Here is a 117396-nt window from a genome sequence, read left to right as displayed (position 1 = left end):
ACAGTGCTGTGAAAAAGTATTTGTTCTGTTCTTGTGTATATCTCATACTAAATTGTTTCAGAAATTAAAACAATATCTAAGATAAAACAAAGGAACCTGAATAAACATAAAATAATATTATATATTGAAGCAAACAAGTTATCCAATACCAACGTGAATGCCTGTGTGAAAATGCCTTTGCCCGCATGGTTACTATTTCCCCAGATCTATGAAACTGCATTCAAAATTGGGTTCAATTTGTCTAGACTGAACCAGACCTAATTACTGCAAACCCTGTTCAATCAAATTATTACATAATTAAACATTACAAATCCACACTTAAACAGAACTTTTTCAACAGCATTAACAGTTTATTAAAATGTCTTACCCAGTAACACTTATTTAAAACTGTTGCAAGATGATTGTTTTAAAGCATGTATGCATTCAATCTCGGTAAGTTTGCAGATCATACACATATAACGTTATGTAGTTTGTTAATTAATCATTTAGAAGTAAAATATCATGGTGGGGGAAAAATATATTTACCATTAGCTAGAATTTGTCTTCCTGTCTAGCTACTCTATTGTATTCCTATTGTAGCTACTAGAATCCATTATAATCTAACCTTTCATTAGCAAACAGACTAACTTAGATAAATATAGCCAGATAGTGTTAGCAATTTAGTAAAACTTGCCTCAAATGAGTTCATGCTTTCTATGGAGGTAACACCTCATTTCATATGAGTTTTCGTTTACTCCACCTTAATACACTATATTTTACTGAGGTTGGGCTAGGGATGTTCATCTTCATGTTTGGCAGTGCAGTGGCTTATCCATCTCAAAAAGCACACAGATAGCTATAGCTTTAACTAGTCAATTCTGAATATATGTCTGATTCATTGGGTCACATTCATAACCCTCTCTTCATCTCTAAGGCATTACGATCAGTAATGGAGCGCGCTGGCGTCAGCTCAGGAGGTTCACACTCACTACACTGAGAGATTTTGGGATGGGACGCAAGCGGATGGAGGGGTGGATACAGGAAGAAAGCAGACACTTGCTGGATACCATCAATGAAACAAATTGTGAGTGGCCTAATTCATTTCATTTTTAATGAACCAAATATTGGTTAATCATTCTGGTTTAGTTGATCAAAAAGTGTGTGAAAGTGGTTTTCTAGTAGTTATAGTTTAATCTGATTAAATGATTTTATAATCTTGAAGATGTTCTGTTATTCATTTGAGTTGATTAAGAAGTGATGAAGTCTTTCAAATAAATGGTAATGGTAGAAGTCCAAGCACAAATCTAGAATATTACTACTTGGCATTCAAATAGTGTTTCATTGAGAGCTAGACAGCATTTTAACCAATGACTAATCTTTTTTTATAGCTAATGTTACTTACAGTTTTGCTTTACATATATACTTGTTATATTTGTTCATAGATGTGGTTAAAATTAACTAGGAAAAATAGTTCATTGATGAAATAATTTTATAATCTTGATGATGTTCTGTTATTCATCCCAGTTGATGAAGAATCCAGAATATTACTACTTGGCATTCAAATAGTGATTCATTGAGAACTAGGCAGCATTTTAACCGATGATCTTTTTATAGCTAATGTTACTTACAGTTTGGCTTAACATGTGTAATTGTTATATTTGTTCATAGATGTGGTTAAAAATAACTTTTTTCACAGCTTATGTATGTAGCTAATTTATGCAGCTAACCTATAGCTAGCTTTAGTTAGTCAACTAGCTGTTATTCAGAAGAGCATTTTGTTATGTATGAAATTGCAGATACTAGAAAATATAATTCAGTACATTATACATTTAGAATTTTCTACATTTCTGCATAAATATGAGCTAAAACATTATCAGATTTTCACACAAGTTCTAAAAGTAGACAATCCTGTGGATTGGTGGAGAACAAACTCTTTAGAGATGGGTTCCCTTTCAAAGGGAACTTTGATGTTGCCTTTAGCATAACAGTATGGGAGATGGGAGCGTGACCGGTATCTGAAGCTTGTGTAAAATCATGCCTCTACTTATAGGCCTGCCATGGTCAGGTGACGTGGCAATTAAAAGCACGTCGCCTGATATATATATATATATATATATATATATATATATATATATATATATATATATATATATATATATATATCGCACCTGTGAACCACACCGCCAGCCTTATTATCTTCAGTGAGACTACATGTCTGTTGTTTTGTGACAAAAAAACGCTTCATTTCTAGTCTATATTCTCAAAATCTCTAGACTTTTCTATCCCTTTTTTGACAAAAAAGAAAAGAAAAGAGAGGGAAAGAATGAGCGAGAAAGAATTCAGAAAGTGTGTTACGCCTTGCTCCCATTTCATCACGAAAGGAGACGGACACGCTTTCTGTGTGAAGTGTTTGGGCGTAGAGCATGCGACAGCAGCCCTCGAGGGGTATCTCTGTCAGCATTGTGAACATTTTACAATTTGGCAGCTCCGCTCTCAGTTCGCTCTCTTCTCGTCCGAAGGGAGTTGGGTTTCAGAGCCTCTCGGATCAAAGGTCGTGGGGTTCTCGTATGGATTTGGAAGAGGAGCCGGAGACAAGCGCTGCTCTATCTCTTGCTCTGTCTTCCAGGTCTTTGGACTTTGGAGCTCGCATCGTGACTCCTCCTTCCCCTATGGAAAGCCAAAACACCCTCGTTGACTCCGAGGAGTCGGTAGAGGGTGCCATTGCACCAAAAACCGACAGCAGCTCTCAAGCATATAAAGAGCTGCTTGAGGTGATTACTAGGGCAGTTGAAAACTTGAATATAGACTGGCCTGGGGAAGAGGAAGTGGCTCGTAGCAGGCTGGATGAGCACTTCCTCTCCAGTGAAAAAAAATAAAAAGCTCCCTCACACCGCAGAAAACTCCCCTTTTTCCAGAAGTGCATGATCAGATAGCACGCTTCTGGAAAAAAACATACACTGGCCGTGTTTATAACCCCGCAACATCTGATTACTCGGCCATCATGGGGAGTGAGCAGCACGGCTATTTAGTGAAGGTGGAGGAGGCGCTTGCGAGCCACCTCTCTCCATCAACAGCAGGTAATTTAGGGAGGCCAACTTTACCTTCTAAGCCATGTAAGGCCACCTTAGCATTGGTGGGCAAAGCATATGCGGCAGCAGGTCTTTCTTGTTGGTCACTGCATACAATGGCAGTTTTGCAGGCCTACCAAGCAGACTTGCTGAGTGAGCTCGATACTGGGGAGGGAATTGGGACAGAGGCAGTGGCAGAGCTGTGCCGCACCACAGATTTATCTGTGACCAAACAAACTTCCCGTCATATCAGCCGTTCAATGGGTAGCCTGGTTGTGGCGGAGAGGCACCTATAGTTCAACCTCTCAGGGATGGGGGACAAAGATAAGGTCTCCTTGCTGAATGCCCCTGTTAAACCTGACGGCCTGTTTGGCGGCGTGGTTAATGCCATCGCCGACAGGTTTCACGAGGCAAAACAGCAAACGGGGGCGTTCAGCCTGTTCCTTCCCCGTCATGTTGAGTTTGCCCAGGCATCCATGAGTGGAGCACTAGTGCGAGGGAGGCACAGAAGGTGAGTGTGGCGGCCCGCCTCCCCCCGCAGAGAGCCAGGGGGACCAGGTAGCCACAGCCACAGCCTGCTAAGAGGCCTGATCTAAGAATGATCATAAAAGAAAATCAGGCAAGGAAGGAACGGTCCTGATGGGCCATGGTGGGACGTATCAGGGGACATGAGGTCATTAGGGCAGATAGTCCCCAGTGCTACTGTAGGGCCTGCCCTGGCCAAGGCCATCCCACGTTTTCAGCCTTCCCTGGTCAGCGAGCTGTCACAAGGCAACGTAAATCTGATGCTTTCCCTCCAACGGAATGTGGGAAAGCTAACATCACTGAAAGACCATTTGGCAGCATGGAAACTATTGCCAAATGTGTCTCCATGGGTTCTGTCTACCATAGAAAAGGGTTACCGGGTCCAGTTCAGCGCTCGACTTCCCCGGTTCAGAGGTGTGCTCACCACAGTTGTCAGCACAGAGCAGAGCCCAATGTTAGTGCAGGATGTAAGTTCCCTTTTGGACAAAGGGGCCATAGAACATGTACCCCGTTCCCCAAGGGAGGGAGGTTTTTACAGCCATTATTTCCTGGTCTGCAAAAAAGATTGGAGTATGCGGCCAATTTTAGATCTGCGTCATCTGATCCATACTCTTCGGACATACAGGTTCAAGATGCTGATGCTCAAACTTATCGTTCCACAGATTCAGTTCGAGGCTGGTTTGTGACGATAGATCTGAAAGATATTTCCACATAGGAATATTGCCCAGTTACAGGACGTTCCTGAGGTTTGCGTTTGGAGACAACACATACCAATTACAGGTTCTTCCCTTTGGGCTAGCTTTATCCCCTCGCAGCTTCACAAAGTGCATGGATGCTGCTCTGGCTCCCTTGCAACTCCAGGGCATCCATGTACTAAACTACCTGGATGGCTTGTTAATTCTAGCACGATCCAGGGAACAGGCGGTTCAGAATCGAGATGTCATTCTCGCCCACATGAGAAGCTTGGGGCTCAGGTTGAACCTCAAGAAAAGTATGCTTTCTCCAGTGCAGAGGACAACTTTTCTAGGGATTATATGGGATTCTACTACAATGAGGGCATTTCTATCCCCAACACGCGTAGGATCGATCCTATCAACTTTGAGCAAGATAAAGCTAGGTCTGGGCATCCCCTCCAGTCTCTACGAGAGACTGTTGGGCCTTATGGCAGTAGCAGCCAACGTCATACCGTTGGGCCTATTGCACATGAGACCATTTCAGTGGTGGATGAAACAGTCAGGGGTTTCATCCGAGGATGAAACTTCTGAGAGTAATCAGTGTCATGCGGCGATGCCAGTTTCTAGACTCGGGCCACACTCTAGGGGCATCTCTTTACTGCAAGATGGTAATGACAGATGCGTCCCTCACGGGCTGGGGTGCAGTCTTAAATGGCTGTCCAGCTCACAGTCTTTGGAGCGGCCCTCATCTGGAGTGGTATATAAATCGCCTAGAGATGCGGGCCGTATTCCTAGCACTGAAATTCTTTCTTCCTCAGTTGAGAGGTCACCATGTGCTAGTTGTGTCAGACAACACAGCGGTGGTCTCATATATCAACCACCAGGGAGGCTTACGTTCACGCCCCCTGTTCAGGCAGGCACAACTAATCCTTCTCTGGGCAGAGGGAAAGTTCTTGTCAGTGAGTGCAATGTACATTCCGGGCAGCCGGAATGTAGGGGCAGACATCCTGTCGAGGCTGAGGCCCAGGGGTTGGAGGCTCCATCCACAAGTGGTGGAGTCTATATGGTGGAGGTTCGGACAAGCGGAAGTGGATGTGTTTGCCTCCAAGGAGACAACACACTGCCCACTGTGGTTCGCTCTCACTCCTCCCGCACCACTGGGGCTGGATGCCATGGTGCACACGTGGCCGAGGTCAGGTCTATATGCTTTTCCCTCGATCACTCTGCTCCCACAAGTTCTAGCGAGAGTTCGCCAAGACCGTCTACGTCTGCTGTTTACTGGCCGGCTCGAATATGGTTCTCGGAGAAAATTTCCCTGCTCGAGCTCAAGTTTCGGCTTTTTGTCTTGTGGTGTGAGGAACATCAGCTAGACCAAGTGAACAGCGCAGTAGCTACAGTCCTGGAGTTCTTACAAGAATGTTTCTCAGCAGGGTTGGCTCCTTCTACAATCAGGGTTTGTGTGGCTGCCGTTTCGGCCAGCCACGCCCCGTTGATGGAGACTCTGTGGGGCAACATCCTATAACTTCGAGGTTCATGCATGGTGTCAGACAGCTGAGGCCCATCTGCAGGCCACGCATACCTTCCTGGGACCTTTCTGTGGTCTTGGAAGGTCTGTTAGGGGCCCCATTTGAGCCCTTTGAGTCAGCCTCTGAGAGGCTTCTGACTCTAAAGGTACTTATATATATATATATATATATATATAGTATCTCACAAAAGTGAGTACACCCCTCACATTTTTGTAAATATTTGATTATATCTTTTCATGTGACAACACTGAAGAAATGACACTTTGCTACAATGTAAAGTAGTGAGTGTACAGCTTGTATAACAGTGTAAATTTGCTGTCCCCTCAAAATAACTCAACACACAGCCATTAATGTCTAAACCACTGGCACCAAAAGTGAGTACACCCCTAACTGAAAATGTCCAAATTGGGCCCAATTAGCCATTTTCCCTCCCCAGTGTCATATGACTTGTTAGTGTTACAAGGTCTCAAGTGTGAATGGGGAGAAGGTGTGTTAAATTTGGTGTCATCACTCTCACACTCCCTCATACTGGTCACTGGAAATTCAACAAGGCAAGTCATGGCAAAGAACTCTCTGAGGATCTGAAAAAAAGAATTGTTGCTCTACATAAAGATGGCCTAGGCTATAAGAAGATTGCCAAGACCCTGACACTGAGCTGCAGCACGGTGACCAGGATCATACAGCGGTTTAACAGGACAGGTTCCACTCAGAACAGGCCTCGCCATGGTCGACCAAAAAAGTTGAGTACATGTGCTCAGCGTCATGTCCAGAGGTTTTCTTTGGGAAATAGACGTATGAGTGCTGCCAGCATTGCTGCAGAGGTTGAAGGGGTGGGGGTCAGCCTGTCAGTGCTCAGACCATACTCCGCACACTGCACCAAATTGGTCTGCCTGGCTGTCGTCCCAGCAGGAAGCCTCTTCTAAAGATGATGCACAAGAAAGCCTGCAAACAATTTGCTGAAGACAAGCAGACTAAGGACACTGATTACTGGAACCATGTCCTGTCGTCTGATGAGACCAAGATAAACGTATTTGGTTCAGATGGTTTCAAGCTTGTGTGGCGGCAACCAGGTGAGGAGTACAAAGACAAGTGTGTCTTGCCTTGCTTATATATTATAATAATAATATAAGTTTAATATTATTATTTATTTGTATTTGGCTGAAGTGAAAAATACCAATTACTGTATATTGTTTATGGTCTTCATAATATTTGTTAAAAAATTTTTGCAAAGTGTAGATACTGGATATTTCTCCAGAAAACATTAAATAAACATTTACATAAACATCACGAATTACATGATGTTCTTTGTTAGATAACAGTGCATTTTTAAAATACGGTTTAGATGATTTTAATTTATTAAAGCAAGCACAATCTGTGATTTGCCTTGCAGCCAACACTATTATCAGAGCTGCTTTTAGAGAAAAATAATAAAACAAATAATAAAATAAATGTAAAAAATCAACTCCTTCTCACCAATCAGAGTCAAGAACAGTGCTCTGGTTCTATTAAATAACTAATAAATAACTACTCACAGCAACATAGTGTTACGTGTTGTACCTGAGATGTAAGCGAGCGCAGGCAGGAATGGCTCCAAACGAGAGGATAAGGCAGAAGGCGTAGTCGTAAGGCATGCAGTAGTCAGACGAGTGGGAAAACAGACAATACAAGGCTAGACAGGGAATCGTGGTCAAGAAATGAGGCACTAAATAAGGAAACCAGGTTAATCCTAAACAATAACAACGGCTTGGTTAATGACAGAGACGAGACTGTGCAGCGTTTACTTCGCGAGTAAACATGGCTCTAATCCTGACCTAAATACTGTGTGTGTGTACACATAGCAACAGTTTGATCCATTATTTGTTAAACTTTTGAAATCTATTGTTGAAAAGAATTATGGGCTTACTGATATGCAATCTTATTATAAAATTATAGTCCAAAATCAATTTTAATTGAAGCAGTCCTTTGATAACTAGTGCACAAATGCTGCCCAAAATCGCTGCCTACCTGGAAAGCTGTCATGACTGGAATGCACTTAAAATCTATTCAACTGGATGACGAGAGAGGTTTAAAATGTGCTTACAACCCCAATTCCAAATAAAGTTGGTATGCTGGGTAAAATGTAAATAAAAACCAGAATTCAATTATTTGCAAATCTCATAAACCCTTCACAATAGAACATAATAGAAAACATATCAAATGTTTAAACTGAGTAAATGTACCATTTTAAGAAAAAAAAAAGGTCCAGCTTTAAAACAAGCACTTAAAAATTCAGGAAGAGAAAATGCAGACTGAAATTTTCTATATTATTTCTATTTCTATTTTAAATTTCTATTATGCTCTGAGGGTTAATTGTGTGCACAACTTAATAAACCCATGAGACACTAGATCAAGGCCATGGAATTAAAATATGTGCATGTAAGCTGTTTTATAATGCATTCATTCTGCCATTTTGAACATTACTGAATTAATAAAATAGTGTTAATGATTTTGTTAACTCAGTGTGCTCTCCTGTAAAGCAAACATACTGAGGATAAGCTGCTCAACCTAATATCTGCTATGATTTCAGCTTATATTACAACCCCAATGCTGAAAGGTATATACAGGTTTTAGAGCAACATATGCTTCCATCCATATTCCATGCCATATTTATTTCTGAGAGACTCTGCCTCTCTAAGATATTCTTTTTTATATATACCCAATCATGTTACATATGTGTTACTAATTAATCAAATTAGTTACAAAATGTTCCTCTGGCTATTTCTTTTTAGTAACACTTAGTTTTCCAGCCTTTTGTTGCCCCATCCCACCTATTTTGAGAAGTGTTTCGGCCATCACATTTAAAATTACCTTATTTTTTTCTTAAAATGGTACATTTACTCGGTTTAAACAATTGATATGTGTTCTAGGTTCTATTGTGAATACCATATGGATTTATGAGATTTGCAAATCATTGCATTCTGTTTTTATTTATATTTTACACAGCGTCCCAACTTTTTGGGGGTTGTATTTCTTGTAGCTGCTCCAGTTGACCCCACGTTCTACCTGAGCAGAGCCGTGTCCAACATCATCTGTGCACTGGTGTTTGGTCAACGCTTCAGTTATGAAGATAGACACTTCCTACATCTGCTCCAGGTCTTCACTGGAGTACTGCAGTTTGGCAGCAGCACATGGGCACAGGTATGACACAATGGATTTTTTAGAGTAGCTGGTGAGACCATTCATGCAAACCTTCAAAACCTCAGGAAAATAAGGAACACATTGTTGCAATCATCATTCTTCAACCATCATATCTCTCATATCCAAGTTCAGTGGTGCATTAATTTTCCTTAAAATAGAATGGCACTAAAAGTGATTTTTCCTAATATAAAACTTTTCTTTAGAGCTAAATGTTCTCTGCTCAGCATAAAAAAATCAAATAAGTTCAATTTATATTAACTTTTACAGTTATACATCAAAATGGTAATATTAGTCATATCACACGACTCGTACACACACACACACACACACACACACACTGATGATGGGCTAAATTGTAATAGTATTAACAAAAATAATGAAATAATAAAATACCTAAATATTTGACACTGGCACGTCCTTTGCTGAATTTTGAAACAGAACTCTTTTTAACTACATTTGTACCGCTTATTTTACAGCTGTATAATATCTTTCCATGGCTGGTTGAGCTACCTCCTGGTAAGCATCTCAAAGTTATGAACGATGTGGATGAAGTCATGGACTTTTCTAGGGGCAAAGTACCAGAGCACAAGGACAGTTTGGACCCCGATAACCCACAAGACTTCATTGACTGCTTCCTGATCCGACTCAAACAGGTAAGCAAACCTTTTCACTACTTTCTTTATTTTATTTCCGGTGTCATCCAGTAAAAGTAGATAAGCATAGTGTGGGATGATCAAAAATTTCACCTCCAAAATTGGACTGATTACGGGCCGCATTCAGAGTGACTTACATGTGTGCAGTGAGGTTTTAAACTCCAGATGTAACTACAGACATAAGCACGATTCATGTTGTACAAGATTCTACTAAAGAAAAATCTGGTGACTGTGAAGGTGTGAACTATAGTTATAGTCTGTAGAGCATGCAGGTAAATTGCATAATCTGAATGGGGAGCGCATAAAAGTGGTGTTTAACTGAATATGAGTATCTCTATCATAACTTCTGGTCTTAAAACGCCAACTCTTAATAGGGCCCTACTTGAATAGGTTTGCTGATAGTCAATGTATTGTAGGTCAGATTTTTATGAAGTGATTACATAGCAGTAACAATTTTATATAAAATTTACCATAGGCAACTTTTTTTTCCAACAGGAAAAGGACAATCCCAGTACGGAGTTTCACTATGAAAATTTGATAGCCAGTGTCTTAAACATATTCCTGGCTGGGACTGAGTCCACAAGCACTACTATCAGATATGCTATCATGTTACTGATCAAGCACCCTGAAATACAGAGTAAGACCAACCAGAAACATTTGTACTGAAATAACTAAATATTAAAATCACTGATTTTCCAATAAATACTTTTAATTTAAAACAAACAAACAAACCAATAAATAATAAAACTTTTGATGTTTAATATGTACACACACCATCCACTTCATTAGAAACACCGGTACACATTCTTATTCATGCAATTATCCAATCAGCCAATCATTTAGCAGCATATGTCATGAGTGTTAGTTAAGGTTCACATCAAAAATGAGATCTTACTGACTGCGGCATGGTTGTTAGTGCCGGACATTCTGGTTTGAGTATTTTAGAAATTGCTGATTTCCTCAGATTTTCATCTACAGCAATCTAGAGATTTCACAGAATAGTGAAAAAAACCCATCCAGGTTCCTGTTCTTGTTTGAAAGGAGTGGATCCTGATGTGGTCTTTGGCTGTAGTTGTGCATCCTCCTCAAGGTTCAACATACTGTGCATTTTGAGATGTTTTTCTGCTCAGCACAGTTGTTAAGAATAGTTATTTGAATTACTGTAGCATTCCTGTCAGCTAGAACAAGTCTGACCATTCTCCTCTGACCTCGCTCATTAACAAGCCATTTTTGCCCACTGGATTTTTTTCTGCACCATACTTTATAAACTCAAGAGACTGTTGTGTGTGAAAATGTCAGGAGAAATGCAGTTCCTGAAGTACTCAAACTGGTCTACCTAGCACCAGCAAATCACTGAGAGTACATTTTCCCCCACTCTGATGTTTGATGTAAACATTAACTGAAGCTCTAGACCTGTATCTGCATGATTTTAAGCATTGTGCCGTTGCCACACGATTGGCTGATTGGACAATTGCATAATTGTGCAGATGTACAAGTGTTCCTAATAAAGTGGGTGATGATTGTATAAATTAAGGGTCTTGCATTTGCAAACATTCAGTATTCAGTTTAACTTCATAAATGAGAACTTTGGGTTTGTGGTTTAAATATGATAGGCCTCCGAGGGATTTACAAAGTTTTTAAAATCTCATTTGAAATACATTCCAATATTATTCATTTTTAAAATGGAAAGTTTTAAATTCCTCACAGCAGATTCTGCACAGGAAAGGTAATCTACAAGGTCTTATAACAAACTGGACATTTATAGTACATAGTTAGTATGTTTTCATATAAAAAATGTAAATGAACAAATATTTGGGAAACTATAAAATGTCTAATGCTAACAATCCTATGTTCATGCTAATTTTGTGTACAGCACATAAAATATAATCAGTAACAACAGGAAAATGTATAAAACAGCAGCAATACTCATAATTCCCTAGTAATGTTTGTTCTATTACAAGATAGTACGAGTTGCAGAGTACAACATTATATATTGTACACAATACAGATTGCCCGTTTCATTTTCTCAGCTCGCATGCAGAAAGAGATTGACACTGTGATTGGACGAGAGAGAAGCCCTTCATTGGAAGACAGGAAGTCCCTCCCATTTACTCATGCAGTAATCCATGAAGTGCAGCGTTATATCGATCTCGTTCCGCTCAATTTTCCTTATTACACCACACATCAGATTACATTCAGAGGCTACACAATTCCAAAGGTAATGATGAACAAATTATTTAAAAAGCAGGGTCAAACTTTTAAAAACATTTAGAACTTCTACACTACTGGACAAACTCTGTGATTCAGTCCACAAACTATTTCTACACTAGGCTTGATGGAATTTTGTTACTGATTTGTCAATAAATGTGCGCAAGAACTTTAAGAGGCGATTTGACTGGCATGGCAGATGACCAATCACAAACATTTTCTTGTAGGCCTTCAGCAAAAATGCAAGGCATTGTAATGCATTTAAACACTACTTACCTGCATTACACAAAAGTCTTCTTGGATTCTGTAAACGTTTTTTTCCCAGCAGTCTATTGTCTATATCGTACCAGGAAACACTAATTGTTACCACGGCGTTCAAAAGTTTGTAATTCCTCTAAAAACCTGTACATGGAAGTGTGTATACACAGAGGAATCAGATTGCTTGCTTCAAGATCCTCAAGTTTATGGCCAGAAAAAGTGTATAAATGAGACTGAGACAAGCTTGTGCTATATAGAGATTTTACTGTGTCTGCATTATTTTACACTGCCACCATATCCTTAAATTATATTATATTATATTATATTATATTATATTATATTATATTATATTATATTATATTATATCATATCATATCATATCATATCATATCATATACCCTGTCCAGGTTCCCCGTGACCCTGAAAAGGAGTAAGCGGTAGAAGATTGATGGATGGATGGATGGATTTATATTATATTATTTATATTATGTTAGACAATTTACCCCAATTCCAAAAAAGTTGGGACAGTATGGAAAATGCAAAAAAAAAAAAAGTCATTTGAAATTCAATTCATCCTGTACTATGTTTAAAAGGCATTATTAACACATTATTTAATGTTTTACTTTGTGAATTTAATTTATTTTTGAAAATATACACTCATTTCAAATCTGATGACTGCAACTCACTCCAAAAATGTTGGGACAGTCGATTGTTTACCACTGTGTAAGATCACCTTTTCTTTTAGTAACACTTATTAAGTGTTTGGACACTGAAGACACGAGTTAGTTAAGTTTAGTAAGAGGATTTTTCCCCATTCATCCATTATGTATTTCTTCAGCTGCACAACTGTACGGGGTCTTCGTTGCCTTATTTTGCGCTTCATAATGCACCACACATTCTCAATGGGAGACGGGTCAGGACTGCAGGCAGGCCATGCTAGCACGCACACTCTCTGCTTACACAACCATGCGCTTGTAATCCGGACAGAATGTGATTTGGCGTTGTCCTGCTCTGGATGGAAGCAGATGTTGCACCAAAATGTGTACATATCTTTTTGCATTAATGATGCCCTCACAGATGTGCAAGTTACTCATGCCATGGGCACTGACACACCCCCATACCATGACAGACGCTGGCTTTTGGACCCGATGCTGATAACAGCTTACATGGTCATTTTCCTCTTTGGCCCGGAGAACACAACGGCTGTTTTGTCCAAAAACTATTTGAAATGTTGACTCGTCGGACCACAAAACACGATTCCACTGTGCTACTGTCCATCTCAGATAAGCCCAAACCAGACCAAAGCCTGAACTTGTATCTGTGGACGCAGCGGCGAATGGTGTTGATTTAGAAAGGTTTACCAAAGTATTCCCGAGCCCATGGCAGGATATCCATTACAAATTCATGACGGTTTTTAAGACAGTGATGTCTGAGGTATCAGAGATCACTTGCATTCAGGAGTGGTTTTCGGCCTTGCCCTTTACACACCGAGATTTGACCAGATTCCTTAAATCTTTTAATTATATTGTGCACTGTAGAAGGTGAAATGCCCAAAATCCTACCGATATGCGTTTGGGGAAAGATGTTCTCAAAGTGTTGGATTACTTGCTGACGCATCTGTCGGCAGATTGGCGAGCCTCGACCCATCCTTGCTCTTTGAAGGCTCCTTATATATTATGATTAGATGTTTGCCACATCTGTTTCACATCACTTTCTTATTTTAACTTGTCACATCACTATTAGTCCTAAATTGCCCCGTTCCAACATTTCTGGAATGTGTTGCATGCATCAGTTTCATAATAAACTTTTATCTTCAAAAAACTATGCAGTTAATTATGTAAACCATCAAGTACCTTGTCTTAATATATATATTTTTTGTTTAAATACAAGTCAAAGTACATTTACAAATCACTCCTCTTTGTTTTATTAGCATTTTCCCTACAGTCCCAACTTTTTCGGAAATTTGGGTTGTAACATCAGAGTATATTCGTGTGTGTTATCACTCAGAAATATGCCAAAAGAGCTATCTTAAAAATGGGAGATGAGCTAATCAATCTGGAATGATTGCACAGTCCTACAAGGAGGTATCAGCTTTAACACTGCACAAATAATGTTAATGGTAATTATAATTGGCAAGTGATTAAATACTCTGGAGTCAAACACAGAAGATCAACAATGAAAACGTCAGCCACATGGACAACTGATTTATAAAAATGTCTAATCAAAATGTACTTTTTTCTTTTCTCTTTTTTTTAGTTAACTGCACATTACTGTGCAATCACGTAATAATCCACCATCCAGCTGAGTTTTTGTGATTGCAGTTCCTGACTGCACAACTGATAACATTGAAAATCATGCAATCCTGTCTCCCACAGGAGACACAAAACTCTTAATTTCCTGTCATTTTATATATATTCTAGATGATTAAACTGTTTTTGTTTTTTTTAAATGGAAAATCACGAGCAGGGGAAAATAAATCAGTATCGTACAAGCCCAGGTTGAGACTTGATTTGATGTACTAAACACAACTACAGTCACTAGATTTGGTAAACATTTCAGTAAATCTCTTGCAGGACACAGCAATCTTGCCCTTGCTTCACTCTGTTCTGAGGGATGAGGAACACTGGGAGAAATGTCTGTAAGATGTCGGCCCTTTTTTCTATCGAGAGAGCTAACAGTAGTGATTATCACGGCTGTGTATATTCCACCCGACGCCAATGTGAACACGGCGCTCTCTCTCCTGTTGAACACCATAAACGAACAGCAGCGGGCTTACCCCGACGGTGTTCACATAATTGCAGGAGACTTTAATAAGGCGAACTTGAAGACTGTACTCCCGAAATTCTATCAACATGTTAAGTGTTTTACTAGAGGGGCGAACACTCTGGATCATGTTTACTCCAACAGTAAGCATGTGTATAGAGCCATACCTCTCCCCCACCTCGGCCAATCAGACCATCTCTCCCTCCTGCTCTCCCCTGCCTACACCCCCCTCAGACGCAGTGTCAAGACCACTATAAAGACTGTTACCACCTGGCCTGATGATGCATTCTGCAAACTACAGGACTGCTTCGAACAGACAGACTGGGATTTGTTTGAACATCAAGAGCTAGAAACATTAACAGGAACGGTACTGGACTATATCAAGTTCTGTATCGGAAATGTGGCTGTGGACAAAAACATTCGGGTTTTCCAAAACCAGAAACCATGGATGACCAAACAGGTCCGCACACTACTCAAAGCCCGCGACGCTGCCTTCAGGTCTGGTAATAGAGCTCTGTACAGAGCTCTGAAAGGTGCTGAAAGGTGGTATTAAGGAAGCTAAGGCGGTCTATAAGAGAAGCATAGAGTCCCACCTGTCCAGCAAAAATAAACGGGAGGTGTGGCAGGGCATACAGAACATCACAAACTACAGAGGCCGTGATGTGACAACAGGAGACCTGAGTGCGATGCTGGCAGAAGAGCTAAATTGCTTCTTTGCTTGCTTTGAAACATCACAACAACAGCACTCATCTGCTCCAGCCTCACCTCCACCCTCATCTGGCCCCCGTACCAGTCCAGCCCTGCCTCCATCCCCTCCTGGTTCCTGCACCACTCTACTTACTGTGAGGGAACACGATGTTAGACGGATGTTTCTGGCAGTGAACCCCAGGAAAGTTGCTGGCCCAGACGGTGTACCTGGTAAGGTGCTCAGATCATGTGCCCACCAGCTTGCCCACATCTTTACCAGAATCTTCAATCTCTCCCTGGCCCAAGCAGTTATCCCGGCCTGCCTAAAATCAGCCATAATCATCCCAGTGCCAAAGAAGTCGCCCACCACTAGCCTGAATGATTATCGTCCTGTGGCCCTCACTCCAGTTATCATGAAGTGCTTTGAGAGATTGGTTCTTCAGCACATCAAGGACTACCTCCCCCCAGACTTCGATCCTTATCAGTTTGCTTATTGCGCAAACAGATCCACAGAGGATGCTATCGCCGTAGCTGTCCACTACGTGTTGAGACATCTAGAGCAGCAACAGAGCTACGTCCGGATGCTTTTTGTGGATTACAGTTCGGCTTTTAATACAATAATTCCGGACATTCTCATCACCAAATTGGTCACCCTTGGCCTCCCCCGCCTCACATGTGCCTGGATAAAGGACTTTCTCACCAACCGGTCTCAGACAGTGAGACTCGGACCCCACCTCTCCTCCACTCGCACGTTGAGCACAGGTTCTCCACAGAGCTGTGTGTTGAGCCCCCTCCTGTACTGTCTCTACACATACGACTGTAGTCCAGTCCACAACAATAATCTTATCATCAAGTTTGCTGACGACACCACAGTGGTCAGACTCATCTCAAAAGGAGATGAGGTAGCCTACAGAGAGGAAGTCCTAAACTTGGCAGCCTGGTGTTCAAGAAAACCAAGGAACTGATTGTAGACTTCAGGAAGCACAACAATGAGCTGGCCCCCCTTTTCATTAATGGTGAGTGTGTGGAGAGGGTCCACACCTTCCGGTTTCTTGGCGTCCTTATCTCTGCAGACATCTCCTGGACGGACAACATCACAGCGGTTATCAAGAAGGCTCAAACGCGGCTACACTTCCTGAGAGTTCTCAGGAAGTACAATCTGGACTCCAATCTGCTGCTGATCTTCTACCGCTCGTCCGTCGAGAGCCTGCTGACATACTGTATCACGGTGTGGTATGGTAGCTGCACCGCAGCAGAAAGGGAGAGGCTTCAGAGAGTAGTAAGAGCAGCACAGAAGATCATTGGCTGCCCTCTCCCCTCCCTGATGGATATTTACACCTCCCGTTGCCTCAGCAGAGGAAAAACCATCATTAAGGACAGTTCTCACCCTGGCTTTGATCTGTTCAATCTGTTGCCCTCAGGGAGACGTTACAGGTGCATCAAAACAAGGACTAATAGATTTAAGAATAGTTTTTTCCCAAAAGCTATTACCATTCTAAACACATACATGTACTGAGTTCACAGCATATGTATATAGTGTCTCAAAACTGTGCATTTCATAGTACCTCCCCCATCCGCCCCAATATCTTGTTTATTTATCTTGTTTATTTATCTTGTTTATTTATCTTGTTTATTTATCTGTTTATTTATCTTATTTATCTGTTTATTCTTCTTGTTTATTCTATGTACATGTTGGCACGGAACAAAAAAAAGGAGTGGCTCTTAATTTCATTGTACATGTGTATAGTGACAATAAAAAAAGCATTCAAGGCATTCAAGGCATTCAAGAAGCCCTGGTCATTTGACCCAAGACATTTTTTGGACACAAATGGCAACTTTAAAAAAGAACCCTGCGTTCATGCCTTATTCTGCAGGTGAGAACTGTCATTATTCACCAGTACACAGTTTAACAAGGACACACAGTCATTAATTTATGCAATCCAAAACAACTTTCTCAAGTTGTATCTCATCACTTGCAGTAGTTTTCTGTCTATAATATATAGGGGACACGATGGCTTAGTGGTTAGTATGTCATGCCTCCATGGTTGGGGGTTCAAAACCTGCCTTTGGCCTGTGTGCATGGAGGTACATATGCTTCGGGGGGGTTTCTGTAGGTACTGCCTCCAAACACGTGCACTGTAGACTGATTGATATTTCCAAATTGCCTTAAGTGTGTGAATGTGTGTGCGATTGTGCCCTGTGATGAGTTGGAACCCTGTCCATGGTGTCCCCCACCCGAGTTCCCTGGGATAAGCTCCAGCCTCCACCGTGACACTGTGTAGGATAAGTGGTATGGAAATTGGACGGATATGTACACACACCAAATGTTAAAACCCCCTGGCTAATATTGTGTAGGTAGTTTTAATGTAGATAATTTCAGCTATTGTCGTTGGTGATGGAGTAAGTATTCACAGCCTTTGTTTGTAAGCAGAGCTAATGAAGTAGAATTAGCAGAAAATATAAAAACAACTGGTTCATGAGCTTTGCAATAATTCATTTACAATGTACTGTAAATAACTTTAAATTGATGCATTCTTGTGGCGCTTCAGCTAGCGAACATGGCATTGTATATACTGTCACCTTCTGCACTCTAAAAATAAAATCATACAGTGAAAGATAGAAATTAATTTCTGTTTTCCTTCTTTTGACAGTAAAATGTCAGATTATATGCATATGAAGTGCTCTGGCATAAATATGTATACTACTACTACTGCTGCTAGTGTGTCTTCTGTGGTATGATCATGATTATGTGCAAACTGATAGGGCTCCTTATTACTTATTGCCTTAAAACTATGCAGAATTAGAAACTCCTCAATATAGATTTACTTTAAGGCATTCAAATTAAGATTTATTTATTATGTTATCTATTTTTGTCCTTCATAAGTGGCTTATATTATATTATTATATTATATATATATTATTATAACATAACTGTTTTTCACAATCTCTGATTACACACACACACAGAGAGAGAGAGAGAGAAATGCACATTCACCAACATAGCCTTTGCACTGTTTTGCACTGCTTTGCACTGCTTTGCACTGATGCTTTCATTGATATTCAGGCTGATTATTAACCACAAGTCAATCAATATGGTAATGAGTGTCTTCCAAAGCCAGGGTAATCTCTGTCAGTGTGATCTTGTCAGATCTTGATGAGGTCCATTTTTACACATATATAGTGGGAAATAAAGTAAATCGTCCAGGAATAAAAGTGACTATTTACTTTATTTCTCACTATACTGTATAAATGTAAAAATGGACCTTACTTGATCAATCAAGATCTTCAGGTGAGTAAAAATTGAATCTCAAACATACACGTTATAGGTTTCTGACGGTTATCAACTTGCAACCATTTCATTGACAAAGAGCTTTAACTGAAGAGCTATCAGTGTCTCCATTGTGGAAAAAGGACTGTACAAGAGAATAGAGAAGCTCTGTATTCTGCACACAGATACATACAATGTCAGAACTACAAGAGTAAGACCAGGACAAAGCTATACAATGACAGAATGTATACAACAGAATCAGGATGAACTACATAACATAGTGCAATGCAATGCTGTCTTTAATTTATTTATTCATTTTCATATGGTTCATTTACATGTGATTCATATTCAAGTGATACATTTTCATGTGATTCATTTATGTATGATTCATTTACATGTGATTAATTTTCATGAGATTCATTTTCATGTGATTCATATTCAGGTGTAATGCAATGCTGACTTGACTTGCCCTTCCTTCATGCAGGTAAGAGGTCCTGTGTGGGCAAGTTTCTGGCGCGTATGGAGCTATTTATTTTCCTGGTGTCTCTGCTGCAACATTTCACCTTTACCACACCTGGAGGACCTGAGAGCATTGACTCCACTCCTGAAATCAGTGGCTTTGCCAACCTGCCTCGCAAATACCAGCTCATCGCTACCCCCCGCTGAACTAAGATTACTGCAGGCAGACAGTTCAGTCTTAATGCAGTTACTAGTGCAAAGATTGTAGCCTAAACTCATCTCACATAGATTTTCATGGATTTGAAGAGCGCAAGATAGTATTTGTTAATATACCATACAAGCATATATAGTTATGTTTTGTTTTGAGTAATCATAATTGATGAAGGGCCATGGTAATGCATTACACCTCGGGTGTTCATTATTTTCTAATAATTCAACAGACCTAAGTCAATTATTCCACTTATAGCACAGTTACCACACCTCAAGACATTGTTCAGCTGTTTAAGTTTAAGACATTTGTCAGGTTTTTGTCCTTAAAACGCTCTTGTGTTTGGAACTAATTTATGATGCATCCCATCTTAAGCCTCCGTTGCTAATTCCAAAATGTCATTTTAGAGCTAGTGAAGGACGCTTGAGCCATTGATATGCATTAGAGAGAGAAAGAGGGAGAGAGAGAGAGAGAGAGAGAGAGAGAGAGAGAGAGAGAGAGAGAGAGAGAGAGAGAGAGTGAAGGATATAAAGTGTAATCAGTGTGTGTAATTACAAAGTTTACTAATGTTTGGATATGTTAATCAGGTATAATCCGGTATGTATACCCAACAGTTAAGAATTACTTGTGGGAAGCATTATCTAAACTCATAGTAGTTGTTGACCAAGTTATAATCTAAGTTTGTATTGAGCACAGCAGGTCTTGTCATGGGTTTTTGTATGAGAGATCCCACTGAACTAACAAAAACATTCACATTGTTTTGTTTTTTTTTAATTAATTTGACAACTAAAAATAGCTCAGTGTGTGAAAAGATCTCACACACACATTTCATGACAGTGATTTAGTGTCTCATGCCTTCAGTAAGTTGTGTGCACAATTAATTGTGTGCATGGGGCATAAAAAAAATTAAATGCAATAATAAATGTAATAGGACATGTTGGATCAAGTGATATTTTATAAGCTGCTAAATAAAAAAGGGTGGAAGCCAGAATGTTAAATTAAAAAATAATTGCAGTGATTAATGTGATAATTACTACTAGGTCTATTCATGCAGGAGTATACTGGCAATATGCTAGAGTCCTATTAGATGTTAATGTTTTCAATGCTTGCCATCTTCTCATTCATATGCCATCATATTACTCATCATATTAGTCCTTTTTATTTTTTATTTTTAAATCGTCGCTTGCTTTATGTGACATACAGTATTATATTTGACAGCAAAGAAAAATGCTGTTTACTTCTTCAATCTGCATTTTTGTTTTTAGTTATTATATTTTTATTGATTGTAGGTATATTTGTTTACATCCTTCTGTAGTATTCATACATTTTCCACAATCAAATTTGATACGAATATATTTAAGTGAACATATTGGGGTAAAAATTCAAACATAATGACAAAAGTACTCAAAATTCTTTGTCACATTATTAATTGAATGTCTTCAAAAATGTAGCATGAAAGGGTGCCTAAAATATCCTTTAAAATCATATTAGCGGTGGCATAAATACAAAAAAGGTTGATACAATTCCAATACTAAAAATAAATAAATAAATAAGCAAACAAAAAAATAAATAAGTACCTAACAAAATTAATTAATTAACTAAAATTAATTAAGAAAATCAAGATCTAACATTCACTGACAATTTTAAATTATCGTTGAGAAACTCTTGTTCTCGATTTACCAATAATATTTTTCAGGCTTAATGGAACGTGTTGGTAGTTAAAGGTGTTGGTCTAGAGTATATTGAAAACCCCTGTCTCAGATGTTTCTACTCCAGAAAAATCTGGCAATATTGGAGCCATAAATTACGGAAGGTAATCTGCATAAACCAAATGGCTCACCCAGAAAAATGACTGAAGCAGTTGTATAACTTGATAAATAATATATATATAATAAATAATAAAAAAATTATTTACAAAAAAAAACTCTGGCCTGATATTATTGGTCATATTTGCCTAATATTTGAATAGTTAAATAATTCTGTACTTAGGGGGCCTGCTGAATTTTTCTTTTATACAGTTAAATTGCTTCCTGGCTGCAAAAAGTTTGAGAAGCCCTGCTCTAAAGTTTGGGTTCTTGCGCACCTCATTGATGTCACAATTCAAGGTTGATGCGGAAGCAATCAAAGATTTTCAAACAGTTTATTAAACAATCAAACAACAAAACAAAGACACTAAGACAACTTGGCATAATACTGTGGCAAACACTAAACACAAACTAACAAGCTCAATAAACATAGTAACATGGAACACAGTGGTCTAAGAGAACCGTAAGACAGAGAAGCAGTGCAAACAATGGCTATATATAAGTGTGCTCATTAACAGAAACATGATTCAGGTGCAGGTGGTCATGTGACATGTAGTACAGTGCAGTGGCTGATGGGAACTGAAGTCCAGCGTTACCTCCTTGATATATGACAGAAACCCCATCATCAAAAATCCACTTATTTTATACTTATTTCAGATTTGTTTTTGGTTTTTTGATAAACCTGTGTTGTGTTTGTAATTGTTTGATATCCATGAGCACAGAGCATTTAAACAAAAGATCAAAAGGTTAAACAATAACGACAATTTTTCACAACCGTCTTTGCTCATATTTACCAGGGTGCCAATATTAGTGATAGGCACTCTAGCTCAATATGTTATTACAGTTAGATGAATATCTTATAACTGATTATGTACATACATTTTTCGCCAAATATTACGCCAACTCTCTAAATCTCACTTTTTTAATCAGTGAGCTACACCCATTGAGGAGTTCATGTGTACTCTAGATAAAGTAGTCACATGGTTTACACATGTTTCAGCCCCTCCCATCTACTGACAAACATATAAACTCTGCAGGTCCCTGCAGGAGAACGCTTTCAGCAGAAGTGAGTAACAGATTCACAACTCAAAAAAGTGTAAATATTGTTTCTGAAGAAGAGCTATGGATATCTCCAGCACTTTACTTTTGCTGGGTTTAGTGATAGCTCTGTTAATATTGCTCAGATGGAGGAATCAGCCACATAATCTTCCTCCAGGACCTACAGCTTTGCCTCTACTCGGAAACATTCTTACCTTGGACAACCGAGCTCCCTTTAAAACCTTTTTAAAGGTAAGCAGGATTTCCCCCCCAGGTCTTCATGAAATTTTCCACAGCAGCACCAACACTGTGCATTCATAACAAATGTGTTGTGGTCCTCCAGGACTGATTTCTGAGCCCCTGCTGTAAAAGTTTTATTTAATCTCTATCTTGTTTTACTTGTTTTACTTGTTTTACTTATCTCTATCGCTATCTCTATTTTATTCTAAAGTTAGTTTATTTACTTATTTATTTATACATTTATACATTAGTCCACAAGCACTGCAAAAACCTGTTTGGTGCTAATGCACAAAGTGCTGTCTTATATATTGTCCTGTAATCACAAAGACTACCATGACAATAAACAGGACAATATAATATTCTGAATACTTACTACAAAAGTCTAACTTGATGGTTCTTTATCTTAATTTTTGAAGATCCTGTACCCTAGACATTGTGCTCTTTAGAAGAGGAAACCTTTATTTGTCACATATACATTACAGAAAAATTCATTTCTTCACATATCCCAACTTGTTAAGAAGTTGGGGTCAGAGCACATGGTCAGCCACCTGGAGCAGAGAGGTTGAAGGCCTTGATCAAGGGGCCAATGGCGGCAGCTTGGTGGTGCTATGGCTTGAACCCCCGACTATCTGATCAGTAACCCAGAGCCTTAAACTTTGAGCCACTGCTGTCCCCTTTACAGTTTGTGAAGCAGAGTATTTGGTATTCTGTTTTTGGATATCATTGTTTTAACCTATTCAGGATAAACTTAAAGTCTATATCTATATCGTAAAGTCTATATCTTTTAACAGTGGAGTAAGACTTATGGTCCTGTGATGACGGTGTATTTGGGAACCCAGAGAGTCCTTATCCTGGTGGGCTATGACACAGTGAAAGAAGCCCTTGTTGACAACGCGGATGATTTTATTGGCAGAGCCCCTGTTCCATTCATTCAGAAAGTTCTGAAAGGCTATGGTAAGAAAGTAAAAAAAATGTTAACTATTAGACATGTTTGTCCTCAGTCCACCATCTGTCATTCTGTCATTCCAAAAACACAAAACTACAGACCTATTACATGTCTAGAGCTTCTCAAATTGTGGTTTTACCATTTTAAACAGAACATAATGTATGTCACTAGCTATTTATTTACAAGTTATAATATTTGATAACAGGGGTGGAAAGTGCTGATAAATTATACTTACATGAAGAATCAGAAAGTGTCAGAAGTGTCACAATCAGAAATATGTAGCCAAACATTTTCTTCCAGTACAGTGCTGTGAAAAAAGTATTGGTTCTGTTCTTGTGTATATCTCATAGTAAATTGTTTCAGAAATTAAAACAAAATCTAAGATAAAACAATGGAACCTGAATAAACACAAAATAATGTTATTTATTGAAGCAAAAAAGTTATCCAATACCACTGGTCCTGTGTGAAAATGCCTTTGCCACCGTAGTTACTATTTCCCCAGATCTATGAAACTGCACTCAAAATTGGGTTCAGTTTGTCTGGACAGAACCAGACCCGATTACTGCAAACATGTTCACTCAAATTATTACATAATTATACATTACAAATCAACACTTACATAGAACTTTTTCAACAGCATGAAGTTGATTAAAAGGTCACACACTATGCCAAAGTTGAAAAAAAATTCCAGAAATGATGAGAAAGAAGGTGATAGAAATACATCAGTCTGGGAAGGGTTACAAAGCTACTTCAAAGGCTCTGAAACTCCAAAGAACCACAGTGAGAGCCATTATCTCCAAATCGAGAAAACTCGGCACTATAGTGAACCTTCCCAGAAGTGGCCAACCTTCCAAAATTCCTCCAAGTTCAGCAACTACTCATCCAGCAAGTCACAAAAGAGCCAAGCACAACATTAAAGGAACTACTGGCTCCCTTGCATCAATAAAGGTCACTGTTCATGATTCCACTATCAGAAAGACACTGGGCAAAAATGGCATCCATGGAAGAGTGGTGAGGTGAAAACTACTGCTAACCCAGGAGAACATTAAGGCTTGTCTGAAATTTGCCAAAATACACTTTGATGATCCTCAAACCTTTTGGGAAAATGTTCTGTGGACTGATGAGTCGACAGTGGAACTGTTTGGAAGACAGTGGTCGCATTACATCTGGTGTAAACCAACACAGAATTCCACAAAAAGAACATCATACCTACAGTTGAGCATGGTGGTGGAAGTGTGGTGGTGTGAGGATGCTTTGCTGATTCATGGCCTGGGTAACTTGCAATAATTGAGGGACATGTATTCTGCTCTCTACCAGAAAATCCTAAAGGAGAATGTCCAGTCTTCAGTACGTAAGTTGAAACTCAAGTGGATTATGCAGCAAGACAATGATCCAAAGCATAAGAGAAAGTCCTAGTCCTAGCAGTAAGTGAAAAACTGAACTCCAGTTATCTGAAGCATTTGGTTGCAGTTGCTGCTGGTAAAGGTGGCACAACCAGAGTTTAAGTTTAAGTGGGCAATTGGCACATTGGTGATATGTGTTGGATAACATTTTTTGCTTCAATTAAAAATAATAATAAATAAAAACTGTATTGTGTCCATACTCAGGTTGCCTTTTTTATGTTGTATTTCATTTGAAGATCTAAAACTATTTAGTATGAGATATACACAAAAACAGAAGAAATCAGGCAAATACTACTTGTAGAAAGTAAATGTTTTTTAACTGATTAAAATAAGTTATGTCATGTCTTTATGTGAAAAGTAATGTTTATTACTTATTTAAAACTGTTGCAAGATGATCTTTGTTTTAAAGCATGTATGCATTCAATCTCTGTAAGTTTGCAGATCATACACATATAATGTTATGTAGTTTGTTAATTAATCCATTACAAGTAAAATATCATGGTGGGGAAAAATATATATTTACCATTAGCTAGAATCTGACTTCCTGTCTAGCTACTCTATTGTATTCCTATTGTAGCTACTGGAATCCATAATAATCTAACCTTTCATTAGCAAACAGACTAACTTGGATAAATATAGCCAGGTAGTGTTAGCCACGTAGTAAAATTTGCCTCAAATTAGATAGAGTTCATGTTTTCTAAGGAGGTGACACCTCATTACATATGAGTTTTCGTTTACTCCACCATATTGCACTGTATTTTACTGAGGTTGGGCCAGAGGTGTTGATCTTCATGTTTGGTAGTGCAGTGGCTTATCCATCCCAAAAAGCCCACAGATAGCTTTAACTAGTCAATTCTGAATATATGTCTGATTCATTGGGTCACATTCATAACCCTCTCTTCATCTCTAAGGCATTACGATCAGTAATGGAGAGCGCTGGCGTCAGCTCAGGAGGTTCACACTCACTACACTGAGAGATTTTGGCATGGGACGCAAGCGGATGGAGGGGTGGATACAGGAAGAAAGCAGACACTTGCTGGATACCATCAAGGAAACAAATTGTGAGTGGCCTAATTCATGTCATTTTTAATGAACCAAATATTGGTTAATGATTCTGGTTTAGTTGATTAAAAAGTCTGTGAGTGTGGTTTTCTAGTAGTTATAGTTTAATCTGATTAAATGATTTTATAATCTTGAAGATGTTCTGTTATTCATCTGAGTTGATTAAGAAGTGATGAAGTCTTTCAAATAAATGGTAATGGTAGAAGTCCAAGCACAAATCTAGAATATTACTACTTGGCATTCAAATAGTGTTTCATTGAGAGCTAGACAGCATTTTAACCAATGACTAATCTTTTTTTATAGCTAATGTTACTTACAGTTTTGCTTTACATATATACTTGTTATATTTGTTCATAGATGTGGTTAAAATTAACTAGGAAAAATAGTTCAAATTTCACTTCTTATGTACATAGCAAGTTTAAGCAGCTAACCTCTAGCTACAGTGAGGGAAAAAAGTATTTGATCCCCTGCTGATTTTGTACGTTTGCCCACTGACAAAGAAATGATCAGTCTATAATTTTAATGGTAGGTTTATTTGAACAGTGAGAGACAGAATAACAACAAAAAAAATCCAGAAAAACGCATGTCAAAAATTTTATAAATTAATTTGCATTTTAATGAGGGAAAAAAGTATTTGACCCCCTCTCAATCAGAAAGATTTCTGGCTCCCAGGTGTCTTTTATACAGGTAACGAGCTGAGATTAGGAGCACACTCTTAAAGGGAGTGCTCCTAATATCAGTTTGTTACCTGTATAAAAGACACCTGTCCACAGAAGCAATCAATCAATCAGATTCCAAACTCTCCACCATGGTCAAGACCAAAGAGCTCTCCAAGGATGTCAGGGACAGGATTGTAGACCTACACAAGTCTGGAATGGGCTACAAGACCATAGCCAAGCAGCTTGGTGAGAAGGGGACAACAGTTGGTGCGATTATTCGCAAATGGAAGAAGCACAAAAGAACTGTCAATCTCCCTCGGCCTGGGGCTCCATGCAAGATCTCACCTCGTGGAGTTGCATTGATCATGAGAACAGTGAGGAATCAGCCCAGAACTACACGGGAGGATCTTGTCAATGATCTCAAGGCAGCTGGGACCATAGTCACCAAGAAAACAATTGGTAACACACTACGCCGTGAAGGACTGAAATCCTGCAGCGCGCGCAAGGTCCGCTGCTCAAGAAAGCACATATACATGCCCGTCTGAAGTTTGCCAGTGAACATCTGAATGATTCAGCGGATAACTGGGTGAAAGTGTTGAGGTCAGATGAGACCAAAATGGAGCTCTTTGGCATCAACTCAACTCGCCGTGTTTGGAGGAGGAGGAATGCTGCCTATGACCCCTGGAACACCATCCCCACCGTCAAACATGGAGGTGGAAACATTATGCTTTGGGGTTTTTTTTCTGCTAAGGGGACAGGACAACTTCACCGCATCAAAGGGACGATGGACGGGGCCATGTACCGTCAAATCTTGGGTGTAAACCTCCTTCCCTCAGACAGGGCATTGAAAATGGGTCGTGGATGGGTATTCCAGCATGACAATGACCCAAAACGCACGGCCAAGTCAACAAAGGAGTGGCTCAAGAAGAAGCACATTAAGGTCCTGGAGTGACCTAGGCAGTCTCCAGACCTAAATCCCATAGAAAATCTGTGGAGAGAGCTGAAGGTTCGAGTTGCCAAACGTCAGCCTCGAAACCTTAATGATTTGGAGAAGATCTGCAAAGAGGAGTGGGACAAAATCCCTCCTGAGGTGTGTGCAAACCTGGTGGCCAACTACAAGAAACGTCTGACCTCTGTGACTGCCAACAAGGGTTTTTAAACCAAGTATTAAGTCATGTTTTGCAGAGGGGTCAAATACTTATTTCCCTCATTAAAATGCAAATCAATTTATAACATTTTTGACGTGCGTTTTTCTGGATTTTTTTGTTGTTATTCTGTCTCTCACTGTTCAAATAAATCTACCATTAAAGTTATAGACTGATCATTTCTTTGTCAGTGGGCAAACGTACAAAATCAGCAGGGGATCAAATACTTTTTTCCCCCACTGTAGCTTTAGTTAGTCAGCTAGCTGTTATTCAGGGTATAGTAGTGTGGCTATGTTAAAGTACTGCAAGTACTGCAGGCTGATTCAAATTGCAGATACTAGAAAATATCACACTTAATTGTTTGAAAGGTTTGGGTTAGATACAGTGCTGCTTGAAAGTTTGTGAACCCTTTAGAATTTTCTACATTTCCACATAAATATGACCTAAAACATAATCAGATTTTCAATCAATTCCTACAAGTTGACAATCCTGTGGACTGGTGGAGAACACACTCTTTAGAGATGGGGTTTGTAGCCTTTTCCAGCCTGATGAGCATCAACAATTCTTTTTCTGTGGTCCTCAGAAATCTCCTTTTTTCGTGCCATGATACATCTCCACAAATGTCTTGTGAAAATCAAACCATGGTAAATCCCTTTTCTTTAAACAAAACATGGCGCTCATTCACACCCGATTATCATCCCACTGATTGAAAACACCTAATTTCACCTTCAATTTAATTGCTAATCCAAGAGGTTCACATACTTTTGCCACTCACAGATATGTAATATTGGACAATTGTCCTTAATAAATAAATGACCAAGTATAATATTTTTGTCTAATTTGTTTAATTGGGTTCTCTTTGTCTACTTTTAGGACTTCTGTGAAAATCTGGTCATGTTTTATGCAGAAATCTAGAATATTCAATCACCACTTAACTTGAAAGTTATATAAGCAGTTTTTGGCCAAATCTAAATAAATATTTCATGGTAGACTTCAATCATGAATACATCACCCCAGTCCAGTTACATCACTTTAACCCAAATATTCCTGATGTATGTTATAAATGTAAACCAAAGAAGGGAATTTTACTCCACTGTATGTGGGATTGTACAAGATTCAACTGTTTCTGGGTAAAAATACTGGCGATAATAAGTCAAATTATTGGTAAAGTGATACCTCTTGACCCCAAGCTGTGTATATTGCACATTTATCCTTTGAACTTTTAAATGACCAAATATGAAGGATCGTTGTTACCTCTTTGCTTGCTGGAGGTTAAACATGTAATTGCCTGCTCTTGGAAAAAAGAAGTATGTCCTGTGGTTCCTCAGTGGATAAATGGGATGACTTCATGTCTTGCCTTGGAAAAGATTATTTAATGAAAAACAAACTTCATATATCTTGGTCCATTTGGAAAATGGTTTATGACTTTTTAGAAAATCTTGATGGTAAGTCTTTTATGGACTTATGGAAGTATATAAACAATTAAAGGTTAATACTCTTTTTGTACATGGAGATGTAAGGATTTTGTTCCCTTTTAAAAAATATATATATAAGTTTAATATTATTATTATTTATTTGCATTTGGTTGCACTGGAAAATACCAATTACTGTATATTGTTTATGGTTTTCATAATGTTTGATAACATATTTTTACAAAGTGTAGATACTGGAGATTTCTCCAGAAAACATTAAATAAACATTTACATAAACACCAACAATTACATGATGTTTTTTGTTAGATAACAGTGCGTTTAAAAAAAAAAAAAATGGTTTAGATGATTTTAACTTAGTAAAGCAAACACAATCTGTGATTTGCCTTGCAGCCAACACTATTATCAGAGCTGCTTTTAGAGAAGAAAAAAATAATAATAATAAAATTTTTTTTTTTAAATCAACACCTTCTGGCCAATCAGAATCAATAACAGTGCTCTGGTTCTATTAAATAACTAAGAAATAATTACTCACAGTTGTAGACATAGCAACAGTTTGGTCCATTATTTGTTAAAATTTTGAAATATATTGTTGAACAGAATTATGGGCTTACTGATATGCAATCCTATTATAAAAGTATAGTCCAAAACCAATTTTAATTGAAGCAGTCCTTTGATAACTAGTGCACAAATGCTGCCCAAAATCGGAGCCTACACAGAAAGCTGTCATCTGACTGGAATGCACTAAAAATCTATAAAACTGGATGACGAGAGAGGTTTAAAATTTGCTTACAACCCCAATTCCAAAAAAATTGGGATGCTGTGTAAAATGTAAATAAAAACAGAATGCAATGATTTTCAAATCTCATAAACTCATGTTATTCACATTAGAACATAATAGAAAACATATCAAATGTTTAAACTGAGTAAATGTACCATTTTAAGAAAAAAATAAGGTCCAGTTTTAACACAAGCACTTAAAAATTCAGGAAGAGAAAATGCAGACTGAAATTTTCTATATTTTATGTATATTATGCTCCGAAGGTTGATTGTGTGCACAACTTGAGACACTAAAGGCATGAGACACTAGATCAAGGTCATGGAATTATAATGTGTGCATGTAAGCTGTTTTATAATGCATTCATTCTGCTATTTTGAACATTACAGAATTAATAAAATAGTGTTAATGATTTTGTTAACTCTGTGTGCTCTCCTGTAAAGCAAACATACTGAGGATAAGCTGCTCAACCTTATATCTGCTATGATTTCAGCTTATATTACAACCCCAATGCTGAAAGGTATATACAGGTTTTAGAGCAACATATGCTTCATCCTTATTCCATGCCATATTTACTTCTGAGAGACTCTGCCTCTCTAAGATACTTTTTTTATACCCAATCATGTTACTTATCTGTTGCCAATTATCCTAATTAGTTGCAAAATGTTCTTCCAGCTGTTTCTTTTTAGTAACACATACTTTTCCAGCCTTTTGTTGCCCCCATCCCAACTTTTTTTGAGACGTGTTTTGGCCATCAAATTTAAAATTACCTTATTTTTTCTTAAAATAATACATTTACTCAGTTTAAACATTTGAAATGTATTCTATGTTCTATTTTGAATAACATATGGGTTTATGATTTGCAAATCATTGCATTATGATTTTATTTATATTTTACACAGAGTTCCAACTTTTTGGGGTTGTATTTCTTGTAGCTGCGCCAGTTGACCCCACGTTCTACCTGAGCAGAGCCGTGTCCAACATCGTCTGCGCACTGGTGTTTGGTCAACGCTTCAGTTATGAAGATAGCCACTTCCTGCGTCTGCTCCAGGTCTTCACTGGAGTACTGCAGTTTGGCAGCAGCACATGGGGACAGGTACAACACAATGGATTTCTTAGAGAAGCTGGTGAGACCATTCATGCAAACCTTCAAAACCTCAGGAAAATAAGGAACACACTGTCATTGAACAATCATCATTCTTCAATCATCATATCTCTCATATATAAGTTCAATGGTGCGTTAATTTTCCTTAGTAGAACTGCACTAAAAGTGATTTTTTTTCCCTAACATAAAACTTTTCTTTAGAGCTAAATGTTCTCTGCTCAGCATAAAAAAATCAAATAAGTTCAATTTATATTGACTTTTACAGTTATGCATCAAAATGATAATATTAGTCATATCACACGACACATACACACACGAGGGCGATAAATTGTAATAGTATTAACAAAAATAATTAAATAATAAAATATCTAAATAAATGACTCGCAGTGGAATGTCCTTTGCTGAGTTTTGAAACAGAACTCTTTTTAACTACATTTGTACCTTTTATTTTACAGCTGTATAATATCTTTCCATGGCTGGTTGAGCTACTTCCTGGTAATCATCTCAAACTTATAAACGATGTGGATGAACTCAAGGACTTTTCTAGGGGCAAAGTACAAGAGCACAAGGACAATTTGGACCCCGAAAACCCACGAGACTTCATCGACTGCTTCCTCATCCGACTCAAACAGGTAAGCAAACCTTTTCACTACTTTTCTTTATTTTATTTCCGGTGTCTAGTGTAGTGGCGGGATGATCAAGTATTTCACCTCCAAAATCGGACTGATTACGGGCCGCATTCAGAGTTGAGTTACTTGTGTGCAGTGAGGTGTTTAAACTCCAGATGTGACTACAGACGTAAGATTGCTGATAGTCAATGTATTGTAGGTCAGATTTTTATGAAGTGATTACATAGCAGTAATTTTATTTAAAATTTACCATAGGCAACTTTTATTTTTCCAACAGGAAAAGGACAATCCCAATACAGAGTTTCACTATGAAAATTTGATAGCCACTGTCTTAAACTTATTCCTGGCTGGGACTGAGACCACAAGCACTACTATCAGATATGCTCTCATGTTACTGATCAAGCACCCTGAAATACAGAGTAAGACCAACCAGAAACATATTTGTACTGAAATAACAATATTAAATCATTCTGCTTTTCCAATAAAAACTTTATTTAAAACAAACAAACCAATATATAATAAATTTTTTGGTGTTTAATATGTACACTCACCATCCACTTCATTAGAAACACCTGTACACATTCTTATTCATGCAATTATCCAATCAGCCAATCATTTTGCAGCATATAAATTAGATCTTACTGACTTTGACTGCGGCATGGTTGTTAGTGCCGGACATTCTGGTTTGAGTATTTTAGAAATTGCTGATTTCCTCAGATTTTCATCTACAGCAGTCTAGAGATTTCACAGAATAGTGCAAAAAAAAAAAAAAACCCATCCAGGTTCCTGTTCTTGTCTGAAAGGAGTGGATCCTGATGTGGTCTTTGGCTGTAGTTGTGCATCCTCCTCAAGGTTCAACATACTGTGCATTTTGAGATGCTTTTCTGCTCACCTTGGTTGTAAAGAATAATTATTTTGAATTACTGTAGCTTTCCTGTCAGCTAGAACAAGTCTGACCATTCTCCTCTGACCTCGCTCATTAACAAGCCATTTCTGCCCACTGGATTTTTTTTCTACACCATACTTTATAAACTCAAGAGACTGTGTGAAAACGTCAGGAGAAATGCAGTTCCTGAAATGCTCAAACTGGTCTACCTAGCACCAACAAATCACTTAGATCACATTTTCCCCCACTCATTAACTGAAGCTCTACCTGTATCTGCATAATTTTAAGCATTGTGCTTCTGCCACACGATTGGCTGATTGGACAATTGCATGATTGTACAGGTGTTCCTAATAATGTTGGTGATGATTGTATAAATTATAAATTCAGTATTCAGTTTAACTTCATAAATGAGAACTTTGGGTTTGTGGTTTAAATATGATAGCCATCCGAGGAATTTACACAGTTTCCCTGTTATCCAGAATATTCTAAAATCCCATTTGAAATGCAATCCAATATTATTCATTTTTTAAATGGAAATTAAAATTTAAAATTTAAATTCCTCACAGCACATTCTGCACAGGAAAGGTAATCTCCAATGTCTTATAACAAACTGGATATTTATAGTACATCGTTATTATGTACTCATATAAATGAACAAATATTTGGGAAACTATAAAATGTCTAATGCTAACAATCCTATGTTCATGCTAATTTTGTGTACAGCACATGAAACATAATCAGTAACAGGAAAATGTATAAAAGCAGCAATACTCATAATTCCCTAGTAATGTTTGTTCTTATACAAAATAGTACGAGTTGCAGAGTACAACATTATATATTGTACACAATACTGATTGCTCGTTCCATTTTCTCAGCTCGCATGCAGAAAGAGATTGACACTGTGATTGGACAAGAGAGAAGCCCTTCATTGGAAGACAGGAAGTCCCTCCCATTTACTGATGCAGTAATCCATGAAGTGCAGCGTTATATCGATCTCGTGCCGCTCAATGTTCCTCATTACACCACACATCAGATTACATTCAGAGGCTACACAATTCCAAAGGTAATGATGAACAAATTACTGAAACACACAAAAGCAGGGTCAAACTTTTAAAAACATTTAGAACTGCTACACTACTGGACCAAGAACAGGTCAAAATCTGTGATCCAGTCGACAAATTATTTCTACACTAGGCTTGATGGAATTTTGTTACAGATTTGTCAATAAATGTGACCAAGAACTTTAAGAGGTAAAATGCAAGGCTATCATTTTAAACACTACTTACCTGCATTACACAAAAGTCTTCTTGGATTCTGTAAACTTTTTGTTCCAGCAGACTATTGTCTATATCGTGCCCGGAAACACTAATTGTTACCATGGCGTTCAAAAGTTTGTAATTCCTCAAAAAACCGGTGCATGGAAGTGTGTATACACAGAAGAATCAGATTGCTTCCTTCAAGATCCTCAAGTTTATGGCCAGAAAAAGTGTGCAAATAAGGCTGAGACAAGCTTGTGCTATATAGAGATTTTACCGTGTCTGTTCACCCCGTAGTATATTGACAAGTGTCATGTAATGGCATGTAATGTAATGTAATGTATCTCCGCCGACGCCGGTCCCAAGCCCGGGTGAAAAAGGAGGAGGGTTGGGCATCAGGCTAGCACCCTGATCCCGTAAAATCTATCTTGCTACGGAAACAACAAGCAAAAACCAGCGGTCTAAACAATACCGGCGCGATGACCCTGTTTCTCCCTTGATGACGGTGCTGGAGCAAAGCCGAAAGGTCGTCCATCGCCCGATGCAAAATGGGATACTCGACGCCAATACGATCACACGAATTGGAACCTGGAACGTGCGAACGTTGTACCAGTGTGGGAGACTGGAGCAGCTTCTGCACGAATTCGACAATTACCGGCTTGACATTCTTGGTGTCAGCGAAATGAGGTGGACGGGTAATGGAAAAATGATAAGCGACGGGAAGATCGTCCTGTATTCGGGAGCCAAAGAACATCACGTGCACGGTGTCGGGATGGTCCTGAGCAAAACCGCGGCACAGGCACTCGTTGGATGGAAACCGATCAGTGATCGCATAATTACCACCCGATTTCAGTCTCGCCATGCTAAAATTACTGTTATTCAAGTCTACGCACCGACAAATGAGGCAGATGATGAAGAGAAGGACGCCTTCTACGACCAACTGCAAGACACAATCACAGTTATCCCCAACCATGACATAAAGATCCTCCTTGGCGACATGAATGCGCAACTCAGTAGCGACCGGCAGGGCTGGGAAAACGTGATCGGACCTCATGGATCGGCAGCAGTAACGAGCGATAATGGAGAGCGTCTCCTATCCCTATGCAATCTTAACAACCTTTGCATCGGGAATACATATTTCATTCACAAACGGATTCACAAAAAGACGTGGCGGTCACCAGATGGGGCCACTCACAATGAAATCGACTATGTATGCATCCATCGACGGTGGCGCTCGGCTTTACGTGACGTACGGGTTTTTCGCGGCGCCGACGTCGGATCTGATCACCACTTGCTTGTGACTTCAATCCGACTAAAATTGAAAAGAGTGGCCGGACGCAACACCGTTCGGTCATTTGCCTCCGAGAAATTGAAGGACCGCGTGAACGCCGAGCACTTCCACATTGAACTCGCTAATCGATTCCAGATTCTTGACAACTCGGCCAGCATCGAAGAACAATGGGCGCAGATCAAGGATGCTGCCATAGAGACGGCAGAGAGAACGATTGGTCGACGGCGTGGAACGCAGCGAGAACGGTGGATTCAGGACCGGACATGGTCGTTGCTTGATGAAAGACGGGTCAAGAAACGTCAGCGCGATCAAGCAAAGACCGAAGAGGAGCGAAATGAAGCATCGCAGGCGTACCGAGAACTCGACCGCAGGGTCAAGAGGAGTTGCCGAGCAGACAAGAAGGACTGGCTGGACCGGAAGGGCACTGAAGCACAACTGGCTGCGGACCAGGGTGACAGCAGGACTCTTTTTCGTGTGGTCAGAGATCTCACTCGGGCCCGAAGCGGTTCCACTGGGCCGATAAGGGATACAACCGGCAGGATGCTAGTTAGCAAAGAAGAGCAGGACGCGCGTTGGGTGGAACATTTCAAAGACACCCTAAACCAGCCGGCTCCCGTAGCCACGCACGACTTTACAGTCTTTCCTCCTCCCTGTGAGCTGGAAGTGGACATGAGCGACATCATGGATGCTGAGGTCGCTGCAGCGATTCGTCATCTGAAAAACAACAAAGCACCTGGTCTTGACCAAATCTCAGCAGAAATGCTGAAAGCGGGTGGTGATGAAGTTGTACGGGTGCTCACTACGCTGCTCAATGACTGCTGGCACATGGAACGTGTCCCAAATGACTGGAGACAGGGTGTCATCGTCAAATTACCTAAGAAAGGTAATCTCGCAGACTGTAACAATTGGAGAGGCATCACCCTTCTGTCTGTTCCAGGCAAGGTATTTTGTCTCGTCCTCCTCAAACGGATACTGCGAGCAGTCGATCAGGCTCTACGGGACGAACAGGCCGGGTTTAGAAGCGGTCGGTCGTGCACTGAACAAATCTTTGCTCTTCGAAACATCATTGAACAAAGCTCCGAATATCAGAAACCGCTCTTGGTCAACTTTATAGACTTTAAGAAGGCGTTTGACAGCGTCCACCGGAAATCGCTTTGGAACATCGCACGGCTATATGGCATTCCACAGCGGTTTATCGCCATTTTCCAGAACTTATATCAGGATTCTAGCTGTTGCATCCGGACGGACACAGGTCATACTGCCTTTTTCACCATCGAGACTGGAGTCAGACAGGGCTGCATTCTTTCACCATTCTTTTTCCTCATGATGATGGACTTCGTCATGCGACGAGCACTAACACAGCCAGCGTCTGGAATTCCGTGGACAGGCCAGGGACGCCTGACCGACCTGGAATTCGCCGACGATATTGTGCTATTGGCGCAGAATGGGAAAGTCTTACAGGAGATGACCACTAGCCTGGAGCACGAAGCAGCCAAAGTTGGGTTACGGATCAGCACTGACAAGACCAACGTCATGGCCGTCGGCCGGATGACGCCGGTGCGGATCACGGTGAGCAACCAGCTGATCGAAGAAGTCAAACAGTTCACCTACCTTGGCAGCATTGTGGCTGCGGATGGTGGGACTAACGTGGATGTCAATCGCAGAATCGGCAGAGCATTTGCAGTCTTCCAACAGCTACAACCGATTTGGGCTAGGCGAACTATCCACACCAACAGCAAACTTCGCCTGTTTAATAGCATCATCATCCCAACCGCCATCTATGCATCTGAAACTTGGAAGAGCTCGAGGGCAGTCATCCACAAGCTGAATGTGTTTCAACAACGATGCCTGAGAAGAATACTCGGTGTATCATACCGTGATCGTATTTCAAATGAAGAAATTCTAAGAAGAACAAACTCCCGCAGCCTGGCAGAAATGGTCGTAGAGCGAAGAATGCGCTTTGCAGGACACATTCTACGGATGTCTGACCACCGCCACGCAAAGATCGCGCTGCGCTGGACGCCGCCACGGGGGAAGAGAAGAGTAGGGCGGCCGCGGAATACTTGGCGACGAACATTCATGGAAGATCTACGAGCGCTCGATGTCAAGTGGGAAGATGTGGAAATCGACGCTTCCGACCGAGCCCGCTGGCGAATGCTTGTTGCCCGATGCGCCCCGCTGCGCGGACGGAACTAACTAACATGTAATGGAGTTTGAGGACGATGGCAAGTGCTGTAAAAGACTTTATTTACGAGCGACAGGCAGACAAATCCAAATCATGATAAAGAAGCATGGTCAAAACAGGCAATGGGTCAGGCGATCTACAAACAGGCATAAATAGGGCGAGGCTAGAATCTAGAAGTGGAAGAAGCTAGAGACGAGAAACGAAGTCAATAAACATGAATCAAACCGAGAAACGAGGAACAACTGCTTGGTAACGAGAATACACTCAATACTATGCAAAGTCATGGTGTTCAAAAAGTCTCTTACGGCGTGGAGTGAGTGAGTGAGATTGGCAACAGGTGTTTGTGATTAGAATTCCGGAGAAGGTGAACATGTGTGTGGGAAGTGTAGTCCATATCTGTAGGCCGCAGTGCAGGATGGGAAATTTAGTAACTGGTTTGCTGTGACTTGACAGGACCCTCCCCTAAGGGCGCTTCTCCCGAAACGCAAAAATACACTCCCTATCCCGGCGGTCCTGGCCCTCTGGGCAAAAAGTCTTCGCATAAACCGGGAGACTGAGCGTCGTCCTCAGCGGAGCAGAAAGGTGGAGCATCATCCTCCATCGGGTCTGCAGGCTGAACTTGGTTGGCTGTGTTAACAGACTCAGGCATGAGCAGAACGTGGTTGATTGTGTCAGCAGACTCGGGCGTGAGCAGAGCTTGGTCGTCCGTGTCAGAAGACTTGGGCGTGAGCAGAACTTGGTCGTCCTTGTCAGCAGACTCCACGTGAGCAGAACTTGGTTGGTCATGGCGTTGGTTTCAGGTGTGAGCAGAGCCTGGCTGGTTATGACGTTGGTTTCAGACTGGAACTTGGCGTGGAAGGTCACATCATTGATTTCAGCCTGGAACGTGTCATGAGAGGCTGTCTCTTCGACCTTGGCCATCTCGTGTGTCTCAGGTTGGAGCCCTGGGGATGAGACCGCCTCGTGCGTCTCAGGTTGGAGCCCTGGGGATGAGACCGCCTCGTGCGTCTCAGGTTGGAGCCCTGGGGATGAGACCGCCTCGTGCGTCTCAGGTTGGAGCCCTGGGGATGAGACCGCCTCGTGCATCTCAGGTTGGAGCCCTGGGGATGAGACCGCCTCGTGCGTCTCAGGTTGGAGCCCTGGGGATGAGACTGCCTCATGCTTCTCAGGTTGGAGCCCTGGGGATGAGACCGCCTCGTGCGTCTCAGGTTGGAGCCCTGGGGATGAGACCGCCTCGTGCGTCTCAGGTTGGAGCCCTGGGGATGAGACCGCTGCTGGCTCAAATTTAGCCTATTACCCAAAAACACTTAAAATTCAACATAGAAGCCAATACTCACATCTACCTCTGAACCCAGTTGGAGATAGAAAAAAAGACACCAGCCGTGAGTGAGAAGAAGCAAGGGTCTTTTTATTGTTTGGAATGGAATTTATTGTTCCGTTCCACCACACGAGATCCACACCGATGAATTCTCAGAAGTGATCTGATACCCTGAGCTTAAGCTCCAGTATTTATACTGTATTTACACAGTAAATAACCCATATGTTTCAAGAAGACTATGATATCAATACCAATAGGGTTAAAAAAGAGCTCATCTACCTTACTATTATGTTCTAAAAAAGGGCTATTCCACTTACCATTAGCTCAAAAAACAGAGCTTTTCAACTTACACATAGAATCAAAACAAGGGGTTTTCAAATTACACATAGAATCAAAACCAGGGCTTTTCAAATTACACATAGAATCAAAACCAGGGCTTTTCAAATTACACATAGAATCAGAAGTGGAGAGACAAAACAATCTAGAGTGACCTTGGTCTTACTATTATCTCGCGGGGGGGGTGCAGCTTGACTCAGCTACCCTTATAAATGACTCCTCATGGTTTTCTCTTAAAATTAAGGCCTTCCTTGCGAGACAAGAATCTTCACCATCTGAATTATGAGTAAGTTATATTTTCCTGTATTTCTAGTTTATAATTTATTTTCATATTTGCTCTATATCTCTTTTATATATAGTTATATTGCTTGAAAAACGGTTTACTGTACTTCCTACTTCATATCATTACAGTTCTACTGTCCTACATATCCTATTATTCTGTTTTTTTTATAAAGAGTATATATATTATTATTATTATTATTATTATAAGATATTACCCTTATAATATCTTAATATTCCTTTTTATTATTCTTATAAAGTCATAGTAGTATGTGTGAGAGAGAGCGAGAGAGTGTGTGTGTGTGTTATGTCTACTTGCCCGCCCTTGACTGTACGAGAGTGTGTGTGTGTGTGTTAGCACTCCTCAGCTCGTATACTTCTTTTTGACTTTTTGACTAATAAACCATAGTGTATTACTCTTAAAGATCTAAGATCTTTAAAGTGTGACTCCAATTCAATATTCAATATCCGCCTCACACCGCTTCCGTGTGTCCTGGTGCCCATCTTTTCTTCTTCTCCCCTTTACTGGATACTAGGTCTCCCTCATGTTTCTTTTATGACATTTTTTATCCACAACACCGCCTCGTGCTTCTCAGGTTGGAGCCCTGGGGATGAGACCGTCTCGTGAGTCTCATGTTGGAGCTCTACAGGTGAGATCACCTCGTGGATCTCATTCTGTAGCTCTGGAGATGAGGTCGCCACATTGGCCTTAGACTGGAGCTCAGCAGTAGAGACCACCTCATGGATCTTGGGCTGTAGCTCTAGAGCCAAGGTCACTACGTTGACCTCCAACTGGAGCTCAGCAGGTGAGACGACCTCGTTGGTCTCAGGTTGGAGCTCTGGTGTGGAGGCCACTCTCTTTGCCTGCATATAATAGTGGCTGAATGGCAGGGCAGGTTTATCTGTCTAGGCTAGAATCAGAGTCGAATAACAAAGTCAATATACAGGAATCAAAATGAGGAACAACCGCTTGAGAATACACTCAATACTACACAAAGTCATGGTGTTCAAAAAGTCTCTTTTATGGCGTGGAGTGAGTGAGTGTGAGATTGGCAACAGGTGTGTGTGATTAGAATTCTGGAGAAGGTGAACGTGTGTGTGGGGGAAGTGTAGTCCCTGGTGGCCATGTTTGTAGGCTGCAGTGCAGGATGGGAAATGTAATCACTGGTTTGCTATGACATGACAAAAACACATTATTAACACATATTATTTAATGTTTTACTTTGTGAATTTAATTTATTTTTGAAAACAATAGTCATTTAAAATCTGATGACTGCAACACACTCCAAAAAAGTTGGGACAGTCGACTGTTTACCACTGTGTAACATCACCTTTTCTTTTAATAACACTTATTAAGAGTTTGGACGCTGAGTGAAGACAACAGTTGGTTAAGTTTAGCAAGCGGAATTTTCCCCCATTCATCCATTATCTATTTCTTCAGCTGTGGAACTGTACAGGGTCTACGTTGCCTTATTTTGCGCTTCATAATGCGCCAGACATTCTCAATGGGAGACGGGTCAGGACTGCAGACAGGCCATCCTAGCACCCACACTCTCTGCTTATGCAACCATGTACTTATAATCTGGGCAGAATGTGGGGTGGTGTTGACCTGCTCTGGATGGCAGCATATGTTGCTCCAAAATGTGTACATATCTTTTTGCATTAATGATGGCCTCACAGATGTGCAGGTTACCTACGCCATGGACACTCACACACCCCCATACCATGACAGACGCTGGCTTTTGGACCTGACGCTGATAACAGCTTGCATGGTCCTTTTCCTCTTTGACCCGGAGAACACCACGGCTGTTTTGTCCAAAAACTATTTGAAATGTTGACTCGTCTGACCACAAAACATGATTCCACTGTGCTACTGTCCATCTCAGATAAGACTAAGCACAGAGAAGTGGGCGGAGCTTCTGGACAGTGTTGATGTATGCCTTCTGCTTCGCACAGTAAAGCCTTAACTTGCATCTGTGGATGCAGCAGCGAATACTATGATTAGACAATTGCCTCACCTGTTTTACATCATTTTTTTAATTTCAACTTGTCACATCATTATTAGTCCTACATTGTCCTGTCTCAACTTTTTTGGAGCGTGTTGCATGCATCAATTTCAAAATAAATGTTTATCTACAAAAAACTATGCAGTTGATTTACGTAAACCATCAAATACCTTTATACGTCTTTATACGTTTTTTTTTTCTTTAAATACAAGGCAAAGTACATTTACAAATCACTCCATTTTCAGAAATATGCCAAAAGAGAAGTCTTAAAAATGGGAGATGAGCTAATCAATCTGGAATGATTTGCACAGGCCTACAACGAGGTATCAAGTCTAACACTGTACAAATAATGTTAATGGTAATTATAATTGGCAAGTGATTAAATACTCTGGGGTCAAACACAGAAGATCAACAATGAAAACGTCAGCCACACGGACAACTGATTTATAAAAATGTCTAATTAAAATGTACTTTTTTCTTTTCTCTTTTTTTACAGTTAACTGCACATTACTGTGCAATCACGTAATAGTCCACCATCCAGCTAAGTTTTTGTGATTGCAGTTCCTGACTGCACAACTGATAACATTGAAAATCATGCAATCCTGTCTCCCACAGGAGACACAAAACTCTTAATTTCCTGTCATTTTATATATATTCTAGATGATTAAATTGTTTTTATTTTTGTATTTTTTATGGAAAATCATGAGGGGGGAATCTGTGTCGTACAAGCTCAGGCTGAGACTAGATTTGATGTACTAAACACAATTACAGTCACTAGTTTTGGTAAACATTTCAGTAAATCTCTTGCAGGACACAGTAATCTTGCCCTTGCTTCACTCTGTTCTGAGGGATGAGGAACACTGGGAGAAGCCCTGGTCATTTGACCCAAGACATTTTTTGGACACAAATGGCAACTTTAAAAAGAATCCTGCGTTCCTGCCTTTTTCTGCAGGTGAGAACTGTCATTATTCACCAGTACACAGTTTAACAAGGACACACAGTCATTAATTTATGCAATCCAAAACAACTTTCTCAAGTTGTATCTCATCACTTGCAGTAGTTTTCTGTCTATACTATATATAAGGGACATGGTGGCTTAGTGGTTAGCACATCATGTCTCCATGGTTGGGGGTTCAAAACCTGCCTCTGCCCTGTGTGCATGGAGGTGCACATGCTTCGGGGGGTTTTCTGTAGGTACTGCCTCCAAAGACGTGCACTGTAGGCTGATTGATATTTCCAAATTGCCTTAAGTGTGTGAATGTGTGTGCGATTGTGCCCTGCGATGAGTTGGATCCCTGTTCATGGTGTCCCCCACCCAAGTTCCCTGGGATAAGCTCCAGCCTCCACCGTGACCCTGTGTAGGATAAGTGGTATGGAAATTGGATGGACAGCTAGCGAATATGACATTGTATATACTGTCACCTTCTGCACTCTAAAAATAAAATCATACAGTGAAAGATAGAAATTAATTTCTATTGTCCTTTTTTTGACAGTAAAATGTCAGATTATATGCATATGAAGTGCTCTGGCATAAATATATATACTACTACTACTGCTGCTAGTGTGTCTTCTGTGGTATGATCATGATTATGTGCAAACTGATAGGGCTCCTTATTACTTATCGCCTTAAAACGATGCGGAATTAGAAACTCCTCAATATAGATTTACATTAAGGCATTCAAATTAAGATTTATTTATGATGTTGTCTATTTTTCTCCTCCATAACTGGCTTATATATATATATATATATATATATATATATATATATATATATATATATATATATATATATATATATATATATATATATATATATATATATAATATAAATAAATAGATAGATAGATAGATAGATAGATATAAAACTGTTTTTTCATAATCTCTGATTATATACACACACACACACACAGAAATGCACATTCACCAACATAGCCTTTGCACTGCTTTGCACTGATGCTTTCATTGATATTCAGGCTGATTATTAACCACAAGTCAATCGATATGGTAGTGAGTGTTTTCCAAACCCAGGGTAATCTCTGTCAGTGTGATCTTGTCAGATCTTGATAAGGTCAATTTTTACACGTGTATATAGTGGGACGTAAAGTAAATCGTCCCTAAATAAAAGTGACTATTTACTTTATTTCCTACTATACTGTATACATGTAAAAATGGACCTTACTTGTTCAATCAAGATCTTCAGGTGAAGAAAAATCTCATCTCAAACATACAGCCAAGCTGTCATAGGTTTCTGACGGTTATCAACTTGCAACCATTTCACTGACAAAGAGCTTTAACTGAAGAGCTATCAGTGTCTCCATTGTGGAAAAAGGACTGTACAAAAGAATAGAGAAGCTCTGTACTCTGCACACAGATACATACAGTGTCAGTACTACAAGAGTAAGACCAGGTCAAAGCTATACAATGACAACGATGTAGTTTGTAGCTCCACAAGTGTAGAATGTATACAACAGAATCAGGATGAACTACATAACATAGTGTAATGCAATGCTGACTTGACTTGCCCTTCCTTCATGCAGGTAAGAGGTCCTGTGTGGGCGAGTCTCTGGCGCGTATGGAGCTATTTATTTTCCTGGTGTCTCTGCTGCAACATTTCACCTTTACCACACCTGGAGGACCTGAGAGTGTTGATTCCACTCCTGAAATCAGCGGCTTTGCCAACCTGCCTCGCAAATACCAGCTCATCGCTACCCCCCGCTGAACTAAGATTACTGCAGGCAGACAGTTCAGTCTTAATGCAATTACTAGTGCAAAGATTGTAGCCTGAACTCATCTCGCATAGATTTTCATGGAATTGAAGAGCCCAAGATAGTATTTGTTAATATATCATACAAGCATATATAGTTATGTTTTGTTTTGAGTAAGGAATAATTGATGAAGGGCCATGGTAATGCATTACACCTGTTCATTAATTTCTAATAATTCAACGGACCTGAGTCAATTATTCCACTTATAGCACAGTTACCACACCTCTAGACATTGTTCAGCTGTTTAAGTTTAAGACATTTGTCAGGTTTTTGTCCTTAAAATGCTCTCGTGTGTGGAACTAATTTATTACGCATCCCATCTTAAGCCTCCGTTGCTAATTCCAAAACGTCATTTTAGAGCTAGTAAAGGAGGCTTGAACCATTGATATGCAGGAGAGAGAGAGAGAGAGAGAGAGAGAGTGAGTGAGTTCAGATTTCATACTGATAATATAAAAATAGAATAAATAAATAAATAAATAAATAAATAAATAAATAAATAAACAAACAAACAAACAAATATCGATAGGCCTACTTATTCACAGGGTTTCTCGTTTTTATTACTGCAGAAAATACAAATAAAGAAATAAATATTGATGCTTGTTCATCGCTCCAATAACTGCATATCAATGGCTCAAGCCTCCATTTCGACTCGTGGCCGCATTACCACCTCGGTGCGCATTATTTTTCTAATAAGTTAATGGACCGTGGTCAATTATAACTTACTTATTTCTGGAAACTCAAAATTGTCTGTAATTTTGTTTGTTGTTAAATGTGTGTGCTGTGGTGGACAGTAGGCTTTTTTGTAACTTTAGTAACTTCTCTGTCAGTTCAGTTAACTTGGCGAAGTGATATGGAACTTTAATGTGGTCAAGACCTGAGTGGAACTACTTTAGGTGTGCATTTACTGAAAAATAATTGCACACCTCAGAACATCTGTCTGCCAGTCAGAATAGATTTCACTACAGCCTCTGTTCACACAGCTGACGAAGGACTTTTTTTGTCTGAAACGTTCTGTTTCACTGGAAGTTTTGTGCACTATACTGAACTTTTACCATCTCTACATATACAGTATATTCATACTGATTGTATGCTTGTTTTAGCACATATTATTTTTAGTTGTTATTTATAGATGTAAATTACCCTTTGGAGCTGGGTTTTTTGTTTTTGTTTTTTTTTTGTGATCTGGATTCTTCTGAACATGCCAATATTGTGTATGACCTGGACGGTGTTTCTTACCACAGTTATTGGATTTGCTCTCTCTCTCTCTCTCTCTCTCTCCCTCTCTCTCTCTCTACTAATAAACATCATTCAAATTACTTTGTGACTGTTTTCTCTTCACTTTTCTCTTTTTTCAAATTACAAACGATAACAACTGAATGAGTGAATTAAGCACCAAACCAAACTCCTTTGTTCAGAGGGTAAAATAGTATTATTTCCTATTTTTGCTTGTTTGTTTGTTTTTTACTAATTCATTTGAAGTCTTACTGTCCCAAAATGTAAGCGCTACACACCAATGACTACTTATGTTAAAGGAAGGATAGATGTGTACCAGAATAGATCATAGTTTAAATAATGTTTTAATTTGAACAAACTAACTAAATAAACTATGATATAACTGCTGGTTCTACCGATCAGCTGTATTTTATAGTTACTTTGTTGGAACATGATTTTTTAATGATAATTTGGTTGGTGATTTACATAGGGAGTTCCTGCAAGCTACAAGCCCTAAGGTGATATGTCTATTCAATTATTGAGTGTTCCACAGATAGAAAAATCTTCAACAAAAGAACAGAACGTCTTTCATTGAAAGATGACATGCAGCTTTTGTTGAAATGTTCACTATTTTCTTTATACAAAATAGTTTTTTTGCATAATAGTCAGACTGTACTGTAGCCACCAGCGTTTACATCACTAGGATGCCTGAAAAAACCTACAGTAATGCCTTGAATAACTAAAACCTGTTCTGAAACCAGATATACTTTCGCATGTATAGTGCAGGCTTAAATGAGCTCCATTAGGAATGTTGAACTCACTGACAAATATTCAACCATATTCATACCCTTGACACCCATTAGGATCCAAAATTAGTTACTGCTCTAATAAGAAGGTAGTATAACAACCACAGTCTTCTGAAGTACTTTATTTTTGGCTGTAATTTGATATCACTGTTGTGTTGATCCTTTTTTGCAAAAGCAACCCAACAACTCTTAACAGTTTCTAACAGCCATATTTGTGTTCGTAGACTAATAAAAGTCATTCCCATGGCTAAAGTGATTTAGCTAACATAATGCAACCTTAAAGCAGTATACTGTATGTAACTTTCAAACTAACTAGGGTTACTGTTTCATTAGCATTCATAGACAGTCAGTAGTCATTTCAATTTGTTTATACATACAGTAGCATAGTAATTTTGCTAATACAATATTGAATATGTTCCTTTTGATAACTGCGATACACTGTTATCACACCACAGAGTATTTGGAACTTTCTTGTTTCATTGTAGAAAATGTAATTATGCGCTTTATGTGATTATTCCTGAGATTATCATCAATCTTTATTTATTAACTTACTTACTCACCCTGTCAGTATTTAATAAATGAGATTTACCCAATAATAAATAGCTAAAAAGGTCAAATCTATGTATCTACATAACATGTTTGGGTTCTGCTGATTTGTATTAACTTCAAAGTAAAAAGTTTTAGAGAGACTTCTTGCTACTAATGATAAACAGTTTGTATTAGTGCAACACCCAACCCTGCAATTAGTTTTATGTGTAACTGCAAAAGACTTACACATAAAATGTATAAAAAGGCTGTGAAGCCACAGACAAGAACAACATTTAAAATACAAGCAGTCATTTCTTAAACTGCATTTAAAAGCTTTGAATTAATGTTTTCTGAGAGCAATGCAAGCCTTATAAAGGATGACCTTTTGCAAAAAAAATATACTACTCCCTGTTCAATTTGGCACAAAGGTGAGCAAGCTAGGACTAGTAAAGTCACTTAGATTAGTTACAATCCATCTTGGGTAGTAATAATTCAACTAAGGCCACGTGCTAAGGCGCTGACGTATCGTTGGAGATGAGAGTATATACTGACTAATCACAATCATTTAATGTTTGCACATTATATCAAGAGTTTAAAATTATACAGAAATATGCTAAATAAGTTACACTTACACATGTAATTCCTTTTAAAGTAAATCCACATCAAACTTTATGGCAGTGCCACTTCTTGTAATGTTCCTCATAACTACAAATTGTACAGGGATTATATAAATTTTGTTGTGCTGTTGTAAATTCCAATAACATCCAGTAACATTTGCCATCAGTTTTATTTATGTTTCAGGGTTAGATGTTGGGCAGATGGTGGTCATACTTGGGTTTGTGTTTGTTCTTCAGCTCGGGTGCTGGGGAGATGGTGCTGCTGGTAAGTTGCGGCAAATACTGGGCCTGGAAATCAAAATGAAAAGTTTTCTCAATCGAAAATAAATTTCGATGTTTCATAGAATTAGTGGATAAATAACATAACTTAGAGGCCATGGGTCATTGTCTCCCATCTCTACTAAAGGTCGACCGATACTGTATGTTACTGATATGATAACTAAATTGGGCAGTACCTATCACTTTTTATGTGATACTGAATGAAATCATGACACTCACAGTAAAATACTGCTGAACTTTATTACAAAAATAAACAGTACTGACTGTACCATGAAAATGTACTGTACTTTTAAAATGTAATAAATATATAAATATTAATATATATTAGTTATTAATAAATATTAAAGTAAATAAATAATACACATACAAACTGAACCAAAACTTAACACTTAACACCAAATAACAAATAAAAATAGAGACATTCAAAATGTTAGTTTTTTTTTACTTCAAATAACACAACAAAATTTGTCAGTGATTGTTTTTATTTTGCCTCTAGAGGCCGCTCTCGTACAGATTAATGACAGCGGATCCTTCTCAGCTGCTTCCACAATGGATGCAACTGGGAAGAACTATCGGTGTGGATTTTTGCCAGCAATCGGTTATCAGTGCCGATTAATCAGCAAAACTGATCAACTGGCCGACCTCTAATCTCTACACAGGGCCTGTTCAGATATAGTTCTGAAAGTGAGTGATTTTTAATGGAATAACAAATGGGATATTTTATAAACGTTGTTAAACCAACTTCTGACTAAGACTGTAACATAACAGGAAAGTAAATGGGTTTGAATACTTTGTATTTAAATGTAAACATGGTTATAATTATGATTATTATTTTACTGTTTATGGTAGTAATTGAGCCAAGTATTTTTAGGTTTGTTCCATTTTTTTAAAAAAGGAAAAAGAAGAATGAAAAAAGACTCCAGTGGGTCATTTTAATGATAACATTTTAACGTTTTCATCCCATTTGCTGGTTAATGCTGGCTTCTTACTGTTTTGCTTGGGCTCAAGCCAATTACTTATTGATGGCACTCTTTTGCTATACTTATGGTCATAAATTAAATGAATGTGATGAAATAGGTGAAAAACTTCCACCTACTTAAAAATGTGCATATGTTACTACATCACAAGTCTTCCTCTTAGTGTAGATGCATGGATAGGACGTTACATACCCCTGGCACTCTGCGTCTGGCACCTTTCTCATGGCGCCTCATGGGTCGGTCGCTTTCTCGTCCCCATCCGACTCCAACCTCATCCTGGAAGTATGGCAGCTCTAATAACTCCTCACATGTCAGTCTTTCAGCAGGGTCCATCACGAGACAAGACTACACACACACACACACACACACACACACACACACACACACACACACACACATACATAGACATACAATTTAATGTATGGTTACATATATTGAATCATATTACACTATACATATTACACGCCCAATTTATGAATATTACCTTCATCACAGTAATGGCATGAGGAGAGGCACCGTGGAACTTCTTCTCAAGTGGCTCCTACAATAAGCCATATTTATTAGCTTAATAATGGTGCCAATTGTGTGCATGTGTGTGAGAGTGAGAGAGAAAGAGAAAGAGTGAGAGTGTAGTGTTACCATGGTATCTGGTTCAGAGATGCTTACTCCACTGAAGAAAGCATTGGAGCGGAACACCTGCTGGTGTCGAGGAATAAGGTCACCTGAAGCAACAAAAGTTCAAATCTTTGTTCATAAAGCTTTAACATGTTTAATATCTTTAATATGTTACAGACTTCCCATTTTGTGAAGCTCAACAACCTTTTGTAAGTAATAAAACAATAGCTAATGATGTGTCATTCTTAAATAAAAAATGGTAGCTTTTGCAAAATGCTGAAGTATAAGAGGAGTAAACACTTCAAGATATGCTGTTATAGGAAAGTAATCAACTTTGGGGTAGATTAGAGTAATTGTACATTTGGTAAGTTGATTATCAATAGGAATTAACGATCAGTGATGCAATTTGCAATACAAGGATGACTGTACAATGTGTTGCAAAAATATTTAATTTAAAAGATGCTGTATAGTTGTCTATAAAAGAGTTTGATGTCTATATCTTTTGCTTTGTTAACAACTGGTTAGTGTAACTCTATGAGAAAGTTCAATGGTTTCTCCAATACTGCTTCCTTAGATTATTTTGTGTTTTTATCCTGTACTGATCTTGTTCAGGTCATACCCAGAGTCTTACGGATGAGGTCAAGCTGATCTACGTCTGAGCGTCCAGGCCACAGTGGACTCCCAAGAAGGAGTTCAGCAAAGACGCAGCCTAGCGCCCACACATCCACCGGTGGGCCATACTGCGTGTCTCCTACCAGAAGCTCCGGTGCTCGGTACCAGCGTGTGGCCACATAGTCAGTGTAGTCATCACCTGGACCAGCTATCTCACACACACACACACACACACACACACACACACACACACACACACGATCCACGTCCATATACATTGTCTTTCATTCATATATTGACCCTCATTGACAAAAAGTTGAGTTACAAAATTAAAAAAGATCTTTTAATAACTTAGCATTTACAGTGACATGCATCATGCTGGGGACAACAGCACCCATCAGACCACACTATTCTTTACACTCAAGCTACACTTTAACCAGTGGTAACGATACACTGAAATCTAAGAAGGTAAGAGTAGCTGACTGGGAGGCCCTGGATTTCACACAAGACTGATTAGCAGTCTCAAGTTAAATGCTAGATAGGTGGGGAGTAGGGATGAAAAACCTGATATCACTGTTTCTGTTATATTACAGTATACAGCATTTTTAAAGATGACTTTTAAGCTACCGTAATCTTCCAGGAAGCACTGGCCTGAATCTCATACCTTAGGGTTTTTTTTTAAGCGTTACTGTTCTAACTCAGTTATAATTAGTAGTTACCACATAATGTGCTCAGTCATGAATAACTGGTTAATAAGCTGGGATGTTAAAGTAATAATTATCATTTTAAATATAACCATAAAAACTATTCCCAATATTCTTCCAGCCATGATGATGAGTTGGTGCATTATTTAAACATTTGAAAACTATCAAGCTCTGTGACTTACAGCATGTTTTACAGGAGGAAAAAAACGTTGTTTTTTTTTTTTCTCACTTGCTAACACAACAAAAAAATCCCACAGACAGTAGGTTTAAACATAACAGTGCAGTGCAATTCTATATTTGAAATTCTACAGCTAGGACACCTGATACATTTATAAAAATACATTTTCAAGATTAATAGATACAGTCATAATAAATGCAGTTAACATAATTAATAAGGGCTATATTCAGCTGCATAACTACAAACATAAGGTGACTTGCATGATCAGAATGGCCCTGGAAATCAACTTGAGCGTGTGCATAACCCATCTCTGAATATGAGTAACTTTCCCAATGTAAATACTGACATAACCTTTGGGCTTAAAGTCCCCATGAAATCTAAATTCTTCATGTTTTGTGGCTTTTAGTATGAATATGGTAGCCTTAAGGTTATCTATAAGCTAGTGTACTCCAAAACAATAACAGAATTCACATTTAGAAGATATAGGCATTCAAAATTTATAGTCTCTCTCTATAACCAATACAGATCAACAATTTTGATGATATCATTCTGCACTTCAGCTTCTCATCGGATTTTCTGTCCAGTCAAATGCTCTTTAGAATCTGAAGTGTCCCGCCACCAACAGTTGTAGGTTTTCTGGCTGTGAGGTAAGCTAAACGGTATTGGCTATTTAAAAAAGGAGCCACACGATATGTCCTGCCCTGACTTCCTGTTTCAGTGGAAATTACATCAACATATCAAATAATGCTACGTGTTCCAAGGCATTTCACAGGGACTTTAAGCCACTAACACAGAATACAGTCATACTGTCATTAGGTCTAAGCATGGTGTGGATGCTAAACACACAGAAAGAAAGCGAGAGAGTTTGTTAAGAGCAGAGGAATGAGGAAGAAGGTGACCTACTCAGGATGCGGGCAAACCCAAAGTCGCACAGCTTAATGATGCCCGTCTTGGTTAGGAGGATGTTTTCTGGTTTCACATCCCGATGGATACACTGTTGAACACATTTCAAAATATGTATACACACATAGATACTGTTCATTGGAGGTCTTACGTACACCAAATAGTAACAGGCAAACTGTATTAGTTTATGCATTTGAAGTTTCATGCCTGCACATTTTTTCCTCACGTTGTTGAAACAAGTCTGGGTCTAGTGCTGGCTAATGAGAACAACATCCACAGTGACAGTTCTGAGCATTGAGACTAATGGTGAAACAACACATTGTTCTGCTATAACACCTAACTATCATAGCGAGACATTCCATGTATGAAGTAAAAGCTTTACTTAAGGTAAAGTTGAAAGTCTACACTTCAAAAACACATCTTGAGTGCTTCATTTCAAATCCATTGTGGTGTTGTACAGAGGCAAAATTACAAAAATGTTACACTGTCCAAATACTTATAGACCTGACTGTATATGCTGCAAGAGCTACCATATGCACCATAAAGCATCATGTCTCCAATGTTGTTAGGCCTAAGAAAACAACAGTACTTCAGGAGAAGAGAGATCCTGCTTTAAAGATGAGCTCACAGAACGCAACATGTATTCAAGCCAGGTTTGCCTTTAAAAGAACAAGGCGACGGCAGCTGCATTATATAAAGCACACATTGTTTGACAGGCTAGGAGAGGTTACAGAGCCACAAAGAGCTGGATACTGACATTGTGTTTGTGGCAGAAGTTGACAGCCTGAAGAGTTTGCCAGACGATGCTCTTCAGCTGGCCCTCAGGAACCCTACAGGACACAGGGAATAAAAGCAGAGGTGCTGGCGTAAAGCAGGTTTTTGTGAAGCAGGCTTTTGGCAAAAGGTGACGGCATTGGAGCAGTATTGAGTCCAGCATCATTGTCTGACAATTTGACGTAATCACAATATGTCACACTGAATTATTTTTGGGCTGTACAAAAAGTACAAAAAGTGAGGCCAATATTAAATACATAAATATGACACCATTAATTATTTAACTGAGTTTTGTTTTTGTTTTTAGCATGGAGGGCATTGGAGGAGACAGTATCTTGATCTGAGATTTACTCTGCGTCCTAATTGGCATACTTACTGTATACTATGTACTAAAATTATGTACTCTTTTTGTGAAGAAAAAGTACATACTTTTGAGTGTGTATTAAAAGTAGGGATGCACCGAACGTTCGGCAACCGAAATTATTTGGCTGAAAATAGCAAAAAAAAGTATTTTAGGTGTTCAGCCGATTAAGTGAAAAGGCCGAATAAATTTGATTGAACAATGACGTGTTGATGACGCAACCAAATAGCCTAGCAACCAGAGTGAGACGCGGGAATGTCACGACCTCTATGAGGGGGCGCGCGCATGCACGAGCTGTGGACACGTGCGTTTGTTTTGTTTCTGTTCCGAAGCATGTTTCTGTCACGTCGCGAGACGTAAGGGAGTAGAGTACGGAAGCAGGTAAAGACGTATTTATTTAAGGGCAGGCAGACAAATCCAGTATCTACTATAATACTCCGCCAGGTGTACAGGGACGCGAGCGGTATATATCCCGAATCTAATCAGCTGTATAGAACCGAATAGAAACATTTTTTGCACTCGTCAATGCACTTTTTAGTACACTTTTTAGTTGTAGGCTACAGAGTGTTCCATTCTTTCAGCAGTCAGTTATAGGCCTAACATAGGCTATACAATGGGGGCTCAAAGATGACCACATCAAAATATTTTAGAAGTTATATAAGTTATATTGTGCCTTGTTGGTAGCCTATGCCTGCTGGAATGAAAAAAAAATGTTCAATGTTAAATAAATATTTTGAAATTGTAGTTTTTGTAATTGATTTTTTTCTTTGAAAAGCAAGACAAAATAGTAAAAAGCACATTCTGACTACTTAATTTATGCAATGGTGAAAAAAATGGCAAAATAAATGGAAAAAAACATGGAAGAAACGTGTCGGTATTTGGCCTTCGGCTTTCGGCCAAGTTTTTCATTATATTAGGTTTCGGCTTTGGCCAAGAATTTTCATTTCGGTGCACCCCTAATTAAAAGAGTTTGCAAGCACAGTACTGGGACATACTAACACATTGTGTAATAGAAGAGAACACTGTCACCGTAAACAAACTCCTTGTTGCATTTCAGCTTTTTTTCATTAATTAATCCTTATAGAATTTATACTATATAATTTAATTTACCATTCACTTGATTTATTTTTCCAAATTTCATTTACATCTCTCTAAAATGGGTCTTTGAATTCAGCGAAGCAAACACTCACAAAACTCCTCCTCCCTCACACAAGGAGTTGTGGGCAATATTAGCTGTCCATGGATCCACTCTTCGAAAATCTATTGGAAATACAGTAGTAGACCATCTGGGTACCTTTGGGATAATTGATTCAACACACTAAGATTTGGGACACACTAGTTCTCATCTCAGGTACTATTTAATATGGATAGTATGCCAATTGGGATGCAGGGATTGTTTATGTGGACAGCAATAACTGGCTTAGTCAGGTGACCTTTAGCCAGGCAGAATGCTGACCTTTGCCACTGCTGTTCTATATAATTATTTTAAATTGTGTTATGCACTACATATATCAGAGCTGTCAAAACATATTTCATTATCTGGATATATTTCGGAATGATACCACCACCACCACCTCCTCATTTCACTGGTACCATTATCCCATGAGAAATGAGCACAGATATTTGACCAGAGAATTGGAGAGCACAGGAATGCAGAGAAGCACTAATCTAAACATTCGGCTTATAGCTAATGTTTTGTGCAAGAGGTACAAAATAGATAAGAAACAAAAAATGTACTCCTTCATCTGAAACAGTTCATAAATCTTTTATTTTAATTAAAGGTATAGTCAGTGAATTTTGGCAGCGAAAACTCAAAATCCAAGCAAAAACAGTCATTCTCCTAAGCCTTCCCAAACCACGCCCCCATATACACACAGGCTTCCTGAACTAGAACACCTGCAATTAGGCCCGTCACGAAAACTTCTTCTGTTGGAAGATATACTGTCCCAAAAATAAGTGCAATAAACAATCTTGTAATTTTAAGACCATTTCATGCAACTGATATAATGATAAAATAACAGCATAATAATGCAAGTACACACTTTCAAAGCACAATGAACTTTTAATTCCTAAGAATATTCAGACACTGGAATTGGAATGTCAAAATATGTTTTTTGTCTTTTGATGAAAATATCTTTTAAATTTAGTCAGAATTTTGTTGTCATCTTTTTTAAATTTGAGTCAATTTTACTCTGACTAAAATGGCACCGAATATTGGTCAAAAACATTTTAGTTGATGAGAAAGTGCAAAAATGAATCCAAATATTCAGACATTTTATATATTAACAAACATATATTTACAAAACCATGTGAAAAATGCCCTTGTTGTGAAGGCCTGATCTGAAATAATGACATTACCATGAGTACACTACCATAATACAATATAATGAATTCTTTATGCTTTAGTTATTCATCTTCCATATTTTAGTGTGTTGTTACAGAAAGAGCGTATTCACAACACGACTTATCATTCTACCGAGCGCCTTACTTAAGTTCAAGTTCACTCGCATTCGCATCATTTTGTGCAGAAGCAAGTTGTAATATTAGGTTCATGTTGTGTAAATGTCTAATTAATTGTCATGTCCATTCCGTTTCAGAGCTATAATCCCCAGAATGCACCGCCGCCTACAAATATGGCAGAAACAAATTACAACTCCCAAATCTGCGCACCAGCACGCTCCCAGTCTCCAGAGTACTAATAACTGTTAGCTGTTTCCAGTCACATACAAACACACACACACACACACACACACCACCCTTTAAAAAGGATACTTCATTTACAAAGACTTCGAGAAGGAATGCTCAGCTGTTCTCACTTTGGCTTACCAAACAATTGTATATTTTGCTGTTCTGTTTTTTTTTTGTTTGTTTTTTTACTTTGCTCATGTCCTGGTTTTTGTACTTTGGTTCTTCTCTGATATCCTGTTTGCTGATCACCTGACACTTTTTGCCTGCCTATAATTAAATTGATAATTGTAGGGGAAAAAGTATCAACAACACATGTTCAGTTTGTGTTATTTTCTAACATATCTTTGTGTGGAAATCAACAAAGGAATGGCTTCACCAAAACAAGATCAAGATTTTAGAATGGCCCAGCCAGAGTCCAGAACTAAATCCAATCCAAAATCTGTGGGGTCACCTGAAGAGGGCCAATTTGATGGTAAAGCTTGTTAGAATGCTTGTGCAAGGAAGAATGGCAAAATATTGCTAAGTCAAGATGTGCCAAACTGATTGACCCATACCCAGAAAGATTGAATGCTGTGATAAAATCTAAAGGTGCTTCAACTAAGTATTACTTTAGGGGTGTGTATACTTATGCAACCAGGTTATTGTAACATTAAAAAATATATATATATATATATATATATATATATATATATATATATATATATATATATATATATATATATATTCTTATTATTTTTCACTTTAATTAATGAGTTTAAACTTCACAAGAAAGGGAGAAAATGTTCTGACATTATTTATCTTGCTTTCATTTTTTGCATCACAAAAATCTTCCATTTTAATAGGGGTGTGTAGACTTTTTATATCCACTGTAAGTAAAAGACAAAGACTAACCCTCTGGGGTGCTTGTCGAGTTCATTGAGGACGGTTTGTTCGCAAAACTCAAAGACCAAGTGAAGTCTTCTCTTCCTCCTGAACACCTCCAGAAGATTGACCAGGTTTACATGCTTTAACTGCTGCAGGGAGAACCAGATGGACAGGATAATTATGAGTTCAGGCAGACTTTGATTAGAGAAGCTACATTCAAATACTGTTTTTAACACATCCAAGGTATTCCAATTGGCCATAGGCATCTGGAAGAGATGCAGAAGTGGAATAAATTCTCAGCTCAAATGAATCCTAGTGTTTTCAGTACACTTGGCTGTTATATTTGGCCAACATCTATTTTTAGATATCTTGTTTCTTAGGAAATGCCATCGCATAGTTAGTGCAAACTCTGGGCTTTCCTTAGGATTAAAACGAAAAACTAATAATGTAGCTAAACTAGCAGTCGATTGTTAGCAATAATTAGCATAGCTAGCTAGTTCCTTAAGTGTTTTAAATTATACTGTACATTATAGGTAGAATTTGCTACATTACAGCTAGGATAAAAAGGTATAAATATAATGCTAGTAATTAGTTATTAAATAACTGACAGATGACTGTGCAGTGATACATTCCTAATTCCTAATCTTTAGCTGATTTGTACAATTTGCAACTTCGTTACTTTATTCTTTTAGATACTTAGCAACTCGCTATAACTCGAGAAACAGACCATACAAATCACAAAGGAAATAATGCTATTGCTCTTGTTGCCAAGTAAGTTTATGTTAACAATCTACTTCCTTTTGTACCTTTGTGCTACAGGTGGCTAATTATGTGTTTGATAAAGTCATAAGGGGAATTTTTGTGGGAGTGTTAAAACCAGCAATGCAAGACCAGACAATGAAGAGCGAGACAGAATGACAGTGATAGAGGAAGAAAAACATATTTTACCTTCAGCATTCTGATTTCCCTAAGTGCTATTTTCTTAATGACTGGATCATCCTCGGATTCCACAAACTTCTTGATGGCCACTATCTGGCCTGTTTCCTTGTTGCGGCATTTAAACACCACTCCATAGGAGCCCTCGCCAATCTTAGCCAGCTTCTCATATTTCTCCATGGTACAGCCAGTAAGCTTGAGTTCATGAACACTTAAAAAGATAAATCAACACTAACTGTTTCCAGAACTGTTTTTTCTACTTGACAAAAATTAATCATTAAATGCACATGTATACATGTAATAACGCATATTAATTAGCTCAGGAGAAAGAAATGCATATTACCTCTCGACCATTAAGACTACTTTATCAGTTACTGACTACATATTCAGAATTGTATGCTACTCAATCATGAAACAAAACTTACTTACTACAAAACGTAGATATTAAACACAATTATGCTATTACTGAACAAAGAAAAAACGTTTACTTAAATCACTGAAGTATCCTAAAAAGTTCTTTAATTTCTTTTTTAATGAAATTTATGACCACCAATGTAAACTGCATCCCAACTTGAGTTATACCACAGCGTCGGTGAATATTCGATTCTGATTGGTCAGTAGGTGTGCATTATTTTTGTATAATAGTGCGGCTCAGACAGTAGTTCAACAACAGGTTAATAATAATATGCTTGTTCTAATACATTATTGTTTCTATAGTAACAGTACAGGGGGCACCCCCACATAATCTAAGACTAATAATAGACTGATTAAATAAATGTTTTTTTCGTTCAACAAAGTAAAATATATCATCACTGATGTGGTGACATTATTTAGGAGACATTTATTTAACATATATGGAAGGAGTCTCGGCTATAAGCGCTTTGTTACAGTCAAAATTTCTCAGCTCGGGAAAGTCTTCAGGACAGAAGAGAGAGAGAGAGAGAATGAGAGGCTGTAACATAAGAGAGGGGTGTGGGAAGTGGCACTCTGCTGCACGTCCTGCTGCATCACACCCCCCTCCGGAGTGCATTATTTTCATACAACTGCATGGTCTGGAGTATGTTATTCCTTAAAAATAAACAGCTAAAACAGGCGTGCATGTATGATATAAATATCAAACACAAATCAAGTGAGTTAGGGTTGAAATTGTCTGCCACTAGTTTTCAGTCTTCTTTTTATTTTTAAAAACAGAATGCAGTCATACAATAGCCTAAGAGAACAACATGTTCAACTTTATTTGAAATCCCTATTCTGAGGTAATATTAGTTTGCATAAACTGAATTAACATGATGCTAATTGGTGGCCATGAGCTTCTATTACCTGTTAGCTACATTAGCGAATAAATTCAGTTCAAAACTATGTAAGCAAACATTTGAGCTAAGTAAAAACTTAGTTTAAATCAGTTTTCCTTAAAACTACCCTGCTGAAAAAAATAGACACCATCACAGAAATTCTGATGGTTTTCACTACAAATACCATTACAAACCATCAGCTACCCAATAAAACCATTACCATTATTAGTCTTTAATAGTATCCAATTGACATAACATGCCACCAATAGAAGGCACCAAATTACCAGTAGAGACCCACCACAGGGACCATTTAGCTCCAGTATATCATATCAAGCTGAACTCCTGAGACAGTACAACCCAGCCCATGGATTTTATTGGCTGGGACACCAGTCCGTCCATCACAGGGCACCAGGAATACGCACACTCATCTCATTCTGGGGCAATTTAGCGTAAATAAAATAAGCTTTACCGCACTTAAGTTTCACCTTGAATCGGCTCACGCATGAAAAGCACGCAGTGATGATGATTTTCCGAGTTTCCGGAATCACCACTGTGCTGATTCCCTGCGCGTCGGCATTCCTTTTGAGTTTTCCCCTTTGGTTACTTCGAACGGTTAAGATATTTATTTATCTTATTCGGATTTCTTGTTTAATCCACCGTTTTTAACCTGTTCTACACACACTTGTGGATGAAAGTTAACCTGTTCGCGCAGCGGTTTACTGGAGGCCACTCATAGAGTAACTTAACCTCTTTAACTGGGTGTATCCCAAATCGGACTTATAGATGCTTTTTAGTGTGTTAACACCACGATTTCTCACCATATATCCATGCTATGAAGTGAACTAATACAGGGAGGGTGGATGTATTTGGAATTCAACCCTAGCTGACGGCGTGCTACCTGACGCCCATGTATAATAGCAACGAGTCTAGCAACGGAGAAGTGTACATCCGGGTCAGTCAGCGCCTCGGCAAAGCTGATTTTTATTAGAAGCACAGGTAACCAAAAAGGATTTACAATATCGCTGGACTTTATAAAAATACATTTATTTATTTATTTATTTATTTATTTACATCTCAGTGTAGGTGATATTTTGAGTGATAAATAATTTTTTTGCACCTATTTCTTTGTTTTAATTAAAAACTTTTTAAAATGCACCTGTTATGGTTTTTCAAATATTACCTTTCACGTAGTGTGTTATAGAGCTGTTGTGAATGTAAAAACGTCTGCAAAGTTTAAAAAGCTCTGATACTCTGATCTTCACAACACATGTTTGTGGAAATGTATCATGGCACAAACACAGGACATTTCTGAGGACCACAGTCAATAGAGTTGTTGATGCTCATCAGGCTGGAAAAGGTTATAAAACCATCACTAAAGAGTTTGGATTGGACTCCATCGATCCACCAGATACTGAAAGGTTCACATACTTTTGCCACTCGCAGATATGTAATATTGAGATATTTTCTTCAATAAGTAAATAACCAAGTATAATATTTTTGTCTCATTTGTTTAATTGGGTTCTCTGGTTGTCTACTTTTAGGACTTGTGTGAAAATCTGTTGATGTTTTAGGTCATATTTATGCAGAAATATAGAAAATTCTAGAGTTCAGAGACTTTCAAAGACCTCTGTATACAAAGACATAAATTGCTAGAGTGCCTGAAATTAACTCATTAAAAAATATTCATTTAAGGCCCCCTCTCTTCCATGGTGCCACTTAGAAGCGAAGTCTTGTACTTCAACCTCCCTCCCTGCTATGGTGTTCTCCTCCCTTCGTATAGCCCTTTCACAATACACGGATAATCCAATAGTATGTACCTCTCTAAAAATTTTCTATCAGTTTCGCCGTCATTTTAAATACATCTCGGCCTCAACCATGGCACCTATATGTAATAGCCACCTCTTTCCCCCCTCCTTTATGGATTCCACGTTCTCTTTGTGGGAAAAGAAGGGTCTGAAATGCTTTGAGGATCTTTTCATTAATAATGTGTTTGCAAACTTTTCGGAATTATCCTCGTCATTCAGCCTGCCTCCGTCTCACCTATTCCGTTTCTTTCAAGTTAGGCATTGTGTCTCCTCCCTATTCGCGGGTTTTCCCTCCTTACCTACAAAGTCTGCATGGGAAGAGGTGTTCAAGCTGAATCCTAATAAGGGTGGCATTATTTCACGGATATATGTAACGATCTGGGCACAGCACATTTCTTACAATATCAAAACCATTAGCGCTTGGGAAGAGGAATTGGGCCTGGAGTTTGAGGATGATTACTGGGGCAGAGCGTTAGATAATATACATACCACCACGTCATGTGTTAGACTTAGTTTCACACAATTTAAAGTGGTCCATAGAGCTCACCTCTCTAGGAGTAAACTGTCTAAAATATATCCCAATGTTCCTGACATGTGTGAAAAATGCAAGCTTTCGCCCTGTAACCTCAGTCATATGTTTGCACTCTGTCCCAAACTGCAGAACTTTTGGAACTCTTTCTTCAAAACTATGTCCAACGTTCTTAAAATCAAATTAGATGTCTGCCCTTTAATTGCCATCTTTGGTGTTCCATCTCAGCGTCAACCTCTGAACCATAAAGAAGCTAGTGTTGTAGCCTTTGCATCGTTACTTACTCGGCGCAGAATACTGTTGTCTTGGACCTCTCCACAACCCCCCTCTATATCAGTCTGGCTTAAAGATTTAATCTTCTTTTTAAAACTTGAAAAAAACCAAGTACAACATCAGAGGCAGGGGTGACTCATTTTTGGGAAAATGGGCACAATTTATTACCTACTTCAATGATGTACGCACCCTGGTGGTGGATTGAGGAGAGGTGGACTGTACTTCCTGATCATCTTACCCCTTTTTTGTTGTTGTTGTTGTTGTTTTGGGTTTTTATGTTTGTTAGTTTTTTTTGTTGTTTTTGTTTTTGTTTGTTTGTTTTTTGTGTCTGTTTTTTTTTCTCTGGTTGTTTGTTTATTGTTTTTTTGTTTCCCCCTTTCTTTTGGTTTTGGCTGTGGTTGTTTGTTGGGGTTGTTGGGTGGGGGGTTTACATGTAAAATGTAAATTTTCAATAAAAATTCTATGATCAAAAAAATATTCATTTAATACAAGAATTTTCAGTGTAACATTCATTGCTTCTGACAGAACTTTTTGTTAGCAGATTTACAAACTTTATTTCTATTATGTATAAAATATTTACTGGCTAAAGTAGTCATGTCAGTGATTACTTAGGACATGGTTGCCTAGCTATTAGATAAATCACCTTATTATCTAGAAATTATTTGGGATTCAGTCATTCATACTTTTTTTGGTGCTTGTAAACTTGTTTTGAGAACAAAGTGTTTTAACTAGAGGTCATTAAAAACACCAGTAATACAAGAACAGGTTGTTTTCACAAAGCTGAGATGTGCGTGAGAAATGTGGAAGAATTAAGATTGTTTCGAGATGTCTTTAAAGTAAGGTGCCAAATCTTATGGAAGAGATCCAAAATGACAATCGGAAACAGATGACAACGGGTGTGTACAAGCAGCTATTCTTTAGTTTTAAGTTGGTCCTGCTGCACCTTTATCTGGGCCCTCTTAATGTGCATCCATAATAATGGAAAATAGTTATCCAGAATTATCAGCACCCTGAAAGCAAATAAATAAAAAAATTTTTTTAAAGATTTTATCAAATAACCATTATGCACATTTATTCACATTATCCACTCAAACAACTGGAGGAACTGTTTTGCTCTCTGCTAATGAAAACAGATCTCACAAGAATCACACCAGTCTCCAGAATGTCTCTGACCAAATATGAGGTTGCACACACACAAATCCATTTGTCATCCATAACCTTGGGGGGAAACCAATGCCCTTTCAACATGAAACTAAAAAAGTAAACATCTGATGTAAGTAGAAAGTAAGTGCAAATTGGATTTTTGCCAAAGCACACCTTGAATACTTTCACATGGTCCTGTGGGTCTGAAAATGGACATACCAGCAGACGCAAATGGTGGACTGGATAGAAGCCCACACCACACTGACCTAACAGTCCCGAAAAGATCCATTTCACAGCAAACATGGAACATGCTTAAGATTGCAGTACAGTCATGCCACTCAATGGTCAGGGGCACCATGAAGCACACTAATAAATAGGGAACATACTTCATTAATATTCATACCACTCACCAAGAAGACCAGTCTTGCTGTTAAATTTTTCTCCATCATACTGGTACTGGGACAATTTTTAAATTTTAACTGGTTTATAGTGCAGAGAATCAGCTGCACCGGATTCTAGTCACATGATGCCGTGATTACTTGACTCCACATTTATCCTATTCATCTTTTTCCCAGCTGCGCCATATGATCCATCCAGTATTATGTTGTCTTGTCTAGTTGGTATACTATCCTATATATATTTATTGTTTCATATTATGGTCCTAAAGAAAATAATTCCACCCCCCAATGAATATAATTCCACTAACTGTATGTCACGTAATGGAGGCACAGACGGAAACAAGTGCAGGTATGGCTGTTTAATAAATTAACAAGTCCAAAGGATCAAGCAGAAATCAATACACATAGACAGGCAAGGGCCAGTCGATCAGGCAAACAGTCCAAACTAGGAAAGGTAAAGAGAGAAGGTCGTGAACAAAGTCAAAACCAGATAAACAAACCTGGTATTACACTAGGGTCAAAAGGCAACTGAGCGAGCGTGCGTGCGTGCATGAGTGAGTGAGTCTCTTGTGTAGTGTGATGTGATTGTCAGTGTAATTGGGAACAAGTGTCTCTAAGTAGAACGCCAGAGAAGGTGAACATGTTTGTGTGAGTGTATCGAAAGTGTAGTTGTCATCTACCATGTTTGTAATTCGTGGAGTATTCTGGGAAATGGAGTCACTGGCTTGCCATGACATGACAAAGCAACAAAGTTGCTCAGCTCTGGCCTTTCACAAGGCATAAATAATTTAAACATAGTTGATGAGCTTAGTTGAGGGACACATGAATTCGAATAGCTTTTCAGTGTTTTCAGTGCAGTTGCAGTTCACCTTGCAACCACTAGAGGGTTAATCTAAAACGACAAATTATCAACAGAAAGTGATTTAGTGTTCATAGTCTGTAAATATCAGTAAGCTTATGTAAAAGCCTATATATATCTTCACTACTCATAAAGTGCTACAACAGGCTTCTTCTGTGGTAAAAGTACTTTCAGTTTCATTCTCTTTGACATACTATTTACAGTTCAGTAGGACAGAATTATATTTAAAATAATAATAATAATAATAATAATAATAATAATAATAATGATAATAAACAGTAATAATAATAATAATAATAATAATAATAATAATACAGTGCATAGTATTTACAGATACTGTATTTGCTTATATCTAAAATCTGTGTAGTAGCCCATCTGATAGCAACAACCATGTCACAGTTAAAGTCACCAATATCACCTTTGTTTCCCCAATCTGATGTTTCATTTGAATATTAACTGAAGCTCTTGACCTGTATCTACATGATTTTATGCATTGCTCTGCTTCCACCTGATTGGCCCTTTGGATAATTACATGAAAGAGTAAATGTATAGGTTACTAATAAAGTGGGCAGCAAGTGTATATTTGAATTACAACATAAAATACTGAATAAAAAATATAGTTTTCTTTGCACAGGGTGAAAAGGGTGGAAAGTTCCTAATTTTGATAACTTTTAACACTTATAAACGCACATATATCCATCCATCCATGCATCTTCAATACCGCTTATGCTTTTTTTCAGGGTCATGGGGAACCTGGAGCCTATCCCAGGAAGCATCGGGCACAAGGCGGGGTACACCCTGGACAGGGACGCACATATATGTAGCAGTATAATCTATTTACTGTTACATATCGTTTGTTATGTTCTGCATTAGCCTACACTAGTAATAACCTGAGAACAAACATGCTCAATATGCTACGGGACGAACCATTTATGCACAAAAGGGGCTTTTGGAGTATGTAATCCAGTTCCACTAGGGGGCGCCAAGTATCCATTAATTTATATAATGTCAATATGAGGAAGAAGAAGAAGAAGCAGAAGCCATTATTTGTCACATATACATTACAGCACAGTGAAATTCTTTTCTTCTCATATTTATGCTTGGTAGAAGTGTACTTTAATTATTTATTACATATTACCCCAATACTGTAAGCAGTGTGCTTTTAATGAAAGCATATATCATTCGTGCATATACATTGTTGCAGTGAGCAAAATCACAAATGCATAGACAAGCCTATTCATTTTAAAACACACATTGACATCATTACATCATACCTTTAGATCAAGGTTTCCCAAACTTTTTGTAATTAGAGACCTTAATTAGACTTAATTAAGACATTTTAATTAGATGGCATACTATAATAACTAATTAATACCAATAATACTAGTGCTAGTTCCTGACAGCAATCTCCAGGTTCTGCATCTTAGATGACACCTTGATTTCCATGTTCAAAAAACAACCTGCATAAAATGCAAGCACGCTCCTATATGACATAAAAGACTTTTATTTTTAGAACCTAATGTTTTGTCAGAATTCACAGTGAGTCATTACTCAGTGTATAGTCAGAGGAAAGTGAAACTGGACTGCCACAATGAGTTGACTGTTGCAGTTTTGCATATGCAAGGCGCTCTGGGAAAACCCTTGGGATGTTGCTACAGGTGAGTCCTGGAAAACAGCCAAAAAAATTTACTGAAAATCAGAAGTTTTCCTGTTAATAATATTCTTAAATGCATCATGTAAGGACATGTTATAGCAAAATGGACATAATTCTATTTTAGCCCTAAAGTGTTAAAATGTTTAAATTACCTGATAAAAACACATTATTAAAAAAGGAATTTAGTCAACAGGAAATAAACGTCAATTTTTTTTCACCATGCTAGTGTTAACATGAACAATGATCGGTCTACAATGAGGCTTGTGTTTAAACGTCCTGAGTGATTTATTTTATTTATTTTTTACCTTTGGTGATGAGACAGAGAATCAAAGTGCAGACTCATTTCCTATTGTAAACTGATAATTCATTAAAATTTGGCAATTATGTTATTTTACTGTAAACAGATAGAAGCTTTAAAAGTGATTTTCCCTTTTCTGGTTGAAAACAAAAGATAAACCTATTTCAGTTGAAGAAATCCTCTAATTTTCGTTTAGTTATATATCCAAATCTGACCATGTGGAGTCTGTTGTTAAAAGAAACACAGGTACATTCAGCAGCAGTCTTTTCACAGCTGAACAGGCCAGGTCTTTGTGGTGGAGCTGCGTCTACCATCATCGCACTTTCAATGTCTCACTTTGGCAGTTTAAAGTGTGGTTAGTTTGACCGACATCAGTGTCGCACAGAGCTTGTTTACCTGTCTGTCCTGTTCTTCTGTGTGCGAGATAGAGATAAAACATTTGGCCTTATTCGTTCTATCATGTCATCACTTTGCTGTGGGCTGTGTACAGAGCAGATGTTTTAGAGTCCGTTATGCTCATTTCCTGGGCGGAGAGCTCTCTGCTGTATTACTGAAGTAACAGGAACAAGAAAAAAGGAAGAGAGAAGATATGAGAGCGAGAGGGATAGCAGTTAGTTAGAGAATCGGAGAGGGACAGCTTTCACAAATCATTCTGTCAACAGATCATTATTTGGTCTGTCATAAAGAGGGGACATCTAAAACAAGAGTGAGCCCTGAGCCTGAAGGAGGTTTAAAGAGTAAGAGAGAACAGAAGAGGAGGTGTGAAAAGTGTCCTCATCAGGGCTTGAAGCATAAAAGTGGACGGGCAGAGAAGGAGGAGAAGAAAAAGAGGAAAAGGGGGAGAGGGAGTGGGAGTGCAACCTGATCCCAGGACTTACACACTGCCGGCAGTGAGAACGCTCGAACTTCAACTACTGGTGTTGCTACTACTGGTGTTGCTGTTTTCATCCAATGTTCATTGTTCTGGGCTGTTTTTCACTTTCGGTTCCAATTCTATTGAGCTTCAAAACCTATTTCTCCAAAGACAATTTGTTTGACTTGTTCATCACTGAGCAGAGAAACTACAAGGTATTTTCCAAAAGAATTTATTTACCTTTGGATTTCCTCACTGCTCAGGTGTGTGTGTGTGTGTGTGTGTGTGTGTGTGTGTGTGTGTGTGTGTGTGTGTGTGTGTGTGTGTGCGCGTATGTGTGAGTGTGTGTGAAACGTGTGTGAAACAACGTGTGTTGCTGTAGACAAGTATGCAGTAGCGTAGTTACAATGAATGACAACTTCTTCAGCAGGTCCTGAATTTATAATCAAGGTATTAAATAACACGTTCTGAACCATGCACTTTAGGTTCTGATGTCTATCTCATTCTGTTGAGCCTTGCATGTTGATCTTACTCTCCAGTTTCACATGCTTAACATTACAGTGATAGGATTACTCACTGTGGCAACTCAGCATTTTTGTTTCTCTTCTCTTTTTTCTTTTCTATTGCTGTCTGAATTGTCTGCAGGCTGTATCAGAGCCATTGGGGGAATCTATCTAGGAAGCAAGGGGTCATCAGATCAAGAGTTTGACTGTAGGACCAGTAAACGAGGGATGTTTTGAGAGGCTTGCTGACAACCTGTCAAGCTGTGAAAAAACAAACAAACAAAAAAACAACAGAACCAATTAAGAAGCATCTAAGAAGCACTAACTAGCACACAGACTTGTCATTGTGTCCATGCAGCAGCCTTTCTCCTGAAAGCAAGAGGTCTTCAGGACAGGGAGAGAAAGACGGGGATTTCAGCCAGACCTGCCGTCTTGAACAAGTACTCCTGTGTGCGTTTGCCAGCACTGAAACCTGTAACTTAGAGAAATACAGAAAGCTACCCAGCTAAGCTCGTGTTTTGAGCAAATTTTTATGTATTCAGTGTTTATTTGTGTTCGAATGTGGCCCTGACATCACATGTGCTCAGACCTTGGGGAGCATTGCCTAGTGTCCACCCTCTGAGTAAGTGTGTGTGGGAGAGACAGCGCGAACAAGAGTGAGACAGATTGGCTCATTTGGCAGGACCTGAAGTGCGAGGGCTAGTCACACACAAGCTCTACACCTTTGAATGTGTACTGTCTGGGTTCAGGAGACAAACAAACTCTGTGTATACTGGGATTCCCCTCCACTAATACACACCAGCATTTATTGACTCCAATTTTACAGGTGCTTTCCATGACTAGCATCATTGTCATCATCATCAACAGCATCAGGAAACATCCCAGCACCTCCAAGCCAATTAGCTACTGATCGTTCCATCTCAGTCACACCTGACGTCAACCTTTACCTGTTGCTTTTCAACTGAGCCGGGTACACTTCAGCACTAGAACTCCATCACCATGAGGCAACTTTGTTTGGCATTAGCCGTTGTTTGCTTGGCATCTGTAGCTGGTGCCATGTCCACCTGCAAGACTCTGGACCTAGAGGTGGCGAAGAGGAAGCGAATCGAAGCCATTCGTGGACAGATCCTCAGTAAGTTGCGCATGGCCATGGAGCCCGAGTCTGAAGAGGATGACCAAGAACAGAGCATCCCAGACAATATCATCTCGCTCTACAACAGCACAGTGGAGACCACCACAGACCAGGAGAGCAAGCTAGTTCCTGCCTCACAGTACCAGGAAGAAGAGGAGTACTTTGGCAAAGAGATGCACAAATTCGACATGACTCACTGTAAGTACCTGAAATTTTGAGTTGAAGCAAATTGAAAAGAATTGATCTGCTGATTCCCCTTAGTGCTTATTTATAGCTAGCGGTAGGAAGCGTCCATTCATATATCCACGCAAGTAGTCCTTAACGAGCACAGTATGAGGAAGTTGTCAAGGGATGTGCACTAGAAATGCTCATTGAACGAAAAAATGGGGAAAGGGCAGTATTTGTGAGTGTTAGAAGGGTAGCTAGGACATCTCAGAACACAATCACACAATTAGAAAAAGCTACTTAAGTAAAAGTAAGCATAGCTGCCTGAGGCATCCTCCATGTCTTCCCTCCATGACTTCCATGATTATTAGCAGTTGGCACCAGACTCATCTTTTCAATGTGATTGGATATGATCGATATGCAGAGTAAACAGTCCAAGAACAGTCAGTGGAGTCAAAACAAGTGGGGGAAAAAATTAACAAGCTAAAATCAAGTAGCGAGCACACTTGAAGGAAAAACAGCAGGGTAATAGTACTGTTACACGACTTAAAGCATACTCAAGTAAAAGTAAATTACAATCATTTTAAACTACCTCATAAAGTACAATTCCTGAGAAAAGTAATGAAAGTAATTGTAATTTATTACTTGGCATGTCTACTTTTCTCAGTTAACCCACACTTGAGTTGAACATATGCCTTATTAGGAACTGATCTATGCTTTACCTAGTGAAAGAGGAAGTTCTTGCATGGCAAAAAATGTGCTAATTTTCACACCAAAAGAAGGCCTAGCCCAGCTGAGCAAATATACTACTATACTGTTTCAGGAGATAAGCATGATATGCCAGAGTAATCCCATTTAGAGCTGTAAATGTAATAAACAGGACTTTGATGACTTGAATATGGATATAAATAGGCTGACACTCTGAACTAGCTGTTTAAAGATACAGCATTGCTGCCATTAAGCAACACATTGCAGTAATTAAATATACAGGTTATTAAGGCATGCATTACTTTAAAATATGTTTTCATTTTTAATTATTTTGGCTAAGTTTCTGAAATGATAATACACAGCGAGGTTGTAGTGAGGTTACTTACAGTACATGATCATCAAATTATTAACCGGCATCTAGGGTTCTTAACTATAATTTATGATCACACAGAATCTCCATGAAGCACTAGTGTAAAATTAGCGAGCTTACATAATGTGGGTTTCTATTTTATCAGTATTTAAGAGAACAAATTTCAGTTTATCTAAGCTGTTTAATATCTTTGGAGTAGTCTTCCATTTTTACATACTATTACCATTCAAATGGCTGGATATAAATATTTCAAATGTTATTAAGATAGAACCTTGTGGGACACCATATGGCACTGTTTTTTTGTTTTGTTTGTTTGTTTGTTTGTTTGTTTGTTTTAGCTCGGAGGAATCTGCGTTTCCTATGTTTTCTAGTCTATGCAAAATGCCATTTTCACTAGGGTCAAAATATACTTACTAATTTGCAAATATACTCAGTAGTCCGAAACCGAAACAACCGTTTGGCTGCAACTGAAATCAGCCAAACAGGTGCTACATTTTATGTTCACCGTGTTCGTTCATTCATCTTCAGTAAATGCTGTAGTCCTGGTCAGGGTTATTATATATTTCTGCATATTTTGGATATAAAGTCAGCTAAGTTGATTACAACCCCAATTCCAAAAAAGTTGGGACACTGTGTAAAATGTAAATAAAAACAGAATGCAACGATTAGCAAATCTTATAAACCCAAATGTTATTCACAATAAAGCATAGACAACATATCAAATGTTTAAAATGTACAATTTTAAGGAAAAAATAAGGTAATTTTGAATTTGATAGCTGCAACACGTCTCAAAAAAGTTGGGATAGAGGCAACAAAAGGCTGGAAAAGTAAGTGTTACTAAAAAGAAACAGCCGGAGGTTAATTGGCAACAGATCAGTAACATGATTGGGTTGCCAATTAACTTTCAGCTGTTTCTTTTTATGAGATTTGCAAATCATTGCATTCTGTTTTTATTTACATTTTATACAGCGTCCAAACTTTTTTGGAATTGGGGTTGTAGAAAATACTACAGGGTGAGTACAAACAAAAATAGTGTCTGGATGGGATTGGCCATACTTAATGTGGGAGAGGACAAGGTTGGTCAAGGTTTCAGGAGGGGCTAGTCAGAATTCCTTTGGCAATGGGCGGGAACTGTATTTAAAGAACAGTTCTGCGCGCACCTCTACTGATTGCTAATGCTAACGCTAATACAAGTTTTTACTCCTAACCAAACCAAAAATCAGGGGAGAACACGAGTGATTAAAACTGCCATGTCATTCCACATACATGACAAGATACAATACACTCACAGATAGAGGTCAAAAGCTTCAGTTAATGTTCACACGCACTTTTGAAGTTGGAAAAATGTTGGGTTTTTTGGTGAGCCTGTACCCACTGTAGTCTCAAATTCCTGTTCTTGGCTGACAGGAGAGGAACCCAATGTGGTTTTCGGCTATTGTAGCAAATGGTCATCAAGGTTTGATGTGTTGTGCATTCTGAGATGCTTTTTGGCTCACCACGGTTGGAAAGAGTGCTTATTTGATTTACTGTAGCCTTCCTGTCAACTGGAACCAATCTGGCCATTCTCTTCTGACCTCTCTTATCAGGAAGGTGTTTCCATCCGGAAAAACAATCACTCACACACACGCACACACACACACACACACACACACACACACACACACAAAGAAAAGTGTGTTTACAGTGCAGTTCTTGTCTATACTTTTAGGTTTATTTACATGAAAAGTGAAAGATATCAGGTTATGTCTGTACATGAATACGATGCCATGAACAACCAGATTATTGGGTTAGAATGCCATTTAGGTGTCTTTACAGGATACTTCTAATTTGGATCGCAGCTTTAATCCGATTTAAGATATCATAGTATGCTGGTTACATGACCACTTCAGTAATGTGGTAAGCGCCCAAATCAGATAAAGATCGGATTATCGGTGTGCGTGTAAACACGCAGAGAAACACATCTTGTTTTGACCTCATGGTAAAGTCAATTCTGCTGTTAGTTGTTTAGTTGTTAATATGCCATAATAATAACAACAAATCTTAAATAGCTTGATTGCATCCATCACATCCAAGATAATGTGTAGCATATCATGAGTCTTTCTTCATCTTCTTCTTTAATATCTGCAGGCAGATGTGTAAGATTAGAACATCAGACCATAGTTAGCACTGGGTTTCTTTTTTCTTTTTTCATGCATGATACCTTAAGAGTATCCATGTCATTGCTGTATTGTTTGTGTTGTTGCTCCCATGTGTCAGATTGCTAATCAGGCTATGTTTAAACAGGCTCAACAGGCTTTTAGCACTGGCTAACATGTCGAGAAAAAAAAACATCTAAACATTAGCTTACTTTGGGCATCTGTTTGTTTAATAGCTTCGGCGGTCCGCATTTGATTTTTTTTTTCTTCTGGGCACTGCAGGCTGCCCTTCTAACTCATGAACCTGCTGTTAGCAATTTAGGTCCATCTGTTGATGGGTAAATAGTCGGTTTTTGAAGCTTGCCACCCGCCTTCTTTTTATCACCGCTCCACGATTCCACTTTAACCACTTCAAACGAAGGTGACATTAACATGAAGCCCTTGATCACAGATGTACAATGGTGAACAAAGGCATGGGAGACAGGGGGATTAGTTCGGGCCCGAACCATTGGCACAGAGGAAAACAGAGGTAATAATTGTTTTGAGAAGATGGAGTGGACATGCAAGATTCCCTCTGCCCTCTTTTTGGTCTCAACTTTTTTTTTTCTTTGGTCCCCTGAGAGAGGGGGCTTCCTGTAATTTGATCACTGGCCACCTTGGGATCTCTCTCTCTCTCTCTCTCTCTCTCTCTCTCTCTCTTGCACTGTGTGTGTGTGTGTGTTTGTGGCAGAGCTGTTTGCCAGGAAGGAAGGTTGGTGGTGCATGCTGTGTGAGTCAGATTTAAACAGTCCCAGTGGGTGCAATGAATTTCCTGCTGACAAGCACTCTCGGGGACAAAACTATCATCTAGCCACTCTAGTTGTTCTTTCTCTGTAGGTTTATATAAGTGTGAGTGTGCTTTGGTGGGGCTGTGGACAAGTGTGTGTGCCCGCACATGTTTGTGTGTGTGTGTCTGTGTGTGTCTGTGTGTGTGTGTGTGTGTGTGTGTGTGTGTGTGTGTGTGTGTGTGTGTGCCCGCGTGTCATGGAGTACTTTAAATTTTGTGCATGATGTGAAAGACTCAGACTCTTGAACCTCTTTATTGAATTAAAGTCATATGAATCTTCACACACAGCTATTACCAAATATGTGTATGATCGCTCGCTCTCTGTCTGTCTCTCTCTCTGTGTCTCTCTCTCTGTCTCTCTCTCTCTCTCTCTCTCTCTCTCTCTCTCTCTCTCTCTCTCTCTCTCTCAGTCTTTCTAACTACCCTGTAGAGGAATTTATTGATGCACACACATGAGAATCTCTGACAGCCAAAGCTATGTTTAGCAGAATTGTTTTAGCCAGAAACGTTCCAGCACTTCCCTAGTATTCACCAGAGGAATAAATGTGCTCCCTTAATAGCCACTTTCACTCCCAAATGCATTTTCATCATTTCTGCTCATTAAATGCAAAGCACCCTCCTGCAGACCTGATTTACTGGCCGCTGTCTCCTGAAAGGTTACATTCCTAAGCGTAAGGCAATTTATAATAGATTCTGTTGAAGAACTGTATATAGCATATTCTCCTTCAGCCTCTCAATTTGCACTCTACTTTCGCAATGTCTTGATATCAGCACACCAGCAAAAGACGAAGAGAAGAATTCATCATCTCAGCAATCCTATAACCTTTACTAACAGCATATTAAATACCACTGTTAAAACCACTTCCTTTCTGCTGTTGATAAGGCAGATTTTTATTTTTGTACAGTTTCCCAGAATGTAAATGGCTTATTTAGTACACTCGATCCAAGCTAGTGCCGTTTAACAGACTTTAAGAGTGGCCTGGTGCTGCATATGTGTAAGAAAGACCTCCTTAAAGGACAATACACAAAAATAGCGATTAGATTCCCTTACCACAGTTGCAAAGATGGCTGGACGTAATATTAGATAGGAGCCTAGAATGACACGCTTTTATGTTTTAACATTTTTTAAAAGTGTTTCAAGTACATATTGCCCAACTGGCTTCCTCTATTACCAAAGATGGTAAAGTTGTAATTCATTCATTCAAACCAAAACCACTACATTTTCAGTTCTGTCACCAGTGCTTTCATGTAATTTGTACCTTAATTGGACAATGAAATGAGCACTTAGTCTATATACTTGTAATTTCTCCTCTAGAGGCATTTTGGAGGGAGGAAAGGATGTTAGAGTAAATAATCCACCTCGTTCACATTCCTTACACTTGCGACTGTATTTCACATGCGCCTTCCCAAGCACAGCTGATGACGTGATGAATTTATCATCAGTGTCAGCAATGTGGGATGAAAAATATCAGTCGAAAAAGGATATTAAATCTTCAAGGGCGTTTCAGTCTGTGTAATCACCCAACATGATAGGCTGTGTTGGAAAGAAATCAGTCCCAGCGTCACTTCTTCATATATCATCCTGTTTATGTTTCTTACCATTAGTGGTGCTGTTGCACTTGGTTTCACCAAAATACAAAATAATCTGCCTTAAAGCATCAAAACTTATATCATCTTTTTTTTTTCTTTTATCTTCCTTATCCCTGTCAACCTTTTTATACAAGCTGCCCCTGCCTAATTGTAGTTGATTGGCCAAGACATGTGAGTGCCTCACACTCACTGCTATATATCTGCCTTACACCTCATGAGTTGGTTTTGGACACGCTGTAGTATCACTTACTGTACTGTCCTTTATAAACATGAACAAAACCTCACTGTGTAACTGAATGTTGTGGCGGCCATCTTGGGGAACTTTAGCGCAATATGTAACGTGATGTTGATGATAATACTGTTATACTTTTAACTTAAATTTGCAAACATGGCCAAAAAATGGTTTTCAAAGGATATTACATATCTTACTAATGCGCTTAAAGCAAGCAAACATGTTTTGCTTATTTGGGGCTGAAATAGTGCACGTTTGATTTTCCTCAAACTGTTCCTTTAAGTGGTTATAGTATGCTTGCTTTAGCCTCCACACATGCCAATGGTCTTAGTATTAAATGCCTATCTGTATAAAAATAGAAGTCAGATTTTGGTATGTTGAAGGGGAGAATGCCACGTGTGTCGGGAATACCATTCCAGAAATGGCATGAAAATGGCCTATGGATATAGCTTTGGAATAAAATGTATATATTTGCATCTATCCATTGATATAAGCAGTTTTATATGGACTAGACCTGAACAAGAGTTTGGCAGGATTGCAAACAAGTGTAAGCCAGTGATCACGTTAACTCAACCCTTAACGTCAAGCAAAGATCAAGTAAAGGAAACTATTTAGAGCGAGGCTGTTCAGATGTCCTTCACATCTCCTCGCAGATTTTTTTTTTCCATATCATGTCATTACCACCGAGAGATTTCGCTGAGCACAGCAAGGGTGTGAGAGCCACCAAGGAGCAACTGAGTTCACAGGAAAGAGAGAGACAGATGGATGGATGAATGGATGGATAGGAGTAGTGTGCTTTGGAGGCTGGTATTTAAGCTTGCTGGAACGTGGCTGCGCCCGTCGGTAATGATAGGCCTGCCATTGTGCCTGTTAGGACAGCTGTCCTGAGCTTACCTGAACGTGTGCCTACACACACACACACACACACACACACACACACACACACACACACACACACACACACACACACACACACATAGACATATACAAACTCCCTCCACCTTCCCACCAACAAAGGATCTCTGTCTTCTCTGATTTTTCCACTCCTGCAAATATATACTGCTCTTTCTCAATTTTAATTTGTTTTTTAAATCACCAAATAGTATGGATCAGTGTTTCCCAACCCAGTCCTCAGGGCACCTCATAGCACATGGTCCACATTTTTGCTTTCTCCCAAAACTGAACACACCTGAACCAGGTATTTAGTGGGAGTGAAATAAAAGAGAAGGAAAATGTGACCTGCGGAAACCTGAGGACTCAGTTTGGAAAGTACGGATATTAACTGCGGACGACATTCAAATTTTTATATACAGTATGCCTTATAATGTTTATGGATTCAGTTGGGATTTTGTCAGCCACACATTTCACGGCATCAGTGAGTCACCCTAAAGTGTAGACGCTAAATAATTTCACCAATTACAGAGGATTCCAATAGCGAGAATTGTGCGTGTTGGGGCAATCTTTATGCATAGAGGATGACTGTTGTGTAATTACCGTATTATGAAGGATAAGGGTGTTGTATGTGGCTGGCCGGTTAATGAAATAAATCACAGTGTGCTGAGTGTGAGCAGTAATCACCCACACACACAGCTACTTGTGATACTCTGACATAAGAGTTTATTATTTTCTTCAAGGGAAATTCCCACTGTATTGAGTGTTAAGATATTATTCCGGCTGTGGAGTGACGTGATGAGTCTTAATCGAGAAGAAAATACTTAAGGGGATTTCAGCAAAGTCAAGAGGATGATGGCGAAGAGAGAATGACAGAATGAAACTGAAAATTAGAAGTAATTTTCCCACAGTAGCATTACTAATGAACCCATTGAAGGATGCTACGTGTGGATCCATCCTGACTCTGATCCTGACTAGGATAAAGCGATTACTGAAAACAAATGAATAACTGTATGACCTGGTCCTATTCCGCATTCCCTGCACAAGTTCCACCTTTCACATTTAAAATTCAGAAGGCTTCTCCTCTATAGAGATGGAAATTAAAAGTTATTTTGAATGCACTTGAATGTCATTTATAAAGGCTAAGACAATGGGTTTGTTGAACATTCACTGATACTTAGTCAGTCCGTACAGGAGTTCACACAGTTGTTGTTTTTTTGTGATTTATTTGAATTGGCGAAATTGCAATTGCGTGAAATTGTTTTTCATTCTTTTGCGGTGATGTTTGTTGGGATCAATGAGGGCTTTGGCTGAATGCATGTTGTGATGACATCACATGACACGTCTTGGCCAAAATTTGCGTAAAATCTGAAGCTCCTGCGAATATTGCAGAGTTTGATTGACTCTGCATTAATTTCCACAAAATCATAGAGGGACTGATTAGTATATAAGAACAAGCACTGAAATTTAATAATGTACAAATATATTAAGCAACAAAAACGTCTTCACACTGGCACATATTATTTGGGAGCTGTCTAATTTTGCACAAGTAACAATTTAGCATAGATTTCCTGCTAACTGAACCTCCTGCTGCTGGTTTCATGTTTTTTTTTTTCTATCTGAACTATTCTGAATATGTTTGATCTTATGTAGAACCACTCACCAGAGCCAATCTGCATTTTATTTCTTAATTATGCTCATTCCATATCCATCCATCCATCTATTTTCCATACCGCTTACCCTACACAGGGTCACTAGGGAGCATCCCAGGGAGCTGGCATGAGGCGGGGGAAACCCTGGGGTGCCAACCCATCAAAGGGCACAATCACACAGACATTTACACACTATGGATGATTTATAAATTCTAATCAGTCTATAGTGCATGTCTTTGGACTGGGGGGGGTTTCTAGTAAACCCAAATCACTGCATAAAAACTGCAATAGGTGCAAAAATGGAAGCGTGTGAAAATCATGTGTATGTTTATGTTCATCTTCCTGAAAGGAGCTCCAATATTGTGACATCCTAGTTTCACAACTGATCTCAAATGATGACAAAGATGATGTGTCTTTAGCAAGTACCGTGACTACTTTGGTATTGCAGCATATCGACATATTAGACGTATGTATGTGTAAGACTTATGGGAACAGAAGTGTATGGACTGTACTGGCTCACTGTCGTGTGTGTGTGTGTGTGTGTGTGTGTGTGTGTGTGTGTGTGTGTGTGTGTGTGTGTGTGTGTGTGTGATTAAGCATTTGGGCGGGCAATTTCAGAGAAAGACAGGCTGGAACAGATATGTGTGTTTGGGGTTTGGTTACGCTAAAGAGTTCTTGCTTCTTTGGGTGCTTTTTTAAAATAAAAATATTTTGCAGTCTTCTGAATCTGAAAATATAGCATGTTATATGTTGACATTATATGTTGTATTCTTGTTCTTCATTATCTCTCTCATCTCTCATTTTGAGATCACATTTATGTCACTATTGTGCACTCTGAAATGTTAACCTGAGCTTCTTTCTTTTTTTTTTTACTCTGAGTGTGCATTCCCATCAGTCCCTTGTGATTATTATGCACACAAAAAGAAAAGTAAAGAAAAGAAGGAAAAAAGTTGACACGTACAGCACATGATGCTCCATGCACAGACCTAATAGTGCCTTGCTTTGGTAAATTACAAGGCCTCAGTAGCAATATATGCACAATTAATTGCAATGGCTGCAATGTTGTACATAACAGTAATATGGCAAATTGCACACTCCACTCAGCAGGTGGCTAGTGTGGACTACGAAGTTCACTGTAGCCTACTATCAGAGTCGGCCCTACAGGTGCCTTTTATTGAGTACCCCGTGCAGCAGGATGTCCACTCCCTCCACCCCACCCTTTCCTAGTAGCTCTTTGTGGTTAATGAGATGTGAGTCAGACACACATTCCTAATTATTTACAGCAGAATGTAAGTCCATACTTGCTGACTTCGAAGCTTTTGGCTGATGCGCTGTGACCTCAACATTAGGGGTGGCCAAACCCAAGAATCTGATCTCAAGATCAAGTGTTGAGAGTTTATTCCTGACACGTTACTTGACCTTGATATAACCATGTTGTATACACAATATCAGACGTCATGTGCTGCCATGATATTAGGCGATTCTTGATCCTGTGTCATAAGACTGTCATAAGACAGGCATATATCGTGTCCTATATGTAATGCCAGATGTCATATGCTGTCATAAGTTGTAATGGGAGTTGACAAAACAGAGAAAAAAAAGTAATGTGTTAAGACTAATATCTCAAAATTTTATATTGATAGAGTCTTGAGACTCTATTATGTGTGTTTAATAAGACTGTCATAACATTTCATTTACTGTATGTAACGCCAAATGTCATATGTTGTCGTAAGTTGTCATGGGAGTTTATAACACAGAACAAGTAATGTAATATTTTGACACTCAATATTGATAGAGCCTTGACCCTGTGTAATTTGTGCGTAATAAGCAGTCCATACAGGATTCTTATGGCAAAAAATGCTTGATTTTGCTGCGTCTTTTTCCAAATTTTTTGATGCCATTTGCCAGTTTTTTGCAGAAAACTAACTGAATTGGTGAATTTGCAATCGCGCAGAATTATTTTGCACAGTCTTTAGCAGTGATGTTTGTTGCTAAATAAGGCATTTTAGCTGTACTGTATGTTCAACGCAAGAGAATCGAAGCGAGCTTTGGTTAAATGCATGTTGTGATGATGTCACATGACACGTCTTGGTCCAAACCTGCGGGAAATCTGTGGTAATTTAGAAAAATTGCACGCTCCTCCAAATATTGCAGAGTTTGCTTGATTTTGTATTCAGTGCAAAATTGTTAAATCCTGGAGGGACTGAATAAGACATAACATGTGATATATGTGATGCCAGATAGACAATCATGTCATATGCGTGATGCCAGATGTCATATGTTGTTATAAATAGTCATGGCAGTTTTAGACACAGGGTCAAGTAACGTGTTAAGATCTCAATATTTATACTTTCTTGAAAATATGGCATAAGACTGACATAACCATGTCATATATCAGTTCCCCTCGGATTTTGTTATTTTGTAACCGCAGAAATGAACGCAAAATCAAACAAACTCCGCAATATTTGGAGGAGCATGCACTTTTTCAAAATTAGATGCATCATGTGATGCCATATAACGCCATACAATGGCATCACAATGAGCATTCAGCCAAAACCCCCTTCAATGCACGTGCATCGAACATGAGTACAACTAAAAGTTCTCAATTACCAACAAAAATCACTCTGAAAAACCATGCAAAACAATTTTGTGCAATTGTAATGTCACCAATTCAAGTAGTTTTCCTCAAAAAACTGCAAAAAAATCAAAAAGCCGCAGCAAAATCAAGCATTTTTGGCAGCAACAATCAAAAAAAAGAACTCAAAAATCCTTTATGGACTGATATACTGTATACTTAATGCTAGATGTCATTTTGTCATAAATTATTATGGTAGTTTATGACATAGGGTCAAGTAATGGGTTAAGAATAAGATCTCGACACTTGATATTGGTAGATTTGTGACCATGTGGCACAAATCTATGAAATAACCATGTCTCATACATATAATGGCAGTCATGGTTTGTCATGACAGTTTATGACATAAAATATAACACTACTATTACTGGTAATGGACATAATAGCTGTTGTAATGTACAATGTCATGATAGCTTATTCTATTCATGTGCTATTTATTAGCATATATTGTTATATGATACTAAATAATACTAATAAGTAACCCATGGGTAGTGTCAGTAAAAATTAATATACCAACAAACTAGCAGTACCTAGTTATTCAGAGTACTTTCTCTTTTTGCAGGGACACCAGAGAACTTCACAGAGCATAAACAGCTGTTCTTTAATGTGGGGGAAATGAAGAAGAGCATCCAGGACTACAGGCAGCTGTCACAGGCCATGCTCAGGCTGCGAGTGAAAGATACTACAATCCAAAGCAGTATGTGGCAGAGACTGGAGATCTACAAAGGTCTGGGCAGTGCAGCAAAATACCTGGGCTTTTATGATATCAATAATGATTTGCTAAACAAATGGATATCCGTCGATGTAACAGCTACGCTCAAAGAGTGGCTCCAGTCTTCCAGTAAGTTATTTCTCAGGTCTAGCATCTTATTAAGCATGAATGTATGAGTTACTGAAGCAAGCAGTGTTAGCAATTTGTGTGAAAATCAGTGTAATTCAGTATCTCTAAAGTAGACATGCAGACTACCAACAACATGCCAAGTCCAAATAGCTTATCCTCTGTCATAGTGACACATTTATTTTGTGGCTGAATTTACATTATGCTATTCAGGGTATCAGGTAATGGTACTTGTGTACACTTTAATAAAAGGCTAAAGGTGACTCTTAAATCATTAGTTCATTTAAAACCTGTGCAATGAATTCCATTTAACATAATAACCATCTCTCTTGGACAGCAAATGAACAAGGATTTGAGCTGAGGCTGCACTGTGGATGTGGGGATCCTGTGGAGAACTTCAAATTTACCATATCAGGTTTGGTCATTTATTTTGCAAGCCAAATGTTTGCACACCACATGGTTTCTGTTTGAAAACAATAAAATGCAGTGTGGCTGGATCCTTCAACAAGGCCCAACGGAAAGGTCTTACTACCATCATGCATGCATTACGTCAATAATTAGGCTAGGTTTTCTAGCTGAAGAGATTTCTTCTTGTCAAACTTTGTATACGTGATATTTGTACAATAACATAAACATGAACATAAACTCTCAGTTGAAACTAAGACCATATTTAGTGATACCAATGCCCAAGGTAAGTCCAAGTACAAATTCTATTAAGTTCAACACAAGTCCAGGCTAATAGAGAAAACATCTCTAGACCTGACCGAAGTCCAAAACCAGACCTTTACGATAATAGCTGTGGCATGATAGTAGAGAACTACCTAGTGGGTGGAAATGGGCAACTGATCAAAATTGGGGTAAAAAGACAATAAAAGGCAGAACAAGGGGCAAAAAGTACCCTATATGGCCAAAAGTATGTGGACACTTGACCATCACACCTATATGAGCTGGTTGGACATCCCATTCGAAAACCATGGGCATTAATATGGCGTCAAAACCATGTCTTTATGGACCTTGCTTTTTGCGCACATGTACACAGTCAAACTGGAACAGGAAACGGCCTTCCCCAAACTGCTGCAACAAATTTAGAAGCATACGATTGTCTAAAGTGTCTTTGTATGCTTTAGCATTAATATTACCCTTCACTGGAATTATGGGGTCCAAACCCTGAAAACAGCCCCAGACCATTATCCCTCCTCCACTTTTGGTAAGTAGCATTCTCCTGGAATCCGCCATTCATCCATCAGACTGCCAGCATGATGTATCACTCCAGAGTCCTGTGACAGCTTTACACCAATCACTATTGTGCATAGTGATCTTAGCCTTGTGTGCCATGGAAACCGTTTTCATGAAGCTCCTTTCCTGACACACAGATCTTGTGCTGATGTTGCATGCAGAGGTAGTTTGGAACTTTCTAGTGAGCAATGCAACAGAGGATAAGCAATATTATGTGCTCTTGTTAGTCTCTGTGGTTTACTGCTTCATGGTTAAGCTGTTGGTGCTCCATTTCACAATAATAACAGTCACAGTTAACCAGGACAGATATATCAGGGCAGAAATTTCACAAACTGATTTGTAGCAAAGGTGGCATGGCTATATGTTTGGTTTGGCTGAAACATCCGAACTCGGAGGGGTGCCCACATACTTTTGGCCTAATAGTGTAATGTCTGGCTGTGGGTCTCTCAGTCAAGGGGCAAAGATTTACTAAGAAATCTGGAAGTGTTAGTAAACAGTAAACTGAACAACTTTTACTTAGATAGAATCTAAGAACTGCTCAGAGGATATGCAAGTACAAAGGCAAAGAGAATTAAAGAATCTTTACATCACATTCAGAAAACAAAATACAAGCATTTGAACAGACACTGTTGTCTTTAATAACTGGGTTTGCAAACATCTGGCACTATTTCAGCTGAATATATACAGTACATACATATGTTTATTATATATCCATGGCAGCAACTGAATTTTTCTATACATACTGAGGAATATAGTGTACATTTCTATTAACAAGAAATAGAATTTATCAAGGACTCAGGATGTAGGGGTGCTTTCAGGAATCCTTGAAATTCAAAACTGCTAAAATAATTATTATATTATTATATATACTGTAGCCCAGTGGCCACCAACCCTCTTCCTTGAGCGCTACCTTTCTGCAGGTTTCATCTCCAACCAAAATCTAACACACCTGTTTTAGTTGAACAAGAACGTCTTAAGGCAATGATTAGATGGTCAGGTGGGCGCAATTATGATTGGAGCTCAAGTCTTCAGGAAGGAAGATCTCCAAGAACAAGGTTGGTGACCACTGCTGTGGATGAACAAATAAGCAATTAGGCTAAAAAAAAATGTAATTGTTAGACAGCATCCATGAGACTCAAGCCTTCAGGACAGAGGAGTTATGCTTTTTCATTTCTCTGTAACATCATAAGCAGCATTTCTGTGTCTCATTAACTTCAAGAGAGAAAAAATAAGTGTTTGGTGAGGTAACCTCTGTATAGTGGTATATCACTACAACATAAGTGATAACAGGAACTAACGCCTATGTTGGGAAACTTTCAAATGTTTTACAAAGGGCCTATACGTCCTTCCATATGTTAATCTAACAGAAAACTTCAACTTCAACAATTTTACAAGTTTCTTTGTTGTATATACACAGTATGTATATACACACACATTGACTATTAGGATACATTATGTGGACTTTAAAACTGTGAATTGTGAGCTATTATAGTAATGATACCTTATTATAATTAGCAGATTAATATAAACCTATCATTTATGTTATAGCTAAAAATAAATAAATAAATTTTTTAAAAAAAGGTCAAATACATAATGCTAACATTAATCAACACCTTCTGATTCCAGAATGGAGCTGTGCTATGGTATAACTATTTTAATCAAAACACGATAACTGTAAAAATATTTGTCTATCATTTGATTATGATGTCATAGCTAACACCACATATGTGCTGCTTAAAATTCCAACACCCCCACTTGTAAAACGCCTTCCCACGTCCCTGGAATTTATTTTTAAAAGGTCAACTACAGAGAATGCTAAATGTGTTGCCAATGAAAATGTCATATGTGATAGTAAGTTAGTATGTTTAATCATTTTTAGCAGAAATATATATATATATATATATATATATATATATATATATATATATATATATATATATATATATATATATATTGTTTTTAAACAGATATTGTTAGATGTAAGGTGAAAAAACATTGGAATAATTACAATATAACATATAATTGCATAGATATAACAGATGTAAAACACATATACAACATAATTCCTTTGTATAACTGTATAACTATTGAGTTATAACAATATAACTCTTTCCTTTGGTACTTCACTTTGTGCCACATGGCAAACCTTACAAAAGTTGGCACACGCAAAAGTACAATCACTTTTGGAACTAAAGAACCCTTTCCAGCCCTAGGAACACATAAGGACTCCTTTTTATCTAAGCGTTTAGCTTTTATTTTTAATATATACCATATGCTTAAGATTAGAGAGACATTGTGCAAAACATTACATGTCTGTATGTGTGTGTTGTCAGGTTTGAATACAGTGAGAGGAGACAAAACTTTTATTGCTGGCTTAATGCCCAAGCCGTACATTCTGGCCATGTCCATGTCTGTTCCTGCTGAGGGCCATAGCACTCAACGCAAGAAGCGATCCCCTGCCACGGAACCAACTTGTGATGAGTGCGTCACTTTCTCTCACCCTAGAACATATAGTTTCCTGCTCTATTACTTTCCAAAAAAAATAATAAAAATGTGAGGTTACCTTCACTTATAAGTTGTATCACATGACCGTATGCTTTTTTTCTGCTAGAAAAACAGAAGCATGCTGCATGCGGAAACTCTACATCGATTTCCGGAAGGATCTCGGCTGGAAGTGGATCCACAAGCCTAAAGGATATTATGCCAACTACTGCATGGGCTCCTGCGCCTACATCTGGAACGCTGAGAACAAATACTCACAGGTAGAATGATATTTCCTCTCCAGGCTCCATGCAGGCTTTTGGTTTTTTGCTTAATTTCCTGTAAAAGTTGATAACATGTGAATGCAAGTATTCATTTTATGAATCGCATATCTAGAGACATGTTTTAAAATAAGTTTCAGTGTTATTAAAAAATATATATTATTTATGCATTTTCATGCATGAGTTCAACATATGTATAGTTTTGACTGTTTGTAGTAGTTTTTCTGATCTGATTGTGGATTTGTGAAGAAGAAGAAAAAACACACACATGCAAATGCATTGCATTTACATACAATCTATCTTTGATAGGGAAATAACTGTGTACTTTTTAGCCAGTGTTCCCTGATGAGCAAGCATTTCCCAGGACAACATTCCAGCATTTTCCTTCTTCCTGCCTTGGTCATTTCCTGAAGTTGTTTCCTGTTGAACATTATGTTGGGGCTGTTCTCGGAAAAAAAAATCTTGTTCTAATGAATTTGTTCTGTAGAAGTACTGTAAAAATGGCTTTAAAACCTAAATGTAATGAACTCAGGGATTTAGTACAAGTACAAATGTTCTGTTAAAAGTGGTAGTATCCAGGCAAAAATGTACTCAAGTGAAAAAAAAGGTTGCTACTTTTAAATGCACTCAAGTCTTAAAAATGAAAGGAAAATTAACAATTAAAAAATTTTACTTGAAATTAACTTATTAGTCATGTTTTCATGTGAAAAATGACTAATGCTACATAGCATGATAATGAATTAATCAGAACTAAAATATCACAGTGATGTTTTTGGTAAATGAGAAGTTTTAGCTGTAGACATGTTTGACGCACGTGAATCAAAGAGGGCTTTGACTTGTCTTGGCCCAAATATTCAGTAATTTATTATTTTTTTTAAATTGCAAGCTCCTCCAAATATTGTGGCATTTGTTTGATTTTGTGTTCATTTCTGCAATCACAAAATCATGAAATCCTGGAGGGACTGATCCTGGAGCTACTGGAAACGATGTTAGTCTAACTTACCATTCGCAAAGAAAACAGGCTTTATGATTAAATCATTTATCCAGTTAATGTTAGCAAATTAGCTAAACTTACCTGAACATGCTTTTTCAAATTAGATGGAGTCCACCTTCTTCAAAGGAGATGCCTCATTTTATAGAAGTATTTGCTTACACCATTATATTGAAACATTTTATTAAGGTAGGACCAGGGGACACTAATCCTCAAGTTCCACACTGCAGTCTAGGGCATTAACTACCTTGAGTACCATGAGAAGGTTAAATTGGTGCAATTCTTGGGAAAAAATAAATAAATAAATAAATAAATAAATAAATAATAAAAAAAACATTCTACACTGATTAACTTAATTGGACGCTGAACTGAAATGCTTGGATATGTAAGTGAGTCCATTTTTTGATTGATACTGTACATATTGTACAGTCATTGGCTGGATGAGAGAAGAAGAGATCTTGCTGATCAGGTCTAAATATTAATGCCAGGAGTGAAATGTATGTTTTTTTCTTGGATATGTAATTAAGTTAGAGGACAAGGATTCAATTCCAATAATACTTATTAAAGTTAAATACATCAAAATAATACTTAATATAGTAATGAAGTAGAATTACTCAATTATTTTCTACCCCTGAATGAACATTTCTTATTTATTGTTATATTCTTATTGCCAAAGTGTTGAACAGGCTCTGGAATGGCGTCCTCACCCAATTTCTAGCAAAAGCTGGTATGCAAACTGACGGTTCTTAATCCTGTATTGAGATGTGAAGAGACATGAGCATTAGAGCACTGCGTTTGTTGAAAGCCACACCAATGAAGCATTCAAGGCATGTTCAATAAATGAGTAATGCAATCCTGTAAACCTGTACATCCTGGGATTCATACCAAAACATATGAAAGCACAGCATGTATATGGTTGACGTGAGGTGTGATGAGAAGGCTGATGGATTGCTTTAGCAAGGTTCAGGGTTTTTTACCTTGTGCCTTCCACTAATATTGGCACCCTTTTAGTCAATACTTTGTGTTACCTCCCTTTGCCAAGATAACAGCTCTGAGTCTTCTCCTATAATACCTGATGAGGTTGGAGAATACATGGCAAGGGATCTGAGACTATTCTTCCATATAGAATCTCTCCAGATCCTTCACATTTCAAGGTCCATGCTGGTGGACTCTCCTTTTCAGTTCACCCCACATATTTTCTATCGTTGTAATATATGGCAGACATATATTTAACAAAGATTTTTAATAAACCTGTGTTTTGTTTGCAATTGTTGTGGGTTTTTTTTTTTTGCAGAAAGAAAATGTAACAAAAGATCAAAAGGTTAAACAATAAAAACTATTTTTCACAGCCTTCTTTGCTCATATTTCCCAAGGGTGCCAATATTAGTGGAGGGTATGTTGTATGTCTACAGACTTAAGTAGAAATTCAGTGTTGTTTTTTTGTACATCCCTAGTGTCTCTGCACTTTATTTAATCTTCATATAGATGTTCATATATAGTTACAGCTGGTTGTGATATTAGATGGGAGGAAAAACCCTAATATCTGTCAATACATGGTATCCCAGCAGTCTCCATACATAGGGGAATATAATTGCCAGCACTACATCTGTTGTGCCTTTGTCAGTGAATATTCATGGACGTCCTCTTCTTGGTTGGTCCGCAACACTTCCAGTCTTTTTGAATATGTTATTATGTTTGGTAACAGTGTCGTGTGTGATGTGCTTGCCATGTTTAAGTCCATCGCAACCTTGCGATAGCTTCCCGATCCAGCTATGAGAATGATTTCCATACGTGATAAATATATTTTTGGGACTTTTGGGACACCCTGTAGGTTGATTGTTCAATATGAGAATGATAGTTTGATTGATGATATGAGAATGAAGCAAAAAATGACACTTAGTCAGCAGCTTCATTCATGATTTCTAATCATCTACTGGGTTCATGCCATTATTCCTTAAACATGGTAAACAGCAAAGCTGTAACCCTTTCATTTAAACAAAAAAACACTACAATTACAGTTCTGTCATTTGTGCTTTTGTGTAAATTTGTCCTTTGGTTGGACAATGTGTTTAATCTGTCTACTTTTAGTTTCCCCTCCAAAGACATTTGGGGGGGGGGGGGGGGTGATAGGTTAAATAATCAACTTTGTTCATGTTCATGTATTTGACATGTGCCTTTTCAGTCAGTGTTGATGACATGGTATGAATGTGTCAGTGAAGTGGGTTGAAAGTATCAGCCCAAATTTCAAAATCTCCTGCCACAACCACCACTGACAGGCTGCATGAATATACAGTCTGAGCTAGAAAGAACTCAGCGCCAGCCTCGCTTCTTCATTCCATTTTAATTAATGGCCACTGGTGGTGCTGTTGCACTTGGTTTCACTAAAAAACAATCCACTCATATGTACAGGATTTCATGGAGGGTTTGTGTGTGTGTGTGTGTGTGTGTGTGTGTGTGTGTGTGTGTGTGTGTGTGTGTGTGTGTGTTGCGGCTAAAAATGTTGGGGGTTTTTTTTTTCAAAATTTGCAATACAATTTGCAGAGATTTTTTTTTATTTTGAAAAATTGCAAACGCCTCCGAATATTGCAGCCTTTGCTTGATTTTGAGTTAATTTCTGTGATCGCAAAATCCTGGAGGGACTGATCCATTTTAGGACATTTGTTCAGAAAAAAAAAATTGTTCTGATGTGGATGCCAAAAATAAACCTTATATTGATGTCTGAGAAGAAGTGAGTACAGTCAGGAAATACTAGAATGACAAACCAGGGGGGTGGAGACAGGACCAGAATAACAAAGGCCCTTTCAGTGTCAATGTAAACAAAAAGTCATGTGGAGGGAAAACAAAACAAGAACTATGCGTGTCATGGTTAAGCAGTATGATTATAATATAATAAACTGTGTTAAAAGGTTACGGAATTTTTATCAAAATTTCAGTATTAATACTCTAATACAAATGCACTTTAAGTTCCTTCTTTACTGCTTCCTTCCTCATGCTTTGCCTTCTGCTGATCTTTCAGTGTCTCACACTCAGGTATACAGTAAATACCCAAATTTGCTAGAACAATGCACTTGCTCAGGCCCTAAACTGTTCTTTGAGGGGTTTTGTTTCCTTGAATTACAGATTTTAGCCCTTTATAAGCACCATAACCCCGGTGCTTCGGCTCAACCTTGCTGTGTACCTCAACTCCTCGAACCTCTTCCAATCATGTATTATGTGGGCAGACAATACAAGGTAAATATCTAATATCCTGATTACATTAATGTGCTTTGACTGAAGTTCTGGGAGTGAAAATGATTATCAGTTGATGTGTCTTTTCTGTTCAGGTGGAGCAGCTGTCCAACATGGTCGTGAAAAGCTGCAAGTGCAGTTAAAGGTTTTGAAGTTCTTTCAACTCGAGCTCTATCCTACACAAACATACACACACACACACACACACACACACACACACACACACACACACACACACACTCACACAGTGCAGAAAGGACTTGAAGATGAGAAGCAGACCAAGTAATGAAAAAGAGCAATGAGTACTTTTAACTTCTGAATTGCTTCCGAATTCTAGTCACGAAAGACGATCTAGTAGACTTCCGTGTACTACAACAACAACAAAAATGCTTTGTTTCATTTTAGTATTCATTTAACTATTGTATTACTATTAATTTATTGTTGCGTAGGTCAAGTTTCATTTTACCTTGTTACATAAACTACATGGCAGTACACTGCTGATTTCTATTTCCATTTGGTGCTGTTGGAAAAAAGAGACACACAACGTTGGAGGACAGTCCGTCCAGTGTTCTGGAGAAAATAAATAAATGAATGTGCTTACCAGCAAATACTGAGATGTTTGCACTAATTCGTGGACACTGAATCCCTAGAGGACAGCAATGATGGACCACAAGGACCTCGTTTTTCAGAAACTACATTTCAAAAATATGGACAGACAGTCACTGATGAGCCTTTGTGTGGCCCCGAGGTATCCCTAACCTCCAGTGATTATTCTGGACAGCTATATGTGAAATCCCCCTACGGGGCTTTAACTTGACTCCTTGACTGAAGGGTTCATTATGCTGTCTATTTTTTTTTTCCTCTTTTTTTGTGGAAGGAAACTATCCTTAATGATGTATATTTTTAAGATGTATATTTTTAAGTCCAATTCTTTAATATTCAATGTATCTAGTGAGCACTTCAAAGTATCAATTAAGATATCTTTATATGAAGAGACATATGGAGGCTCGGGGTTGCACAACTACAATTTTTATTAGTAATTCAAAACGTATTTGGCTAGTCGTCTTTTCCAGGTAAAGTAATAACTGTTTCAGGATATCGCTGTTTCCAGGCTGTTTTATTTGCACAGCATGGAATGCTTCAGACTGCATTTTAATTATCAACCATACGCAATACCAATGATTGGACATTTCCAATGCTTTTAGGCTACATCGTTAAGGATGAAAGTGAATCAATTAGTGCAATACATAGTTCTTAAAACGTGCTTAAAACGTGGATGAAATTGCGTCTCAGCTGAATAATAGAAAATAAGAGCATGCAGTGGAAGCTCCTTAATAGCTTAATAATGGATGGAGGTTGCGATGTCTACAGAAGTGTCTGGATCAGTGGTGTAGTCCTAAACAGGTTTACTATTACCCACTCCCCTGCTGCTCAGTCCCCCCTTTGTTCAGTTGGGAAAAAAAGATAAAATAAGATAAAGGAAATGTGGTGAAAAATAGCTTAATTTAAATGTAGAGTAAAATGAATGATGGGCATTATAAAACAGCTGTAAGGGGGATACAGAGAAAATGCTTTGCTAAAACAGCCATAAGAGGATTCCAGCTCGTGAGCCTTCCAAGAGAAGAAAATACTTTTTTGAATCATTTCATTTCATCGCCTGTCATGTAATAATTTTTTTTGTAAAGCCAGTACTAAAAGTTGTGATAGATATATAAATAAGTCGCGATACAATGCAATATCATAAATCGGTAATGAATAAAACAGCACAAGAGAAAGAGTAAACAGAAGAGGAACAGAAGAGAGTAGAATATTACATACCCCTGAGCACTGAGTATACTTCACGCCTACTGCAAGCACTTTTATTAATTTTACCTGATTGCTTGTCAGGGCCAGGGAAGAGTGGAATTCAAATAAAAATGCATCAATTACAACAAAGAATCGCCATACATACATATGGCCCTGAATACACCACTGGTCTGGATTTTTTTTCCGCCCTGATTAATAGCACCTGAAAATGACCTCTTTTAGCTGTCATGTGCCACTGATCTCTAAACTAGCTGTGTGAGACTGGGTAGTGCAAGGTGTTAATGCAGAAGAAATAAAAAGACTTACTAAGAAGACCCATTGTAGTCTTGTAAAGCTGACTGTAGAATTAACTTCATCTGGTCAGAAATATTTTCACACTAACAAATAAAACATTTAAACATCTTTCCATACTGTTCACAGAGGCGACTAGTCGAATAGTCTATGCAACCCCTAATGGAGAGGCCATCTACTATTTTCCCCAAAACCATTCATCCATGTTTTTTTTTGTTTGTTTGTTTTGTTTTTTGTTTTTGTTTTTTTATACAAGCAGAGCAGGGCCTGTACATGGTCCTTCACTTGTGTTTAATGTGTAAGTCTCTGTTCTTTGTCCAATGGAGAGAGTGAGTTTTGAGTGGGTCTCTCTATTCCGAATTTGGCCTTGATGCGTTGACATGTATAGCAAACATAGCAGGAGTATTTATAGTGGCAGCCTGCTTTCTTTCTCGCTCCCAAATGAAAAGGGTCGGTTGTGGAGTTGGTTTAAGATTGCGGTCCTAACTGTAATACATAATACACATACGCCCTACAAAGCTCAATATTTTGGGACAGAAAGACATTCTGACCTCATGTAGGGGTGAAATATAATATTTTTTGTAGGATGTTTTAGAGCCTTATAGTTTTGTAATTGTCTTATTGTAGAGTTGTTGTTTTTATTGTATTTGTGTGGGGGAAAAAAGATGTTATCTTCTGTGTAATTCTTTCAGTTCATTTCACTTCAAAGGCATGTGGCCATAACTCATACTTCTCACAATGATCATATATCATCTACTGGTTTATATTTGCACCAACTTTATTCCATTATCTTCACACACTGTTGAAATAAACCAAAGATTTATCAGACAGACAACCAGAAGATACAGACTAAAGTTCACATGTTTGTGGTTTCTGTTTTTTCTATTTAATAAGAAACATCTCTTTTTTTTAAGGTCAACTAGTTTGACAGGCGTTCATATAGAGAAGATAAAGTTGTGGAAAAACACACTGGCAAGTGAGTGTGGACGTGCACATGCTTGTGTGTGTGTGTGTGTATGTGTGTGTGTGTGTGTGTGTGTAACCCACTGGTAAATAGTGCACACCTGTTTGTCCTGGAGTCTCTCATCCCTGCCAGGCACAGTTGGGCTTCACACGTGAGTGAGGAAAGCACAAAGTTCCCGAAAGACAGACACTCCTCCACCTCTTTCTCTTGCTCCTCTCTCTTTCTGACTCATCGCACAATCATCATGCATCTATCAAATGCTGACAGGTTCTCGTGTAATAATTTCAATTTTCAGACTTCCATTATCGTTTTAACCCTTCATCCTCTCTGACTTATTCCTAATCCTAAATGGGATTTTAACAACTATATATATATATATATATATATATATATATATATATATATATATATATATATATATATATAAAAAAATATATATATATATATATATATATATATATATATATATATATATATATATATATATATATATATATATAACACAATAGAAATCTCTTTTTAAATTAATAGTTACTGCGCATCTTTCACCAAGTGGAAATGAGCCAGAACTATATAAAGTTTAATAATTGTATTTAGCATTTTCACTTTATTTTCTAGCTTTGTTTTTCCTCATCACAATCCTGAATCCTTACATTTTGTTAGCAATAAAATAAAATAACGATAAATAAATAAATCAAAATATTATTTTATTTAATAATAAATAAAATAATGATAATTCAATTATCATTACCAGCAATTGTTTGTTCTGACAGTTGGCCTGGCTATTTAAAAAAAATTACTGTCCCAAATTCCCAGCAAAATTTGCGTTTTAATGCTATACATAACATTTCCCAAATAATATATAATTACATAGAAATTGAGCAGAGTTAGAGTAGATTTCACGTTTTCAATTGGACTTAATCTGACTCTAGCTGGAGTTGATCTCATTCTGGATTTAGATAAATGACTCCACACCCAGTCAATAAGGGCTGATGTTAAAATGGAGTTAAAGCTTTTATCTTTAAAACATCACTGATGATGATGTGACACTAAGCTGGTTGACAACCTGTTAACTCCAGTTATTAACCACTTATATGAGTAGGAGAGAGAGCTTTTTTCTTGCCGTGTGTTGATGAATACTATGCTTTTGTGAGCATGTAATGTTGTTTGTCGATGCAGATCATATGTTTGCACTTGGTATTGAGCTTATTTATATAGTTCACTGTAACAATATTACCACCATTTTCTACTCAAGTTCTGTGACAATAGTAGCTAATAACACTAGTCATATTAGCTAGCTAGTTGGGTGATTCAATGATTGGGGTACCCTTTGTGATACTGATACTACATCTACCAATAAACACAGATAAAGTGTCATTCACTACAATATATTTCACATAAATAACTTTTTTGTTTAAATTACTTCTGCTGTATTTTTGCCTACTATAACTACATATTACCAGTTACGCTCAGAGAGACAGGGGGACCCAAAGGCAGAACACAGACACGATGACTGAAGGTTAACGGGATTTATTGATGTGAAGTGGAGGCTGAAGTGTGTGAGAAAGGAGTGTGGAAATGTGTAGTCGAGAGCGGGATTTGAACTCCAGTCAGTGCCACGGGGGAGGGGGAGTGGGGTCAAGCTTGAGCAGGTTTGAGTGTTGCCAGCGGTGTGGAAGCTGAATGCAACACTGGGGAGCCACGAGGGAGGTTGGGCATAGCAGGAAGGGAGGCAAGGGAGAACCTGGAGAATAAACTGACAGTGGCTCCACAGCATTACAGAATGCACTCCAGAATTGGGAAATGAATTGAGGCCTCTGAGACAATATCCTGGGGAATACCGTGCAGGTGGAAGACGTGGCTGTCAAGGAGGTCTGCGGTTTCTCGGCCACTAAGGAGCTTGGAAAGGGCCATGAAATGTTCTGCCTTGAGAACCGTTCTATAATGGTAAGGATGATGGTGTTCCCTTGGGAAGGGGGTAGACCGGAGACGAAATCCATGGCAATGTGTGAAGAGGGGTGACTGGGAATAGGCAGAGGTTGTAGTAGGCCGGCAGGTGAGTGCTGTAAGGTCTTATTACAGGTGCACATGAAGCAGGCAGCGATGAAGGTTCGGGTGTCGGCGTCCATCGTATGCCACCAGAATTGTCGTTTCAGTGAGCCAGGGTGACAGGAAAACTGGGAACAGTGGATCCACTGGAGGACCTGGGAATGTGCAGTGTCTGGGACAAACAGGCAACCAGGAGGCCCATTACCTGTGTCAGGTTGGGTGAGTTGTGCTTTCTGAACTATGGACTCAATCTCCCACATGACTGCCCCCACCACATAGGCCAGAGGGATAATGGTGTTGGGGTCTGAGATGTCCTCTTCTTCTGAGGAGAACTGGCAAGAGAGGGCATCGGGCATTCTTGGAACTGGGTTGGTAAGTGGTCGTAAAATTGAACTGCTCAAAAAACAGGGCCCAGCGTGTCTGACAGGAGTTGAGGTGATTGGCAGTCTGGATGTAAGCCAAGTTATTATGGTCAGTCCAGACAATGAAGGGTTGTTCAGTCCCCTTGAGCCAGTGTCTCCATTCCTCCAAGGCTAACTTGATGGTTAAAAACTCACGATTCCCCACGTCGTAGTTGCGTTCCACTGGGGAGAGGTGGTGAGAGAAGGCCCAAGGGTGGATTTTCTGGTTCGGGCCAGATCATTGGGAGAGCACCGCACCCACACCAAGTCAAAGGCATCCACCTCTACAATGAACTGTAATGAGGTGAACAGCTCCTTAAGCTTGGTGCAGGTAGCCTCGGCCTCAGGGGTCCACACAAAGGGGGTAGAGGTGGAGGTGAGCCTAGTGAGTGGTACCACCACTCAGCTGTAGTCCCGAATGAACCGGCAGTAGAAATTAGCAAACCCCAGGAAACGTTGAATCTGCTTCCGCGTGGTAGGTCTGGGCCAATCGATAACAGCCCATATCTTCTCGGGTTCAGCCCTCACCTGTCCACTCTCAATGGCAAACCCCAGGAACCTGATCAAGTTGACATGAAACTCGCACTTCTATGCTTTGACAAACAGGCAGTTCTCAAGTACTCCCTGAAAGACCTGACGGAGATGAAGAGTGTGCTCTCCAGGGGTGCGGGTGAAGATCAGTATGTTGTCCAGGTAAACAAAGATGAACCGGTTCAGGAAGTCCCAGAGAACGTCATTTTTGAGGGCTTGGAACACTGCCAGTGCATTGGTGAGGCTGAATGGCATACCCTGGTATTAGAAGTGGCCCGGGGGGGAATTGAACACTGTCTTCCACTCGTCCCTGTCTATGATCCAGACAAGATGGTATGCATTTTGCAGGTCCAACTTTGTAAAGTTAGTGGCCCCATGCAGCAGTTTGAATGCAGAGTTGATGAGCGGCAGGGGGTACTTATTATTAATAGTGATGTTGTTGAGGGCCCGATAGTTGATAGGTAGAGGGTCTTTTCCTTCTTGGCCACAAAGAAGAAGCCAGCACCCAGGAGGGAGGAGGAAGGTCAGAAGATGCCAGCAGCGAAGGACTCCAAGACGTATTTCTCCATGGCCTCCCTCTCAGGGTGAGACAGATTATACAGCCGCCCGGATTGCAGAGTGGCCCCAGGAAGGAGATCAATGGTGCAGTCATATGGCTGGTGAGGTGATAGCGAGAGGGCCCAGACCTTGCCAAGTCATGATATTCGGACGTTACAGATGAGAGGTCCGGAGGGCTTGCGGTTGGAGGTGCTCTACTGGACCTCCCTTGGACAGGGTGATTGAAGACCCTCCAAAGCTTGTCAGTGAAGGAGGAGATGGAGGATCCTAGAGCTGGCTGCGGGTCCCACACCGTGGTGGCCCAGGCTAGGGCATCCCCTCTAGGAAGGGCACAGGCTAGGGCATCCCCTCTAGGAAGCCCCATGATATAGGCCACCTTGGCTTCTTCTGTGGCATAGGTAAGGGGATGCTGGCCAAACACAACGGAACACTGAAGGAGGAAGGGTTTGCACCTCACTAAGTTGCCGGCATATGGTTCTGGGTCTGGGACATGTGCCTCATGCAATGGTGGACTGGGAGAGGGAGCAGGAAGGGTCCCCAGATTAGTCTGACTGGGTCGGGGGCCCGTAAACATCTGGGTCAGTTGGAAGGACATGATAGAGTAGCTCAATGAGAAGCCCAACCTTGTGTGCCATGGCTTGGTGGGTCTCGGTGAGTGCACAAAGTTGTTGCTTATGCTGGCCCAGGAGCGCAACTTGAAGGGACACAGCTAATGGTGAGGAGGCTGGTCTTCTGGGTCCATGGTGGCCAGATTGTTCTCTTACGCTCACACAGACTGGGGAACCCAAAGGCAGAATGCAGACATGATGGCTGAAGGTTAACGAGATTCATTAATGTGAACTGGAGGCTGGAGTATGTGAGAAAGGAGTGTGGAAATGTGTAGTCGAGAGTGGGATTCGAACTCAGGTCCGCCGCGTGAGAGTCGAGGGCTCACGGAGGAGACAGATGGAGCTGGGAATAGCAGGAAGTGAGCCGAGGGAGAGCAGGCAGTCGCATGAGTAGTGGACCTGGAATGCGAAGAGAAAACAGACAGGGTACGCACAGGGAAACTCGACAAGGAAAACACTATATTATAAACAGAAAGCGAGGAAAGCCGGAAATGTACCACACTGAAGCTGGAACAATCAGGCTAAGAGCTGAAGAACTGGGGTTTATATACACTGCTGATTGATGAGCTGATGAGAAGCAGGTGAGCAAATGATTCAATCAGGCTGCCCGAGAGGTGGAGTGCCAGGCCCAGAGATACACACACACACACACACACTAACAGAAACACAAGGGAGAGAAAAAAACTGGAAACATGGGGAAGGGGAAAAACAGTGAAACACAGGAAAATGCACTGGCTTCTGGATGGATCATGATATTACCTAAAACTTTTCATTAAAATGCTTCACAAATTGTATTGTTTTTACATTAATGTGAGAATCCATTTAACATCTCATGCTTGAAACATCCTTTTCAATCTCTCATCCATTATAGGTTATGAAAAATGTTGTAAGAACAGATTCACTTCTCTGAAGTATTTGGTCAACAGGAAGTTGCATCTGAATTTCCTGAAATTGTTTTTAAGACTCACAAAGGCTAAATGGAACCACTACTGAAAATTAATTTGTAGGTGCAAATTTTTTAATATGGTACATATATGCAAATAAAAATTGTGCAAATTATGTCATAAATAGTGGAAGGAAAGAATACTCAAATGAGCTTATTGCATCTACTTTTTTTAGACAAGGTGCACTCAGATATCAAACAGACTCCTAGAAGAGTAAAACTGAATCTGAGATTAAAGTTGGTGAAACACATAAAACAACTTTTCAAAAATAAAATATGAACACAATATAAAAGAGGTAGACATGAGTTTTAAATTACATGAGTTTAATAAAAAAAAAAATGATGGGCTGAGAGCTGTGAGTTTTATAGCTTCTACAAATTTAATACTTGCCCTACAGTTGCATTAATAATAAGACATGCTACTTTGAATATTTTTATGTGAAAGATGCAGGGTTTTTTTTGTTTTTTGTTTTTTGTTTTTTACAAATGCTAACTTTTAGTATATCAGGGCTTGTTTTATATATAAATTACTTCAAACACAAGTGTTATGTATTTTGGTACAACTACTTTTAACGCAGTGGTTTGGTTCTAGTTGCTAGAAGGTTGTGTTCAAAACCCAGCAACTTCTCTAGTCTGCATTGTTGTATTACCTGCTCTCTCTCTCTCTCTCTCTCTCTCTCTCTCTCTCTCTCTCTCTCTCTCTCTCTCTCTCTCTCTCTTCTCTCTCTCTCTCCCTCAGGACTGGGGGATTAGTGTCTTTCCACTACCACATGAGCAGGCCCAGACCTGCTCATAAGTCCTATGCTTCTTGAGCTCACATATACAAACACATATGGTCCATCACGCATGCTGTAAACACACCACGAACTGCAAAGATCGAACATTTATGCAATCCAGATCCACAGAGACTTCTGGAACATTTCAGCTCTGACGGCTCCTCACACAGCAAGGACACGGGAAACTGCGAACAGTGTAATTCAACACGCCATCATTTAAAGTGCCAGTGTTAGTCAGCACTACTTTCTGAGTACGAAACATGGCACGTGCTGGCTTGGCGCAAGCTAGCATATTAGCATGTCTTTGATGTGGTAAATAAGACTTTTCATCAAGGCAGAGCAGCAAAGAGAAACAAAGGGAGACAAGGAGTGAGGAGGAGTGAACGACTTCCCAGCAGTTGCACCTGTTTCACCAGGCCACTAATAACAGCACAAAGCGACACTATCGTTAACTGTCACATAAATCTTTCACAACCTTAATATAGCAGGCCCACTGGGCAGATAAAGCAGCCCCATTCCCTGTTTCCCCAAGTGCACTTCACTCAACAGTTGGGTTTAATACAGAGTGTGTGACCGTTTACGCAGACACACACACGCAGGATTTTGCTCAAGGCCCATGGTGTGTTCACACCCTCAGACTCATGATGTGGTTTTGTACTGCGTGTCAGCTTGTGCAATTAACACGGGTTGCTGTTTGTAGCGACAATCTGAACTTGCTTTTGAAGTAGTTTTGTCTGTTATGCAATAATTTTTATGTTGCCCGACCCGTAGTTGTTGAGTGAATAATGACTGTGACATACTCTCTCTTCATACAGACACACACAAACACCCCTGTCACCCTGATTCATCTGTTCTATTAAATCTTTATACAAGTCATCTCTTGCAATTGTCTCTGCATTTCATTTGCGTTTCATACAAGCCAAACACTTCAAATAAAAGTACTAAACATTGCTGAGATATAAACAATTACCTCATGACAAAGTCTTACAGCATGGCATAAGTCACCAGGCTGGTCACAAACTTTTGGTACTTTACAGAATTCTTTCTTCTGTGAAGCATAAGATGCAGGATTAGCAAACTGGATGAATTTACACATACACATAAATCCTTTTAGGTAATTTATTTTCATTACAGAGCAACACTTCTTGACCTCATCTCCAAACTCTCAGGTAAACTTGGTTTCACAAGGTTCAATCTGCAAGACAATCATCATCCAGGATGAACATAACATAGACAGCTTTGGCCAGTCAATGGACATCATTTATCAAGCTGGATATGAATGAATTTATCCATAAATCCTTTCTGGGGGAATTTTTGCAAGAAAGTCATGAAAGTCCTGTTAGTTAGGGAAAAACCTGTGTTGTAGAAGACCTGGTGCCTTTGAGTAAATTGTATGCATTGGAAGACTCTATCTCATGTAAACCTTGAATGATAGCTTATTCATTTCAATTACACACTGGCATTTAATGAGAATTTTATTAAACACACTTTTATTAACCTGCCATTATTTGAAGAAAAATTGATTATGAAAAAAAAACTTAAAGAAAGCAAGATAAATAAGATCAGTCACTCAATTAAGATGAAAGAAATACTGCTGTATAAAAGGAGGACACCCAGCAGATGCTTTCTGTATGCCACAATGTCTTCTTTTAATGTTGTGCAACACTTTAGAGCAGCGGTCTCCAACCCTTTTCCTGAAGGTCTATCTTCCTGAAGACTTTAACTCCAACCATAATTGTGCCCACCTGACCATCTTATCATTGCCTTAATAAGTTCTTGAACAACTAAAACAGGTGTGTTAGATTTTGGTAGGAGATGAAACTTGCAGGAAGGTGGATCTCAAGGAACAGGTTTGATAACCACTGCGTTAGAGATGTAGACTGATCTGGTGCATCTCAAGCTGAAATAAGCTGTAAAGTTGAGGCCAAAGATTTAGAAACACCTAGGCTAAAGACATTCAAACACCATACATTTTATGTTAACATACATTTCTTGTTTAAGTTGACTAGGGTAGCTACTTTATTTCATTATTTATTTACATTATTTATTATTATTATTTACTTTATTAATATGAGATCATTTCAAAATAATAGCTAAGAGACAGATTTATTTCAGCTTTTATTTACTATATCAGATTTGTCAGTGTGACAAATGTTCACATTGACTTTGTTAGTATTTGTACTCATTGCTTGATTTTTTAATTTCTTGAACTTGAATCAAATGCATGGAATAGCCTTCCACAAGCCTCTTATGATACATTGTTCATTGCTTCTGACAGAACTAGTGTAACTCAGTCAGGTTTGTGGGCCTCCTTGCTCAGACATGCTTTTTCAATTCAGTCCATAAATTTGCTATGGGATTCAGGTCAAGGGTTTGTAATGGCCACTCCAAAACTTGGCATGCATAGGATCATTGTCCTGCTGGAAGAACCAGATGAGACCAAGTTTTAACATTCTGGTTTATGTCTTGAGGTATTGCATCAGTATTTCCTGTTAATTCTCCTTCCTCATGAAGCCATCTATTTTCTCAAGTGCACCAGTCCCAATTCCAACACAACACTCGACAACATGATGCTGACATCCCCATGCTTCCCAGTTGGTATGGTGTTCTTCAGATTAAAAACCTCACCCTTTTCCCTCCATTATTGAGCATTATTGCCAAACTGTTCAATTTTTTGTTTGTTTCATCTGAACATTAAACAAATGGCTGGTGACCACCTGCAAACTCCAGTCTGGCTTTTTTTATGCTGGTCTTAGAATAGAGGCTTCTTCCTTGCATGATAGCCATTCAAGTCATGTGATGTAGGACTTTCTTAATAGTAGATGTACATTGGTACTTGATGCATCCAACTCCTCTACTAGTTCCATTGATGTTGTCTTGGGGTTAGGTTGAACTTTTCAGATCAAACTTTGTCCATCCCTAGGAGTTAGTTTGTTTCTTGAATGAAGCAGTGTCTGTGTGATTTTGATATTTGCAAGCAATTGTTTGTACAGATGCTCATGGTTAAGTGGTTTCGAAATTGCTCCCAATGAGGACCTGGACCTGTGGAGGTACACAGTTTCTTTTTCCGAGGTCTTGGCTGACTTACTTGTTTTTTTCCCATGGTATCAAGAACAAAAAGACACTGGCTACGTCCGAGTATCCCGTCTACCCTACTATACAGTAGGTGAAAAGCAGTACGCCACAGGAGTAGTATGTCTGAATTCTCAGTATTCATGAAACAGTAGGTGAGAAATACCCAGATGACCTACTGCTTTCATCAAGATTCTGCAGTATGGAACCACTGGACAAGCTGTCAGAATCAAAAATGGCATGTTGGCTCTTTTGAAGTTGACAATGCCAACATAGCAGATGTAATACGTCCAGATTGTATTCATGCTTTTCACTTATACTGACCAGTTTGTACTGTATCAACAGCCAAGCAGTAGGTACTGAATCGAATGCAGTAGGTAATGTCACAGTATGTGATTTCAGACGCAGCCACTGTCTCTAAAGGTAGGCCCTTTTTCCAGCCACAGGTGCACTCCCGATTTACTCCTCATTATGGCCTTCAGAAGCTTCTAAAAGTCATTACATCAATTTCTGGAATCTTCCAGAGTGTTTAAAGACAGTCAGCTTGGTGGAAAGGTTTGAGCCACTGGAATTCTGATATAGTGAATTAAAGCTGAAATAAATCTGTCTCTAATTTATTGTTTGAAAATTACAAAAGGCATTTGCAATCTATGAACTCTACCATAGGGTTGTTACTAAGAACTGACTCAGTAGGGTGTTAAAGTTGTCTGTACATTTAAATGAGTAAAGTTTATTGAAAAGCATATTAGATTACAATGTAGATTGCTTAATAGATGCTATATTTGTCTCTGAATTTTGATAACATTAATTTGAAGTAAACTTACCATGTAACTGTTGTCAATCTGTACATGTAGATTACAGAAGTTTAGGGTTTTGCTGGCTGAAATAGCAGATACATCTTATAATATCAGGGTCACAAGTTGGTCAGAGAAATGTTCACTTGCCACTGGCCACAACAATGTGAGGACATTAAATTCTTTTTAGCGTCAAACTCAACTTTCATTTGTAGTTCAACTGATTCCCTCTGGTAAACCAATTAGACCTTTTATAAACCAACTGAAAACCAAGCGCTTGACGTGTTTTACTGCTAATTACATTTGCACTCTTTTAGCTTTAAGCAATTTTAAAAGGCTAAAAAGTGAATGTCATCCAGTCTTGAAAAAACATTCAGAATCCTTGTTTTTTCCTGAGCAACCACAACAACTTCAGTGCAATTACGTCTTTTTGCAATTAAGATTCTTGGCAGACTAGCTACTCATTAGGACCAGAAGAGCTTGTTTATGTCATAGCACAAAGATGGGACAGACTGGTCTGTGTGGCATAAGTTTAATTTAAACATTGAGATGAGAATCTCCTGGCCCCTGACTCATAATATGATTTTAGTTTTTTGTATTAAATGTAACTATCAATTGTAATGTACTATCAATTGAATATTCCTGCTTTTAACACCTCAAATTATTATTATTATTATTATTATTATTATTTTATTGTAGAGAAAGATGTCAAATACCTACAGAACAAAATTCCACAAGGATGCAGTTGTCTGTTTAGCCATAAGGTAAGTTGATGCATAACTTAATAATTAATAGAGTGAGGGTTTGTTCCTTTTCTCAAGTTTTCTTTTTGCCATTAATCACATATAAAAATAAAAATAAATTAATAGTGAAAACTGTTGACCTCAAGAATATTGTTAAATCAAGACATAACTTGATAAAGAATTCATTATATCTCAATGCAGTGTTGCAAATGCGAGCACGATGAACTCTGCTGTCATGTCTTGTGTGTTGTTATTCTCTATGCATTATGCCATGTGCCATTGTTTCTATTCTAGTCCTGTCTCCATCTCTGCCCTGTCATTCTGTTTGTTATCTGATGATGTTCACCTGTACTGTGTTAGTCCTTAATTAGTTTGTCTATGTATACCTATTATATTTATGTATCAGTGCACAACCTTATTAGTAATGCAAAGTATTATTAGTTCAATTAGTTAGGTTCAGTCTGGGTCTTCTGTTTCACTGTACTTCTTGGTTTTACTCTTGCTTTGACATTGATTACAGATTCTCCATGTTTGACTTTGCTTGACTGTGTAGTACTGTGCAAAAGTCTCAGGCACCCAGTTTTTTTAAATACATTACAGTTGCATTAATGAGTCAGTACAAAAAAAAATTGTATGTCAGTAAAGAAAACAACATCTTCTGTTAATAGACCACTTTTCAGACAAAAAACATAATGAGGGTTGTCAGGACAATTTTTTATCAAAATATATTTTATTTTAAAACACTGAAACTCAAAATCTATTATTGTATGGTGACATGTAAGGTGATTTATGTTGGGGAAATATTTTTATGAAAAAAAACCCTGAAATATCTTGCTTGAATAAGTATTCAACTCCAGTACTGTGGAGGCTCCAAGTTTACACCAATGAAAGAAATTGCCTTATTGATGACACAATTACCTTTCCACTGGCATCCATCTGTGAATCATTAAAGTTTCTGTCACAAAGTCTGGATACAAACCCCACTGTTTAAGACTCATTGGTCAGACTAATCTGAAGGAAAATTACCAAAAAAAACAACAAAGAGCATTCTACAGAAGTTAGAGAAAATGTAATACAAATGCATAGATTAGGGAAAGGGTAAAAAATTATATCCAAGTGTTTGAATATCCCAGTGAGCAAAGAAGCTGCATCACACCACCCAGGCAGTGCCAAGAAAAGGCTGCCCCGGAAAACTCAACACTCAAACAAGAAGAAATGAGACTTGTGAGAGAAGCCACAGAGAAGCCAACAATCACTTTGAAAGAGCTACAGAGTTCAGTGGCTGAGAGTGCAGTAATGGTGCAACAGTTCATATCAAGATTACTGCATAACACTGGCTTGTATGGGAGTGTGTCAAGATAGAAACCGTTACTCAAAATTACCATCTGAAAACCGTTTGGAGTTTGCCAAGGTGAGACCAAGGTAGAGTTTTTGGCCAAAACTCAAAGTGCAAAGTATGACCCAAATCTTGTTAGAATTGAAGGAACAATGGATGGAGCAAAATATAGGGAAATGCTGCATGAGAACTTGCTTTAGTCTGCAAATAAACTGAAGCTTGTGAGGAAATTAACCTTTCAGCAGGACAGTGATCTCAAGGACAAGGCCAAAGCAACATTGGAGTGTTAACTGGATTGGAGATGTTAACTGGATTTTCTTTATTACAACAGAACAACATTGGGTGGTTAAGGATTAAATGGTTTGCTAACTTTGTTAAACTGTGTTAAACTATGAGATAAATGAAAAATATGTAGAATACAATGATAATCATAGATCTGAGCAGTGATTTAAAGGTTAACACAGTTATAATTGCCATTTTTGTTGGCACGCTTACTGTACAGGCTGAATGTCAGTGCTGTTAATTGCAAAGTGTGAAAAAAAATGGAATTACACGCACAATTTAGAAAATGAGCCTGCCTCTTTTTCTTTCGGTTTATTTGATAGTCCAGTTTACAGCTGCGTGGCACGGTGGCACAGCAGGTAGCCTCACAGCTCCAGTCTCCCTGATTCAATCTTGAACTTGGGATACTGTCTGTGTCATATGTTCTTCCTGTGCCTGTGTGGGACTCCTCCAGTTTTCTGTTTTCCACCACCCACTGGTAGGTGAATTGGTGACTCTAAATTTCCCAAATGTGTGTGTGTGTGTCTGTGTGTGTGTGTCTGTGTGTGTGTGTGTGTGTGTGTGTGTGTGTGTGTGTGTGCACTTCAACCACCACTCCAGGTATGAGCCACTAAAAAAGTGAGCGGTTGTTGCGTCCGCATTCAGACCACTGCATTGTATCGCGAAACTCGCAACATCATTATACATTATATAAATTGTTCACTTTGAGAGGTGTTTAAAAGCTATTGCTTTGTGATGTATAATTATGTGTGAAGGAACACACTGTACAGTAAATTGTGGTTGACTTACATCCAAAAGCAAGATCCAAGTGAGTGAGAAAATAAAGCTTTGAAGTTTAATGGGACTTCATTATGCACATTTTATCGAAAAGTGTGTACTCTGGCCGTATATTACCAGGTCACACCCTTTAAAAGTACTATTTATCAGCTATCATATGAAACAACTCAAGAATCATCCATTTTCTGTACTGCTTATCCTACACAGGGTCACAGGGAGCCAACCCATTGCAGGGTGCAATCTCACATACCCATCAACACACTACAGACAATTTAGAGATGCCATTCAGCCTACACTACAGGTCTTTGGACTGGGGGAGCAAACCAGAGAACCCTGAGGGAACCATGGGCTCCACACACATAAGGTGGAGGTGGGATTCGAACCCCCAAGGTGGAGGTATGAGGCAAACATGCTAACCACTATGCCCCCAACTCAACTCAAGATCCTTGGTTACAAAGGATTTTTCTAAACACAACATGTTCACGTCTGTCTCTCTCATCCTCCCCCTTTTATCCCCGCTCAGTCTTTCTCTCTTTTACACCTGCACACTAGATGGAAAGATGGCTATCGCAAATTTGTAGAGCTCACTAGAGCATTACTTCTCTTTCTCAACAGTACAGGTAGGGGACTTTGAAGATGCTCTCTGGCCTTTTGTCTTCTGCACACAATACATGATAGGGGATGAGTGAGGGAGACGGATGGGAAAGGAAAGAAAAGGAAAGGAAAGGAAAGGAAAGGCAGAAGCAAGGAGACAGGACCACACACACCTCCAACAGATGACCACAGGAGGAATTGTTTATCTTCTTTTCGCAATTTGCTACGGAAAGGGAGAATGATTCATAAAGTAGGTCTTATTCTGTGTGGGAAAGAAGCTCAGACACCTCATATCCAGTACTCCTTGACTAGGCTGTGTTGGTCATAGTAGGTATCACAAATTTTTATACAGAGGATCAAAGTGACATCTCTTTGAACTTTGGTGAAAGGAAACCAGAGTCCTTAGATCAGACGGCAAATCAGAGAGGAAGAATGACTGGAATAGGGTGTGTGTGTGTGTCGTGTGTGAGAGAGAGAGAGAGAGAGAGAGAGAGAGAGCGAGAGAGAGACAGAGAGAGAGAGAGAGAGAGAGAGAGAGAGAGAAAGAGTGAGAGAGAGATTTGCAGTATGACATCAATTTCCTTTAAAGACTCTATTGTGCAATGTGTCTAATGAGGTTAATCCAACTGCCTTGAGCATAAAAGTGTGTGTAGAGTACTTATGCATTCTGTCTTATGCATGATGTCTGGCTGTGTTTATCATAGGTATGTGTATTTCTATGACTGATGCTGCTGTTGTAGTGAGTCAGCTCAAACTCGTCTGGTCTGAAAGGCCTGGTCAAGCATGACTCATTCGCTTGGCCTCGGTGAGGTCGTTTTTTCTAAAAAAAGAACTATTCCAAATATATCTGGCCATTTCTCATCCTACATCCTCCCCTTTTCCTTTTGTTCCTTTTTCATTTGGATGCTCTGTCTCTCTGTCTGTCTGTCTGTCTGTCTCTCTCTCTCTCTCTCTCTCTCTCTCTCTCTCTCTCTCTCTCTCTCTCTCGCTCTTTCTCACTCTTGCTCTCTCTCTCTCTCTCTCTCTCTGTCTCTCTCTCTCTCGCTCTTTCTCTCTCTTGCTCTCTGTCTCTCTCTCTCTCTCTCTCTCTCTCTCTCTCTCTCTCTCTCTCTCTCTCTCTCTCTCTCTCTCGTGAGAAGAATGAAGGTCATTAGGACACATAAACCAATCCAATTTAGTTCTTGTCCACCATTTTATGAGATGAAAATGCTCTGGGTAGGAGAGTGGTTGGATTTATTTGAGGTCATGGGGAATATCCCAAGTTTTGGAATTTAAATAATTAGACTTGTGCGTGTGTGTGTGTGTGTGTGTGTGTGTGTGTGTGTGTGTGTGTGTGTGTGTGTGTGTGTGTGCGTGTGTTCGTGTGTGTGTGTGTGTGTGTGTGTGTGTGTGTGTCTGTACTGACCAATAGATTCCATTTATGACTTTAAATTAGTGTGGTTTCAACTGACTATTTCAGTCAGACGTTATAATAAGTCATGATTAAAAGAGAAACATAATGTTTCTGACCAACAGTGACACCGATAAGACACCTGACTGCTGGTCATGTGGACATCAAATAAAGCTTGGCTTGTAAAATCTCGTTACCTCACTTACCTTGCTTTAGACTTTTCAGTAACATTACACTGAGCCTACATAACACATTAATAAGCGTTACATAAATATATTTTCAAATAATACTGGAGAATTTACACAAAAGAGAGAAGAACCAAAGTTGCTATTATAGATTGACTGTAAAGTTTAACTTTATTTTGGAATTTCTTATTTTGCCAATTACATTTGAGGTCATAAGTTTATATACAGTACGTCTTGCACAATCTGCAAAATGTGAATGACTTTTTTTTTTTTTTTAAGAAAAAAGAGGGTGTTAAATTGTTATTATTTTGGGAAACATGTAGATATCTTATGTAGGTGCAGTACTACAGTACTAAAATAAGATCTTTAAACAACATAATACCAATTTACACCAATCATCCCATTCAAAAGTTTACATCCCCTGGTTCTTAATGTATTGTGTTGCCTCCTTGTGTATGAGTCCCTCACTTGTCCTCAGTGTGCAACGATTTATCTCAACATCATACACTGTTGGAAAGAGGTCAAATATGCAGAATATGCTGGAAAAGCAACTTAATGTGCAGGACCTGGAGGATTTTTTTCTGAAGAACAGTGGGCAGTTTAACTTCTCAGGACAAACATGGGACTCATGAACAACTATAACAAAATAATATACAATGAAATAGCTTATTCAGGAGAGTACTAAATAATATTTAGCAGATTCTGAAAGTTGTATGTAAACTTATGACCTCAACTGTATATTACTAACAGAACATGAAATCATGACAGCATCAAGGACCAAACCGAATATGGATACATTACTCGGATTGAACAGATAACGTGTTCTAAATGAATGCAAATGCAGATACAAATAGGAAGTGCACTGTTTGTTTGTTTTTTTAGAAACCTTGCTAGAAAGCTTCACACTGACTACTTTTACATGGACAGCAGTAATTTAAAAATTGACCTTATTCTGAGTAAGAGAATATTGTGATTAAGTTGTTTACATGTCTGTAATACATGTCGATTACGTGACTAAAACTGGAGTACTCCACATGTCTTAATTCGATTTGTGTTTACTTCGAGTATGACCTTAATTGGATTAAGGTAATTAAAAATTGCTGTTTACATGGTAGTTTCATAATCAGAGTATTGTCTTAATCTGATTAATATTGTATTATTGTTGTCCATGTAAACGTACTGACTGAGTCTAGGTGTGTGCATCAGTACTGGAATCCCGCGGGATGAAATAAAAAAGTCACTTGAAAGACACCAAGTATGAAGCACACGGGCAGGGTGGCCAGGTTTCATAGAAATTCCCATCCTAAATACACCTCAAAGATTGCACAAAATGATTTGAATCTAGCCTAAAAAGTTCAAGGGAGTTTCCAGTCTTTGGATAGCAAACAGTGATGCGCACTCATTTCTGGTTTATTTATAGAGCCGCTTCTCTATATAGCCACACAGACCATGCACTGTGCATAGGACAGCATATCTCTGCTGGGGTCTTTTGTTTTTTGTTGTTTTTGTTGTTGTTGTTGTTATTCTTAAATGAATATTCCCCCTCTTTTTTATATATATAAACTCTTCCTGGAAAATCATATTATAAGTGCACTGCTTAAATTGGATAAAGGCATGTTTAAAGGACTAGCAACAGCACTACTTCACAGTTTCATTGTAGATTCTGACAGCATGCTCATTTTCATCTTACTGGAATGCAACAAACCCAAATGTAAAGTATATCTGTTCAAATATTATTATGTTTTAGTATTTCTAGGACATAGTGATAGGGTCCACATAAAAAAAAGCTTCTGGTTTCAATTCTAGCATAGATTAATATACAAATATTTGGAACACTGAGCAAATATAGATAATTAGTGACATTGCAGAAATGTTCTACCCTGTCATGTTTCCTTTTGGGAGGTGTAGTTACTTATGAGCATGCAACTGAATCCTCCTCTACTGCTCCATTTGTCTTAACAACTATTATGAAACACTACTTAAATACACTTTACTTAATTAATAATCTAATATTTCAGTCAAATGAATGATTTTAATACCCTCAAACTAAAGTGGTAATCAAATTTGCATTTGTAACACTGTTATGTTGTGTATATTTTATATCTGTCTTCAGTGTTATGAATGTTAACTTGAACAATAATCATAAAGCTTCTAAACATACAAGTTTAAGTATTACATTAGCCTTCGACAGATGCAGCTGTTTATGTTGGAAGAAATGTGCTGGGTTGTGGGAAATCTTGACAATTCTTTCCTTACTGTAATCCTAACACAGTTCATTTGCATTGTTTATTTGAAATTTGCATTTAGTGTAAGGTGCATGAAACAAAAGAAGGGGAAAAATTCTGGAAGTTTAATAAGTCTGTTAGTTATAACTGTGCAAAAGGCAGAACCATTTATGCTGTCAACACTGGATGAGATAAAAAGCATATTACAGAGCCAGGGCCAAAGGTCATTCGCTGGACAACAGATACGCTAATCCAGCATGTAAAGAACAAAAGAATACAGTAGCGCTGCATTGTTTTGCCTGTGGCTCCAATTCTAAAGTCTTCTGGAGGCCGAATCAAATGGAAAGCCCTTCAGCTGTATTTGGATCTCTGTGCTATGTTGCTTGGTTAGCAGTTTATACAATAGGTGACACATGTTCATTGGGTTTAATGTGAGGTATAAATGCAAGGGGTTAAACCGAGTACAGTGTCAGCTCACCAGTCGTAAACGACTTTGACAATCGAAGCATCAGTGTGAACCAACATTGAAATCATGGGCAGGGTAAGGAACAGATATGATCCATCATCTTTGATAAACTGTACTCTTTTAATGCACTATACTATATGCCTATAATTTGGTCTTTTTTGCCCAAACAGGTCATCTTTTACGAGGACAAGAACTTCATGGGCCGCTCCTATGAGTGCAGCAGTGACTGTTCCGACATGTCCTCCTACCTGAGCCGCTGCCACTCATGCAGGGTGGAGAGTGGCTGCTGGATGGTGTACGATCGCCCCAACTTCATGGGAAATCAATATTTCATCAGGAGGGGCGAGTACCCTGACTACATGAGCATGTGGGGCTGGGGCAACAACTGCATCAGGTCCTGCCGCATGATCCCCATGGTATGCTGATCATGTCATAGTATGCTAATGAACTATAATACTGCCTCAGCTAGCTATGCATAAATGTTATCTTATGTTCATTTTCAAATGGCTTGTATCTTCCTCAAAACAGCACAGGGGCTCCTACAGAATGAGGATCTATGAGAGGGAGAACTTCATGGGTCAGATGATGGACGTGACTGACGACTGCGACTCCATCATGGATCGTTACCACTGGTCCAGTGGTTGCCACTCGTGCCACGTGATGGACGGCCACTGGCTCATGTACGAGCATCCCCACTACAGAGGCAAGATGTGGTACTTCAGGCCCGGAGAGTACCGCAGCTTCAGGGACTACGGCAACATGAACTTCATGAGCATGAGACGCATCATGGATTCTTGGTATTGAAAACCTCTAAAATGAAAAGCAAACAATAATTTGAATAAATCCTCCAAGAAAGCAGAACAATATTCGCAGTCTGTTGTTTTCTTGAACCTGTAAGCTAAAATAGGCAGCATTATACAATGATGAATTTTCTGATCTAGACTTCATCTTACTCAGATTTATGGTTTATATATAGTTTGAAAATGACTACACGTACTTACAGTGGTAATTAGAATTTGCTATATTTCTACATAAATATGAGCTAAAACAACATCAGTCCTAAAAGTAGATAAAGAGAACCCAATTAAACAAATTAGACAAAAAATATTATACACAGTCATTTATTTATTAAGGAAAGTGATCCAATATTACATATCTGTGGGTGGCAAAAGTATGTGAATCTTTGCTCTCAGTGTCTGGTGTGACCTTCTTGTGCAGCAATAACTGCATATAAATGTTTCCGGTAACTGTTGATCAGTCCTGCATGTCGGCTTGGAGGAATTTTAGCCCATTCCTCATTACAGAACAATTCTGGGATGTTGGTGGGTTTCCTCACATGAACTGCTTGCTTCAGATCCTTCCACAACATTTCTATTGGATTAAGGTCAGGACTTTGACTTGGCCATTCCAAAACATTAACTTTAACATTCTTCTTTAACCATTCTTTGGTAGAATGATTTGTGTGCTAAGGGTCATTGTCTTGCTGCATGAGCCACTTTCTCTTGAGATTCAGTTCATGAGCAGATCTCCTGATATTTTCCTTCAGAATTCAATGGTATACTTCAGAATTCATTGTTCCATCAATGATGGCCTAGATGCAGAAAAGCAGGCCCAAACCATGATACTACCACCATCATGTTTCACAGATGGGATAAGGTTCTTATTCTGGAATGCAGTGTTTTCCTTTCTACAAATGTAACACTTCTCATTTAAACCAGTAAGTTCTATTGGGTGAAAACCCTTGCGTGACTGCAAAAGACCTGCAGCAGGACTTGGTGGCAATAGGTACTGAGGTTTAAATGAGCACAGTAAGGCACATACTAAAAGCAGAAGGTTATCATGCCAGAACTCCTAGACATACACCACTACTGACCCAAAAGCACAAGAAAAGTCAGTTCAAAATCATGTAAATAAGCTATATAAGTTTTGGGATTCTGTCATGTGGAGCGATGAAACTTTTCAGCACGATGGATCAGCGGATTCATTGAAGTATTAGGAAATCCTAGAAGGAAACATCAGGAAGCTGAAGCTTGGGCATCATTCGACTTTCCAACAGGACAATGATCTGAAGCATATCTCAAATTCCACCAAGGATTGGTTGTAGAAGAAGTACTAGAAGATTCTACAATGCTATCACATTCACCTGACTTGAACCCCATAGAAAATCTCTGGTGGGATTTGAAGAAGTCGGTTGCAGCATGCAAACCCAAGAATATTATTGAACTGAAGGTCATTGCTCATGAGGAATGGTCTAAGATTCCTCAGGAACGCTGCCAGAAGCTCTGCATCTCGTTTTCAGCAGGTCATAACAGCAAAAGGGTGCTCTACTAAGTACTAAAGATGCTTGTCATGAAGGGGTTGACTAATTTTGAAACTGGAGAAATCATTATAAGTTGCATTTTCAGATGAATTTGGGGAAATTTGGATTTGAATAATTTTGATTGCAATTGTATATTGGTTTGAATCGTTGCACTGATTGAGAGCACCTTGACTTTACCAAGCATCATGACCCCAAATCAACCCAGAAATAGTTGCAGGACACAATATCTGTTACACAATGGCCATCTCATGGATCATCTAGTTTGTTTGGTACAGACCAATCAAGCTTTCCCTTAATTTGTTTCATTTTGTCAAATCTTGTATTGAGGATCTTCATGTTTGTCCAGAGGAACAGTGTGCTTCTGGTGAGAACACAGTTTTACAATGTTCTGCACCAAAATTGTTTGAAAAGGATCACTATGGTAAGGTTAGTTACATTTGGCATTTTCTGACTCTTTCTACATTTACGTGAAACAAATTTGTTTGACATACATTGAGACCTTGGGCAGCTTGGGCGTCTGTAGCTCAGGTGGTAGAGTGTGTTGTCCACTAATTGTAGGGTTGGCAGTTCAATTCCCGGCCCCTGTGACTCAACATCCCGAAGTGTCCTTGGGCAAGACACTGAACCCCAAGTTGCTCCCGATGGCAAGTTAGCACCTTGTATGGCAGCTCTGCTACTGTTGGTGTGTGTGTTTGAATGGGTGAAGGAGACACAGTGTAAAGTGCTTTGGATAAAAGCACTATATAAGTGCACCATTTACCATTTATATTTCAACCCCGAAATATGACCCAATCTACATCTACTGCCTGATATGCACCATTTACAGCACTGTGAGCAGGGTAAATTACATACATGAAATTCAGCATATGATTCTTTGTGTTAATACCATAACATAAAAAACTCCTTTCCTAGTAGGATTCTAGTAGGTGTAAACTAACACATACCATAGATTGATGCATTTGTTTTCCTTGTTTTCCTTTAAATGGGTTAAATCCATTTGAAAGAAATTGTTGGCATCACAATGTACTATAGAAATTGATCTAAAATAACACAATAAGCATGAGTAGGAAACCCAGAAATTGCTGAACTTAGGTTATGGGTATTGGAATATTATTAATGAGTCTTTAAGTTTATGTTATATTTTTATAATATTGTATAAAAATCCACTTGCGTAACCTGCAGAGGAAAACTAACCTTTACTGGTAACCAATAACGGATAATATCCATGAAAGCACACCCTGCCAAATTCCCGCCCAATCATAGAACACAACAATTTGACGCTCTTTAAAATGGTTGCAGCATCCAACAAACTGAACCAAATGAAAATACAATGTCACCAAAAATCAAACACTTGTATAGACTTTAGCAAAGGAACTAGACATGAAAATAGTCTCTGGATTTTATCCCTGTTGAAAACCTGTGATTGGAATTGACAAAGGCAATTCACATCCACAAACCTAATAATATAATGACACTTTAAATGTTCTGCATGGAGGCTCAGTACTGTTCTTCTCAATATTCTTATATCAATATTCCATTACGTTGAATTGTTTATATTATAGATTAGATTATAGTGAAATAATTTATGGACAGGATCTCAGTGTAATTTTACAGCAGCTGCTATAGATCTTTCCAGATATCAAAGAGTAAATCAGGAATCCACCAAACCATCCTGGATGATTCATGTCATTGGAAAATTCCAATGAATGTACTAATGACGGTACATTAACCATATACCTTATACAGTATATTACCATTTCAATGCATCAATGCATTTGATATTTATTACTTTTAAGGATATACTTGTTTTGCTAGCTTGATTGCAAAGTAATCTGAATGGCAGCTCTGACCGTGTTATGACCTGGGCATGTGATATATGTACTCCCAGAGTAAAGCTGCTCTAGGATGAGGTTTTGGTCTTGTGTCTACAAGTCTGTGTTCAAGTACAGTATGAGGCAATTCTGAGAACCTTCATACTTATGAGCTGAGGTCTACATTTCAGAAGTATGTTGTTGAACAGTAATTGGACCCCCTTGCAGGACATCGTGGTTATCCCTTGACGTTATCAGGGGATTATAGTTGGACAGAATGTGTACTCTGTTTTTGATTAGCCTCCTGGTATCTATATTTCTTCAGCCTGCCAGTCACAGGCGCTGTGGTAGAATTGATGGCTATAGGGAGGGGAGTGAAACTCGGCCTTGTAGCTCCCGTTACCGTTTGAAGGTCCCCTTGTGCCTCTTTCTCTCTCACTTTCTCTTCACCCCTCCTCTTGTGCTCAGTCTTTTCCTCTCATGGGTTTCTCTCAGCTCCCCATGGGCCTGAACATTCCTTCTCTTTCCCAAGCTGTCTCTGACTTTCTGTGCTTTCATCTCACTACACAAATAACTCCTGGGTGTGTGTACATGTGAGCATCACATAAGCAAATTATAGAAGTATTCAAAGAAACAATGCTTTGTCCAAACTAATACGGGCAATTTTTCTTAAAAGGCATTTACTTTAATATTTACTCTTTTTTTACAATTACATTTACATTTATAGAATTTACAATTATTATTATTTAGTTCACCAAGCTCAGCAAAGTAGTTAGGATCCACGTGCAGAGTTTTATTAAATCACAATACAAAATTGTAATTGTAGAGGTCATACACAGCAATGGCATCAGACAACAAACCATCGAAGACAATCCAAAAGAGTAGTCAAAAGAGTTGTAGCAAAAAGGTCAAGGCACGGATAAGTCAAACTGGGTTAGTTTACACATTGTTTGAGTAAGGCAAGACTTCGCAGTTTACCAAAGCATGACATGCTTAAGATGGCAAATGAAACAGGAAGTAGAAATAAAACAGGAAATTAGCAAATGATTAGAACTCAGGAGGTGGTGAGCTCTGCTGGCGGGGAGGAGCACTGTCCTGTACTGTTGTGAACTTTTTTGTTTTAACCTTTCACCCACATTAAGCAAATCTTTTTGAAACTCTTTTTACGAGTCTGGACAATGCCATAGCTATACGTGGCCAGGAATCAAGAGATCAAAATTGGCTGTTTTCTTTAGGTGAGACGGATGGCATTACTATCTATTCTATCAATCACAGCGACACAAGCCTAGTTGTTTCATCAGGATAAGAAAAACCTCTTTGTCATCAGAGGGACAGTCAATACCAGCTAACTAACTAACCTTTGCTAATGTTAGTAGTGTTTCCTGCTCAAATAAATAATATAGCTAGCTAACAAAGCTACAAGGCAGCAAGACATGGAGGATCCGCTGCACTGCTGCTTGTTCTGTATTGTATGTAGAAGTGTATTAGGCACCTGATTTTCATTATAAATGAATCTTCATAATGAAGCACAGATACAGTCAGTCCCTATTCTTTCTTCAATATAGTAGGAATTATACAGAGTGAAGTCATGTTAAAAAGCACAAATAGCTAATCTGAAACTCACTTTATTTAAGATGCTAAGACGCCAAAACTGACTGCGGTCATATTATTTTGTGCACACAATTGTTGTTCCTTTCAGGTTTAGGAAATCACATAGAAGTTAAAATAACCTATTTGCTCTGACACTGTGTTTTGCACATTTGATAGGAACACCCCAACTGGTGTTTTGCTCATTTGCAAAATTCCTGCATAGACCCTGTTAGTATATTCAGCTTAGATGTTTTTTGTGGGTGTTACAAAATACTCTGCCTTTAATAAATGTGCTGCAACTGTACTAATAATTCCCTTGAGTAAAAATACTCAAGAAAATGACTCAAGTGTAAATCAGTCCATACAGGATTTCGCAGATTTTTTTTGTCATTGTTGTGGCCAACAAAGCTCAACTTTGCTCCAGCATTTTTCAAAGTCTGCGATGCAATTTCCAGAGTTTTTTGTGGTTTTTGCGGAAAACTACTTAAGATTGGAGAAATCGCAATTGCACGAAATTGTTTTCACGGTCTTTCGCAGTGATGTTTGTTGGTAAATGAAACATTTTAGCTGTACACACATGCGTCACACGGCACGTCTTGGCCCACATCTGCAGAAAATCTGCAGTAATTTTGAAAAATTGCAAGCTCCTCCGAATATTGAGAATTTTCCTTGATTTTCCTTCATTTCTGCGATCGGAAAATGTCTATCATGTAAAAGATGTTTTGTAAATAAAGCTACAATTAGCTAAAAAAAAAAAAAAAAAAAAAAAAAAAAAAAAAGTGTTAATTTCCCCTATATATGGAGACTTTTGGACTTTTGGACCATGCACCCTCCTTATGTTAAAGGGGGTGCATGGTGGCTTAGTGGTTAGCACGTTCGCCTTACACCTCCAGGGTCGGGGGTTTGATCCACTGTGTGTGCGGAGTTTGCATGTTCTCCCCGTCCTGCGGGAGTTTCCTCCCCAGTCCAAAGACATGCATGGTAGGCTTGTCCAAAGTGTCCGTAGAGTATGAATGGGTGTGTGAATGTGTATGTGATTGTGCCCTGCGATGGACTGGCACCCTGTCCAGGGTGTACCCTGCCTTGTGCCCCATGCTCCCTGGGATAGGCTCCAGGTTTCCCCGTGACCCTGAAGGAAGGATAAGTGGTATAGAAGATGGATGGATGTACCATTAAAACATCCTGCAAGTTTCATAGCTTTATACATCCTCAGTACAAAAAGAGCATTTATTTAACCAAGCTCCAAAAATGGCTTGTTTGGATGTGACGGGATTTGTGATATCACACGGCCAAATACATTTGCATATGACTGCCCCTACAGCAAGACATCGACGCCTACTTTCACTTCATCACAACGTTGGCCCTGCCCACTGGATCTGGCAGTAGGTATTGATAATTAATTCATTGGTAAAGATGTTAACCAATTATAGCAGTGGGTGCTTACATTGAAATCTTAAAGGTAAAGGACACAAAAAAACAATCGTTTCAGTCAGAGGGTCAGAGACAGGGTAGAAAAGGGTCATAAATTACTTTATTTTGTTTGTTTTCTGTGCAAAAAAACTTTTTTTAACTACTAGTGTTATAATTACACTTCAGGGAAGATGATACAAAAATAAAACATATCATGATGCCTTTAAATAACCAAGTGAGCTACACTGAATTGAACACCACCTTGATTATCAAAAGTTTAAAAAAAAATAAATAAATAAATTTCTTTTTACCATTAGCTGGCTAACTAATAGCCAAATGCTATTGGGGTTTCAGTAGCTTCCTATGTTTAGTTAGATAGCTAGCTCCTGTTGTTTTATACAAGTTTCCATCTATACAATGGCTGGCTTCAGGTCTCGAAGGAAACATGTGTTAGCCTTCACCCTCCCTGTTTGAAAGCTGTCATGTGATAGGGAAGAGCTAGCACATTCAAGATACAAGCAAAACTGCAATGGATATGCACAGGTTCATGTGACATTGGTGTTTTTCAAAAACATGCGTTTTCAGTGACCAAAATGCCATTTTTGTGTTGATGAGGCCTAAGTGGTGTTTTCAAACATATCGTCTTACAGGCAAAAAAGAAAGACGTGACGGGACAACAATAGAACATTAAAATGTATGATCTTTCACACACCTGCATGAGAATTAGATAGCAATAAGCACAGCTGTTTCTCTCTTACTGATAGGCATGCAATCTGTACTGTCTCAAGAACAGAGAGACGGTGTGGGAGAATGGGATAGGTGGAGGAGAAAGCTGTGAGTCATGCCCAAATGTGAGAGAGAGAGTGGTGTGTGTGTGTGTGTGTGTGTGTGTGTGTGTGTGTGTGTGAGAGAGAGAGAGAGAGAGAGAGAGAGAGAGAGAGAGAGAGAGATTGTGAAATACTAAAAAACAAACAAGTGGCGGCCCTAATTAAAGATGTCATGGAAAGGGGGATGGAATGGCTTAAGGCTGAGTCATTCCTGATGGCCATTTCCTGTGAGGAGGGCAGTCTGGGAGGGGTCAAGGGCACTAAATTCTGTGAAAACTCACATGCACACAGAACCTCACACTTGTGGGCATTTCACATAGTGAAAGATATCTAAAAAGATTTTTTAAAAAGAAAGAAAGAAAAAAGAGAAGTGGTAAGCATGTAAAACAGCTAAACTGCCAAATAATCAGTGTCTAAGACCAAAAACAGTTCTTGGTTCATGTCTCCTCTGGGCGCCTCACCATGGAACAGTGTAATGACTCGAACGATCCAACACCTCCGTAAACTCATATGGTCTCTGTGACCAATACATGGACCTGTCAGCACCTAGGAGCAAACAAGCTTTCAAATTTCTCACATT

The 117396-nt window shown here is 38.8% G+C and overlaps 6 protein-coding genes across 11 annotated transcripts; 4 read left to right on the top strand and 2 right to left on the bottom strand.

The window, feature by feature from the left end:
* Window positions 1-641: 641 nt before the first annotated feature.
* Window positions 642-19452, top strand: LOC124629311 (cytochrome P450 2C14-like). Its single transcript, XM_047162812.2, has 6 exons — window positions 642-1063; window positions 8789-8949; window positions 9426-9602; window positions 10098-10239; window positions 11633-11851; window positions 19271-19452. Exons 1-6 carry the CDS (start codon window positions 988-990, stop codon window positions 19450-19452), a joined length of 957 nt encoding a protein of 318 aa, XP_047018768.2. The 5' UTR covers window positions 642-987.
* A 2851-nt stretch (window positions 19453-22303) lies between these two features.
* Window positions 22304-45331, top strand: LOC108280590 (cytochrome P450 2G1-like). 2 transcript variants are annotated; one of them, NM_001329297.1, is made up of 12 exons: window positions 22381-22548; window positions 23328-23490; window positions 24174-24493; window positions 24800-24833; window positions 25797-25942; window positions 29181-29196; window positions 30895-31055; window positions 31520-31696; window positions 31971-32112; window positions 33455-33642; window positions 42061-42202; window positions 43788-43969. In NM_001329297.1, the coding sequence occupies exons 1-12, from the start codon at window positions 22381-22383 to the stop codon at window positions 43967-43969; spliced, it is 1839 nt and encodes a 612-aa protein (NP_001316226.1). The 2 variants fall into 2 exon arrangements, with proteins under 2 accessions (XP_017351223.1, NP_001316226.1); XM_017495734.3 differs by lacking the exons at window positions 24174-24493; window positions 24800-24833; window positions 29181-29196 and having other exon boundaries at window positions 22304-22548; window positions 25797-25946; window positions 43788-45331.
* Window positions 45332-46139: 808 nt separating this feature from the next.
* Window positions 46140-59115, bottom strand: LOC100528391 (cyclin-dependent kinase-like 1 (CDC2-related kinase)). Of its 5 annotated transcripts, none has more exons than XM_017494950.3 (10): window positions 58831-59115; window positions 57082-57280; window positions 56161-56282; window positions 52204-52276; window positions 51447-51537; window positions 49669-49869; window positions 49074-49156; window positions 48919-48975; window positions 48627-48779; window positions 46140-47466 (listed from the first exon to the last, which is right to left on the bottom strand). In XM_017494950.3, exons 2-10 carry the CDS (start codon window positions 57247-57249, stop codon window positions 47365-47367), a joined length of 1050 nt encoding a protein of 349 aa, XP_017350439.1. In that variant the 5' UTR covers window positions 57250-57280; window positions 58831-59115; the 3' UTR covers window positions 46140-47364.
* A 6745-nt stretch (window positions 59116-65860) lies between these two features.
* tgfb1a (transforming growth factor, beta 1a) lies at window positions 65861-91005 on the top strand. The gene is made up of 8 exons (XM_017496118.3): window positions 65861-66388; window positions 66819-68006; window positions 79575-79853; window positions 80188-80265; window positions 83420-83567; window positions 83698-83848; window positions 87960-88070; window positions 88163-91005. The coding sequence occupies exons 2-8, from the start codon at window positions 67676-67678 to the stop codon at window positions 88208-88210; spliced, it is 1146 nt and encodes a 381-aa protein (XP_017351607.1). The 5' UTR covers window positions 65861-66388; window positions 66819-67675; the 3' UTR covers window positions 88211-91005.
* A 3500-nt stretch (window positions 91006-94505) lies between these two features.
* On the bottom strand, window positions 94506-97189 carry LOC128628812 (uncharacterized). Its single transcript, XM_053673567.1, has 2 exons — window positions 95773-97189; window positions 94506-95674 (listed from the first exon to the last, which is right to left on the bottom strand). The coding sequence occupies exon 2, from the start codon at window positions 95260-95262 to the stop codon at window positions 94534-94536; it is 729 nt and encodes a 242-aa protein (XP_053529542.1). The 5' UTR covers window positions 95263-95674; window positions 95773-97189; the 3' UTR covers window positions 94506-94533.
* Window positions 97190-108730: 11541 nt separating this feature from the next.
* On the top strand, window positions 108731-109708 carry LOC108280748 (gamma-crystallin M2). The gene is made up of 3 exons (XM_017496117.3): window positions 108731-108933; window positions 109029-109274; window positions 109387-109708. Exons 1-3 carry the CDS (start codon window positions 108925-108927, stop codon window positions 109660-109662), a joined length of 531 nt encoding a protein of 176 aa, XP_017351606.1. The 5' UTR covers window positions 108731-108924; the 3' UTR covers window positions 109663-109708.
* The last annotated feature ends 7688 nt before the right edge of the window (window positions 109709-117396 follow it).

The sequence above is a fragment of the Ictalurus punctatus genome, chromosome 20, assembly GCF_001660625.3.
Source record: "Ictalurus punctatus breed USDA103 chromosome 20, Coco_2.0, whole genome shotgun sequence".
In the NCBI taxonomy this organism is placed as follows: domain Eukaryota; kingdom Metazoa; phylum Chordata; class Actinopteri; order Siluriformes; family Ictaluridae; genus Ictalurus; species Ictalurus punctatus.
This window is presented reverse-complemented; position numbering and strand designations above follow the sequence as displayed.

Excerpts from the sequence above, each read along its gene's own strand:
- LOC128628812 (XM_053673567.1), bottom strand. The coding sequence starts at position 95,262 with ATGTCCTTCCAACTGACCCAGATGTTTACGGGCCCCCGACCCAGTCAG.
- LOC100528391 (XM_017494949.2), bottom strand. The coding sequence starts at position 58,671 with ATGGTCCCTGTGGTGGGTCTCTACTG. Across the intron at positions 52,277-56,160 it reads CTCGACAAGCACCCCAGAGG|GGTTCCTGAGGGCCAGCTGA; the intron begins GTTAGTCTTTGT and ends TGTGTCCTGTAG. Across the intron at positions 48,976-49,073 it reads TCTCTGAACCAGATACCATG|GAGCCACTTGAGAAGAAGTT; the intron begins GTAACACTACAC and ends GGCTTATTGTAG.
- tgfb1a (XM_017496118.3), top strand. The coding sequence starts at position 67,676 with ATGAGGCAACTTTGTTTGGCATTAGCCGTTGTTTGCTTGGCATCTGTA. Across the intron at positions 83,849-87,959 it reads CTGAGAACAAATACTCACAG|ATTTTAGCCCTTTATAAGCA; the intron begins GTAGAATGATAT and ends CTTGAATTACAG. Across the intron at positions 88,071-88,162 it reads ATGTGGGCAGACAATACAAG|GTGGAGCAGCTGTCCAACAT; the intron begins GTAAATATCTAA and ends TTTTCTGTTCAG.
- LOC108280748 (XM_017496117.3), top strand. Across the intron at positions 109,275-109,386 it reads CCTGCCGCATGATCCCCATG|CACAGGGGCTCCTACAGAAT; the intron begins GTATGCTGATCA and ends TCCTCAAAACAG.
- LOC108280590 (NM_001329297.1), top strand. The coding sequence starts at position 22,381 with ATGGATATCTCCAGCACTTTACTTTTGCTGGGTTTAGTGATAGCTCTG. Across the intron at positions 24,494-24,799 it reads ATGGCATCCATGGAAGAGTG|AAAATCCTAAAGGAGAATGT; the intron begins GTGAGGTGAAAA and ends GCTCTCTACCAG. Across the intron at positions 32,113-33,454 it reads CAAGCACCCTGAAATACAGA|CTCGCATGCAGAAAGAGATT; the intron begins GTAAGACCAACC and ends CCATTTTCTCAG.
- LOC124629311 (XM_047162812.2), top strand. The coding sequence starts at position 988 with ATGGGACGCAAGCGGATGGAGGGGTGGATACAGGAAGAAAGCAGACAC. Across the intron at positions 10,240-11,632 it reads CAAGCACCCTGAAATACAGA|CTCGCATGCAGAAAGAGATT; the intron begins GTAAGACCAACC and ends TCATTTTCTCAG. Across the intron at positions 11,852-19,270 it reads CAAATTATTTAAAAAGCAGG|GTAAGAGGTCCTGTGTGGGC; the intron begins GTCAAACTTTTA and ends TCCTTCATGCAG.